This window comes from Chlorocebus sabaeus, unplaced genomic scaffold (genome assembly GCF_047675955.1).
Source record: "Chlorocebus sabaeus isolate Y175 unplaced genomic scaffold, mChlSab1.0.hap1 unalloc_scaffold_551, whole genome shotgun sequence".
NCBI lineage: Eukaryota > Metazoa > Chordata > Mammalia > Primates > Cercopithecidae > Chlorocebus > Chlorocebus sabaeus.
This window is the reverse complement of record NW_027327872.1, coordinates 1-137,173: the sequence shown is the minus strand read 5'-3', so window position 1 is coordinate 137,173 and position 137,173 is coordinate 1. Positions and strand designations below refer to the sequence as shown.

General features: G+C 45.6%; 4 protein-coding genes, 1 long non-coding RNA gene and 3 other non-coding genes across 13 annotated transcripts; 4 read left to right on the top strand and 4 right to left on the bottom strand.

Annotated features, from left to right (window-relative positions):
* Positions 1-6: 6 nt before the first annotated feature.
* On the bottom strand, positions 7-12,494 carry SH3BP5L (SH3 binding domain protein 5 like). The gene is made up of 5 exons (XM_073014266.1): positions 12,368-12,494; positions 11,288-11,901; positions 3,410-3,472; positions 3,124-3,252; positions 7-1,202 (listed from the first exon to the last, which is right to left on the bottom strand). The coding sequence occupies exons 2-5, from the start codon at positions 11,468-11,470 to the stop codon at positions 849-851; spliced, it is 729 nt and encodes a 242-aa protein (XP_072870367.1). The 5' UTR covers positions 11,471-11,901; positions 12,368-12,494; the 3' UTR covers positions 7-848.
* Positions 12,495-23,131: 10,637 nt separating this feature from the next.
* Positions 23,132-33,448, top strand: ZNF672 (zinc finger protein 672). The gene is made up of 4 exons (XM_007990141.3): positions 23,132-23,458; positions 28,411-28,564; positions 29,514-29,611; positions 30,990-33,448. The coding sequence occupies exon 4, from the start codon at positions 31,209-31,211 to the stop codon at positions 32,565-32,567; it is 1,359 nt and encodes a 452-aa protein (XP_007988332.3). The 5' UTR covers positions 23,132-23,458; positions 28,411-28,564; positions 29,514-29,611; positions 30,990-31,208; the 3' UTR covers positions 32,568-33,448.
* Positions 33,449-33,896: 448 nt separating this feature from the next.
* On the bottom strand, positions 33,897-43,315 carry ZNF692 (zinc finger protein 692). Of its 2 annotated transcripts, none has more exons than XM_007990144.3 (12): positions 42,881-43,315; positions 42,078-42,268; positions 41,775-41,806; positions 41,181-41,444; positions 40,459-40,507; positions 40,233-40,367; positions 39,667-39,888; positions 39,502-39,579; positions 39,327-39,405; positions 37,712-37,826; positions 34,571-34,670; positions 33,897-34,404 (listed from the first exon to the last, which is right to left on the bottom strand). In XM_007990144.3, exons 2-12 carry the CDS (start codon positions 42,254-42,256, stop codon positions 34,098-34,100), a joined length of 1,560 nt encoding a protein of 519 aa, XP_007988335.1. In that variant the 5' UTR covers positions 42,257-42,268; positions 42,881-43,315; the 3' UTR covers positions 33,897-34,097. The 2 variants fall into 2 exon arrangements, with proteins under 2 accessions (XP_007988335.1, XP_007988336.1); XM_007990145.3 differs by having other exon boundaries at positions 42,905-43,003.
* A 7,196-nt stretch (positions 43,316-50,511) lies between these two features.
* Positions 50,512-56,332, bottom strand: LOC140711304 (uncharacterized). The gene is made up of 3 exons (XR_012092472.1): positions 56,227-56,332; positions 51,659-52,538; positions 50,512-51,016 (listed from the first exon to the last, which is right to left on the bottom strand). It is a non-coding gene; the product is annotated as an uncharacterized lncRNA (long non-coding RNA).
* PGBD2 (piggyBac transposable element derived 2) lies at positions 53,524-108,979 on the top strand. Of its 5 annotated transcripts, none has more exons than XM_037986142.2 (3): positions 53,524-56,829; positions 101,858-101,921; positions 104,994-108,979. In XM_037986142.2, the coding sequence occupies exons 2-3, from the start codon at positions 101,905-101,907 to the stop codon at positions 106,753-106,755; spliced, it is 1,779 nt and encodes a 592-aa protein (XP_037842070.1). In that variant the 5' UTR covers positions 53,524-56,829; positions 101,858-101,904; the 3' UTR covers positions 106,756-108,979. The 5 variants fall into 5 exon arrangements, with proteins under 5 accessions (XP_037842070.1, XP_072870366.1, XP_007988339.1 ...); XM_073014265.1 differs by having other exon boundaries at positions 56,792-56,829; positions 105,671-108,979; XM_007990148.3 differs by lacking the exon at positions 53,524-56,829 and adding an exon at positions 88,375-88,969.
* On the top strand, positions 56,792-56,897 carry TRNAL-CAA (transfer RNA leucine (anticodon CAA)). Its single transcript has 2 exons — positions 56,792-56,829; positions 56,852-56,897. It is a non-coding gene; the product is annotated as a tRNA-Leu (tRNA).
* TRNAE-CUC (transfer RNA glutamic acid (anticodon CUC)) lies at positions 57,179-57,250 on the top strand. Its single transcript has one exon. It is a non-coding gene; the product is annotated as a tRNA-Glu (tRNA).
* LOC119619824 (U6 spliceosomal RNA) lies at positions 101,041-101,146 on the bottom strand. The gene has a single exon (XR_005236276.2). It is a non-coding gene; the product is annotated as a U6 spliceosomal RNA (small nuclear RNA).
* Positions 108,980-137,173: the final 28,194 nt, after the last annotated feature.

Genomic DNA, 137,173 nt, shown 5'->3' with positions numbered 1-137,173 from the left:
AGGCACATGCCTCTGAGCCACCTCTTCCCATGTTCTTGCCTCCTGTCACCTGCACCACTGGCTACTCAGCTTTGCTGCTGCCAGGAAAGGGACGCTGGCGCCCACTCAACCACTTGAGCATCAAGGGAATGTGTCAGCACATACACATCTGCAGCAGCCACTCTCTTCAGGGAGCCCTCAGTGCCAACGGTTAGGGATCTGGGAATGAGAAGAACCCGTGTGGGGAGCCACAGCTGTTCACTGGGTTCTCCAGGTTTCCACACCCTATGTGGGCACCGTCCAGGACACGTGGGCCAAGGCTGGATGGGGCTCTGGGGTGCTTCTGCTCAGGGTGTTGGACAGTTGGCCCACTTGTCCTGGTAGACAGAGTGGCTGGAGCCCTCACCCGCTCCCTGTTCCGGGGTAGCTCTAGACTGTACACCATCCCCTAACCCCTCCCCCAGAGCTGTGCGCTCTCATTTGAATGAGCTCTAGAGTAGAAGTGAGGTGCCTGTTCTGTGGGAGGGGCAGATGAAGAATCACAAGCCACAAACACCCCCTGAGGAGCTGACACCTGCCCTGTGCAAGCTGAAGGTGGCAGACAGGGCCAATGGCAGAGATCCTTCCGCTCCCCAGTCCCCTTTCAGGAGCTTGGAAATGATACATAAATTATACTTCAAAACTCGAAGTGTATTGTCAGAGCTCAAAAGCAGGAAAGGGAGCAGATTCTGAAAACAGAAGCGAGGAGTCACACAGCTAAACATAACAAAATGTGAATGTTGAATCCAGAGTATCCACCAGGGATGAATTGTTTGGGTTAGTCCCACACCTGGAGGTGAACATTCGAGAGCCCAGGATGACATTCTAAGTCAGAGGGAGATGGAATATGGGAGGCACTGGAGGCCAAACAGGACAGAAAACGAGGACCAGGTTTTGCCTGAAACAGAATCAGTTGAAAGGCGGTGAGAGTGGAGGAAAGAGTGAGGAGGTGAGGTGATAAAGACATAGCACAGAATGGATGAGAACCAGCGAAGGGGACCTGCCGGCACCGCCCACCTCACCTTGCAGGTGGCATGGTTCAGCATCTCCTGCCACGTGGGGTCCAGTCGGTTCTTGTCGGCCATGACGCCCTGCTCAGCCACAAACACCATTTCCCGAGCAGCGTTGTGCATGCTCACGGCTCGCTCATACCGCAGCGCTGCCTTCTGTGTCTCCTGCTGAGCCTGGGAGGAGAGGGATATCAGGACAGGGAATCCCGAGGGACCCCAGCTGCCCATGGAGACCCGTAATGATGTTAGGATAAGAGAAGGAGGAAGGCCTACTAGCAATGTCGGCTTCATTTCCCAAACTGTGCTGAGGATAAATGCCAAGGAAGCAACATTCTATAAAGAATATTTCATAAGGATATGGACAAGAAGAAATAAAAATTTTGCCAGTGCAGGGTAGGTGTGTGAAATCCAGCACTCCCAAAGGCTGCTAGCCTTTTGCCTAGGGAAAACAAAGGAAAATACAAACCATTTTAGTGTAAGGTGGTTAGCAACATGGACAGAGTCTTACAGAAAAGATGACCTTGAGACCATCAATTCCATGTTCAGCAGGCAAGCTGAAGGAAATAATCGGACAAGTTCAGAGACAGTCATCACAGCCACACCAACCCAGCAAACAACGAAACAAACCTAACTTTTCAGTTACAGGACATTGGTTAAATAAATAACAGTATATCTAATATAAGAAAATAAGCTGGGCGCAGTGGCTTCTGCCTGTGAGCCCGTCTACTTGTGAGGCTGAGGGAGGAGGATTATTGAGCCTAGGAGTTTGAGGTTACAGTGAGCTATGATCACACCACTGTACTCCAGTCTGGGCAACAGAGCAAGACCCCATCTCTTAAAAAAATGAAATATTCACTAATCAGTCCTTTAAAATGACAGCATGGATGTACAGTGATTGACCTGGAACCATGTGATAATGCTAGTAAAAGAACGAAACAGCACACACCGTGTAATCTCATTTTGGCGGATATATACACACACACACACGGACACAAGACATGAGCACATGGTTATCTGTGCTCTGTTAATTGTACTTTTATTTTCTACACTTTACGATGCGTTGATGTCTGGGGGACCTGGCCAAGGAGAAAAGGCCCCTTCCAGGGCTACTTCCTAGAGACAGTAAACTCCCCTGTAAGTGTGCCTTTCACATGCAAACCAACCAACCAATCCAAAGCCTGGATCCCCAACTAGCTCCTTTACCTACTTCTCACCCACCAAGCCAATATTTCCTCTGCCCTAAGTCATCCCAGGGCCAGGTACTAGACAATTAGAGGCCACCCCTATAGCCCAGGGCCTAGCAAAATTATTCCAACTATCCACTCCTAAGCTTATCCAAACTTGTCTACCCTGCCTCACCTACTCCTTTCCACAAAAATCACAATAAGGCTCCACGCTATGCTTTCTCCTTCACTTCTTCCGCCTCCTGAAGGACCCCGGTTGCTTCCCAGTGTGGCCCTGCATGGCATGGTATGTCCCCTACTCTTGGGAACAAGTTCTTCTTCCAAGGCAGTTGTCTCTGTATGTCACCTCACCATGCAGGATGAAAACAAATCCCAGGAAACAAAATGCATGAAATGTGCATGGTAGGATTTTGGGTGGTTTTTGTTTCCTTCTTATTTTATTATGTTTTTCCAAAGGTGAACACACACTATTTGCTAAAAATAATTTGTTACAGAAAAAAGGGGTGTGGGATGGGGAAAAGAGTGAGGAGAAAGCAAAGAAAAGATTCAGAAGAGAGACATGAACCAAAGGGAAGAGGAAATGGCAGTAGATGAAAACAGTAGGATGTTAGAACTGACATATCTGATATACCCTAAAGCCTGGTTCCTGATATGCAGAAGGCACTTAAATATTAGCAGGGCTGAACTAAATGTTCTCCCACACCCTCCCTCACCATTTTATAGACCATGAGCCCAGGGCCCACGGTGGTCAAGGAACCTCTGACCCCACAGAACTTGTTCCGACCAGCAGGTCTAGCCCAGGGTTCTGCCCTCAGGTCTGGTGCTTTGTCTCTCACTTCACATAGAGACAGAAGAATCCAGGGACAGGCTCAGCATGTAGCCTTCCTCAAACATGGGTCAGTCAGCCATACCTCCTTAGCCAGCCGCCGAGCCTCATAGTAGGGCCGGGCTTTCTCGATGCAGCTTCCCAAGTGGGAACCCTGTGTATTCAGTTTCCTCGCCGACTCCTGCAGGATCCTCCGATAGGTGGTCCTGGCCTCCTGGAAAGGAACAAGGCAAAGGAAAGGCACATGTTTGGATCCCAGCTCCTCTCATTTCTCAGACACACCCCTCCCACTGCCACTGCCTCAATCTGGGAAAGAGAGATAGAGATGCTTCCAAGGACCAGGCCAAGCACACAAGGAAGAAAACACTCACATCCAGCTGAAGTTCCACCTGGTTGATCTCCTCGCTGGCCTGGTTCAGGTGCTCCAGCTCCTCCTGCCACAGAGAGGGGTGGCAAATTAGTGCGGTGGAAGGAAGTAGCCTTGAGTGAACCGTGCAAGGCAGGCGCAACACAGAGAGAGAGCGCCCCACTTGCCTAGGGAAAGGAGGTGAGGCACTCAGGAAAGGAAAGAAGACATGGAGATTGCCACATACTTCCTTGTCTATCTGGGAGCTGACATATACAATCTCACGTAATCCTCACAACTCTCCCTTGTTTTGGGTAGTAAAACCCCACTTTTCAGGATGAAGAAATTGAGGTTTGGAGAATGCAACACCAATAAGCACAGCGTGCAGTTGTGGTGAGTCCTCACGCTCTCCATCAGATTGCGGCACTTCCTAAAATGGAGGGGTCTTCTTGGACCTGAGGGCTCTCTCCCTGCGAGAGGATGGCCACCTGGACCGGGGCAGGGCCACTCAGTCAGCACATGTCTACTGCATACTTATCACCTCTCGGGACCCTGACACCTGAGAATTGAGGACATAGAGGTGGCAGCTTACGGCCTGTGAGGAAACCCAGCAAGTCAGCAGCAGGCCCTGGGCAGTATGTGCAGCCTTGTGAGGGGTGGGTGTGGGTGCCCTCTGGGCAGCAAGGTCACCCACCTGGGTGGCAGCAGGTCAGGGTAGGATGCCTGGAACACTTGCTCCCCAGCTGGGAGGGCTTCATAGACACAAAAGTGCCAGTGGACGGCTGGGCGCAGTGGCTCATGCCTGTAATCCCAGCACTTTGGGAGGCCGAGGCAGGCAGATCACCTGAGGTCAGGAGTTCGAGACCAGCCTGAGCAACATGGTGAAACCCCGTCTCTACTAAAAATACAAAAATTAGCCGGGCGTGGCAGCGTGCACCTTTAGTCCCAGCTATTCGGGAGGCAGAGGCAGGAGAATCACTTGAACCTGGGAGGCAGAGGCTGCAATGAGCCGAGATCGCACCGCTGCACTCCAGCCTGGGTGACACAGCGAGACTGTCTAAAAAAATTAAGTGCCAGTGAAGAACAAAGGGCCAAGGAACCAAAGGGGAGCAGGTACCCTGGGCAGACAAGTTGGCAGGTGAGAAGGTCAGTAAGGCTACAGCACCATGGGAGGTAGTACCACGCGTTTTTGCAGTGGCAAAAGGGTCTCTCAGAGCCTGGTGCCAATGTAACAAAAGCCTGGGGGAGCCAGGGAGAAAAAAGTGGAGGCTGGGACGGGCGTGGTGGCTCACACCTATAATCACAGCACTTTGGGAGGCAGAGATAGGCGGATCACTTGAGGCCAGGAGTTCAAGACTGGTCTGGCCAACAGGGTGAAGCCCTGTCTCTAGTAAAAATACAAAAATTAGATGGGCGTGATGGCACACACCTATAATCCCAGCTACTTGGGAGGTTGAAGCATGAGAGTCACTTGAACCTGGGGGGCAGGGGTTGCAGCAAGCCCAGATCGTGCCACCGCATTCCAGCCTAGGTGACACAGTGAGATTCCATCTCAAAGAAAAAAAAAAAAAAGGTGGAGGCTGTCTATAGTATTCCAGGTGGCAGAGGAGAGGGCAGATCCCAAGGAAACGCAGGACACAGAATCACAGGGTCTTGGTGGATGACTAAGGTCAAGATTAAGAAAGTGTATAGAGTCCAAGAAGCCTTTGGCCTGCTTGGGCAATGGGTGACCATGACCACAGGTCCCTGCAGAGCAGATCCTGTGGGAGGGAGAGACCTGGGGAGAAGTCGCTGGACAAGATGGTTTGAGTGTCTCCCTGGCCCCTGGAAGGACTGAGAGAGAAGCAATAGAACCATCCAGGGCTTTCCATGAAATGGCAGAGAGCTAAAGGGGTACTGGCCTCAAGTCATCCTCCCTTGCCCGAGAAAACACAAAAGTTCCCAGAGCCCCTGGTGAGCCAAGGACACTACTGAGGAGCAGTGCTGGTCTGTGCCAAGGGCCTTGTGCCAGGAAATACCTGGTGCCGAGCTACAGGATTTGCCTTCACCAGCCCCTGCTGTCTCTGGACAGGAAGCTAGACAGGCCAGAGGGACCCAGCCCAGCAAGTGCCTGCTGCCCAGACCCATGACCTGCACTTGGCAGCAATCCCACAATCACTTCCCATTCACATGGCCGTGATGTCGGCCCCCACTCACCTCATTCAGGCCTTTCCACAACCCAGTGCGGGAGTCAGGCTGACACGCACAATCTTCCTTTTAGTCCCTTCTATCCCTTCTATCCTCCCCCCATCCCCTGCCTTGATCCTGCAAAGATTTGGGTCAGCAGGTAAGAATACAGGAAACCAGTGTAACATGTTAATCACAGTAAAAGGAAGAACACAAAGGTAGAAACCTGTCATGGAACGAGGATGAGGATATGAAATGCACACACCTACAACAGTGTAGACCCTGCCTAAGGAGGGCCACAAATCTGGCTCTAAACTAGGGGTATCCAATCTTTTTGCTTCCCTGGAACACACTGAAAGAAGAACTGTCCTGGGCTACACATAAAATACACTAACACTAGCTATAGCTGATGAACTAAAAAAAAAAAAAATCGTGGCCAGGTGCAGTGGCTCACACCTGTAATCCTAGCACTTCAGGAGGCCGAGGTGGGCAGACTGCCTGAGCTCAGAAGTTTGAGATCAGCCTGGGCAACATGATGCAAAGCCCATCTCTACTAAAATACAAAAGCAATAGCTGGGTGTGGTGGTGCACACCTGTAGTCCCAGCTATTGGGACAGCTGAGGCAGGAGAATCACTTGAATCTGGGAGGCGGAGGTTGCAGTGGTCCGAGATTGTGCCACTGCACTCCAGCCTGGGTGAGACAGCAAGACTGTCTCAAAGAAAAAATCGCAAAAAAATCTCATCATGTTTTAAGAAAAGTTTACAAATTTGTATTGGGCCGTGTTCAAAGCCATCCTGGGCTGCATATGGCCCGCAGGCCACTGGTTGAACAAGCTTGCTCTCGACTCTCTTGAAGAGACCTACGCAACAGAAATGTAACAGGAGCTGCACGTGGAATTTTTAATTCTAGAAGCCACATTTTTTAAAAGTAAAAAATAAAAACAAAATGAGTGAAATTATAAAAATACATTTAACCCAATATATCCAAAATATCATTTCGACTTGCGATCAGCATAAAATACTATTATTATCCATACTTACACTTTTTTAAACTAAGTCTTCAAAATCCACATGCACTTGACTCTTAGGACACATCTCAACCTAGACCGTGGCATGTGGCTCCTGTGTTGGATGGCGAAGGTCTAGAAGTTGTTGTATTTGGGTAGATGCATCTACAGTGTCACACAACGCAGTGTCCATAAAATAACTATTCTGGAAGAACATGCAGCCAACACAGCTCAGGACCCCAGAGGAGGCATAGGGTCAGCACCAACACTACCAGACCCATAGAACTCCAGGTTTCACAGTGCCTTCCTAACAGAGACATCACCATCAACTGACATGGTCACCCTAACTGGCCCTAAAAACGCAATGTCTGTCAAGGTGAAAGGCAACCTGTCTCCCTGGGGGCCCAGCTTCCTGTGGCTTGACGTGGCCTACAGGGGCTTTTAGGCTATCTGGGAGACGAGTGACCAGTTCTTTCAGCACCTCCTCTGGAATATTCTTTCTCAGCTCCTTCGCATTTGATAGATGAGAAACAACCAGGCAGAAAATTAGTGACAGACTTGGGTCTGGATCCAGGACCAACCTTTGATCTCACTTTCCTTCCACTGTGACCACCCTCCTGGGACTGAGGACACCGTTGGAAGGACATCTCAGTACAGAAGGAAGTGCTGTCATCTAGGAAAACCACAGCCTGGGTAGGAAAAGGGCAGGGTTTTGAAATGCAGCAAACATTGACTGCGGGGGTTCAGTTGGTAAAGGCCACCCTGCAATGTTCATGTGGCAAATCAAAGTCCAAGACTGGACCCTCACTGGATTCCATGGCCTAAAGTGCTTCCAGTCACCAACTTCCAGCTCCTGACAAGACAATCAACGCACCGGACGGCTCAGCATCGGCTGTGACTACTGGAAAAAGGACAGGAAGAGCTGTTGCTATTTGCAAGTGGCAGGAGTGGGCATTATCTTTCCATACGGGAACTAGCATCCCAACAGCACCTCCAACAATTTACAAAAAGCCATCTGCTGATGGGATCTGCCCCCTCAGAGTCACAAAGCTCTCTCTAACAGGACAAGAAGATGCCTGGGGAGCAAAGCAGCCTGGAGGGCAAGGTCAGCACGGGAGGGAGGGGGAGAGCCCGCCTCGGGGATACCCCGGGAAAGGCTGAGCAGGAATCCACTGAGGACCTGGGACGGTTTTGGGCAGTCAGCAACACATTCCATTTGGCCTGCTTCACCAGGGACTCCTGGCACTCAGCTGAAATGGAATTCGAGGAGGACAAAGTCTGAATCAGCATGCATTATCCATCAGTGAGCCAGCAGCCAGCAGGGAGGGTGACCTTCCCAGGGCACAGCAGTCAAATTCCCAGGATGCCAGGACACTGAATCAAAGGCATGGGGACTCAGGCTGCAGATGCTCCCACCCCACCTCGTCTTTTGTGCAGACCATCAAAAGACTCAAGCTAATGGTAACTGGGGCCAGGGTGATGACTGTCCTGTGAAAGCTAAATCCACACTTCTAGATGAGGTCACAGAGGTTGCAAAGTCACCCTAAAGAGTTTGGAAAGGAGCAGGTAAACGAGTGCACTCACAGCTGAGGAAAGAACGCAACCACTCAGAGGAGGCTCAAAAGTCACAGAACAGACCCAGGTCCATCCTAGATCCACGCTCCTTTCCTCTTCCCTCCACTGGAGCCCTCTCGGAAGTCTGAGGATGAGCCTGGAGGACTCAAAAGAACTCCACTAAGATCGTAACATGCAGACACAGTCAGCAGCCTTCCCTGGAGGGACAGCACTCTCCAGGTAGGCACCAGCTGACTTTCTTCCAACTTCCAGAGGAATTCCACCATAAATGGCCATGGAGTTGCCTGCCTGCGAAGGATCCCCAGCCCCAGGTCAGAGAGGGCCTCATCCTAAGGACAGCCTTTCTGGGAGGTTCAGAAAATATCGAAACAGGTGCCCTACCTTTGGGATATACCTGGCCCAGTGGATTTGGCTCTGACTGCAACATTAGAATCCCTTCTCGCCCCACCCAGACTAAGAGAATCCACCTGTCTAGAAAGGCTCAGGTAAGGGTATTTTGGAAGCTCCCTGGTGACTTTTTATGGACTCTGAATGGAAATCCAGTAAACGCACTGAGAATCCAGAGAAATGAACACCCACTTAAAGCACTGAAACACGTGATCAGAGCAATGTGCACGGTCTGGTGAACTGTCAACACTAAAAGGGACCTCGAAAGACGAACACCCCAATCTCCTCCTCATCTTGAAAGCCCAACCACAGAAGGGCAAAATGCCACCGGCCTCCTCTAGGAAGGACTACCTCTCTCCCACATCAAGAAGACACTAACTCCCTGCTGAGGTCAGAGCACTGGCCTAGCCACACCTGTGTCATCAAATGAGGGAAGCTATTACTAGACCTTCCCTCCCTATACAACCTACAGCGCTCCACAATGTGCTGTGCAGTTTAGCAAGAGACCAGGGTCTGGTTTACCCTCCTTGCACCAGTGACACCACAAGCTCACTGGAGGCAAAGTCAACCTTACGCCAGCTCAGTGTACTCCAACTCTCACAGAGCGCATCTGATACAAGAGTCAGTGACGACAGAATGTTCTATTTCTGCACTGTCAGTATAGCATTGAGGAACTGCTTTTTTTTTTTTTTTTTTTTTTTTTTTCCTGAGATGGAGTTTCGCTCTTGTCACCCAGGCTAGAATGCAGTGGCACAATCTCAGCTCACTGCAACCTCTGCCTCCTGGGTTCAAGTGATTCTCCTGCCTCAACCTCCCAAGTAGCTGGGATGACAGGCACCTGCCACAACACCCGGCTAATTGTTTTTATTTTTAGTAGAGACGGGGTTTCACCATGTTGGCCAGGTTGGTCTCGAACTCCTGACCTTAAGTGATCCACCTGCCTCTGCCTCCCAAAGTGCTGGGATTACAGGTGTGAGCCACCACATCCAGCCGAGGAACTGCATTTTTACATGTTAATTTTAATTGATCGTGTTTAAGTAGCCACATGCAGCTAGTCCACCCTATTAAACAGCACAGTGCAAGTATGACTCTTCCTACTACTACCATTGTGGACACTGGAAAAATACACAGGAGTAGCAGAGGCCAAGTAAAGAGACCACAGTCGATTCTCCTCTGCAGAAACCTCCTCTGGAGCAGGGCAAGGAAGGCTGCAGGGAGGCACACATGCACATTACACAGCCCTCCTCCGCAAGCAACAGAGAGAGCTCTTTCTCAAAGTGGTATCTACAAACTATCACCAAGGAACAAGCAAAAAGAGTTTGAGAAAGAACTGTAGACTTGTGTCAGAGCAGAGCAAGAATGAGTTGTGCAAATCAGCTAGACCAACTGCTCACTTTACAAATGAAGAAACTGAGGCTCACAAATGTAAAGAAACTTCCATAAAAATCATAAATCATGGGGTTGGAGGTAGCATGAAACTCAGCCCAAGGCTTTTTTCACTACAACTGATTTCCTCAGAGGATGATAAATCTGTAGAATTAGCAAGAGAAACTGGCTGTTTTCAATGCAATGTCAGGCACAGCAGAAATAAATTACTGACTCATGCCAGAAACGAATGGCTCACCACTGCTCCATTATAAGCATGGACACAGCAGAAGAGGAACCCACACACACACACACATCCCAGGAACCCACACAGAGAGAGAAGGAAGAATTCCAGGACTGACTTTGATTTCTTCCCAACTCACTGGAGTAATCCAATAAAGGTTTGCTGACAGGTAAGCCTAGGAATTTGAGCCTTCGTATGTTCTTGCTCACCCATGGAAGAGTCACCTCCACAACATCAGAGTCTTGGAGATGTGACCGGACCAAATGGCAGACTCAAGCCCCAAACATGCAGAAGCATCCTGGTCATCACCTGCCCAAGAAGCCTCCTCAGGAAGTCCTTCTCAGCCAATCTCCTGAAACACTGCAACCCAGCTTTGACTGGCCAGGCATCTCTTCCACATGGAGTTGGTCTTCCTCACTTCCTCACCTTCCCCAGGTCTCCTACACAAAGATCTGCCTGTCCTACTAACTAGACTGTAGACACTCCAAGGCAATAAACTGCGTTTCCATTCCTTTAGGAGACCCACCATCCTGAGGGCCAGGTGTGTATGTTACTAAGGATTGGCCACAACAAAAGTTACAAATCCTTGAACATATGGGGTTTCTTTATAGATCTCAAGTTGATGCTACCTTTATAACACTGGAAAGGTCTGTTTACCAGAGTGAAACACTTCATCAGAGCAATGTGGGCTGCACATCCCTGGAAGGTACTGCTGAGAAGGTGAGAAAGGGGAAAAGATTCTCTCACGCAGCCTCAAAACTGCCTCCCAATATCAAAGTCATCTCCTCTCACACAGCATCCCTAACTAAGGTGGCAGCCCCTCTGCTTCTCTGCAAAGTACAACACTCCTACCCTCCACTGACCTAAAGTGTGCCTCCTCCGTCTGCTGCCAAGTGACACTTTGCTCCTTCAGTGAAGCTTTCAGCAATGCCTGCCAAGCACTCAGGCCAGGCCTTTCTCTGCACTCCCTCAGCACTTCAGACACACAACTCTTTTGGAACTTGTCACATTACTCTGCAATGATTTGTTGACAAACTTGTTCTCCTTTCCTGCCCCAGCTGACTGGGGACAGAATAAGTGTAAGCTCTCATTCATCCGACACTCTTCAGGGAGGCTGGAATCAGGGCTCTCCTCCTCTCCCTGCTCTCAGTGTTCTCACCTGTATTCTAGGATCCAGTTCTTCCTCCTCTCTTGGGGATAATTTGGCCTCACTGCTGCTGCTTCCACCTCCTCCTGGCTCTTCTGCGACTGGGCTCCTAGGGACTTCATCCTCTGCCACTTCAGGCCGCAGTTCCCCCTGTGGGGTTTCCCGCCCTCCTGGAACCTGTCTGAGCTCAGCCATGCTGACAGGGAGAGGGCAGAGCCCTATGCACAAGAGAGGACTGACATGCTGGGACCAGGGCCCCAGCTTGAGGCTTCCTGGGTTCTAGATGGCCAGGAGAAGGGTTTCTCTTCTCAAAAGGCAGAAAAAGTGGGCACAAGAAGAACCTCACACTAGGTTAGAGGTTGACATTCAAGTTGTCAGTGGGGTTCTTAGAGCTGAAGCCTTGTCTGTACAAAAGTTCTTCCCTTCCCGCCACAGGGAGTCCACTATGAGAAACCCGGAGCAACAGCTCCAAGGCGGGGGGCAAAGGGGGCTTGGATCCTGGGCCGAGGCCTGCTAGGAGGAGCACCATTCGGGAGGGTGGAGGCAGGCGCCTCCAGGCTGTGGTGGCAGCTGGAGAGAGAAGGTTGGGCCCGAACTGAGGCTGTCGGATGAGCGTCTCTGGCGAGCTGCAGAGAAACAAAGGCCAGGTCATGTCAGCATCAAGACCGCGGCCACCAGCCCCTTCCAACTCTACATAGCCTCCCAAAAGCTACACTCTCACCACGCCCCCACCCATGTATTCCGACCAGTCCCTACCTCAACTTCTCTCCTTAGCCTTCAAGGACTTCAGATTCTACTCTTCCTCCATCCCAGCTCCTCTCGACCCAGCCCCTCCCCAGCCAGCGCCTTCGAGACTTTCCTCTGCACCCCTAGGCTTTCCTCCATCTCCTGCGGTCCCCCGCTCTTCCCACTCCACCCCCGCCCGGCTTTGCGATTCACCTTGTAACCCCGAGCCCCACCCCACCTTTTCTGTCCAACCCCCGAGACGATCTAAGCCTCCCGTCTCCAATTCCACACTCTTCTGCAATCCCAAGGACCCTACTCCCGGCCATTCTACCCAGCCATGCGCAAAAGCCCCCCTCACAGCCTTACCTCAGTTTACATTCCCGTCCGCGGAGCTTCTAGGCAGCAAACAATCTTCCCCCTCCCTCCCCGCAACAAGCCGATCCAACCAAAAACGACCAGGCAGACCAGAAGCGGAAATACGTCATCGGTGAACAACGCCCTCCCCCCCACGCTCTGGCTCAAGCCGGGCCTCCGCGGGAGGCCTCACACGCCCCCGCCCTGCCTTCGGTTTCCGTACAAAATGGCGCCCCACGCTGCTCAGGCTGGTCCTAGGTTGCCTCCAGGCCATCCTCCACCAAGGCTGAAGGAAAGAAAAACATGAATGTGGCGCTGACGAAAATTCGGGCGCGGGATGGAAGTCGAGAGTAACTGGTGAGAAGAGGAATACTAGCTATAAAATGGAGATAATAGCCTCAGAGAGAAGTGCCATCTTGCTTTACGGAGCTGCGGCGGCGGCTGTGCGGAAGCCACTTCCGGCCTGGTCCAGGAAGGCGGGCGCGACGCCGAAACGGAGCTGGTCAAGTTCCCGTGGCGGCTCCTGCGGCGACTCCGGTCCGGACCCTGGCGGACTTGCCGGCGAAGGCAAAGTCGATTTCCAAAAGTGACTTTCCTCCCTCCAGTGAAGGCGGCGGAACCCTTACTAACGGCGTGTGAGCGGACGGCTCCGATGGGTAAATCCCAGCCCTCGAGGCCTCTGGACCTCGCACTTGTTCGAACGACATTTTGGTGTGGTCACCAATTACTCTGTGAATACTAATCAGGAACGTAGTCAACATTAACTCAGTTAATTCACTGTGCACCCAGGGTCAGATGCCCGCGATGAGCAGGAGTTTGTTCCATGGCATTGTGTGTCGTTACCTGGGTCCATGAACGAGCGACCCGGTTGTCACCTCTACCTGTCGCTTGGTGAGGCGAGGGCCTAGGCCTAAGGGGAAGGGGTTCAGCGTGGCATGCTTTGTTTTTACAAAAGGCGTAACTTCCTCGGAGTCAACTCAAAGTTTGCCCTGCAGATGGAAAAGGCAAATGGGCTGAGTTCCCCTTCTTTTTGGATCCTGGCAAAGGTAACCCAGCTAGACACTGAAGCAGTGAAAAAGACTTTATTCAGTAACCACTTACAGAAAGGGAAAGAATTGACCTCTGTTCCGATTTCTACAGAAGTGATTGGGCATGTCAAAGGGAGAATGAAGGAAGGAAGGTGATCAGGGCTCAACAGTGTCAGAGAAGTGAAAAGTTACAGAGTTGATTGGCATAGATGCGATTAGGCCAGATGTGTCTGCTAGCTAGCAGCTGTAGAAGTTAGAGTGCTACTCTTATTTATGTATTTATTTTGAGACGGAGATTCACTCTTGTTGTCCAGGCTGGAGTGAGATGGCGCGATCTTGGCTCACTCCAACCCCCACCCCCACAAGTACAAGAGATTCTCCTCTCTCAGTCTCCCGAGTAGCTGGGATTACAAGTGCATGGCAACACCTCTGGCTAATTTTTCTATTTTTAGTAGAGATGGGGTTTCCCCGCGTTGGCCAGGTTGGTCTCAAACTCCTGACCTCAGGTGATGCACCCGCCTAGGCATCCCAAAGTGCTAGGATTACAGGCGTGAGCCACCACGCCCAGCCTAGAGTGCTATTGTTGCACTGATATTGGGAGGTAGAGGCTCTGCCCTTCTTGACGATCCATTTCAGAGGAATGGCTCTCAGGTCCTTTAAAAGGACCTCTTGAGTTGTAGCAGACACATAAAACACCTTAAAGAGAAGAAAGAAGGATTCATAATTGTAAGCCCTTAATAAACGCCCTGAGAAAGGGAGATCACGAGCCTATCATCAGGTGTTGGCTAGAACAAACAGTAAATTCTCCTGTCTTAGCATTGAGCTTTCTCAGGCAGGCATTTTCATGGGGGAGCTGGGGTTATCCTAGGGACGTGATCTTATACTGCTAGAAGGCATGCTAAAGTTTGTCTCTTAGTAACTCAGAGGTTTGGATGGAGTCATGTGCCAAGAGTTCTACAGTTCTCGGTCCATTTATTCTATCCCTTCATCCCATGAATAACGATTTTTTTAATTGAGCAGAGCAAAATATATTCCTTTAAAAGAGGTGATTGAAAACAGATTTTCCATTAAATTGGAGGTTTTGTTTTTAAAATTACAAAAGTGATTTTTCTAATTTCAGTAAGTCAGCAGGACCTTGAGTAACATTGTCTAAGTGGACAGCTTTGAAGGATAATAATGCCTCAGTCTTCTACTACAGTCCTTTTTGTTATTAAAGTGCCATACAGAAACCATAAAAATTAAATATAAGGTGATAAACATGATTTGTTTTCTACCAGTCACTTTAATTTTGTAGAACTAGAATTTCACCGTAATAACCTCATTTTACCCAAGATGTTCTGTTTACCCTAGCCTGAATTCTCCAACCTTTCTTATTCAGCACTATTCCAGTACCTGTCATTCTTATACCCCATCGCATAGCTCCTTTTCTCTGTGTAATGCTTAGCAATCACAAACTGCTGCCACTTGTTACAGATCTTTGGTGGGAAAACATTATGAATACATAGAATGCCCAGAACTCTAGATCATGTCCTGAGCTTTAGCATCCCCTTTAAAGTCTCCACTGGCCTCTTCCAAGGTTGACTCTCACCCACTGAGACCAGATGTGAATCTATCATGTATAGATTGTAATATAATCCCACAAGAGTTTTTCTGCTGGGTTTGGATAATGGTTTAGGTAGGAAGAGATTGGGCGACGCTGTGCATTGATTTAACCTAAACTTGTTGATTGAAGCCAGCCACAAACATGATGAATTAAAACTTTTGTCTAGAGCTGCACTGTCCGAAAGAGCTTTCGGCAAAGAAGGAAATGTTAATCAGCTCTGCACAGTATGGTAGTCTCTAGATACATGTGGTCATTTAGAACTTGAAATGGAGCTAGTGTGATTAAGAAATTGTATTTTTTATTTTAATTTAAATAGCTATGCGTAGCTAGTGGCTCCTTTCCTGGGCAGCACGTTTGTAGAACCTACCTTTTCTATATAATTTCTTCAGAATACATACTGAACTTTCACATCTTCAATACAAAACAGCCTCTCAGTCTCCACTCTCATTTGTCTTTTCTCCACTTCCTGTCCCTTCCCATTCACCTCTACAGTCTGGCTCCGGATGCTGCCAATTCATAGGAATTACAAAGATAAGGTGATCCATGCTCTCAATATTGTCACATCACTGACATCTGACACTGGGTTATTTCTCTCTTTTTTCTTGTTATTTAACTTCTGAGTCACCCTTATGCTGGGTTTCCTCTTCTCTGGCTTGTTGATTCATTCCTTTATGCAATATGTCTTTACTGAGTGCCTATTATGTGCCAGAATTTCAGGCAGTGTTGAGAAAAAGGACACTATCTCAGTTCCCATGTAGCTGATAGTCTATGGTGCTCATTTTATTTTTATTTATCTATTTATTTACTTACTTACTTATTTGTTTGAGATGGAGTCTCACTCTGTTGCCAGGATGGAGTGCTAATGGAGTGATCTCGGTTCACTGCAACCTCCGCCTACCAGGTTCAAGTGATCCTCCTGCCTTAGCCTCCTGAGCAGCTGAAACTACAGGCACATGCCACCACGCCCCGCTAATTTTTTTGTATTTTTAGTAGAGACAGGGTTTCACCATGTTGGTGAGGCTGGTCTCCAACTCCTGACCTCAAGTAATCCACCTGCCTCGGCCTCCTAAAGTGCTGGGATTACAAGTGTGAGCCACCACGCCCAGCCGATGGTGCTCATTTTATAAACTGGTGAGATTCAAACTAATTGGAAGACAACCCAGATACGTGTTTTACCTTGCAACCCAGTATACATATATGTGTGTAAATATATTCATTAAAAAGGTACAAGAAAAGATCTTTACCCAAATTATATGTAAAGCTCATTAATATTTTTATACCATTTTTAAATGCTGGTAGAGATCTCTTTTGTTGATTTCATTACCTATTCACAGTTTGAAAACCCTGTCCTCCTAAATGTTACTGTGCCCCAGGCCCTGATGTTAGCTTCTGACCATCTCATGCTGCCTACTTTCCCTGAGTGCCCTTACCCTAGTGCATGGCAGTAGTCCTTACCCATGGCTACTGTTCCTTCCTTGGAGCTCTGTCTCCACAGACTTTCCACAGATCACATTCTGAGATCCATCAGCCTTTGAGACACAGCTGGCCTGTCCCAGAGTTGCCTCTCTGTCAGTGAATCCAAATCTGATTTCATCCCCTTTCCCAGATCCTGCTCTTCTGACATTTAATGTTGGTAAATGGTTCTACAGTCCATCTCTTTACCCTAGGGGAAACCTAGAAGGCACCCCTCACATTGCTTTTCATCACACTGAGTATCTCAGAGAGATGCCTTCTGTTCATCTCATTGCTGTAGCTTCAGCTTAGACTCTCCTCATTTCCGTCATAGGTCACAACCTCCAAAGTCTTCTAAATCAGCGCTTAAGGTCGCACTTAAGCAATGACGGAAGTTACTATATTTGCACTGTCCAACATGGTAGCTACTAGTCATGTGTAGCTCTTGACCGGGTTTAAATAGCCACGTATGGATCCTGTCACAAGCATCCCTCCTAGTTCCTGGCACTAATAAACAAGCAACCCACCCCTGTAGCCTGACTTAGTGAGTGAAATGTAAAAATATGGAAGCCATATGAAGATGTTAGCAACACCGTCAATTACAATGTAATATCACAAATCAACTTTACTTCTTAGTTAAATAATTTTTTTCATAAATTTTTACTTGGAACTTTATTTCTAATTTTCTCACATAAGTACCCTAAATTGCCTCCCTCATTAAAAATTACCTTTTTTAGGTTTTTTTGCCTACCAATATAAGCTATCTTTTTATAGTTCTTAACTTTTTTCCTACTGTCAATTATATATTTAATAAATACCACCATTAATTGCTGATTAAACATATTAGAGTTGACAAATATATAGTAATAGAAAGCAGATCCAGTGGTTGCATGGTGGGGAGGTGGTAGAGATTACAAAGTGGCATGAAGCAACTTGTGGGTAGTGGATATGTTCTCCATCTTGATTGTAGTGAGGCTTTCTTGAGGGTATATATGTATATGTCAGAACTTTTCAAACTGTACATTTCAGTGTGTAATTTGTGTATCAGTTATACCTCCCTAAAACTTTTGTAAAAATCCAGTTGAAGGCTGGGCGCGGTGGCTCACGCCTGTAATCCCAGCACTTTGGGAGGCCAAGATGGGTGGATCACGAGGTCAGGAGATGGAGACCATCCCGGCTAACATGGTGAAACCCTGTCTCTACTAAAAAATACAAAAAATTAGCCAGGCGTGGTGGCGGGCGCCTGTAGTCCCAGCTGCTCCAGAGGCTGAGGCAGGAGAATGGTGTGAACCTGGGAGGCAGAGCTTGCAGTGAGCAGAGATCAAGCCACTGCACTCCAGCCTGGGCGACAGAGCAAGACTCCATCTCAAAACAAAAAAAAAAAAAAAAAAAAATTCCAGTTGAAAACTCGCTCCCAGAAATATATAATGTAAAATCTAATAAATGTTAATGAAAGGGACAGCCTGTATTACACTTATTTGTTTAACTTTTTAGAGACAGGGTCCTGTTTGGTCGCCCAAGTTGGAGTGCAGTGGCCTGATAATAGCCCACTGCAGCCTCCAACTCCGGGGCTCAAGCAATCCTTTTGCCTCAGCCTCCCAAGTAGCGAAGACTACAGGCCTCCACCACCATGCCTGGATAATGTTTTGATTTTTGTTTTTGTAAAGATTGGGTCTTGCTATTTTGCTCAGGCTGGTTGTGAACTTCTCGGCTCAAATAGTCCTGCTGCCTCAACCTCCCAAACCATTAGAATTACAGACGTGAGCCCCCATGCTTGCCCTGAACCTATATGACTAAAAATCTTTATTTTTACCCTTGTTAAATCTGCTGAGCTTTCCAGAGGTAAATTACGTCCCCGAGTTGCTCATTACATGTCATAATAAAAACAGCAAACACTTAGGCAGTGTATGCCTTGCACCAGGCACTGTTCTGGTTTATTCATTTGATCCTCACAAAAACCAACTACAGCAAATTGTACCTTCATTTTACATTGGGGAAATTGACAGACAAGGAGATTAAATAACTTGTCCAAGGTCATACTGCTACTAAGTGGTGGAACCAGTCTTTAAACACAGACAATAGTATTTAAGATTTTTAAAAATAACTTATAGTGACACATCATATGTTACGTTTAAATGTATCTACTTACATTTTAAATGCTCTAATTTGTGAAAATAACCAAAATCAAAATACTTTCTAAAGATCTGACAGGTTTGCACGTGATATTATTATTTATACTACTGTTCTTTTTTATTTATTTTTTTAATTTTTTTTTTTTTTTTTTTTTTTGAGATGGAGTCTCGCTCTGTCGCCCAGGCTGGAGTGCAGTGGTGCTATCTTGGCTCACTGCAAGCTCCACCTCCCGGGTTCATGCCATTCATCTGCCTCAGCGTCCCAAGTAGCTGGGACTACAGGCACCCACCACCATGCCCGGCTAATGTCTTCTATTTTTTAGTAGAGACAGGGTTTCACCGTGTTATCCAGGATGGTCTTGATCTGACCTTGTGATCCGCCAGCCTCGGCCTCCCAAAGTGCTGGGATTACAGGCGTGAGCCATAGTGCCCAGCCCCTATACTACTGTTCATAACCTTTTAAAGTTTCAATTATAAAAACTGATTTTATCCTACCTTGCATTTTACTTTGAAACTGATTTTTCCCGAGAGTTCTGCTTTGTGATTTTAATTCTGTATTTTATTTTGTGAAACACTGAGTCTAGATACGACTTTTGAACATAATTTTTATATAACATAACTCAAAAAAAATTGTCGTTAAGGACTAGGAAGCAATTTGTATTTTAAAAGAAGTTGATCTTCAAATATCCTCTCAACAAATATTCTACTTTTGTGCTATTTCAATTTTATCTAGTTTACTGTAGCTCTTCACAATTAGTTTACCTATACAAATGTAAAAATAAGTAAAGTAGCAATCTCTCTGATGGAATCGGTGTTTGAGTCCTTGAAGTTGACCACAGACTGTAAGTAGCACAAACTCCAATCGTTTTCTATTGAGGTTACTGTTTAATTTAAAAGACATTAAATCCTCTGTGTCAACCCATTAAGATTAATATGTGTGTTATTGATTCAATTTATGTTTTCACTTATCTTCTTGTTTCCTGAAATCCATTTTGATATGGCTTTACAATATGTTTGCAACTTGAAATTAATACAAACCCTTATTCCTTAAACACCAAATAAAACCTTCATTTCAGGATTTAATCAGTATAGTCTTTCTGGTTCTTATTATTCTAAATTGTTAGATTTCACTTTTCTGTGCTTGGTTCTTTCCTCTATTTGAAAACTGTGTCAGTTGACATCTGTGGAGTTATTTGGGGAAGAACTGGGAGCTACCGTCCTCTAGAAGCCAATATTTTTATTGTAACTGAAATTAGAATGTTTGAAGAATGGAAAACATTGTATTTAGCAATATAGGAACAAGATGAATGAAACTGAAACAGTCCTCTCAGTCCTTATACCACTAATAACATGGTAAGGCTTCAGCATCTGATTTTTGGCATTGTGGATACCCACTGGGCTCACACTTCAGACAGGGATTTGAAATAGTGGTGTATACCTTAGCCCTACTTACTTGCCTTTCAGTTGCCCCCAACTCACTCTGTCAGTCTGGATTGAGTGCATGCTCACTCCTTTCCTGTTCATCTAATCCCTCTGCCTGACCCAGTCCCATCACTTACATTGCAGAAATCTCCCAGTGGGGGTGTGTGTTGGGAGGTGAAAATCATTGTCACCTCCATCCACAGACCCCTATACAAAATCCTGGCTACATGCTGAGCCAATGAAGTTTACTGATGACCTACTGCAGAATTACCCTATTCTTCCTCTTGTGCCTTTACACCACTTGGTACTTTGCACATGATGGGATGGCAAGGTCTGTGGGGGCGTCTGCCCTCCCTCAGCATGTCCTCAAAGGACTCAGTCTCCATTTCGTCTCCAATACTTAGCCCATTTCTTTGCACATACCAGGTGTTCGGAAATGTGCACCCAGCCTCTGACTGACTGCCCTCAAGCTTATAATTTAGTAGGAAAAATAAAGTATGCACATTATTCTAAAGTACATGGTGGCCAGTCATGGTGGCTCTTGCCTGTAATCCTAGCACTTTTGGAGGCCGAAGACAGCAGATCACTTGAGGCCAGGAGTTCAAGACCAGCCTGGGCAACATGGTGAAACCCCATGTCTACTAAAATTACAAAAATTAGCTAGGCATGTTGGTGCGTGCCTGTAGTCCCAGCTATTTGGGAGGCTGACACACGAGAATCACTTGAACCCGGGAAGCGGTTTCAGTGAGCCGACATCATGCCACTGCACTCCAGCCTGCGTGACAGAGCAAGACTCTATCTTAAAGTACATGGTAAAGGATGTAAGTAACAGAGAAAGTGTCTTACGTGTCTTGTGGCTTGCAAAGACAATAAATACTTTTACAATTTCTGGATGAACAATACTAGTTGTCTTCAGAAAGAAGATACAGTTTTCACTTTGAGAGTGGGTTGGCATTTGAACAGAAGCCTGAAGGATAAGTAGGACTTTGGCAGACAAGAAAAAGTGGAGGAATAGGAGAAATGTATGCCAAGCTGAGAGAAATGCAGAAGGTAGGTGGGGAGTGATCCAGTTTAATGAAGAGTTTAAGAGAACAGAATGGAAAGACAGGTTGGAATAGGTGAAAGAGGGTCTTGAATATTACACCAGAAGAGTAAACTTCATTTGGTGGTTGTACAGACTTTTTTGACTGTTACTGAGCAGGAGTGTGATGCAATCAGAACTTTAGGGAGATTCATCTAGTAGGTTCACAGCTATTATCTCCAACATCTAGAATACTACCTGGCATATAGTAGACCTTCCATAAATATTTTGAATATTTACAGAACCACATTAAGAGTTGTCATTTATTGATGTAGATGTGTAGAGAAATAAAACAATTTGGATGTGATATTTTTAGTTGACAGATATACACATAACTTCATCCTTGACCTTTCTTTCACTACCTTTGGCATTCCTGTTAACAATTATCATCCCCCACTGTGATGACTTCCATAACATAGGAAACCTAAATCCAGCTTCCTGTTCTTTCCCGGCGTTATTTGAGTTTTTCCCTCCAAAGCTACACAGAAGAAAGTCATCTAATCCAGGCCTCTTTCACGTGAAAGTGTGTTAGAATTTGTGTACAGTCATTATGTGCACAAAAAAAGATTTCTCTTTCTAGGTTAAATATCCCCAGCCCCTTTAATTGTGTGACCATCCTAGTCACCATCCTCTTCATGTCTCTGGGATTAGCCAAGTGTGTCAGTGCCCTTAAAAACATGACATTAATACTGAGCAATGAGTCCAGAAATGTCTAAATTAGTACATTTCTCTGGCTTAAAGACTCTGGAAATATCCTCAACTAATCATTCTCTATATAATACTACCTTATCTGTGTATGATTCTTGACAATAAAAATATATATACTTCAAGCGCATTTTCCATGTCTCTCTCAATGTTATCGCTTCCTGGTTCAGGTCCTCATCACTCCAGACCTGCATCCTGTGTCTTGCTTTTCAGCTTTCTTGCCTGCTGCTACCAGATTTGTGTTCCTTAATCCGTGTTGTCATATGCAGGTCAGCAAACACTCATTGATCATCTGTGGTGTGCTGGCCCTGCGCTCATGCCTCAAGGGATCAATTGTTCATGAGTAGGACAAGGCCTGTCCCTTAAGCTATGGGGGAACAATATTCATCCGACTATAACAACAGTAACAACATGCGGGAGGTTGTGCTGCAGCATGGATATATCCCCAGGACTGAGGACAGAGAGGGGCATTCTAGCATAGGTTTATGGAGATAGCATTTGACTAAGCTTTTACAAATTAAAACAGAGAAGAGGGTAAGAGTTATCCAGTCCAAGCATGGCAGGTCTAAGTGTACACTAATTTAGGGGACCCCCTGAGCAGAGCTCAGGATGTGTAACAGGAAGACTGGTACTAAGTGACCTGGAAAGGAAGATTAGAGCAGTAAAGAAGGACCTTGAGGGCCATCCCTGGGCGTCTGTTCTGATGATACAGGCACACTAAAGGATGGCCAGGCTCCCAAAATGCATCTCCGGAAAACAACACTAGTAGCATTTCCTAGTAGAAGACATTAGGGTTAACATTTGGACAGGCAGTTCAACCGGCAAGCTCATGGAGAGGCAGCTGGCAAGCCGACCAGGAGTAACCCCTATCCCCGCCATGGCGACTTTGGGCGTATCATTAACTTGTGGGGTCCTCACCTAAAATATAGGATAAATGCTCGTATTTCCCCTGGCAGGGTTGTGGTGAGGTCTGAGAGATAATAGGTATCCAGTCCGGCCTCGCTTACAAGAAGGCGCTAACTTAACTACGGGGATGGCTGCCGCGGCCCCGTCCGCGCCGGGCACTGGCAACCGCGCCGGCAGCACCGAAGGGTACACCTGTCTGTGTCCCGCCGGCGGCCGCGGGAGGAGCTGCTGGAAGACTAGACGGTGGGCCGCCTGGCTCGCGTAACTCCGCTGCTGGCGGCTGAGGCGCGCGCAGGGCTCGGCGCCCTTTGCTCTGATTGGGCGGGACGAGGCCCAGGGGTGGGCCGACAGACAAAAGGGGAGGCAGGAATTGGTCAAGTCCGGAGAGAGGGCGGGGCCTCGGCGCGCGCGGGCGGCGGTAGTGGAGTCGCCCGGGCTTTCTCTCTTAGCGCCGCCTCCTTCCCGGCTCCAGCTGGGGCCGGCGAAGCTGAGTGGCCGCTACGCTGCTCTCTGGCCTCCCAGTCTTCCCAGCAACCGGTGACACTGCCCGCGCGAGACTGACCACTAGCCGGCGCGGGCGAGAGGGACAGGAGCGTGACCTCCCCATCCCGAGGGGCCGGACGCTCGGGCGCCTCCGCGCTCCCCCAACTCGGAGGCCGCGCGCGCCTTTAGCCCCTTCCTGGCTCGCCCGCCCCAGTCCCGCAGTCCGGGAGGCGGGGGTCGGCGCTGGCTGAGTCGGAACCGCGCGGTGTCTGAGGAGCCAGTCGGCGACCGGTGAGGGGACTGAAGGGCAGGGGAGGGCGCGGGTGGCGCGGGGCAGCGGTCCTCAGCTGTGGTTATTCTCCTCCCATCCGCCTCGGGCGACTGTTGTCAGCGGCGGTCGGGAGCGCCGCCCGGGCTACGAGTGACGCGGAGACACTGCGGAGCGAGCGATTGGCCGGACACGTCCGCGCGGCCTGCTCCTCCCAGGCCTTCCCCTCCGCCTGTCCTCACCGGTGCTCCCCGGGTGACCTTCGGGGCTGGCGTCACCATGCCGAACATCGCCAGGCTGAGCCGGCTTAAGGGGGCAACGGCCGGCACCGGGTTCTGGCAGCGTTAGACGCTCCCCACTACGTCTTTGGTGCCCGGTCTCGCCCTCCGAGTCGGCGGGCGCCACCGGCGAGGGGCTAGGGTAGGCTCGGGGTTGGGGAGGGGCTCGCCCGAAGAAAGTTTGCCCAGCAACTTGTGACGCGCGCCGCCTGAGGCGCCCCAGGATTGGCTGCGCTGCTGTGGGTCTCGGAAAGCGACCTGTTCAGGTGCTGTGTTCCTCATCCGGCGAATGGTTGTGCCCCGCTCTTAAGTACCAGGCACCAAGTCCCAGATGAGTGGCCAGCTTCCCTTCTTTCATCTTGGAGCGCACAGTTCGCGCAAGTGGAGCTATGGAAGTCCCATGCTGTGCTGCTCTAATCTTGTGAGAGATTCTTAGGGGTTGAGCGGGGAAGGACTGAAAAGGGCTGCAGACCGTGTAGGATGCCTGGAGTGGAGACGGGAGTTAAGCCCCTTACTCAGAGTCCCTCTTAAGAAGTGTTCAGGGCCGGGCACAGTGGCGCATGCCTGTAATCCTAAGACTTTGGGAGGCTGAGGCTGGAGGGTTGCTTGAGTCCAGGAGGGCGACGCTGCAGTGGGACAGTGATCAAATCACTGCATTCCAGCCTGGGTGACAGCAAGACCCTGTCTCAGAAAACAAACAAACAACAAGAAGGACTGTCCTAGGGAGAGTAAATCCTAAGCACCGGATTTCTCAGTGTTAGCAATTTATTTTTTAATTTTTTTTCTGAGACAGAGGCTTGCTCTATCGTCCAGGCTGGAGTACAGTGGTGCGATCTCGGCTCCTTGCAACCTCCGCCTCCTGGGCTCAAGTGATCCTCCCACCTCAGCCTCCCCAGTAGCTGAGACTACAGACGGGTGCCACCACACCCGGCCGATTTTTGTATTTTTAGTAGAGACAGGGTTTCATTATGTTGGCCAGGCTGGTCTCGAGCTCCTGACCTCAAGTGATCCGCCCACCTTGGCCTCCCAAAGTGCTGGGATTACAGACATGAGCCACCACGCCTGGCGAGACTTAGCAATATTTTGACCTTTCCATATGAAACACTATGATAATAGTTTTTGTTTGTTTGTTTGTTTGTTTGTTTTGAGATGGAGTCTTACTCTGTCCCCCAGGCTGGAGTACAGTGGCATGATCTCGGCTCACTGCAACCTCTGCTTCTCAGGTTCAAGTGATTCTCCTGCCTCAGCCTCCCAAGTTAGCCGGTACTACAGGTGCATGCCACCGTGCCCGGCTAATTTTTTGTTTTTTTAGTAGAGACAGGGTTTCACCATGTTGGCCAGGCTGGTCTCGAACTCCTGACCTCAGGTGATCTGCCCCCCTTCGGCCTCCAAAAGTGCTAGGATTACAGGCGTGAGCCACCGCTCCTGGCCAACTTTCTTTACTAAAGTTTTCCCAGCCAGGAGGATCAGACGCTCCAAGTCTGCTATCGTAAAATCAGACAGCTAGAACCAGAATTTGGATGCCTGCCTCTCTGGTTCTGCTACACAGGTTGCAGGCTCAACTTAGTAAACCAAAGCAGAGTATTTGTATATGTAGTGGGTAATGCTATGAAGGATAGGACGACTGTAGTCAGGTCCTTTCCTCCAGGGACCTAACATTTGGGAAAATTGGATTCCGGACTAATACATCACTTTTAAAAAGCACTGAATACCTTCTCTGTGCCCAAGTCCTTGCTAGGCCCAGGGAAGCTGCAGAAGACCTTATAGTCCATTCTCTCTCATCGGGGATGCTCTGGCCACTCTGGGCTTCAGTGTTGCATGTGTCTCAAAAGGACAGGACAAACTCCCACCATGTATGTTCTCTCCTTGTCTACATCCATACCTTCTCTATACTTCCCAGATTTCACAGGAAAATCTTTGTGAAACCAAAACTTCCAAAAGAATGTATTTGGACTGGGCATGGTGACTCACACCTGTAATGCCAGCACTTTGGGAGGCTGAAGCAGGAGGATCACTTGAGGCCAGGAGTTTGAGACCAACCTGGGCAACAGGGCAAAACCCTGTGTCTACTAAAAATACAAAAATTAGCTGTGGTAGCTCGAGCCTGTAATCCTAGCTCCTTGGGAGGCTGAAGCACAAGAATCACTTGAACCTGGGAGACAGAGCGAGACTTTGCCTCCAAAATAAAAAGAATGTGTTGGCTCATGATCAGACTTGAGCACTTGGGCTGAGAGCGAACTGTCATTCCTATTTCCACCAGCTCCTTAGACATAGACTGAATCTGAAGCTGGAAGGAGCAACTTCTTTTGAAGTATTGGATTTTATTTCTTTATGGGGGAAGGAAGCAAGGAGTGGCAGTTCTGGTGTTCTGAATTCCATTCCCCATCCGCACCTCCTAGAATAGGACTTAAATCTTTCCGGAGTCGACAGGAATCCCTGTTTCCTGTTACATTCACTGATTAATATATGCTCCTTCCAGCTTCAGATTCAGTCTGACATGTCTGAGGAGCTGGTGGAGACAGGAATAACAGTTTGCTCCTACCCCAAGTGCCTAAGTCTGATCATGATCCAAATACATTCTTTTGAAAGTTTTGGTTTCACAAAGATTTTCCTGTGAAATCTGGGGAGTATAGAGAAGGTATGGATGTGAACAGGGAGAGAACATACATAGTGGGAGTTTATCCTGTCCGTTGAGACATGGGCAATGCTGAAGCCCAGAGTGGTCACAGCACCCCAGATCATGGAGATTAAAGCTGAGCAATGAGTAGGAGGGAGGTCTGGAGGCAGGGGGAGCCTCTCTGAGAAAGGGTAGAGAGTCCTGAATGAAGGAGTGAGAGAGCTTTGCCAGTAGAAGGAACTGTAAGTGGCAAGGCCCCAAAACTGCCTCCTGAAAGCCAGGGAAACTTCTACTCCACACCCTATCTAGAGTGGGGAATGGATAGTTTGCTTCTATCTCATCCAGATTTCAGGGCAGTCTAGGGGTATCACAGAATCCTGGAGACAGCAGCATCACTCAGATCCTGAGGGGTAAGAATACAAGGAGAAACCAGCAGAAGAATCACCGCTTCTGATGCAGCTACAACTCCCACCCTCCCACCGCCGGTTCCTGCCCCTCTTCTCATGGAGACCATTCCATTCCTGGGTCAGGGCCCCAAGATGAACACAGTGCACACAGAGCATTACCTGGGGCCCCAAGTGCTGGTTCTTGGGGTTGGCATTTTACCCTCTTGTCCCCTAGCTGCCTGGTGCTTCCCTGTGAATTTCACAGCCAGGTCTTTCCCTGCTGCTCAGTGAGCTGCTGCAAGCCTCTTGGGGCCTTTACGAAGGGGTGGGGCTGCCCTAGGGAGAGTGAGAGATGGGCTACGTGGCCTGCTGACTTACTCCTGTCCCCAGACCCACCTGCCCACTTGTGCTGGATGACTGGACAAGCCTGTATAGGAAGCCCAGGTCACATCAGGGCTACTAATAACACCCACCTCAAAGGACTATTGGGAAGACAAAAGGGAAACACATGTACAAACGTGAGAGTTCTTGTGTGTTAATACCAGTAACAACTGGTATGGTTTCACCTTCTGAGAGTCGCAGTGAGAGAAGGTTTTGCATAAGTCACAACCCCAAGTCCCTACCAGGTCTAGATGTCCAGTTTCCAAAACAGCAGGTAGACCTTTCTGGAGAGGGTGGCTAGGAACTAGGGCCTTGGAAAATGAGAGGAACAGCTCTCCTCTATGCTTACTGAAGGTAAGGTCAGACAGGGTCAGTGACCTTTTCTTAACTAAAGCCCTCCAAGGACTGAGGTGAGCTAGCCTCCCTTCAAATGTTCCAGGATTTGGAAAGGCCATTTGGACAAGCACTATTCAATAAAAATAAAATATAAGCCACATTTATCATCTTAACTTTTCTTTAAAAATGGGTAAAATGTATTATGATTTCATTTAACCTAATATATCCAAAAATATTTCAACATATAATCAGTGCTAAACATTATTAATGAGGTATTTTCATTCTTTTTAAATACTAAGTCTTTAAAATGAGGAGAGTATTTGGCTCTTACAAACCAACTCGGTTTGAACCAGCCATGTTTCAAGTGCTCAGTCACCACATGTGGCTCTGGGCTACTGTAGTAGACACCATAGCATGGAACAGTTCCCCTCGGCCCTATTCCCTGCTGCCCAGACCAGCTTTACCAACTCTGACTTCAAGATGACCACTGGTGTCTTGTAAATCTTGACTTTTTGAGGTCTTTTGTCCCACCCCAGAAATGCTGGCATGGCAGAACAGATAACCAGGGAAGAAACATCTTTATTCTGATTGAAAATAAAGATTTTCAATTATTATTCAATTATTCAGAAACAAAATGACATATGAAACTCAGAAGTTTATCTTGCCCCTATTGTAAATAATAGTTTTTCCATTAGCTTATCTTCCTTCTTAGTACCTGTTTTGTTTTGTTTTTTTAGTTATATGTATAGTATTTGTATTAAATGCTTGAAAGGTACTTACATTATTCAACAATAAGAATTTTTGCCAATTTGTACATATTTCCCCCTTCCCTCTTTCCGAACTTTCCCGTACTTTTTTTCCAAAGTGAAAGAAATTTGGTGGTATAGCAACTTTAAAACTCACATTCAGGAGAGTGGGGATTACGATGATCTAGAAGTCACTCTTTTTTTTTGGCACAGGAATACTTTTTCTTTCAGGTTTCCACTTCAAGCGTGATCCCTTTGCTTATGGGATGAGCTCCAGCATGGGCTGAGGTACAGAAGAGAGACTCGAAGAGCCTGCCTTGGGACTTAAGCACCAAACCTGCACCCTAGCAAGTGTCTTACTCCACATCCGTGATGGAAGGAAATGGTACTGTTGTGTATATGCCGTTTAAGTGTTGAGTGTGCATGTTGGTATGTGTGCATTTGTCTTCCTTGGGCATGTGCCCTGGGAGGCAGTGGCCTGGGAGAGGGTGGGCTCCTAGAAACATGGTTTGAGAGGTGCCATGGTCTCCAGATACCCAAGGAGGAGGCAGAGCACTCAGTGGGGCATGAGCATTGCTTTCTTTGGCATTTGGGATCAGCCACTGAGTCTCCAGGGAAGATTTTATTTTCAGGAGGGCAAACATTCCTCTGAAGTGACATCTAACTAGAATCAGCAGCCAGTGTCTAGGTTGAAAGTCTCTCTGGAGGAACCAAGAATCTCTAAAGTCTACTCCAGCCTGGGTGTGATGGCTCACGCCTGTAATCCCAGCACTTTAGGAGGCCGAAGCGCGTGGATCACCTGAGGTCAGAAGTTCAAAACCAGCCTGGCCAACATGGTGAAACCCCGTCTCTACTAAAAATACAAAACTTAGCCAGACACACTGTCATGCGCCTATAATCCCAGCTACTCGGGAGGCTGAGGCAAGGAGAATCCTTGAATCCGGGAGGCGGAGGTTACAGTGAGCTAAGATCGGGTGACTGCACTCTAGCCTGGGCGACAGGGCAAGACTGTCAAAAAGTCTACTCCAGAGCTCCTGCTTGCATTTTTTGTTTAAAAATCATACTAATCATACTCTTTATATAAGATGTCTGGAATTTAAAATACTCTAGAGCTTCCCCCAACCAAAAAAAAAAAAAAAAAAAAAAACATGGAGTGGTGGTGTGGATGAAACAAGAATGGTAAAATGGTGAGTGATTTGTGTACTATTCAGTTTTTTGTATTTTAAAATGTCCATTAAATAAATACCCTCCTCCTAAAAATATTTCCCTCCCTTTCTTCCCCTGCTCAGTTGTCATTCACATTTTCCCTTTTACTTCATCTCTGCTGGGCATAGCACATCCTACTCCAGAAGCACAAGAGGAGGACATCCCATGCTGGCTACTCCTGCCCAGCGTGGTGGGGGAGCAGAAGCTCCAGAGCCCAGACTTGCAGGTTTGCTGTTTTCACTTTACCCCATTTGTATCCAAAACATAAGGACCCTGTCTATGGGGGTATTTTAACCAAAGGTCTGAGTATTTATGATGAACTTTCATCTGCTAAGAAGAAAGCGACAGCTGACCAATTTATTTTGCGTCCTCTCCCTGATCTGTTGAGCAACAAGGGGCTATACTGTACTAGCAACTAGACCTAATCTCCAGTAAGGCTGGAGACTGACCCGTGGGCCTTGAGAGAAGTAGTCAGTGCTGAGGCTAGCCAGGTGAGGAGGGCAGCCACATTGTGCTCTTGACTAGAGGGCAGGTGAGGTTCTGTGCACATACTACAAAGGCTGACCCTGCTCCCAGACAGCTGCCCGCAGCAACTTGTCAGACGAATTCAGGGATATCATGTGAGACAAATAGGATAATAGAGCAGATTTGGTCTCCATAAAGGAGTTTTTCTGCTACTCCAGATTCTCAGATTCCTGTGGCTGGGTGAGGAAATGCTGCAGAATGTTCATAAACAATATGTTTTTCTTGATCAGATTCATCATATTCAAACCTTCACAAACAACTTGGATATCCTGACAATTATTATAGAAAGGATGCCCCTTCCTTCTCTCCAGCCTTTCCTGAAAACGGGAAAAGTGTTTCTCAGATAATGCCACCAACTTCTAATACTGTTTTTTGTGAATTATCTATGCTCCCGTTTTACCCCTTTCCGGGGTCCTGAGTTGCTTTCTCAACTTTGGGGCTGTATACTGGCATGGGGTAGTATGTTTATCAAGTGCTGTCCAAAGCCAAGGAAAAATATTTTGGAGTTCCTCAAATACCTTCCCTTGGCCAGGCCCCAGCCCCTTCTGTAACTTCAGGGTCTGAACCCTTTGCTTAGGCTGTGACTGTGCTTCATCACATTACCCGCTTTATTCCTCCAGCCCAAGCCTGGCTGGGTTCATGTCAGTGACTCAGGAAAGCTGGGTCTTGGAGGAAGGCGTTGGTATAGTCTAAACGCAGGGGACTTCTCACTGCCCCATCCCGCCTTGGTCATTTCCTAATGTATCCCCAGACAAGGATCCCCATCTAAGGCCAGCAAACAGGCTTGGCGTTCCCTTCCCTCAGAGCAGTATTGATGGTTCCCATGCTAATGCAAGCTCCCCTTTGAATCCATTCCTGTTTGTTCTCTAGGACACTTGTAGTTTCCCTCCTGCCCTTCCAAGTGTGGTTCAAGGACAGCCCCTCCGTATTTCTGGGATGCCCATGGCTTTGCTTTGTCTTGGGGAAGGGAATCCTGGAGATGGACTACCTAAAGAAGTTATAACAAATAGGGAGTTCGTGTTCCCCTCTCCATTCCTTAGGAGCTGCTGCAGAGGCTCACAATGACCTTCTCCCCACAGGCTCACGGTGCAGGGTGAACCTGGCCACAGCTTACCTCTGGAACAGCCACAGTGTCTGCCCTTAGACAAGAACCCTGAAATCAGACCCGTTTTTGCGGCCTCCCCCTTTCCTCTCTGTTACAGTGCCCTTTCCAGTCCTTAAGAGAAGTAAAAGCCGCACCGTCAGGAGGTGGACCCCCGAATGTGAGTGGCACGGTTCCCTGTGAACCCATCCTCACCATGTTTGCCACATCTGGGACAGTGGCAGCGGAGAAGCCTTACGCGTGCAGCGAGTGTGGCAAGAGCTTCTGCTACAGCTCAGTGCTGCTGCGACATGAACGAGCTCACGGCGGTGACGGCCGCTTCCGTTGTCTAGAATGTGGAGAGCACTGTGCACGGGCTGCCGACCTCCGAGCGCACAGGCGCACCCATGCTGGCCAGACCCTGTACATCTGCAGTGAGTGCGGACAAAGCTTTCGCCACAGCGGCCGCCTTGACCTACACTTGGGTGCACACCGGCAGCGATGCCGCACTTGCCCCTGCCGCACATGCGGCCGCCGCTTCCCGCACCTCCCGGCGCTGCTGCTACACCGGCGTCGTCAGCATCTGCCAGAGCGGCCCCGCCGCTGCCCGTTGTGCGCCCGCACCTTCCGACAGAGCGCGCTGCGCTTCCACCAGGCGCGGGCGCACCCCCCGGGGACAACCTCTGACCCTGCCGTCCCACCCCACCGCTGCACGCAGTGCCCGCGAGCCTTCCAGAGCGGTGCCGGACTGCGGAGTCACGCGCGCATCCACGTGCCCCAGAGCCCCGTGCGACCCCGTGCCTCCGACGCCCACCAGTGTGGCGTGTGCGGCAAGTGCTTTGGCAAGAGCTCTACGCTGACGCGACACCTGCAGACGCACTCCGGGGAGAGGCCCTTCAAGTGCCCGGAGTGCGGCAAGGGCTTCCTGGAGAGCGCCACGCTGGTGCGCCACCAGCGCACACACACGGGCGAGAAGCCGTACGCCTGTGGCGACTGCGGGCGCTGCTTCAGCGAGAGTTCCACGCTGCTGCGCCACCGGCGCAGCCATCAGGGCGAGCGGCCACACGCGTGCGCCACTTGTGGCAAGGGTTTCGGGCAGCGCTCCGACCTGGTGGTGCACCAGCGCATCCACACGGGGGAGAAGCCCTTCGCGTGCCCCGAGTGCGACCGCCGCTTCAGCGACCGCTCGGACCTCACCAAGCACCGGCGCACGCACACGGGCGAGAAGCCCTACCGCTGCGAGCTGTGTGGCAAGCGGTTCACGTGCGTGTCCAATCTCAACGTGCATCGGCGCAACCATGCCGGCCACAAGCCACACAAATGCCCCGAGTGCAGCAAGGCCTTCAGCGTCGCTTCCAAGCTTGCACTACACCGCAAGACGCACCTGGGCGAACGGCCAGCGGAGTGCGCAGAGTGCGGCAAGTGCTTCAGCCACAGCCGCTCGCTGTCGCAGCATCAGCGGGCCCACGCGCGCGCCCGCACCGCTGCCGCCGTTGCCATCCAGTCCGCAGTGGGCACTGCCCTCGTCTTCCAGGGGCCGGCTGAACAGGAAAATCCAGGGTTCTTTGTGTCCTAGTTGAGGGAGGCTTGCTGAGGCTTCTCTAAAGGTGGTTGGGAAGCACCTCTATAATACCACGGCGACAGCTGAGGCAACTTGTAGATGGAGATTTGGGAAAAGACGATGTGGCCTCCTGCCTTTCCAGTTTCTGTTGGCAGCCCTTCACTTGGCCTCCTGCCTCCCCTCTACACCTACTCCCTGTCGGCCCGTTTGCCATCCTGTCCTCGTATAACTCGGATTCTCTCCTCAGGTGTAGGTGCAGGGAGTCCAGGAAATGGACTCCCCTGAGTGCAAGAGCCCAGGTGTTGGTGTGTCCCTTTAACGCCACTGTGCTCTCTGGTGTTTCCGATTTTCCTGCCTTTGTTGTGTCTTCTTTTGTCCCATGTCCTTATTCCAGCCCGCATCTTCTTTCCCGATTACTTTTGTTGTCCTGCCTCTTCGGGTAATGGTCACAGATTTGGCTGTAGTCACATTACCAGCCCTGTGGCTTCTTAACTCTTGGTTCCCTGTTACTCTCTGCTTCTGAGAAATGTGGGTATGGAAGTGGGAAAGCTCACTTCCAGGCAGGATGTCTCCATGCTAGGAGCTGCCTGCACCCTGGCAGAGGTGGCCACTCACCTGAAGGTGGGCAGGGCCCTTCGCATGGCCACACGTCCCCCAGGGAGATCAAGGGGCCTCTCAGAACAATGTTCCCCAGCCAGGTAAGGAACATTTTCACTGGGACTCAGGCCAAAACCACATGGGTCCACAAAGGGAGGCACTGCCAAGTGGAACATGAGGTTATTTCCAAATCATGGGAGCCACTAGTAGGGAGAGGGCAGGATGGAAAATCCCCTGGAGCTAGTCAACAACTTTTTGCTTATGGCTAGTGAAATAAAGTTGTTTGTTTGAGTTCTAGATGCCAAGCGCCCCCTTTGTCAAACCTAAGGCTGCTGACCAGAGTTTGGAAGTGATCCATTCAGTTCCAAGGTCTCTTGTACCTTCCCAAGGCAGCTCAGTCATCTTGTGTGGAGGACCACTGATTCCACACTAAAAGGTGAGACTTCAAGGCCTACACATCGGGTTTTCTCTGTTAATGGCAAGTACAAGATGGCTCAGAATCATGTCTTTCTGCTCCAGCCAGTCTGCCAGGAGTGACCCAGCACTCTCCAAATTATCTCTGCCTGCTCTGTTTGTGTGAGGGTGGGTGTCTTACTCCACAGGAAAGGGCTGCAAAGTGTCAAAGTGAGTCTGGAAAGGGTCAGCAGTGAGGGCCTGCACCTAAGCTGCATTCTGGTACATGGTTTCAAAGGGATCCAGGATTTCTGCACCTCAGGTGCCAAAACACTCACTCTGCCCACACATGCCTGCATAAAATACTCTGTTTATTTTGTCCTTTAGGTAGACTAAAGTAGTCCAGCTCCCCTACAGCCCAGTCTTGTCCCCACCCTACACTCTGTCGCCTTAGTTCCTGGGGACCAAGCATCTGGTGTTTCTCAAGCAGACCCTCTCCTCATTGCTCCTTTTCAGTCCCTGGAGTCTGGCTCCCCAAAGCCAAAGCTGGAGAGCTCATTGCTGAGGAAGCAGGATTGGAGCCTGAGGAGATGCAGAGGGCCTGGACCCCTCACTGGATCCCAGAGGCCCAGGGGCAGAGATGCTGGGACAGGGCTCTAGGGAACCACTGGGTGACTCTTGAGGGGCCAGGAGCAGGACTGGGTGACTTTTGCTACGGTGGGCTGCAACACTGTCTGGCTTCTCAAAGCGCTTGCCGCAGAATTCGCAGGGGAAGCGCAAGGCAGCCACCGTCTCTGCATGCTTGCGCTGGTGCCAGTTTAGGGAGGCCTTCTGACGGCAGGTAAACCCACATATCTCACACCTGGAGTTAGGGACAGAGGAGGGAAGGAACAGACCTCAGGCCATCTTGACTTCCCTAGGGGGTTCCTCCTGCTCCCCAATGCCTAGGTGTCCTATATATGCCTAGCTTCCAGACTCCACCTCCTCCCTTCTGGCCCCTGGCCCTCAGACCCCAATCCAGCACTCACTGCAGGGGTTTTTCTCCAGTGTGGATACGTCTGTGGATGACAAGGTTGCTGCTAGTGCGGAAAGACCGGGCGCAGAACTCACAGATGTAGTCCCGGGTGTCTGCAGGCATATGAGGAACACTCCAGCATCTGCCCCCACCCTGTGGCCCCTCCTTGGTCCACCCCACCCACTGTCCCTCACCGGAGTGCACCAGTATCAGAGGTCAGGAGGCTCAGGTTCTAATCAGTTGTTATCTGATCATGGAGCCCATCTGGACCTCCTTTACCTGATGGGTCATGAGGTCCCTTGACCTGATGGGTCAAGTAAGACATGAACCCAGCTAAAAGACCTCATTATTGTCCACCCCACCCCCTGCCCGCCAATCACACTCAAACCAATGAACTCCCAATGGAGATGCACCACCCCACCTCAGCCTCTAGGCTGGTTCTTTCTCAAAGGAGACCCATGCAATGGAGAGCTGGGTCCTTATGTATGAACTGAAGGCCCTGGGTGGCAGCCAAGCAGAAGCTGGGAGTCCACAATGGGAATTAGGATTGAAGCTCAAAGCCCAAGGACAGACTCTGGCACCTGGAATCATTTACCACCTATTCAGGCTTGCATATCCCACCTGTCCCAGACCCTATCAGTGCCCTGTGGAACTACCTGTCTGCAGGCAGCCAGTCCCCTCTCCTCTTTTTTCCCTGAAACTGCACTCCCTGCTTGTTCCAATAGCACCTGCCTGTTGCCCATGGTCACAGTGTTGCCAGCAGCTCTCACAGGCTGCGGTGGCTTCTCTAACCCACCAAACCTCAGGGTCTACAGTAGAAAAGGCACCTCTGCTTTTCATGGTGCCCTTTAGACCACCTCTAACATCACCACCTCTCTGAAGACCCCACCATCAGACCCACATACACCTGCAGCCTCTTCCTTTGGCCCCATCACTCCCCATCCACGTAACTCTAGGTTCAGCCCCTCTACTCCCGTCAGCCACTACTCCTGCTGTCAGTCAGCACTCCAGCCCTCTGTTCCCTGACCTCACTGACCTCATCGCCCACCCTCCTTAGTCACCAGTCTCAGGTCACACCCGTGCACTGCACCACTTCAGAAATTGCTATTTCTTCTAAGATACAGTGGGTTGGGGGGAGAAAAAAAGAAATTGTGATTTCAAACATCCTGGTTCCTGCCAGGGCCTCCTACCTTGTCCTCTTGCTATGATAATCCCATGACTCCAGGCCAGTCCACTGGCCCCACCATCTTCCCTCTGAGCCCTTCCCCACTCACCTGCATTTCCACAGCCATCTTTGTTGCCTTCTTTCATTCACACTACCAATCTTCCTGTCCCTCTCTCCGTCCACTGTACTTGCTTGGTTAAAGCCCAACTCAGGATAAACACAACTTTTGGTCTGCTCCAGGCCTGCACGTGTGTACTGTAGGGGGCACAGTCTGCCTCTTGGCCACTCTCTTCATCTAGTCACAAATCTTAAGGCCCCCTTCTTACCCTACTGCGTCTGCATTTCCCTCATCAGTTCACTTTTCCAACTTTCTAGAAGTACAGAAGACATTTCACACCAATTCCTCTCTCCACCAGCCTCCAACACCCCCAGCCTACCAGCCTTATTCAGCGGGGCTCATTTCTAAAGTCGCCAAGAAACTAGAACACCCACATCTTCTGCCCACTAAATCCACTATTCAACTTGCATCTGTGCCTATATAAACAACTACTCAAACTGTTCCCCCCGGCAGCCCTCCACTGTGCCCCTCAAGACTGACCCCTTCTCACTTGAGGTCCCCCACTTCACTCCAGCATCAGCAGCAAGCCTTTCTCTATGGAATCATTCCCATCTCTGTGCCCTGAGCCCACAGCCTTCCAGCTAAGGCTCCATTTCTCTGCCCGTCCTCACAGCAAAACACAGAGCTGTCCATACTTGCTGTCTCCACTCTGCCTTGAACGCACATCTGGTCACCTGTTCTCAGATCACATTTGGCCTGTCGCACTGGCAATCATCCCCCCTTCCTCCCTGAAGCATTTTCTATACTCAGCTCTTCAGATACCACTCTCTCCATCTTCCTCACTACTCACCTGGCCTGTCCTCTGATGGCTGGAGTGCCATGACACTCACTTCCTCTATCTAGGGACACTCTGGCGTCATGGCTTTCAATACCACCCATATGCTCATGACCCATACATTTATATTTATATTTTTGTCAGACATCTCCCCTGATCTCCACATTCACATCTCCTGGATGTTTAATTAGCACGTTTCAAATCAAATTTCCCTTCCCAAGACCATTTCTCCCTTGTTTTCAGAAAAATCACATCACCTTCTGCACGGTTGCTGAGGCTGGAATCCTCCAAGTTACCCAACTCCTCCCTGCCCACTCAGCTGTAGCCAACCCATCCTTCCCACAGCAGCCCATTTGGCTCCATCTGCACACACACTGGCCTCCAGCCACTCCTCACTGACTCAGCTGCTGCCAGCAAATCCAGGCACCACCTTGCCCTCTTGCGCATCTCTGCAGTCATCTCACAGTTGAGTGCCTGGTTCTGCTCATCTGAGGTCCCCCTATTCACACAGCAGCCACAGTGATTTTTTAAAAAGTCAGCCACGTCCCTCTGCCATTCAAGACTGCGATGGCACCCATCTCACTTAAAGCAGACGTCACAATGTCCTGTGGAAGGTCTCAGAGGCCTCCGCCAACTACGTGACTTCTCTTCCTTTCTCAGCTCCTGGCCTTCCTATTCCTGGAACATGTCACCCAGATACCACCTAAGGGCCTTCCCACAGGCGCTGTCCATAGTCTATAAGGTGCAGGTCTCCATTCCTCATTTCACTTAAGTCTTTGCTCAAAGCATCTTCTCTTTCTACAATAGCAACTCCTCCTTATGCTCTCCTCCTTTCCCTAGCTTCCACTTTTCTTCATAGCCCTGTATCACTAAAGTGGATGTCTCAAGAGGGTTAGCGCTGCCTACTCTGTTCATTGCTGTACCCAGTACCCAGAACAGTTTAAAACAAGCAGGTGTTCAACATACAGGGCATGCAGGATGAGTGAGAGTCATCCCTCGGAGGGAGGTGAAGAAACCCACAGAGTGGGAGCTGCCAGGACCCCGTAGAGGGGGAGGTGAAGAAACCCACAAAGGAAGGTGGAGCTCCACCACTCACCACTGTGCAGCTTCATGTGCTCCTTCAGGTGTTTCTTAAAGTTGAAGGACTTCCCACAGGCTGGCTCTGGGCAGGAGAAAGACTTCTGGTGGATGTGCTGGTACTTTTTGTGGTGCTAGAGAAGGAAGTGGGTGGTAGGGAGAGAAGAGGCAAAAGGATAGCCGCCTTCCACAGGGAGATCAATTGAGCTCACCCAGCAGGCATGCTCCTCTGTCCCCTTCCTGGCCTGTGCCCCAGCAGTTCTCCCTGTCATGGCTCATTTCCTTGAGGCTCAGTCCTCACCTACACCATGAGCCCCACGCCCATCCCATCCTGACCACTCAACTCTCCTGTCACCCTGTTCTGTGCTTGACTTCCATGATCTCAGCTCCTTGTCACACTCTCACCCTGCAATGTTCCCTGTACAAAGTATCACTCTGGGTGACACCCCTGGTTCACCTAATCATGAATGCACTATCTGCTGCGGAGGGGAAAGCAGTTTGGGTAAGTATGATTATCCTATTTAATGTCAATATTCACGTGCAACAGTATCACCCCAACTGCCTGCTTTTTAATACCTCGCCACGGATATTTATATAATATGATTTTCTTCTAAATCTGCTTTGGAAACACACACACACACACACACTCAACCTAGAACACTATTAAGGGTAATAGGCTCTGCAACCTTAACTCCTAAATATCGAAATTATTTCTCTTTTCACTGGCCTAAGTTAGCATCCTCGCTCACTAAATTGCATGGGCTGTTCCCTTCTTTAGAATCCCGTTTTTCCACAGTTAAACTTCCAGGGGCTGCTTTGGTCTCCTCCATAACAGACTCCAGAAGGTCTGACACGCCCTGCTGAATGCTCTTCTCAGCCTAGAGCTTCCCTGTCATCCCGGTCGTTCTCGCTTTTCACTTGATTCCTCTGTCATCTTCTGTGGGCAGCACTCTCCCCATCTTCTACCCTCACCTCATCATCCCAGTGTCTGTGGCCCTCCCCAGACTTGGCACCTGCTGTTCCAAGTGCTCTGGCTGACTGTAGGGATTGGACCCTTCCCCCTCTGTGCCTCAAATTTCTCAGCCAGTGAGTGAGATTGGGGACAGGACCATCTCCTAGCCCACTTCACTCTAGGAATATCCTCTCAAGCCAGGATATGAGGCAACCCAGGCATGGACTCCGAAGCCAGGCCACCAGGCTCAGAACCCTAGCACTAAGACACACTAGCTGAAGAGCCTTGAGCAACGCCTAACCTTTCTGTCTGCAAAGTGGCAATAATATCAGCACCTAATCCATGGGGATATTGTGAGAACCAGAAGACTTCACACACGTCAAGTGCCCAGGACTGTCATTAGCACCTCCAGGGGAGCCTGATGCATGCCACTGTCATCTCTGTGTGGCCTCCATGGAAGAAGCAGTAGAGGGCCGTGGCTCTGTGCGCCTGAGGCATGGTTTCATCTACCATTTGTCTGATTCAATGATTACTAATTATAGGAAAGCTCTGCATGTCCATCCTAACCCTCTGCTTCACAGTTCTGAATCCTCCCATGCCTTAAGATCCTTTTCCTCAGTTTCTCTTTTAGCCCTTTTCCCCCACCCCAGCAGCCACACAGGCCCCAACCTGTGCCCCTCACATTCAAATACTGCCGGTTGGAGAAGATCCTTCCACAGCCAGGGAAGTCACAAGGCATCAGCTCTCTTTTGGCAGCTTTCCTGGGGAGAATGGAGAGGAGCAGGATGACTCCTGCCTGCCCTTCTCTGCCTCCCTCCTGTCGGCCCTCCCCAGAACCCCATCTCCCCAAGTCCTACCTAATTCTCTTGGGGCCAATCTGTGCAGTGTCCTCATCCCAGGCCGGGGTTGGAGCAGACTGGGCCTGACTCCCAGTGCTATGGGCAGCAAAGAGGGAGCAGAGGGCCTCGAGGGAGGGCCACATCCCAGAACGCCCCTGCCCTTTGTCTCAGCCATCAGGTTACCTGGCCAGGGCCTCAGTCTGCTGGGCTGCTTGAGGTGTCCTGCTGAGCTCTGGCTGCACCCCGATTTCTGCAAGTGGAGGAGCTCTGGAACCCAGTGAGGATGCTGACAAGGATGGCACAGCAAAAGGAGTGGAGAGTGCTGCAGGGGCTGGTGGTGTCTCCCCCTCTTTAGGCGTGCAGGTGACAGGGGAAGGGAGTAGTCTGGGGGCATCAGGCTCACTACTGAAAGGAGAACAAAGAGGAAGATGGCATTAACTCTCTGGGCAGTCAGCTAGCCCCAGCCTGACCCTAGCCCCTAAACTGAAAAGACCTCAAACCTGAAACAACCCTACCCCCACCCTAGGCTCCCCATTCATATCTGCTTTCAGCCCTCAATCTCCCTGCGCCTGACTTCACCCCTTTTCACCCACGCACTTCAAAGACTCTAGTTCTTTTTGCCTTCCCCAAAACCCACCCTTCCCTCCACACCAACAAGCCCTTCCCTCTAGTCTGCAAAGCTATGAACTGCCAGGCCAGCTGCCTCCCTCTCCTGCTCTGCTCAGCATTCTCCTTCAACCCCAACTTGCTCATCTGGGGAGGAGCTGTAGGTCCATAAGCTGGCATCACTGAGCATCTCCTCTTCATCCTCATCATCGTCCTCTTCTTCCTCACCCTCTTCCTCTCCTGGAGGTGGGAAGGTCTCTGGTGGGGGTCCCACCCTCCTGCAGGCCCAAAGAAGGCAAGTCTGAGGTCCTGCTCCCTCATCCTACCATCTATGCAATTCCACCCTTTCCCTCCTACCCACATCCTCACCTGGGCAACCTGGCCTCTTGAGTCCTCTCATCATGCTCAGATTCCAAATCTGTGGGACAGGCAAAGTCAAAAGGGAAGGAACTCTGGACTCAAGGGATGAGGACATGTAAAGTTCTAAGGTCTGAAGTGATGTGACTCCTTTTTTTTTTTTTTTTTTTTAAATAGAGATGGGGTCTCACTGTGTTGCCCAGGCTGGTCTCAAACTCCTGGGCTCGAGCAATCCTCTTGCCTCAGCCTCCCAGAGTGCTAGGACTATAGGTGTGAACCACTGCACCCAGGCAGAGACTCTTGAGGAGGAGGGAGCAGAGGCTATTGGAGTAGGAGGCGTTGTTCTATTTCAGAGATGATATTCACACAGTTCACAAAACTATAGTCAAAAATCTTTCCAATACTGTCCCCCCATCGCCTACTTCTTCCCACAGGCAACCTGGTTTCCTATGTGCCTTCCAGAGATATGTTATACATTCACAAGTACTTACACACACACACACACACACACTCATTTTCCCCTTATTTGTATTTTTCACCAATGATAGCATACCATACACTGTATTTTGTTCTGCTTTTCGTGCCCAACAATGTATTTGATGATATATTTCTTTGTCAACATAGAGTTTTTCCATTGAAAAAGGATGATTTTTAGAGAACAGGGTTCTGAGCTACAGAAAATGGGAAACCTCTTTCCTCCCTTTTCTCCACAACTCTGCTTTTTCCCAGCCTACCTGCAAGCTCCTGCCCACTCGTGGCCTCAGAACACCAACTTCTCCGGGTAGTATGTGGAAGGGAGGCTGACTTGGGTGCCTCTGAAGGTGTGGGGCTCAAAGAGGGTCCCCAGGAGAAGGTATGGCCTGCTGAGCACTCCCACACAAGCCCCCCATCTTGGCCGCCAGGCCCCCGAAGGCCGGGCACCAGGCTGCACTCTCGGCTGTGGGCATGAGACAAGAGCACCAGATACTGCAGACGTTTTGGAGGCAAAGGCTCAGGACCTGGAGGGGTGGGGGAAGCAGTCAGGCTGAACTGGGAAGTCTCCTCCTCTCACCCTGGAGAGCCATACCCAGGGAGCCCTGTTCCCTCAAACCCCAGGGCAACCTCAGCCACAGTCCAATTTCTCATTCTTCAGAACCAAGACACACTAGATCCTGAGACATTGCTCCCTTCCCCACCCAGAGGTTGCTCCCATCAAACTACCCCGTGCTCCCCAACTCACCCCATCCTTCCCAAACTCACTCAGGGCTCCCTTTGAAAGGAGGGTGTTTCTGGGTCACCCTGTGGCCCCTCTTCCCTCTGGCTCTCACCCCCTGCCATCCCATACCTACCTGCACAGAGGACACAGCCTGAGGAAGTGTACCTGCCAGCAGGAGAAGAGGCAGGTCAGGACTCAGGTGGCCAGCCACCCTCGGCCCTGGGCACTCACACATGTAAGGGGCCAGCCCTAAGGGCTGCTATTCGCTGAGACCATGAGGAGGGGAGCAGGACCCTGGGAGGCCACAAGTCACACAGGCCGTCCTGGTAAAGTGAGAAACCTGAGGGTGGAAAAGAGCAGCGGGACAGGCCCTGGAGAGGAGGCTAGGGGCTGCTGCCTGGGTAACCTCCCCCAAGCCCCTCTCCCGGCCCCTAACCGGTCCAACAGGAACTTGGCGAGCTGCGAGTGCAGGGAGAAGCCCAGCCGCTCCTTGAGGAGGCACCACTGCTCCATGTGGCCGCCCAGGCGGATGCGGCACTTGCTGCGGCGCGCGTCCAGCTGCCGCCGCTTCTCCCGCCGCCTGCAGGACACGTCCACCGCCGGGGAGGAAGCCATGTGCACCAGAGGCTGGAGGGTGGAAGATGTCTTCAGCGCCCAGCCGATCCTGGGGGTCGAGGACCCGGCTCCACCTGTCGTTGGGGCCTCAGTTCCCTCATCAGTGAGGAAGACTCACTGATCTATGCAATTCCGGGGCAAGACTAAACTATTTCAACAGCAGTGGCAGGTGTGGAGCAAACCCTGTCCTTCTGTGATACAGGGTGTGGAAGCTCAGCGCTACCATGTGGGTGTCGTCGGGGGGAGGCCGGCAGACACACGCAGTCAGAACAAAGGCCTGCGCCCTCCAGTCCACTGAAGTGGAGCCGTGGGGAAGGGGCGAGAGACTTTCACGGGAAATTTCAACTGGGCTGGGGGGAGGTCCACACATTTCATCTTGAAGAGGGCAGCGGCCTTTACTGCTTTGTAGGGGAAGGAAAGGTCGTGTCCTGGCGTGCAGCTGGGGGCGCTCTTCACAGTTGGGTCGAGTGACGGTGGGGCCGGGTTCAGAGGTCTGGAGGGCGCCCCCCACCCCGTCTTGGGCACCCCCACTTAATGCTGGCAGTGCGTGGAGCGGACCAATCCCAATGGCAGCTCCCAGGTTGCCCAGAACCCCGTCGCGACCCACCCCCACCCCGACATTACCTGTGCGCCCCCACGCGCCCTCACCCCGACTGCGCCTGCGCCTCCCGGGCCAGGCGAGCAGGCCCGGAGCTGCTGGAGACAGGGGCCCACCTCGCGCGCGCAGCGTTTCTCTTTTAAGAAGAAACGGTGCTTCTCGGCGTCGGCTGCGGTATCCCGGAACTGAGGCCCGCGCCCCAGAGGGCGGGGCGAGTCGGAGGCCGACGGCGTGCGCCTGCGCACTGGGTGCCCCTCGCAACGCCGGCCGGAAACCGTGGTTCCCCGACTCGAGTCGCCCGCGCGTGTCACGGAGCCCCGCGGCAGTTGTGGTTGCGTCGCTTCTGTGGTGAGCGTCTGCGCTTGGTGACCAACGGTTTGAGGGAAAGTGGAAGAGACAAGGTCAGGCCTCCTGTGCTCCAGCCCCAGCCCATCGGCCTGTCTGGGGACGTTGCCTCTTCGCTTGTTCCGGTTTTGTATTCACCTTCCATTTCCCCCTCACAGTTGCCGCCCGCAAACGTGATGCAGAACTGGTCACTTTGAAAGCCAGCTAGAGCCCTCTGGACCGCAGAGTCCCACAGTCACAGCCCACTTCTGTTAGCATCAGAGTTCCTCCTAAAAGTCGCCTGCATTCTCTGTGGACTCTCACTTCCCATCCTCTTCTCTTCAAACGGCTCTGATGGAGCTTTCCTCCCCGCCCAGCCACTGCAGTGGCGCTTCACAGGGTCACTTGCGACGGTCATCTTGCTACATAGCAGCTGTCAGTTCTGTCCGCCTCCCTGCCCTAGAAAGAGCGCGACTGTGTAGCTCGCGTCTTCCTCATCCTTATGGCTCCCTACATTTTTTGGCCCCAGTTTTACTTCTGTGACTTCCTATGCTCCTGGTTTGCCACCCTTCTCACTGGCTTCCTCTTTCCTTTTTTTGGATCCATTCCCTCTGTTCTGCCAAAAGATGAAGTGTGCCCTGGATCAGGCCTTGAACCAGATCTTGTCTCGTCTGCAGATGTTCTCTTGGGTGATCTAATTAGTTCCGTGGATTTAAATACACGATGGCTCCTAGCCTAGCCTTTTTTCAACTCCAGTCATATATCTTACTGCCCACTTGACTTACCTGTGTTAACTGAGCTAACACGTAACGAATTTAGGACAGTGCCTGGCATGTAGAGAGCACTGACACATGATAGCTGATATTTTCTCCAACATAAATATGGCAAACATGTAACAATAACGCCTGTACCCTCCACCATGTCAGTACCCACCCCCTTGCTCAGAAAAAAAGGGAATCAGTCTTGATTATTTGCCTTTTATGACACCTAAACTATATACATCAGCAAATCTTGTTGGTCCTGTCTCCAAAAATTTATCTTAAATCCAATCACTTCCGACCCTCTCAATTGCTAAAACCCTACTCCAAGCCACTGGTATTAATTTTCTGTAACTGTTGTAATAAATTGTGTTGTTTTCAGCCACAAACTTGCTCCCTTTAGGCAGATTTATTTTCTCATGGTTCTGGAAGCCAAAAATCCAGATCAAGGCATCAGCAGGGCCACGGGCCATATAAGGGCTCTAGAGGAGAACCCTTTCCTTGCTGCTTCTGGCTTCTAATGGTGGCCAGCATTCTCTGACTTGTGGCCACATCACTCCAATCTCTGTCTCTGAGGTCACATTGCCTCCTCCTGTGCCACATCTCCCTCTGCTTCTCTCTTACAAGGATGCTTGTGAATGCATTTAGAGTCCATCCTTATAATCCAAATAATCACTTCATCTCAGTATCCTAAAGCAATTACTTCTGTATTTGCCATATAAAGTAATTGGCTGCACATGGTGGCTCACGCCTGTAATCCCAGCACTTAGGGAGGCCGAGGCGGGTGGATCACTTGAGATCAGGAGTTCGAGATGGGCCTGGCCAACATGGTAAAACCCTGTCTCTACTAAAAATACAAACAAAAAAAAAAAAAAATTAGCTGGGCATAGTGGCATGGACCTGTAATCCCAGCTACTCGGGAGGCTGAGGCAGGAGAATTGCTTGAACCTGGGAGGAGGAGGTGGCAGTGAACTAAAATCGTGCTACTGCACACCAGCATGAGTGACAGAGCAAGACTCCATCTAAAAATAAAATAAAAGTAATCTCCACATGTTCTGGGGATTAGGACACAGATATCTTTTCCAGGACTATTTTTAAGCCTATGATACCACTATCATCTCACCTGGTCTATGGCTACATCTTCCTAATGGATCTGCCTCCTACTTTAAGTTGTACCCTCACAAAGCAGGGATGATTTCCTCAAAGATCCAATCTTTTGCTTAAAATCTGTAAGTGGTCTCCAGTGCAATCCAAAATCCTTATCGTGGCCTCAAGGCCCAACTTAATCTGGCCCTTGGCTTCTTCTCTGGCATCATCCCCCAACTTTTCCCACTTTGTCCTCCCACCTTTTTGCTATTTCTCAAGTGTGCCATGTATGCTGGAGGGAGTTCTTTTGTCTCTGCAGCACTCATTTCTCCCCACAGCCCCCGCCCCGTCCCCCAGCCCACCACCCAACTCTTCATCTGTTTGCTCCCTTATTGTCATGTGAATCTCTATATAAGATCACCCACTCAGCTATGAAATCCCTCATTCAGAAAGCTCCCTTTCCTCAGTCATGCTCTACTTCACTGTGCCCTATTATATCTTCTTTGTGGCACTTACTTTCTGAAATCGTCTCAGGGACTTGTCTGTGTGTTTGTTATTGGTATATGATGATTGTTGACTAGCCCAGCCTTCTCTGCAGCCTAAATATCTCAAATGACATGGTGTCCAAACATGAACACCCTTAGGATGAGCCCAGTGTGTCCTGTGCATATTCCTTTTGATTTGTGGTATCAGTGCCTCAGCCTACTTGTCCGACTAGCGTAAGGTAGGAAAGAAGATGTCCCATCTACTTTACTCATTAATGAAAGTGTAACTTTTACATCAAAAGAGCAGGACTCCATCGAGAACAAACTTTATCCTTTCCTCAAGGTCCCTAAAAGATATCTGCAAAATCCTTGTGATTTCATCAAAGGGAATGAAAGATCTTATAACTCTTGGTTACTCTTAGAATGTTGGGTCTCACTTTGAGGTCCAAAAACATTCTTGGTTCTCTTGGTTTGATCTTGTTTAAAATAATAAAATGAAGCTACTGCCAATGCCCAGCTCTTCAATAACCCTCTCCAAATAAATCTCTCAGCCTCTCTTTAATTTCTTATATCATCTAGGTACGGAATGAGCCAACTCTCTCAAAAACAGTCATCAGCCCCTTCCTTTGTAAGTGCTGCAAAGGAGTGCTAACATTCTAAGGAGGGGTTATCTGTAAACATTGGTTCTCTGCCTTTAGTGACCTCATTGCAGTCTGAGACCTTGAATTCCATCTTAGCATCCCATTACAAAAGCTAAGATTAAATGCAAGCTATTGGTAATGTTGTCACCGTTGAGCTATACAGTTTGCAGACTGCTGAAACTGCCAATTCTTTTATACACATCAAAGGCTCCATGTGGAGGACACATTTATCTTCATAACATTTATTTTTCCCGGACTACGCATGGCACCATAGCGCTCTTCTTATCTCCTGTCTTGGCATAGCCAAATCTAATATTTCTGTACCCTCTGAACTTTTAGTATCTTCTCTCCAAAGAGAAAAACTACTTTCCATTCCCCGGGTCCAAGGAAGAATGAGCCAAATTGCTACAGAAGTTGAGTCAACCCACTGCCCTCAAATCCTGAGACGTATTCCCAGTGGGAAGAGGAACACTCCTTCAGGACTTTGTGCCCCAAATTCCACGAGACCCACAGACACCCTCCGCCCAGCCCAGGCTCCAAGTATTTGCATGAATTCTCTCTCTTTCTCAGCTCTCATCCTCTCAGTGACTGGTGTCTTCATCCTCCAACCAGTCGTCATTGCTGGGAGTGCAATTCGGTTTCTCCTGAGCCCCTGACAACTGAAGGGTGATGCCTCTACCCTGAGTCTGATCACGCCCTAGTGCGGGGGACCTGGGCCCTCTGTGATGCCGTGTGGCCCAGGTAGGGCGGGGTGGTACATAAGAGATGCCCTTGCCCTTGCTCCTGGCTGGCCCAGCTGCCTGGGTTGGTGCTGTTAGCTTTGGCTCCGGGGCCGGAGGGCAGACGACATGGAGGAGGAAGCCAGCCGCCAAGAGCCTGGCCCTGGGAAATTCAGCGGCTACAGGGGTGCTTGCCGCTGCGGAGCTCGCGACGTCGGCCGCGGAGCAACGCGTTGCTCCTGGTGCTGAAGCAGTGCCTGCGCCCCTCGCTGTGGTTGTGCTGATGGCAGCAGCAGCCCGTCTAGCGTGGCCACTGCCGTGATGCTGGCTGCGGTGGGGGAGGCGGCCCGCTCCAGGAAGCAAGTGGGAGCCAGGAACAGGCAGAAGCCCCGCCCGCTCCTGAGTTGACTGGGTGGGAGCTTGGCGCTCCTGGGTGCAGCTGCTGCCGCCCTGCTGTGGCTGCGGACCCAGAACTCCCTGTGCTCTTGGGGGCCAGAAGCAGCCAGGAGCCCCGCCCTCCCAGGCAGAGCTACTGCGGCTCAAGCTGTGGCTGCAGACCCAGGCATCTCTTCCCTCTCCAGGGGCGGCCCCTCTGCCCGCGCAGGCTCAGAAATGCCCGGCTGTGCTGCCTGGTCTCTCCCCGCTCCTGGTGCCTGCTCCACGGGCTCTGAAATGCTTGCTCCCACTGCCTGGCTGCTCCCCGCTCCCAGTGCCCAGTCTGATCTCAGAGCAAAGTTGAGGCCAAGGCCGGCGCTACCGCAACCCGGCCAGGTGTGCGCACACTCGGGCAGCGCTGACGTACCAGCCGCCTGCTGCCTCGGCCCCCTCTGGACTTCCGGGCGCCAATGAGCACAGGAGGGAGGCCGAGATGAGGGCTGAGGGCAAACCAGCATTGACCTGCAGGTGCCCCTCAGCACGAACAGCCTGGGTGCTCTAATGTTGTTCCTTCTGTTTTACTTCTAACTGCCCTTCCTCCTCCTCCCCTCTGACTCTCTCATTGCATAATTTTGCCCCCTCTTTCTCTCCTTCATCTTCTCCCGTTTTTCTTGCCTCATCTCATTTCCTCCCTCTGTACCTAAAAAGTTTCGCATTTGGGCTAAAAAATGAACCCAACCATTTCTCTTCAGCCATCTTCTAGCATTAAGCTTCTAATACAGAAGAGTTTGTGAGCTACCAACAATTTGAAGACATTTCTTCTAGTTCTACTCCTGCTGCATTCCCCTCCTGTTTAGTCCACTCACCAGACTATTTTTGGGTTGTTCCCTTGCTCTCTCTCCATGCTTCCACCCACCAGGACCTGGTAGATCTTACCCTCCTCACACTGCTCATTCAGCTGGTTAGAAATGAAGCCCTTCCCACCAGTGAGAACTGGGAAACATGGTTAGGACTAAAGAATTCTCTATCTCCCCTTTCCTCATTGTTAGTCTTCAGTTCACTCTCTCCAGGAGCACCTAAAACATCTCGTGACTAAACATCCCATTTGGAGCCCTGAGCAGAGACTGTGATCCACTAGATTAGGGCCTTGGGCTTCAAGCCTATATGTATTTCAAGCCTTTGGACTATATTTAGACTTTCTGGGTACTCATGCAGACGCTAACTACACCATGCTTTTTCCCCTAGGCCAGACCATAATGAAAGATGCTTTACCTTGAAAACTAAATGGACAGGACTTGATCACAAAGCATCACCTCTGCCCTGGACTCCAGAGGATTATTCCTCACTGCTTACTTGACATATCTATTAGGTATCTCAAACTGGAAGGTCTGAAACTGAAATCTCTCTCCTCCATAATCTGCCTCCCCTTAGCCTTCCCTTTGTCAGTAACTCATGAGGTTTTTCCTTCTATTGCTCAGGCCAAAAAATCCTTTTTGTGGCTCATTTACTTCTTGCACATCAACAAATCCTATTAGCTCTACCTGCAAAATACACCCAGAATTCAAATCTTGCTTACCACCCAGCCTGCTTCCATCCAGTCCAGACCAACGTGGCTTGCAGCACCTCTCAACTGTTGTCTCTGCTTTACTGTTGTATTCTATAGTCTACCCTCCACACAGCAGCCAGAGGATCCTTTTTGTTTTTCTTTCTTGAGACAGTATCTTGTTCCATCACTAAGACTGGAATGCAGTGGCACAGTCACAGCTCACTGCATCCTTGAAGTCCTGGCTCAAGCAATCCTCCCATCTCAACCTCCCAAGTAGCTGAGACGACAGGTATGTGCCAACATGCCCAGCACATTCTTTAAATTTTTTGTAGAGATGGCCTCCCGCTATGTTGTCCAGGCTGGTCTCAAACTCCTGGCACAAGTGATCCTCCCTCCTTGGCCTCCCAAAGCTTTGGGATTACAGGCATGAGTCAGGATTATAGGCATGAACCACCATAACCAGCCCAGGGGATCCTTGAAAAGCAGGAGATCTTATCACACAGCTCAAAACCTTCCCTTTTGCTCATTGTCAATCCAAAGGCTAGCACCAGGCCCTCTCACTCAGTTTCAGCATATTGTCTGTTTTGCATTCCTTGTTGGCATTTTCTTCTGCTCTTCTCTTTCCCTGGAGCCCTCTTCCCTCAGATATTTTATCCAGTCACTTCTTGACTCTTGACATTTCTGCTCAAATGCCACATACCGAGAGACCTTCTGAACCACGTGCATCTCTCCCTAGCCTCTTTCTATGCGTTATTTTTCTCAACAGTACGCATCACTACCCATCCCCACCAAAAAATCATCTTATTTATTCTAGGTCTTTCTGCTGGAATCTGAGCATCTTGAGGACAGATAATTTGTTTTATTCGCTGCAGCATCCCTGGTCCATGGGGCTCAGCTAGAGCAAGGGAGTTTTCTGGGCAAGGCAAAAGGAACAAAGACAGATCAAGCACCTTTAGGAAAAGGCACCCAGCTTGCTGGGGCGTATGGGAGACAGGGAAGTGAGGTCAGGCTGGTCAGAAGGGTCTGAAGGCCAAATAGGCCACCAGAAGCATTAGGATATGAGAGTAACAGAAAACAACCCACAACCCTCCTCCATTTTTCACTTTCTCCCTTCAGACAGGACTCCAAAGTGATAAAAAATTGACCACCTTAGGGACAGAACAAGATGACAGAAAAGGATTCTCCATTTCTTTCTTTCTTTCTTTTTTTTTTTTTTTTTTTTTTTTTTTTGAGACAGAGCCTTGCTCTGTCACCCAGGCTTGCGTACAATGCTGCGATCTTGGCTCACTGCAACCTCCACCTCCCGGGTTCAAGCAATTCTCCTGACTCAGCCTCCCGAGTAGCTGGGATTACAGGCCCGTGCCATCATACTCAGCTAATTTTTGGTATTTTTAATAAAGATAGAGTTTCACCATGTTGGTCAGGCTGGTCTCAAACTCCCGACCTCAGGTGATTCCTCCTGCCTCAGCCTCCCAAAGTGCTGGGATTACAGGCATGAGCCACCGTGCCCGGTCCAGGATTCTCCATTTCCTATCCCCCGTAGATATATCAATTTGAACTACTATTCACAGATAAAAATATTTTCACAAGAAGTAAGGAAACCATGGCCCAGCATGGTGGCTCATGCCTGTAATCCCAGCAGTTTGGGAGGCCGAGGCAGGAGGAATCACCTGAGGTCGGGAGTTCAAGACCAGCCTGATCAACATGGAGATATCCCGTCTCTTCCAAAAATACAAAATTAGCCAGTGTAGGTGGCACATGCCTGTAATCCCAGCTACTTGGGAGGCTGAGGCAGGAGAATTGCTTGAACCCTGGAGGCGGAGGTTGCAGTGAGCCGAGATTGCACCATTGCACTCCAACCTGGGCAACAAGAGTGAAACTCTGCCTCAAAAAAAAAAAGAAGTAAGGAAACCAGATGAGAGACCACGGACCACAGCACCTGGGTATAGCAAAGAAATAAGAAGAGCGGCATTGGCCGCGCATGGTGGCTTATGCCTGTAATCTGAGCACTTTGGAAGGCTGAGGCAGGTGGACTGGTTGAGTTCAGGAGACCCCATGTCTACAAGAAATATACAAAAATTATCTAGGTGTGGTGGTGTGCACCTGTAGTTCCAGCTACTCAAACGGTTGAAGTGGGAGGATGGCTTGAGCCTGGGAGGCAAAGGTGTGGTGAGTCAAGATGCCAGGATTGCACCACTGTACTCCAGCCTGGGTGAAAGAGCCAGACACTGTCAAAACAAACAAACAAAAAACACAAAAAGGAAGAGGGGTATCGAAGATGGTAGGAAGGACAGTTTTACATTTGCCTACATCACCCGTTCTTCAACCTCAAGCAGCACAGCAGAGAGAGATACTTTCCACTTGGAGAAAGAAGAGAGAAGTGAGCACTGGACTTTGCCTTGGACCCTAACACTGGGCCCACCCAAGTCAAACCCAGCACCAGGAAGGCCCCCATATCCCCAGACTCTAGGCCAGTACATGAGGTCTGAGCCTTCAAGCGTCCCTGGCCCCAGGCTGGATCCTGCATCCCCAGGTTCCAGACCAGGGACTCAGTCTCTGGCCTCTGGGCCCACTCCAGCACCAGGTCAGCACCAGTGGCACAGGCCTTCAAGCTCACCCAAGCAACAGGCCAGGCCCTACAGACTCAGTCTCCAGACATACCCCAGGGTCAGGCTGACCCCGGTAGTCCAAGGTCCTAGGCCTGCCTCTGCAGCTGCAGGGTTCAGGCCCACCCCAGAGCCAAGTTAGCACATCTAGCCTCAGGCACCAGGTCAACACCCTTAGCCCTTAAACACCTAGTCTCCAAAAGAGCACACACACACACACACACACCCTTAGCCTTCAGGCCAACCCCCCGTGGATCCAGGTACCTGGTAAGTACGTATAATCCCAGGCTCCAGTGGAGTCGGGGTCCAGGCCACCCCATCAGACCCTGGAGCCAGGCCAGCCTCCGTGGACAGAGGATCCAGTGATACTGCTGCAGATTCAGGCCTCCAAGCCAGCCTCTGTGAACTCAGGACATAGGTTTACTCCTGTGGACTTAGGCTCGAGGACACAGACTCCAGGCCCATCTCAGTATCTGGCTGGTCCCTGCAGACTCAGGCTCAAGGCCCACTCCAGTGGCAAGTCAGCCCTCATAGACCTGGGATTCAGGTTTGCCACAAGGGACACAGGTTCCAGGTCCACCCCAGCAAATCCAATCAACAGGTCCACCCTAGCGGATCCAGCCTTCAGTCCTGCTCGCCCGTTCATCCAGTCACTAGACCAGCCAACCCAAGGACTTAAGCAGCAAGCTCACCCATTGGCCACAACAGGCAGCCTGCCCAGAATTTCTGGACAGGCTGACTGATAGATAAAGGGTGTTTTTAGATAATCAAGTCTTCAAAAACTGGAATAAGTAGCTACTTCTTCAAATATGCACACACCAATGCATGGAAGAATCAAGAACAATTAGAAATATGCATCACCAGCCGGGCGCGGTGGCTCACGCCTGTAATCCCAGCACTTTGGGAGGCCAAGAAGGGCGAATCACTTGAGGTTAGGAGTTCAAGATCAGCCTGGCCAATATGGTGAAACCCCATCTCTACTAAAGCATACAAAAATTAGCCGGGTGTGGTGGTGCATGTCTGTAGTCCCAGCTGCTCGGGAGCCTGAAGCAGGAGAATTGCTTGAACTCAGGAGGCAGAGGTTGCAGTGAGCCGAGATCATATCACTGCACTGCAGCCTGGGTGAGAGACCGAGACTCCATCTCTAAAAAAAAAAAATATGCATCACCAAGGGGACAAAATAAAGCACCAGGGACTGACTCTAAAAAGGTGGAGATGTATAAATTGCTTAAAAAGAATTCAAAATACTTTGAATATGAATGGATTAAATTTTCCAATTAAAAAACGTAAAGTGGCTGAATAAATTTAAAAAAAAAAAAAAGTCCCAACTGTATGTTGCCTACAAAGGACTCACTTCACCTATGAAGACACACATATACTGAAAGTAAAGGGATAGAAAAAGATACTCCACGCAAATGGAAACCAAAAGAGAGCAAGAGCAGCTCTACTTAGATAAAATAAACTTTAAAACCTTAAGTCAAAAACCGTAAAAAGAGACAAATAAGGTCACCACATAAAAATAAAGGGATCGGCCGGGCGCGGTGGCTCAAGCCTGTAATCCCAGCACTTTGGGAGGTCGAGACGGGCGGATCACGAGGTCAGGAGATCAAGACCATCCTGGCTAACACAGTGAAAGCCCGTCTCTACTAAAAAATACAAAAAACTAGCCGGGCGAGGTGGCGGGCGCCTGTAGTCCCAGCTACTCGGGAGGCTGAGGCAGGAGAATGGCGTAAACCCGGGAGGCGGAGCTTGCAGTGAGCCGAGATCCGGCCACTGCATTCCAGCCTGGGCGACAGAGCAAGACTCCGTCTCAAAAAATAAAAATAAAAAATTTAAAAAAAGGGATCAATTCAGCAAAAAGATACAACAATTGTAAATATATATTCACCCAACATTGGGATACCTAAATATGTAAAGCAATATTAATAGAGGTAAAAGGAGACACAGGTTGCAATATAATAAGAGTAGGGGAATTAAACACCCCACTTTCAGCAATGGACAGATAATCCAGACAGAAAATCAATAAGGAAACTAAACTCTAGACCAAATGTACCTAACACATGTACACAGGACATTCCATCCAACAGCAGAAGAATACATTATCTTATATATAGAAAACCCTAAGGACTACATTGAAAGTCTGTTAGAACTAATAAATTAATTCAGTAAAGTTGGAGGATCGATATACACAATCAGTAGCATTTCTACACAGTAACAGTAAACTATCCCAAAAACAAGTCAAGAAAACAATCTCATTTACAATAGCTAAAAAAAGATAAAATACTTAAGAATAAATTTAAGCAATGAAGCGAAAGAGCTCTACACTAAAAACTATAAAAGATTAATGAAAGAAATTGAAGAAGAAATGAGTAAATGGAAAGATATTTCATGTTAATGGATTGGAGGAATCAATGTTATTAAAATGTCCATGCTACCAGAGCAATCTACAGATTTAATGCAATCCCTATAAAAATTCCAATGACGGTTTTCACAGAAATAGAAAAAACAATCCTTAAATACCTTTGGGGAAGAAAAAACAATCCCAAAATTTGTACAGAATCAAAAAGAAACTGCTCAATGATAAGAAAACAAATAACCCACTTAAATAATAGGCAAAGAATCTGAATAGACATTTCTCTAGGGAAGACATACAAATGGCCAACAGCTATATGCAAACATGCTTAATTTCAGGAATCATCAAGGAAATGCAAATCAAAACCACGATGAGATATTACCTTCTGGCCAGGCGCTAACGCCCATAAATCCCAGCACTTTGAGAGGCCGAGGCAAGTGGATCACCTGAAGTCAGGAGCTCAAGACAAGCCTTTCCAACATGGTGAAACCTTGTCTCTACTAAAAACAAAATTGTGCTGGGTGTGGTAGTGCATGCCCATAATCCCAGCTACTCAGGAGGCAGAGGCAGGAGAATTGCTTGAACCCGGGAGGTGGAGGTTGCGGTGAGCCTAGATTTTGCCACTGCACTCCAGCCTGGGTGACAAGAGTGAACCTCTGTTTCAAAAAAAAAAAAGAGATATTACCTTCCATCTGTTAGAATGGCTATTATCAAAAAGATGAAAAATAACTAGCATTGGTGAGGATGAGGAGAAAAGGGAAATCTTTCACACTGTTGGTGGGAATGTAAATTAGTACAGCTATTATAGACAACAATATGGAAGCTCCTCATAAAACCTAAACAAAATTACCATATGATCCAGCACTCCCACTACTGGGTATATATCCAAAGTAATTGAAATCATCGTGTTGAAGAGACGCCTCTACTCTCATGTTTATTGCAGCATTATTCACATGGGTAAGATATGGAAATAACCATAATAGCCATCAATCCCTTTGTGGGATTGTTTCCATTGGTATGTGCACCTTTATTAGTTTTTATTGACTTGGCTATTTTGCAGCTTGGTAGGGAGGTAGAGGTTAACTTTTCGAAAACTAATAGTAAGGAAAATGGTTTCTGTCTGAGAGCAAGACCAAGGATAGCAATACAAATAAAATTTGTCAAGAGACACAACTGATTTATCTCTGGCAAAGAAAAGATAACCCTGAAGTAGAAATCCCAACTTCCAATATCACAGTTTATTACTCAGGATATTAACCCAACTTTAATCCATTAGCAACCTCTTTTCAGCCTTCATTTGGCTGAATTATTATTTTAAAAGTCTCTTGAAATTCTCCTTTTAATTAGTTGTAACATTGATAACATTGTATAGGTCACTGAAAAAGACCTTCCTTGACCAAATTTTAGTCAGGCTCCTCTGATTCCTCTTTTTGATTAGGCCTCCACCTTGGCCCCTATCCTGTCTTTGGCCTGTAAAGTCTAGTCTTAGCAAACAGTCCTGCTATTCAGTTTAGTGTGAATTCCGCCAGCCTTGATATTGATCAAGTTACTCATTTCTCACCTTTGAATTTCTCACCTTGATGTCTAAGTCTTTGGCCTCCATTAAGTAAGAATCTTTTAAGGCCTGTTTAGCATATAGCCCCTACTCCTATTAGTAACTTTTCCTCCCTCCCTTCCTTCCTTCTTTCCTTCTCCCCTACCCTTAATGTCTTCTATTAGTAATTTTCTTTCTTTGAAATTTCAAATTTCTTTGAAAGTGATCTTGATCATAGCTCACTGAAGTCTCAAATTCCTGGGCAGAAGCGATCCCCCTGCCTAGGCCTCCCAAAGCACTGGGATTACAGGCCCGAGCTGCCCCACTTTGCCCATTCTCTTAGTAATTTTCCATCCACTGATACCCCCACACTCTGCTCCTTGGCTTTAAATTTCTAGCTGTCTTTGTTGATTTGGAGTTGAGCCCAATCTCTCACCCCTATTGTAACAGTCTGAATAAAATTCTCCCTTGCTGTTTGAACGAGTATCAGAATAATTTTTCTCTTTAAAATTATCTTTCATCATTAGTTAATGGAATAAAATCTTGACACATGTGGATTTTATATTTGCATGACATATATTTTAGTTTTTGAAAAATATTTTAGCAAAAGTCAGTTTAGTGAGGCCTTACTTAACTGCCCAGTCTAAAAATAGAACGTCTCCACCGCTTCATTGCTTTTGTTTTTTCCTCACTCTGTACATGGGATTGTGCTGGTTATCTCCTTCACTGGCAAGTCAGCTCACCTAGCTGGGGCTTTGTCTATTTACCGTTGTGTTCGCAGTGGACACTCAGTGTTAAGATTCAAGGAACGAATGCCTGGATGAGTGGTATCCGGGCTCACAGGTAACCTCACAGCCAACCGGGAGGACCCTGCCAGAGCTGCTCTGCAGTGCGAGTCCCGGGCCTTCCCACTGGACGCTGTAAACGCAGCCTGACCGCCCTCACCTCAGCCCGGGCCGCCAGGCCCCTCCGACCTGGGACTTCCCGATCCCGCCGTTATCGCCAACCGTATCTGTGTGGTTTCCTGGAGGAAGCGCGGTGGACCTTGAGGGGAGGGTATGCGCAGGAACAATCAAGCAGAAAGCCGCTATCATAATGATGATAACGAAGACAAAAGCATCCATCTGTCACTTTGTGGCAACCGTTTTTCCAACTACTCTCCAAGTAGTAACTGCTTGTCAGACACTTTCCCCAGCGAGGGTCGGAGTGTGAGGCGGAAGCTGGTGCTTTGCTTTTCTCAGGCATTGTCCTGCGTTTGCGGGGCCAGGCGCTGGCATACGGTCACTAACCCCGGTCGTTAGCTTCGATTCCCGGCCTGGGAGAGCGCTATGGGCCACACCGGGCTGCGTTGCAGTCGCAGCTTTCTCCAGAGCTCCGCCGGGAACGGGAAGCGCTGAAAAGTCGCGACCAGTCAGCAGGATTCCCGCGGCCGCAACACGGGTGTGACGCGACAGGCCGACACCAGGGAACGCAATTACGAGAGGAAGTGACAGGCGCTTCGCTTCCGAGTGTCAGGATGGCCGAGTGGTCTAAGGCGCCAGACTCAAGGTAAGCACCTTGCCTACGGGCGTTCTGGTCTCCGGATGGAGGCGTGGGTTCGAATCCCACTTCTGACACATTCGTTTTAATGATATTTTATTCCCTTGAAGAAACCCCAGAATTTCCCCTGACTCTGTTGGTATTTTATTGTCTTCTCCAGGACGAAAGTTACAACTCATCTTTGCTGCCTAGTTTTCCCTATCTGCCGCAGCCGGGGGGTACTACCAAGGGGAGCGAAACGCGGTCAGCGCATTCCCAAATATCGCGAGAAAACCGCGTCCAACCGTACGTCTCTATAGGATACACGTCACAGGGTATTTATTTAGTATAGAATGTTGCTAAGCCACTTACCATGGCTTCCCTGGTGGTCTAGTGGTTAGGATTCGGCGCTCTCACCGCCGCGGCCCGGGTTCGATTCCCGGTCAGGGAAAGGAAGCTTTTTAAAATTCTTTTAAAGACTCTAGGGCTAACCCGTAGGCAATTCTCCTAGAGTCAGCTGTGACGATCTCTAAACAAAGGGCAAAATGCATCTGGTTTCCTTATTTTGCAGAGTAGTTACCTGAAATGGACTCTACTACGGTTTATGAGTGCAGTCTATGTAGTCAATGTCTTTACTCATGCATATCTTAAGAACGGAGAAAGGATGCCAGCAGCACAAAATGATCCAGAAAGATAGCTCTGGGGATGCCAAAAATGGCTGGTCTTAAAATTATGTCACAGGCTTCAAAAAGTCTCTCTAGGTGTCCAAAGGGGCGGGTCAGGGCCGGTCCCAGCTCCTTAACGACGATGCTTGGGTAATTGTCGCTATGGAAAGAGATTAGGTGCTTCTCCATCACCCCAGCATCTATCTTTTCATTTTTTAAATAAGCAAAGATAATTGAAATAATGCCACAACCAACCCTGGTTTCTCTTTACCTGTTAATATTTTGTCACATTCTCTCTTCTCTCTTCTCTCTCTCTTGCAAGGTAGATAGATAGATAGGTAGATAGATAGGTATAGATAGATGATAGATAGATAGATCGGTCAATAGATAGGAGAGAGAGAGAGAGAACGAACTTCCCTATTGCATTTGGAAGTTGAGATCTGTATGGCCGGGCGCGGTGGCTCACGCCTGTAATCCCAGCACTTTGGGAGGCCGAGACGGGCGGATTCACGAGGTCAGGAGATCGAGACCATCCTGGCTAACACGGTGAAACCCCATCTCTACTAAAAATACAAAAAATTAGCCGGGCGTGGTGGCGGCGCCTGTAGTCCCAGCTACTCGGGAGGCTGAGGCAGGAGAATGGCGGGAACCCGGGAGGCGGAGCTTGCAGTGATCGGAGATCACGCCACTGCTCTCCCAGCGAAAGAGCGAGACTCCATCTCAAAAAAAATGCAAGTTGAGATCTGTGAAACCTTCCCCCCAACTTGCAAGTCGCAGATATGACATTACTCCATGTCACACCTAAGAAAATTGACATTAACATGCTATCATATGCTAGTCTACATTCTAATTTTTCCCAATTGGTCTTAAAATGTATTTTATAGATGCTTTTAGTTTTTATTCTAAGTTTTTTATTGCCCATTTTTTAAAATTTGGGAAGCCTGTGAAAATTATTTTAATAATTAAAAACTCCTAAATCACATTTAAGTTCTATCTTCTTAACATTTTGTAATATTATGAGCCTATACTCCTAATTTGTTACTGTTTTCCGAAGTTTTATTTCTCTCTGGGTACCTTTTTCAGATCTCCAGGCAAAGGCTGTGTTATCATACACTCTACACGATCAGACAGAACCAGGTCCATGCACGTTTGTGTTTTACACAGTGTTTACAATCAAATAGGCCTGTTTTAACTTCCTGAATTTCTGCTTCTTGTACTACTGAAATGACTAGTTTCAAATAATTCAAATTGCTACAAATATTATAGAAATTTTCTTATATAATATTTATCTATTTATCAAGTGGTGGTAAGTCTGGTAAAATGAGCTGTTTGTCACATCCTTGTTCCTAGAGCTGTATACATTGTGCTTGAATGTATGTGACTTTAAACTATTCTTTTTTTTTTTTTTTTTTTTTTTTTCTTTTCTTTTCTTTGAGACGGAGTTTCGTTCTTGTTGCGGAGGCTGGAGTGCAATGGCGTGATCTCGGCTCCCAGCAACCTCTGCCTCCCTGGTTCAAGCGATTCTTCTGCTTCAGCCTCCGGAGTAGCTGGGATTACAGACATGCACCACCACGCCCCGCTAATTTTGTATTTTTAGTAGAGACGGGATTTCTCCATGTTGGTCAGGCTGAGTCTCGAACTCCCGACCTCAGGTGATCCGCCTGCCTCGGCCTCCCAAAGTGCTGGGATTACAGGCATGAGCCACCAAGCCCGGTCTAAACTGTTCTTTTATTAAAAATATTTTGACTCTCCTAGGTGTTGATTTGTAAATTAATCTTAATAGATTAATTAGAATAGGTTCTAATACTTTAGGTGGAGGGTTTGTTATTCCTTTGGTCCACTGTGGTTTCCAGTGTTGTGCTCTTAAGCAATGTGTCTTATTCTAGCATCCTGTCTTATTGAGACCATCCTGATCCAAATAAGAATAATGTCTTATTCCAGCATTATGCAAGGTTCAGGGTCCCATCGTTTAACCTTGCATTTTGTAAAAGAGATGTCTCTAGCTATAAATATAGGTAAATGGAGACTAGTCTTGTTCTATTTTGTTGAATAGGGAGTTGAACTGACCATGTAACCATATTCCATGACCCACTGGATGGTTGGGTCATGGAGAAAACTAATTTGACATACCTGGGTCTGTTCTTGTGACTTTATCCATATTTATTTTAGTTCCTAGTGTTTCCCACCAGTAAACTGATTTAAATTGTATGCTATCTCTGTATCTTTGAAATAAAAGTTTGGATCATTCTGAATTTCCATTGGTCACATTGGAAAAACAACTTGATTTTGTACATATTTGGTTTTTCTAGTAAATTTGTCTAATATAGTCATATTTTTTGGTTCTTTTATGTAAATAATGTGCTGCTAATCTCTGTCATTTTGTATGTGATTGTAAATGGTCCAAATACTGTGGTGAGTTAGATTGTAGCAGATTATAGGTCTCTAGTCTGTGAGTACATGTGAATATTAATTGTCCCCAAAAATCGGCCGGGCGCCGGTGGCTCACGCCTGTAATCCCTGCACTTTGGGAGGCCGAGGCGGGCGGATCACGAGGTCAGGAGATCGAGACCATCCTGGCTAACACGGTGAAACCCCGTCTCTACTAAAATACAAAAAAATTAGCCGGGCACGGTGGCGGGCGCCTGTAGTCCCAGCTACTCGGGAGGCTGAGGCAGGAGAATGGCACGAACCCGGGAGCGGAGCTTGCAGTGAGCCGAGATGGTGCCACTGCACTCCAGCCTGGGCGACAGAGTGAAGACTCCGCCTCAAAAAAAAAAAAAAAAAAAAAAAAAAAAAAAAAAAATTGTCCCCAAAAATCACATGTAATATTCACATGTACAAACAAAAGTTTGGTTGTAATTTATTAAAACAATACTTGTATCCAGCGGTGTCCAGGACCACCATGAGTTTCTGGAAGATGCTGACCCCCAGCAAACAATAAATTTAGTAGGAATTTTGTATGTTGTTGTAGCTACTGTGATGATTAGGAATTGGTGTGGTTTTCATGGTTATGTCCAAAATAAGCCTGTTTTAGTTTCTGTTACACGCCATCATAGAGTGAAGTTTCCAGTTATGATGACATATCTGTCTATGTTTTCTATAAAGTCTTGGCCTAAATGTGGTTTGTATGTATTGTGGCCAAGTTTCCCATGGCTCACTGCAGCCTCGACCTCTGAGGCTCAAGAGATCCTCACACCTCAGCCTCCCCAGCAGTTGGGACTACAAGCATGCACACAAATTTATTTAATATGTATCCACAGGAGCCTTCAGAATAAAGACCCAGCCTCCCAATGCCATACAGAAGCTTATGTACCATCTTGAGGTTACAGAAATAATGGGGGCTTGGATCCTGGTAAAACAGGTTATGGGAGGGGGAAAAGAAGGATTCTATTTAAGGGGCAATAAATGATTACTAGGGAGACTGATTGGATCAGGGAACAGAAATTAACTTGGAAATAGTTCTCTTTGGAATTTAAATAATCCTTGGATACAGTCATTATCTTGAGAAAGAGTGTGTTATTATGATGGCTAATAGAGGGTGAATGAGAAAGGTGATAAGATCAGTCGAGAAACTACACAAATTTGTAGGCACGTTGTCTCAAGTGAGTAAAGTATTTGATTATTCTGCTGATGGCTAGAAGTGATGTTGAGGTTAAAAATATGGGGTTAGTGGCAAGTAAAATTGAACTGAAGTACACTTTCCATTAATTTTATGGAGAGTATTAATGCAATGACTAAAACAGTGTAGCACCAATATTGCAGAAAGTGTGGTAACAAATCTAGGTCTAGTAGAATTTGGAGAAAGGTTGGAGAATGGGGAATTGTAACTTTCCTCTTTTTTCTCTAGTCCAGTAAGTATTTCTGCGACCATTGGCCATGATGTCCTGTTGGGAAATAGTATTGTCATTTAGTTTAGTGCTCACCTTATGAGTTATACTCTTTGTATCATTGTTTTCCGTATCTTTTTTTATTTTTATTTTTATTTATCTATTTATTTATTTATTTATTTATTTATTTATTTATTTATTTATTTTTGAGACGGAGTCTCGCTCTGTCACCCAGGCTGGAGTGCAGTAGCAGGATCTCGGCTCATTGCAACCTCCACCTCCCGAGTTCCAGCGAGTCTCCTGCCACAGCCTCCTGAGTAGCTGGGACTACAGGGCCTGCTACCACGCCCGGCTAATTTTTGTATTTTTAGTAGAGGCAGGGCTTCACTATGTTGGCCAGGCTGATCTCGATCTCCTGACCTCCTGATCTGCCCACCTCGGCCTCCCAAAATGCTGGGATAACAGGCGTGAACCACCACGCCCGGCCTCTATATCCTTCGTGACCATTAAAGGCAGTTGATTAAGGTAAGAGTGGGGCTTGCTCTTATAAAGTCTTTCTTTCTTATTTAAATTAAAACATCCCAGGTTAAGAGCTTGTTGGAATGTGCTCATTTTGTCTAAGGTTTTAAGTTCTCTTTTCGGTAGCCATTTAATCTCTCCTTATATTCTGCTGCACTGGGATTAAAAGGTACTTGGAAATTCCATTGTATAAACCATTTATCTGCTAATGCTTCTGTAGTCTTTGATGTAAAATTACTTTCCTGGTTACTTTAAATTATTTTGGAAGCTCCATAGTACACTGCCCAATTTTCTATGGCTAAGATGGTGTATTTGGCAAACGAGTGGCTCGCCACTATTGTTATGCCAATCTCTGTATATGTATCCACTGTTGTTACTGCATATTTTTGTTGGTTGGGGTGATTTAATGGTCTTATAAAATCTATCTGTGGGCAGAAGTTAAAGGTGTTGGGTTTGTATGTATCTATGGTTTAGTGTATCCATATTTCTCCAGGTTAGTTTTACATTGCTCACAATTAGCTATATAGCCTTTTAAATTTGATGTCTTGTCACCTTTTGATTTCTGTCTTAACAGCCATCTGAACAGTGAGTGTGTGCCTAAATGTCCTTTCTGCTTATGTAATTATATGAATGTTTGTGGAGTGTAAGCTGCTTACAGCGTCTGTTTAATTTTAAATTCATCTTTCTGTTTTATTATAGTTCCTGGGGGTACTTGGGGTATGTCCCATTCATAGTCTGATTTTCTTCTGAGTTGTAGAGGTGGTAATGAACGTCTTCATGAGTTGTGTGGATTTCTGTGTAGCTTCAATTTGGGTACGTTTTGTGTGTCAATTGTTATGTTCCTTGTTAATTCATCTAATTATCTATTAAATTGGTGGCCTTTGAATGATCTTTTTGTTTTTTGTTTTTTGAGATAGGATCCTTCTCTGTCACTCAGGCTTGAGTGCAGTAGCATGGTCTCAGCTCATCGCAGCCTCAACCTTCCGGGCTCAAACAATTCTCCTGCCTCAGCCTTACAAGTAGCTGTGACTACAGGTGTGTGCCACCACGTATGGCTAATTTTTTTCTTATCTTTTGTAGAGACAGGGGCCTTGCTGTGTTGCCCAGGCTGGTCTCCAAATCCTGTGCTTAAGCAATCTTCTCACTTCAGCCTCCTGAAGTGTTGGGATTACAGGCATGAGCCACTGTGCCCGGCCTAAGTTATCTTTTTGGTATGCTGATATGTGTCATAAATATCTTAATTCTCTTTGATGATTGATATAGTTCCTCTCAGTAAGATTTGGACCATATGTCATTGTCATTAATTTTACAATTATTTTGTTTCCATTTGTGTGATTATGGGGCTACTTTGTTGTGACTCCTCATGAATTTGTGAGTATATACACATATATCCACTCCTTCGATTTTCTGATACTGAGTGTCCAACTGCTGTGACAACTGCAATCAGTTCTGCATGCTGTGGAGAGAGTAATTCATTTGACTCCTTCAGGATTATATGGTCCTGGAGTCTGAGTGCTGCTGCTGTTCACTGGGTCTGGCCTTTTGGGTCATGGAAGCTGATCCTCCGTCAACCAGGTGTTAGGCAAGACATTAAACTCGACCAGGACACATTTTACTATATTGTCACGATTTTTCTTGTCTGCAGAATAAATTTTGGCAAATCTATTTCAGTCTTGTGAATCTGCTCCCTGAGAAGAACTGTTTGACCCTCAAAGCTGGTGTCTCCACCCTGGATGTATCCGTTCCGTGTGAGTAGTTTTGGATCAATTTGGATACCTGTTGGTTTTCCAGGACTCAATTTTATCCAATGGAGAAAAGGCATATGGCATTTTATTGTAATGTTGTTGCCAGTCAGATGCTTAGTGTTTGTTAGGGCTTCATGTATAAGCCGTACGTATTTTTGAATGGGCTGTATTTGTTGTTCGAGTATGGGAATTTTGCTGTCTGAAATCCAACCAGACGGAAGATTTAGAATCTGATTTCTATGTCCATAATGATCACGTTCTATTTTCATCACTCATCAGGACTTTCAACCCAAGTTGTGAATCTGAAGATGGGTAATGCAGTCTTTGAAATGCGCTAATGTAGTCTTTGAGTGTTTTAGTTCTTGTCCCTATGTGAAGTCTTGGGATTTTCCAGGTATATTAGTTCCAAGATGATGTTTAAGTAAGGTGGACATCGTCTCCAGTGTCCAGATAAAACTGTTAGTCTTTGTGCTTCTTGTTTGTTTTTGGCAGCTTAAGGGCTTTTATTTTATCTGTTACTGTGGTTGAGATTTTTCTCCCTTCTGATAATCATCAGACTCCTAAAAATTTGCAGTTGCTGCCTGGGCTTGTGTTTTTATCTGTATTAATAGTCTATCCCAATAATCTTAAATGTGTTATTCATTGGGATTTTTTCCTGTTTAATTTGTTCCTAGTCGTTATTTACCATTATGATGTTATCTGTGTATAATATTATTAGTGACTTGTAGCACGATGTGTCCACCACTGGGTTACTTAAGGGTGTGCGTCTGCTGCCTGAACCCTGAAGGCTGAGCAGGGAGCCAAAGCCAGGGTGCCCAGCCTAGGAGCAGGTGTCCCTGAGAGCCCAGACATGCCGTGGAGTATCTGAGAATCTTCCGAGAAAACAGTCTCATTGCTTAAACACGGTAGGCAAAGAGCCAGAAAATTAGCTTAAGCAGTTTAGAAATGAGAGGTGGTGTGGATCTCCAGAACTTTCCTACACCATGCAGGAGTCCCTGTATGTAAGTCCTAATACATTCATTTCCTTCTCGAACTGGACTTGTCCAAGTCATTCTTTGGTTTCTTGGTTTCTTTCCAGTTTGGGGGATGCACGTCACAGTCCCAAGTTTTTCTTGTTATAGATGTGTACATATATATATATATATATATATATATTTTTTTTTTTTTGAGACGGAGTCTTGCTCTGTTGCCCAGGCTGGAATGCAGTGGCCGGATCTCAGCTCACTGCAACCTCCACCTCCCGGGTTCCAGCCATTCTCCTGCCTCAGCCTCCCCAGTAGCTGGGACTACAGGCGCCGCCACCACGCCCGGCTAATTTTTTGTATTTTTAGTAGAGACGGGGTTTTGCCGTGTTAGCCAGGATGGTCTCAATCTCCCAACCTCGTGATTCGCCCACCTCGGCCTCCCAAAGTGCTGGGATTACAGGTGTGAGCCACCGCGCCCGGCCAGATGTATATTTTGATTGGTCTATGTGTGATGATAACATGGAGTGAACTATTACTGAACTATTTAGATATCCCTGTGGTAATCTTTTGAATTGGTATTGTTTACCTTCCCATGTAAAATTGGTATATTCCTGGCTTTCTTTATTTATTGGTGTGGCAAAGAACACATCTGACATGTCTATGATTGTATAGAATTTGTCACTATGATTAATGATCTTATTAATGAGCTCTTCTACATCTGGTAATGCTCTTAGCATTTTAGTTGAGACTTAATTTAAATTTCTAGAGTCAATAGTTAATCGATAGCTCCTGTTTCTTTTTAAGACAGGCCATACTGAACTATTAAAGTTATTTGAAATGACAGTTGTTCCTCGAGTAGTTCTACAATCTTTGTTGTTATTTCTTTAAGTCCTTTCTTTAACGAGTACTGTTTGGTGCATGTAGCCTGCTGTGGTGTAGGCAGTGTTATGGACTTCATTTTCATTTGTACTAGGTTAGAAAATTTTAGTTCATTTAGTTTCTTAGTAGACCATCATAAGTTAAAAAGCTTTGGAATCAGATTCGTTTCTGTAATGTCTTATAATCTGGACAAGCAGTAAGAAGTGCAGGGTATAGCTTTAGAGTCACAGAACAGACCGAAAGCCTCAAGTTGATTTACCCCTGAGTCCTTCTGTATGAATGTTTATGTCAGAATGTGGTGCATTGTATTTTAGAAAGCTTACTTGTGATCCAGAGCCTTAAAAAAATGGTATGTATGTATATATTTGTCAATTTGTATATAGCTAATTGTCCATATGGTCTGTTATCCCCAGGTTTGAGCATTATATCCCGCACCTGGAGGGTTTCTAGTTTTTAAAGAGTTTTGTTTGTTTGTGAGTTTGTTTTTTGAGACAGAGTTTCACTCTTGTTGCCCAGGCTGGAGTGCAATGGCGGGATCTCGGCTCACCGTGACCTGTGCCTCCCGGGTGCAAGTGATTCTCTTGCCTCAGTCTCTTCAGTAGCTGGGATTACAGGCATGCCCACTACGCCTGGCTAATTTTGTGTTTTTGGTAGAGACGGGGTTTCACCATGTTGCTCAGGCTGGTCTCGAACTCCCGACCTCAGGTAATCTGCCTGCCTCGGCCTCCCAAAGTGCTGAGATTACAGGCGTGTGCCACTGCACCCTGCCGTGTGCCTATTTTTAAATGGAGTTATTTGTTTTTTGCTTGTTGATTTGTTTCAGTTTCAGTTCCTTATAGATTCTGGATATTAGACCTTTTTCAGATGTATAGTTTGTGAGTATTTTCTCCCAAACTGTGCACTCTGCTGATAGTTTCTTTTTTTCTTTCTTTCTTTCTTTTTTTTTTTTTTTTTGAGACAGAGTCTCGCTCCTGTCGCCCTGTCACCCAGGCTGGAGTGCAGTGGCACGATCTCGGCTCACTGCAACCTCAGCCTCCCGGGTTCAAGTGATTCTCCTGCCTCAACCTCCCGAGTAGCTGGGACTATAGGCGCCCGCCACCACGCCCAGCTACTTTTTTTGTATTTTTAGTAGAGACGGGGTTTCACCGTATTAGCCAGGATGGTCTCGATCTCCTGACCTCGTGATCCACCCGCCTCGGCCTCCCAAAGTGCTGGGATTACAGGCGTGAGCCGCCGCGCCCAGCCCTAGTTTCTTCTACTGTGCAGAAGCTCTTTAGTTTAATTAGGTCCCACCTGTCAATTTTTGTTTTTGTTGCAATTGCTTTTGAGCACTTAGTCATAAATTATTTGCTAAGGCTGATATCCAGAAGAGTATTTCCCAGGTTTTCTTCTAGGATTTTTATAGTTGGAGGTCTTGTATTTAAATATTTAATCCGTCTTGAATTAATTTTTGCATATGGTAAAAGGTAGGGTCCAGCTTCATTTTCTGCATATGGCTAGTAAGGCGCCAAATTTGTGTTAAACTGTGTTATGAAAAAACCAAACTCTGTAAAATATTTTAAAGTGGTTTATTCTGAGTCAATATAAGTGATTTCAGCCCAAGGAAACACATTCTCAAAGAGTCTTGGGAAAGTGCCCTTGAGGTGATCAGATTACAGTTTTTTGTTTTTGTTTTTGTTTTAAGACAGAATCTGGCTCTGTAGCCCAGGCTGGGGTGCAGTGGCGCCATCTTGCCCCATTGCAACCTCCACCTCCTGGGTCCCGGTTCAAGCAATTCTCCTGCCTTAGCCTTGTGAGTAGCTGGGATTACAGGCACGCACCACCATACCCAGCTAATTTTTGTATTTTTAGTAGAGACGGCGGTTTCACCATTATGGCCAGGCTGGTCTTGAACTCCTGACCTCGTGATCTGACCCCCTCATTGTAGCTTTTTAAAACATTTTCAGGAGGCAAGAGTTACAGGCAAAGATATAAATCACTACATGGAAGGTATACATTGGTTTGGCCTGAAAAGGTGGGCTATCTTGAAGCAGGGGCTTATATGTTATAGATATATTCACAGATTCTTTAATTTCAATTGGATTAGTAAAACTCTGTCTAAAACTTGGAATCAGCAGAAAGAAATGTTTTAAGTTAGGATAATAATGCTATGTAACAAGATTGATGACCTGCAGGTGTGACTTAAATCATGCCTGGCACGGTCTTAGGTCTTTTTTTTTTTTTTTTTTTTTTTTTTTTTGAGACGGAGTCTCGCTCTGTTAGCCCAGGCTGGAGTGAGTGGCGCGATCTCGGCTCACTGCAAGCTCCCCCGCCGGGTTCCCGCCATTCTCCTGCCTCAGCCTCCCGAGTAGCTGGGACTACAGGCGCCGCCACCTCGCCCGGCTAGTTTTTTTGTATTTTTTAGTAGAGACGGTTTCACCGTGTTAGCCAGGATGGTCTCGATCTCCTGACCTCGTGATCCGCCCGTCTCGGCCTCCCAAAGTGCTGGGATTACAGGCTTGAGCCACCGCGCCCGGCCGAAAATATTTTAGACTTATAGAAAAGTTACAAAAATTATTTAAAAATAGGCTTCACTCAGCTTATCCTAAGGCTAACGTTTTACCTGATCATAGTATTGTTTCCAAAACCAGAAAGTTGTCATTGATACAACGCAATTGACTACAATACATGCCTTACTCAAATTTCCCCAGCTTTCTCACTCATGTTTAATCCAGGATCCCACACTGCATTTGATTGTCACAGCTTCTTAATCTCTTTCCATCTCTGACGGTTCCTCAGTCTTTCCTTGTCTTTTTAGACCTTGGCACTTGCTAGGAGTTCTACTCAGTTGTCTTGTTGAATGGCCCTGAGTTTGAGTTTGTTGGCTGTTTGTTCATTATTAAATAGAGGACATGCATTTGGCAAAAGTGCCACAGAAGTTATATTGTATGCTTCCTAGAGCATTATATCAGGAGGCATATAACACCAATCCATCTTGTTAGTAATGATGTTAATCTTAATTAGCAAAACTGAGTTTTCAGTTAGGAGATGATGGGGTCGAAACACACCAAACTGGTAGAATGCTCCAGCCTGGACAAGAAACTGGCTTGATGGAAGCCAATAGCTTTGTAAAAAATTAAATTTTAATTTCAAATTCAGGGGGGGTACTTGTGCAGGTTTATTATTAGGTTGGTGCAAAAGTGATTGCGATTTTTGCCATTACATTCAATGGCAAAACCCACAAACACTTTTGCACTAACCTAATACAAGGGCAGATTGTGTGATGCTGAGGTTTGGGCTTCTGATGATCCCATTACCCAAAGAGTGAACATAGTACTCAATAGGAAGGTTTTCAGCCCTTGCTCCTCTCCCTCACTCCCTCCTTTTGGAGTCCCCAGTGTCTGTTGTTCTAACTTTATGTCCATGTGTACCCAGAGTTTAGCCCCCACTAATAAGTGACAACACATGATATTTGCTCTTCTGTTTCTGTGTTAATTCCCTTAGGATAATGACCTCCAGCTGCATACGTGTTGCTGCAAAGGACATAATTCTATCCTCTTTTTATGGCAGTATAGTACTCCATGATATATATGTACCACATTTTCTTAATGCAATCCACTGTTGATGGTCATCTAGTTGATTCTATGTCCATGCTATTGTGAATAGTGCTGCAATAAACTTATGAGCTCAGGTGTCCTTTTGGTGGAACAATATATTTACCCTTGAATATGTACCAGTAATGGAATTCACGGGTTGAAGGGTAGTTCTAGGTTCCTTGAGAAATCTCCTAACTGCTTTCTACAGGGGCTGAACTAATTTACATTCCCACATAAGCATTCCCTTTTCTCCACAGCCTTGCCAGCATCTGTTATATTGTTACTTTTTAGTGATACTCATTCTGACTGGTGTGAGATGATATCTCATTGTGGTTTTGATTTGTATTTCTCTGATAGTGATGTTGAACTTTTTTTTACGTATTTGTTGGCTGTGTTTATGTCTTCTTTTGAAAATTGTCTATTCATGTCCTTTGCCCATTTTTTAATGGAGTTATTTGTTTTTTTGCTTGTTGATTTATTTCAGTTTCTTACAGATTCTGGATATTAGACCTTTGTCAGATGTATAGTTTGTGAATATTTTCTCCCATTCTGTAGGTTGTCTGTTTATTCTGTTGATAGTTTCTTTTGCTGTGCAGAAGCTCTTTAGTTTAATTAGGCCCCACTTGTCAATTTTTGTTTTTGTTGCAATTGCTTTTGAGCACCTAGTCATAAATTATTTGCCAAAGCAAATGTCCAGAAGTGTATTTCCTAGGTTTTCTTCTAGGATTTTTTATAGTTTGAGGTCTTACATTTAAATCTTTAATTCATCTTATTTTTTGTATATGGTGAGAAGTAGGAGTCTAATTTCATTCTTCTGCATATGGTTAGCCAGTTTTCCCAGTACCATTTATTGAATAGGGAGTCCTTTTCCCATAAGCACTGGCTTTGATGCATTCTAAGTGTTTCTTACTTTTGACCATGACCTATAATAACAACAATAGCAAGAATGATAAAAATAAAAAATAAAAGACATAGGCTGGGAACGATAGCTCATGCCTGTAATCGCAGCACTTTGGGAGGCCAAGGTGGGCAGATCATGAGGTCAGGAGTTCAAGACCAGCCTGGCCAACATGGTGAAACCTGTCTCTACCAAAAATACAAAAATTAGCTGGGTGTGGTGGTGCACACCTGTAACCCTAGCTACTCAGGAGGTTGAGGCAGGAGAATCGCTTGAACCTGGGAGGCAGAGGTTGCAGTGAGCCAAGATCATGCCACTGCATCCTAGCCTGGGTGACGGAGCAAGACTTCTCCATCTCAAAAAGAAAATAAATAAATAAATAAATAAATAAATAAATAAATAAATAAATAACACTTACTGAGCCGGACACTGTACTAAATGTTTTCCGTTTAATATTGTTTTCATTTAATTCTTATGACAAATTATGAGATAGGTACTGAGAGAGCAGGAGCACCGTCATCTCAAACAAACACTGCTACTTTAAGTTCCAGCTCCCTTTCTAGCTTCATGCATTTCAAGGAAATCACTTCTAACTACAAGCAACCAGAAGAGAGCAGACAGTAACACACAGATAAGACAGCTCGGGGACAGAGAAAGGCGGGGCAGAAGTCTCTTAGGTACTGCTAAACTTCACTCTCATACACTGGAGCTCCAGTAAAACAGCGGGCCTTAGTAAGCACATTCCTTTCCCTTCAGGTGCTCTAAGATAGGGAAGCTAAAGGCAGACTCGGGGATATGCCTGCAGCTGCAGAAAAATGTATGGGAACAGACACACAACTGTCCCTCCCAGATAAGCAAAACAAAGAGTCACAGAAGCAATCCAAGCCTCTGATAAACTCTCCCGCCCTGAATCCTTTTATTTCTTTTTTTTTTTTGAGACGAGTTTCACTCTTGTTGCCCAGGTTGGAGTGCAATGGCGTGATCTCAGCTCACCACAACCTCCGCCTCCCGGGTTGAAGTGATTCTCCTGCCTCAGCCTCCCAAGTAGCTGGGATTACAGGCATGTGCCACCATGCCCAGCTAACTTTGTATTTTTAGTAGAGATGGGTTTCTCCATGTTGGTCAGGCTGGTCTCGAACTCCTGACCTCAAGTGATCCACCTGACTCGGTCTCCCAAAGTGCTGGGATTACAGGCATGAGCCCCTGTGCCAGGCCTGAATCCTTAAAAACTCTTACCCTGTAAGAGAGTGCAGCTTCTGACCTAACTAGGTCAGAAGTCCCTCACGGGTTTGTTTTCTGAAATAAACCCGTCTACTGCCGAGCCACCCTTCGTCTTTCTCTCCTCTTTCTTTAATTCTTACAGGTACTATTATTGTGTTCACAGTTTTTATGTGAAGAAACAGATGCAATGGGATTCGGAATCTTGCCCAAGGTCACAAAGTTCCTACGAGCCAGTGTCAAGATGCAAGTTTAGGCTGCCTGGCTCCTGACTATTCCACACAAATCATGTGACCTCTTAACAGCCCAAGGGCTACAGAAGTAATCCATGTCATGAAAGGATCCCGCCCACCTACAATCACTCACCCCACACACTACATGCACCACACACATACCACATGCATACACATTATACACGCACCACACATACCACACATCACAGATCACACATGCACCACACACACCACTCACCCCCACACACACCCACACCCAGCTACACTACAGACCACACACACTACACATCATACACTACACATCATACACTACACACACCCCCACACCACACATCACAGATACACACATGTACCACACACCACAACATACACCACACACCCCCACACACACCACACACCCCCACACACACCACACACCTCCCCACACATCCACAGCCCCCCATCACACTGCAGATGCTATGCATCCCAGATACACAGATGTACCACACACCACACCTCCCCACACCCCACACACACACCTCACAAACAGTACAACTCCCACACCCCACACACCAACACCTCTCTGCACACCACAAACATCACACATCACAGATACACACATTCACCACCCACCACGCACCCACAGTACACACACAGTCATGCACATACCACTCACAAATCACACTCACACATGGACGCATGCACAGTAACATAGACATACTCTGAAGAAAAGTTATGCAAACAAAATTTGTCTCTGTCAGGTGTGATGCTCCAAGATTTTGTTTTGTCTTTCATTTTATTTTCTAGAATGCTGCACACTGCCCACTACATTAATGGTTCTCGCAAGGTGGGGCAACCCTACCTGTAGCCAACTAGACTGAGATAACAGTATTAGCCTCTTCTCTATGTATCCAATTTGAGGCCAGACAACAGAGGGACCTGGGTGGGTGAGGACAGTGTAGACTGGCTGTGCTGTAGACATTTTTGAGAAAATTTGTGATTGTGAGTGGGGTATGTGGGTTATACTTTTTGGGTTTCATGATACAAATTCTGAGAATGCTTGATTCAATGATTTGTCATCTCTTTTGCTTAATAAGAGATATACACTTTGATGAAGAGCCACAAGAGAATGTCTAAAATACTTTTAAGAAATATTTTTGGGCTGGGCACAGTGGTGCACACCTGTAATCCCAGCCCTTTGGGAGGCTGAGGCAGGCGAATTGCATGAGCCCAGGAGTTCAAGACCAGCCTGGGCAACATGGCAAGAGCTCATCTCTACTAAAAATTTAAAAATCAGCCAGGCACAGATGCCCTGTATTTCTAGGTACTAGGGAGGCTGAAGCAGGAAGATGGCTTGAGCCCTGGAGGTCGAGGCTGCAGTGAGCCAAGACTGAGCCACTGTATTCCAGCCTGGGCAACAGAATGAGACCCTGCCTTTTTAAAAAAGAAAAAAAAAAAGTGTTTTTGAAGAAAAGTCCAATCTCTTGTAAATAAAGTCTTTATAGCTAATTTATACTTTCTAGGTAATGACTAACACAATGAAAACTAAGCTCTTTATGAGATCTTTGCAGTAAAGGGTTGATTCAGCAGAAAAAAAAGGCCTTGCCTGTGTCAACCCCAAATAACCAAAAGGATCAGAATCTAGTTTAAAGAGAGTTTATTCAAGCACAAAGTTGAGGATAGGCCTGCCTGGGAAGCACAGATTCCAAAGAATGGAAGTCACTGCTCCAAAGTGTAGAATTTGAGATTGCTTGTATAGACAAAGCGTGCAGAAGTGTAACAGACTTTCAACATCTTTCTATATAAGGGTTAATGCATAGTTATGACAATCTGAGTAGGTCAAGGTAGTCTTGTTCGTTCGTTCGTTCCTTCCTTCCTTCCTTTCCTTCCATCCTTCCTTCTTTCCTTTCTTCCTTTTACTTTCTTTCTTGGAAAGGCATATCTAGCATTCTACACTGAAGATGTAACGGTCATAGAGGGACTTAGGTGTCATCTGGTCTGAGTTAGGTACAGGACAATAAAGGAGGCAGTTAATCTAAACATCAGTGATTGGAAGGAGGGGTGAAGGTCTGGTTTCTGGTCTCCTAGTCATTTACAGAACAAGAACAACAATGAAGAGAGTCAAGCTATAATCTAAGAAGCACAATTGTAAACATTCTATGTGATTCAATCTCCAGGACTTAACTTCTCCTTTGGCATAATACATTTACAGGGTCCTGAAATTTTATTTTCTTTCACACCTGGCTATTAAGAGGCTACGTCTAAGCCCTTGGAATATCCTGCCTGATAAAAGTGTTTTTATTTACTTGGGGTTTGAGCTACCACGGACAGTCTATGTGAACAATATGATTTATGGTGTGGGTCTTGGCTCATGCAGTACCAACTTGGCCTTTGGATGGGTTGGAGACTCAGGTCCAGTAGACAATCATATCTATTTGACTCACCTCTGAGAGAAACTCTGGACACCCAGGCTTGAGCGTCCTTCCCTGGTTGACAATAGTCTATATGCATTGTCATACACTGTTGCTGGGAGAACTAAGCACTGTCCATACAACTGCGCAGGGAAAAGACAACTGGAAGTCTGTTGTGGTCTTTTCTGGATACTATATATGTTTTACCTTTGGTCATTTAATTTATTTTTCTCAGCTTTATTGAGGTATAACTGATATCCAGAAAATGGCACATAATGTACACAATTTGGACATAGGTACATACTCATGTTACCATCACCTCAATGAAGGTAATGAACACATCCATCGATTTCAGAAGTTTCCTTTTATCCCTTTGTTGTTGTTTTTGATAAGAACATTTAACATGAGAAAAATCCTCTAAAATTTTTAAGTGCACAATACCTTATTGTTAACTTATGCACTATGTTGTAAAGCAGTTCTTCAGAACTTATTTTATGTAACTGTAACTTTATTCCCATTGAATAACAACTCTCCATATCCCTCTCCCCCATCTCCTGGTAACCAGGATTCTATTGTCTACTTTTATATGTTTGACTATTTTAAATACCTCATATGAGAGGAATCAGGCAGTATCTGTCCTACTGTAACTGACTTATTTCATTTAGTATCATGTCTTTCAAGTCCATCTAAATGACTGCAAATGGTAGGATTTCCTTCTTTTTAAAAGGCTGAATAATAGTCTGTTGTTCGTATGTTTGTGTATACATATGTGCATTTTCTTTACCCATTCATCTCTCAATGGACATTTGGGTTGTTTCTATCTTGGCTATTGTGGATAATGCCACAATCAATGGGAGTGCAAATACCTCTTCAAGATTATAATTTTTATTCTTTTGGCTATATACCCACAAGTGTTATTGCTGGATTATTTGGCAGTTCTATTTTAATTCTTTTTTTCAGGAAACTCCATTCCATTTTCCATAATAGCTGTATTAATTCACATCTCCACCAACAATGTATAAGGGCTCCCTTTTCATTACATCTTTGACAATACTCTTTTCTTTTTCGTTGATTGATTGATTAAGGACATTCTAACAGGTATGAGATGATATTTCATTGTGGTTTTGATTCCTGTTTCTCTGATGATTAGTGATGTTGAGCATCTTTTTATATATCTGCTGGCCGTGGCCATTTGTAGGTCTTTGGAGAAACGTGTGTACTCAGGTCCTTTGCTCATTTTTTTTTTTTTTTTTTTTTTTTTTTTTTTGAGACGGAGTCTCGCTCTGTCGCCCAGGTTGGAGTGCAGTGGCCGGCTCTCGGCTCACTGCAAGCTCCGCCTCCCGGGTTTTCGCCATTCTCCTGCCTCAGCCTCCCGAGTAGCTGGGACTACAGGCGCCGCCACCTCGCCCGGCTACTTTTTTGTATTTTTTTTAGTAGAGACGGGGTTTCACCGCGTTAGCCAGGATGGTCTCGATCCCCTGACCTCGTGATCCGCCCGTCCCGGCCTCCCAAAGTGCTGGGATTACAGGCTTGAGCCACCGCGCCCGGCCCCTTTGCTCATTTTTATATCAAGTTATTTTTGTTTTTGCTATTGAGTTATAGGAGTTCCTTATGTTGGAAATTAACCCATCATCAGACATGTTATTTGAAAATATTTTCTCTCATTCTTTGGGTTGTCTTTTTATTTCATAGGTTGTTTCCTTTGTAATGCAGAAACTTTTTAGTTTGATATAGTCCCACTTGTCTATTTTTGCTTTTTTATTTTTGCCTGTCTTTTTGCTGTCAGATATATTAAATTATTGCCTGGACCTAGAAAAGTCAAGGAGCTTTACCTCTATGTTTTCTTCTAGGATTTCTAGGGTTATATTACTTATGTTTTAGTGGTAATCCATTTTGAGTTAATTTTTGTGTATGGTGTAAGATAAGATTCCAATTACATGCTTTTGGATGTGGATATACGATTTTCCTTATTTATTGAAGAGACTATCATTTTCCTGTTGTGTATTCATGGCACTCTTGTTAAACATCAGCTGACGATGCATGCATGGGTACCTTTGCTGATTTTAACCTGTATTCTTTCACTCTAATAAGTCAAAACTCACTGTAATGAGTATATACATTCTCTTTTCTCTTCTTGTTCCTTTTCTTTCTTCCCCCTCCCTCCCTTCTTTCTTTCTCTCTTTCTTTCTTTCCTTTCTTTTTCTTTCTTTTTTTCTTTCTCTCTCTTTCTCTTTCTTTCTTCCCCTTTCCTTCCCTTCCTTCTTTCTTTTCTTTCTTTCTCTTTCTTTCTTTCTTTCTTTCTTTCTTTCTTTCTTTCTTTCTTTCTTTCTTTCTTTCTTTCTTTCTTTCTCTCTTTCTTTCTCTCTCTCTCTCTTTTTCTTTCTTTCTTTCTTTTTCTTCTTTCTTAGATGCGGTCTCACTCTGATTGTGTCACTGGTTGGAGTGCAATGACACAGTCATAGCTCACTGCAACCTTAAACTCCTGAGCTCATGTGATCCTCCTGCCTCAGCCTCCTGAGTAGTTGGGACTCCAGGTATGCATGGCCTACATCTGGCTGTTTTGTTGTTGTTGTTTTAGTTTTTGTAGAGATGGGATCTTGCTATGTTGTCCAGGCTGGTCTCTAACTTCTGGTCTCAAGCTATCCTCCCACCTCGGCCTCCCAAAGTGTTGGGATTATAGGCTTGAGCCATCACACCCAGCCTATAACAATTTTTCTGAGTTCTGTAAGTCCTTCCAGCCAATCATTGAACCTGAGAGTGGTCTCTGGGTCAACCAACAACAGGCCAATGTTTGGGAACTTAACAAAGAGAAAGAAGCCAGAGGAGTGTGACTGTGGCCACAGTCTGGTTTTCCTCTGATTTCACAGAGACCAGTCCTGCCCACAGAGTGCTAGCTCTCCTCTTTGGTGGTGAGTGGCCCCCATATGTGGCTATACTAGCAGCCCAACCTGGCACATAAAGAGGAGGAAGGACAAAGAGGAGGAAGAACGTCTGAGTAGCAAGGGGTCTGCTGCTCAAGGAAGCAAGACTACCTTTAAATATTGGCTCCTGTTCTGCTCCTCAATCCAATCGTCCCATGTCTGGTGCTCTTAGACATTTAAGGAATTAAATATCTTAATGATATTTAAGGCTTGCAGGGTATTTTTTTTTCTTCAATATTTTGGAGGAAACAGGTGGTTCTTGGTTACATGGATAAGTTCTTTAGTGGTGATTTCCGAGATTTTGGTGCACTAAGATTTTGGTACGTGAGCAGTGTACACTGTACCCAATGTATAGTTTTTGTTGTTGTTGTTTGTTTGTTTGTTTTAGACAGAGTCTTGCTCTGTCACCAGACTAGAGTGCAGTGGCGTGATCTTGGCTCACTGCAACTCCTGCCTCCCAGGTTCAAGCGATTCTCTTGCCTCAGCCTCCCAAGCAGCTGGTACTACAAGCACGCACCACCACGCCCAGCTAATTTTTGTGTTTTTAGTAGAGACAGGGTTTCACCGTATTGGCCAGGATGGTCTCGATCGCTTGATCTCATGATCCGCTTGCCTCGGCCTCCCAAAGTGCTGGGATTACAGGCGTGAGCCACTGCGCTTGGCCCACTGTATAGTCTTTTATCCTTCATGCCCCTCTGACCCTTCCCCACCTCCCGAGTCCCCCAAGTCTATTATATCATTTTTATGCCTTTGCATCCTCATAACTTAGCTCCTTTATAAGTGAAAGCATACAATATTTGATTTTCCATTCCTGAGCTACTTCACTTAGAATAATGGTCTTCAACTCCATCCAAGTTGCTGCAAATGTAAGGCTTACAGTTTTATGCAGTTTTAAATAGGCTCCCTGGTTCTCAGGCCATTGACTCAAACTGGAAATACAACACTGGCTTTCCTGGGTCTCCAGCTTGCAGACAGTAGATTGTGAAACCTCTTAGTCTCCATAATCCACAAGCCAATTTCTCATAAATCTTTTCTCATATATATATATATATATATATATATATTCTTTCTTGATTCTCTTTCTCTGGAAAACTGTAACTCACACAATCGTGCATACATTTATCATTCCTTATGGATATTCTTTTTCTTTTAGAGATAGGGTCTTGCTCTGTCACCTAGGTTGGAGTGCAGTGGCACAATCACAGCTTACTGCAGCCTCAAGCTCCTGGGTTCAAGCAATCTTCCTGCCTCAGCCACCTGAGTAGAGCACACCTGTAGCTCCAGCTGCTTCTAATCAGCCATCTTGGCTCCTCCCTCCTACAAAAAACCTTTAGGGGAAGGGACAAAATTACTGATTTTGCAGCTGAAGAGCTACTGATTTTACTGCACTCTTCAGCTCTCACCAAGAAGAATGAAAATGGTGAGTGCATTCTATACCTTCAACTGAGGTATCCAGTTGATACTGGATGCTGGCTAGGCAGTGACCCATAGAGAGCAAGGAGAAGCAGGGCGGGGCGACAGCCCACCTAGGAGCTGCATGGAGCACGGGGATCTCCCACTCCCAGCCCAGAGAGGCGGTGAGGGATTGCGCCACCCCACCCAGGAAATCACGCTTTTCCCATGGATCTTTGCAACCCATAGATCAGGATGTAAAAAGTAAAGTAGAGGTTCCTCTTTAAAGACTTTCCTCCCCATTCTCCCCCCCCCCCCATTTAATTAGGAATAAATAGTAACTTCTCTTAGAAGCAAAATTTATTCAAAGACCTGTGCTAACATTCTTAAATATCTGCTAGCTGTGGTAAAGAAATCAATGTACTTTATGTCCTTAGCTCCCACACTTTAGCCTAAATATTTGCCCTGGCATGCTTATGCTGGTCCAAGCAAGCGTTAGGTCATAGCCTGTTCCTCTTCCTTATGTGAAGGTGTTTTTACCTTTCTCAGCATTCCACAAGTTACTTCCTTCTTCCTTTGTTCTCCTCTGCCTTTGCCTCTTTAAAAAAGTTCTAAGTTGCCAGCTGATCGGAACGAATACAGAACATGAGGTCCGGTTCCAGCCAATGGAAACTGGGCACAGCAGTAGGGTAGACACGTTCGGTTATAAATGACCCTGTCTTCTTTGTTCGATGTACACTCGTGGCAAAACTGCTGGCAAGTATACCCTTTTCGCAGTAAGTAAAAATAGCCTTGCTGAGTAAATTAAATTTATGTTTAAGTGCTATTTTTACAGCACTGGGGAACAAGCATTTCAAACAAGGAGATTCCCTCTTGATCCTATGCCACCAGGGCCTTGGGTCCCACGCACAGAGCTGTGCAGACCTGGTGGCCACTTCAGTCAGCAGCTGCTCAGGAAGGCACAGAGATGCAGGAGGTTTTGCATACTCAAGCTTGAAAATTCCTGTGACCAGGAGATCTGTCTGTTCCTGTAGGAAGGGGACCGAAGCCAGTGGGCTCAGTCCCACAAAACCTTACTAGCTAAGACTCACTGGCTTGGAAATCCCCGTGGGCCAGTGGCAGCAGACTGCAGACTGCCTGAGATGACTGAGTTCCTGGGGAAAGGGGCAGCTGCCATCTCTGCAGCTCCAGTTGGCTATTTTGCCCTCCTAATGCTGGGGAGACTGGGTAGTTTGGACTGGGAGGAATTCCCCACAGTGGAGCTCAGCAGCTATGGCAGGTTGTGGCCAGATTGCTTCTTTACATGGGACCCCAATTCATTCCTCCTCACTAGGTGGGGCCTCCCTGGGGAATTTCAGCAACTCCAGCCAGGGTTTTATGGACAGAACTCTGATCTCCCTGGGATGGAGCCCCTTGTGGGAGGGGCAGCCAAGGTTTCTGCAGTTCAGCCGACAGCCTTTCCTGCCTGCTGGCTTTGGAGAGTCTGGGCAGTCCAGATGAGGGGGGTTCTCCCCAACAGTGTACCAACTCCACCAGGGGAAGCCAGACTACTTCTTTAAGCAGGTCCCCAATCCTATTCCTCCTGACTGAATGAGACCTCCCAACAGGGGTCTCCAGACACCTCCAGGAGCATCAGGTCAATGTTCCTCTGGGAAGGAGCAGGCTGCCACCTTTGCTGTTTTGTACCCTCCACTGGCGATACCTCCAGCTGAGAGAGGGACCCAGGCGAATAGGGTCTGGAGTGGTCCTCTGGCAAACCACAGCAGCCCTACGGAAGAGGGGACTGACTGTTAAAAGAAAAATAAATAAGCAAACAGAAAACAACAACAACAACGAAAAAGACCCCACAAAAACCCCATCCGAAGGTAAGCAGCCTCAAAGATTGAACGTAGATAAGCCCACAAAGATGAGAAAGAATCACAGCAAAAACACTGAAAACTCAAAAAGCCAGAGTGCCTCTTCTCCTCCAAATGATTGCAACACCTCTCCAGTATGGGCACAGAACTGAGCTGAGGCTGAGATGGATGAATTGACAGAAGTAGACTTTAGCAGGTGGGATATAATAAACTTTGCTGAGCTAATGAAGCATGTTCCAACCCAATGCAAAGAAGCTAAGAGCCATGATAAAACATTACAGGAGCTGACAACCAGAAAATCCAGTTTATAGAAGAATATAAATGACCTAATGGAGCTGTAAAACACAACACAGGAACTTCACAATGCAATCACAAGTATCACTAGGCGAATAGACCAAAGAAAAATCTCAGAACTTGAAGACCATCTTACTGAAATAAGACAGGCAGACAAGAATAAAGAACAACAACAACAACAAAAAAAAAAAAAAAAAAAAAAAAAAATGAACAAAACCTCTGAGAAATACGGGATTATGTAAAATGATCAAACATACAAGTGGCTGGGGTAACTGAAAGAGATGGGAAGAATGGATGCTAACTGGAAAACATACTTCAGGATATCATCCAGAAGAACTTCCCCAACCTAGCAAGACAGGCCGACATTCAAATTCAGAAATTCAGATAACCCCAGTAAGATACTCCATGAGAAGATTCTCCAAGGTTGAAATGAAAGAAAAAATGTTAAGGGCAGCCAGAGAGAAAGGCCAGGTCACCTACAAAGGGAAGCCCATCAGACTAACAGTGCATCTCTCAGTGGAAACCCTACAAGCCAGAAGAGATTGGGGGCCAATATTCAACAATTTTTTTTTTTTTTTGAGATGGCGTCTCACTCTGTTGCCCAGGCTGGAGTGCAGTGGCAAGATTGGCTCACTGCAAGCTCTGCCTCCAGGGTTCACGCCATTCTCCTGCCTCAGCCTCCCGAGTAGCTGGGACTACAGGCGCCCACCACCACGTCCAGCTAATTTTTTGTATTTTTAGTTGATACAGGGTTTCACCATGTTAGCCAGGATGGTCTCAATCTCTTGACCTTGTGATCCACCTGCCTCGGCCTCCCAAAGTGCTGGGATTACAGGCATGAGCCACCCCACCCGGCTCAACATTTTTAAAGAAAAGAATTTCAAACCCAGAATTTCATATCCAGCCACACTAAGCTTCATAAGCAAAAAAGAGGTAAGACCCTTTTCAGATGAGCAAATGCTGAGGGAATTCATCACCACCAGGCCTGCCTTGCAGGAGCTCCTTAAGGAAGCACTAAATATTGAAAGGAAAAACCGTTACCAGGTACTACAAAAACACACTGAAGTACACAGACCAAGAACACTGTTAAGCAACTACATAAACAAATCTACAAAATAACCAGCTAGCATCATGATGACAGGAACAAATCCACAAATAATGACATTAACCTTAAATGTAAATGGGCGAAATGCCCCAATTAAAGGACACAAAATGGCAAGCTGGATAGAGTCAAGACCCATCGGTATGCTGTATTCAACAGACCCATCTCACATGCAGAGACACAAATAGGCTCAAAATAAAGGGATGGATGAAAATTTACCAAGCAAATGTAAAACAGAAAAAAGCAGCGTTTTTTTGTAGTTTCTGACAAAACAGACTTTAAACCAACAGAGATAAAAAACACAAAGAAGGGCATTACATAATGGTAAAGGGTTCAATTCAACAAGAGGAGTTAACTATCCTAAATAAATATGCACCCAATAATAGGGCACCCAGATTCTTAAAACAAGTTCTTAGAGACCTACAGAGAAACTTAGACTCCCATACAATAATAGCGGGAGACTTTAATACCCCACTGACAATATTAGACAGATTATAGAGACAGAAAATTAACAAAAATATTCAGGACCTGAACTCAGATCTGAATCAAGTGGACCTTATAAAAATCTACAAAACTCTCTACCCAAATTCAACAGAATATACATTCCTCTCATCACCACACAGAACTTACTATAGTTGAATACGTAATCTGAAGTAAAACACTCAGCAAATGCAAAAAACTGAAATCATAACAGTTTCTCAGAACACAGTGCAATCAAATTAGAACTCAAGATTAAGAAACTCACTCAAAACCACACCACTACATAGAAATTGAAAAACCTGATCCTGAATGACTCCTGGGTAAATAATAAGGCAGAAATCAAGAAGTTCTTTGAAGCCAATGAGAACAAAGAGACAACATACCAGAATCTCTGGAATGCAGCGAAAGCAGTGTTAAGAGGAAAATTTATAGTACTAAATGCCCACATCAAAAAGCTAGAAAGATCTCAAGTCAACACCCTAACATCACAAATAAAAAACTATTCCCAAAGCTAGCAGAAGACAAGAAATAACCAAGATCAGAGGAGAAATAAAGGTGATAGAGACATCAAAAACCCTTCAAAAAATCAGCAAATCCAGGAGCTGATTTTTTTTTTAAAAAAAGTAAAATAGATAGACTACTAGCTACACTAATAAAGAAAAAAAGACGAATCAAATAGATACAATTAGAAACAATAAAGGGGATGTCACCACTGACGCCATGGAAATATGAAAAACCATCAGAAAATACTGTAAACACCTCTATGCAAATAAACTAGAAAATCCAGAAGAAATGGATAAATTGCTGGATATATACACCCTCCCAAGACTGAACCAGGAAGAAGTTGAGTCCCTGAATAGACCAATAATGAGTTCTGAAATTGAGGCCGTAATAAATAGCCTACAAAAAAAAAAAAAAAAAAAAAAAAGCAGCAGCAGCCCAGGATCAGAAGGATTATAGCTTAATTCTACCAGAGGTATAAAGAGGAGCTGGTAACATTTCTTCTGAAACTATTTCAAACAATTGAAAAGGAGGGACTCTTTCCTAACTCATTTTATGAGGAAAAGCATCATCCTGATACCAAGACCTGGCAGAGATACTACAACAACAACAACAAAAAAAACGGAAATCAGGCCAGTATCCATGATGAACATCAATCCAAAAATACTCAATAAAATACTGGCAAGCTGAATCCAGCATCACATCAAAAAGCTTATCCACCATGATCAAGTTGGCTTCATCCCCAGGATGCAAGGTTGGTTCAACATATACAAATCAATATATGTAATTCATCACATAAACAGAACTAAAGACAAAAACCACATGGTTGTCTCAATAGAAGCAGAAAAGATCTTTCATAAAATTCAACATTCCTTCATGTTAAAAACTCTCAATAAACTAAGTTACCTCAAAATAATAAGAGCCATAGATGACAAACCCACAGTCAGTATCATACTTAATGGTCAAAAGGTGGAAGGAATCCCTTTAAACACTGGCACAGGACAAGGATGTCCTCTCTCACCATTCCTATTCAACATAGTATTGGAAGTTTTGGCCAGGGCAATCAGACAAGAGAAACACAGAAAGGTTATTTAAGTAGAAGAGAGGAAGTCAAATTATCTTTGTTTGCAGATGACATGATCATATATCTAGAAAACCCCATTGGCTCAGCCCAAAAGCTTCTTAAGCTAATAAGGAACTTTAGCAATTTCAGGATACAAAGTCAGTGTGCAAAAATCACAAGCATTCCTATATACCAAGAACAGACAAGCAGACAGCCAAATCATGAATGAACTCCCATTGACAATGCCCACAAACAAAATAAAATACCTAGGAATAAAGCTAACAGGGGAAGTGAAGGACCTCTTCAAGGAGAGCTACAAACCACTGCTCAAGGAAATCGGAGAGGACACAAACAAATGGGAAAACATTCCATGCTCATGGACAGGAAGAATCAATATTGTGAACATGACCATACTGCCCAAACTAATTTATAGATTCAATGGTATTCCTATTAAATTGCTATTGATATTTTTCACAGAAATAAAAAAAAATATGTTAAATTTCATACAGAACCAAAAAAGAGTCCTAATAGCCAAGACGATCCTAAGCAACAAGAGCAAAGCTGGAGGCATCAGGCTACCTGACTTCAAACTATCCTAGAAGGCTATGGTAACCAAGACAGCATGGTACTGGTACGAAAATGACACAGACCAATGGAACAGAATAGAGAACTGAGAAATTGACTGCTCACCTTCAACTCTCTGATCTTTGACAAACCTGACAAAAACAAGCAATGAAGAAATAATTCTCTACTTAACAAATGGTACTGGGAAAACTGGCTGGCCATATGCAGAAAACTGAAACCGGTTCCTCTCCTTACACTTTATACAAAAAATTACTCAAGATGGATTAAAGGCTTAAATGTAAAATCCAAAACTATAAAAAAGCAGAAGAAAATCTAGGCAATACCATTCAGGACATAGACACGGGCAAAGATTTTATCACAAAAACGCCAAAAACCATTGCAACAAAAGTGAAAATTGACAAATGGGATCTAATTAAACTAAAGAGCTTCTGCACAGAAAAAACAAAACAAAACAAAACAAAACAAAAACAAAAACCTATCATCAGAGTGAACAGATAACCTCCAGAATGGGAGAAAAATTTTGCAATCTATTCATTTGACAAAGGTCTGATATCCAGAGTCTACAAGGAATTAAAACAAATTTACAAGAACAAAAACAAACAGCCCCATTAAAACCATCATTGATCATTAGAGAAATGCAAATCAAAACTATAATGAAGACTGGACGAAGTGGTTCATGCCTGTGATCCCAGCATTTTCGGAGGCCAAGGCAAGCGTATCACTTGAGACTAGGAGTTCAAGACCAGCCTGGCCAACATGGTGAAACTCCATCTCTACTAACAATAAAAAAAATAGCCAGGCATGGTGGCACACACCTGTAGTCCTAGCTTCTTGGGAGGCTGAGGCAGGAGAATTGCTTGAACCCAGGAGGCGAAGGTTGCAGTGGACTGAGATCATACCACTGCACTCCAGCCTGGACAACAGAGCAAGACTCCATATCAAAAAAAAAAAAAAAAAAAACTATAAAGAGATACCATCGCATGCCAGTTAGAATGTCAATTATTAAAAAGTCAAGAAACAATAGATACTGGCAAGGTTGCAGAGAAATCGGAATGCTTTTACACTGTTGGTTCAAATGTAAATTAGTTCAACCATTGTGAAAGACAGTGTGGCGATTCCTCAAAGATCTAGAATCAGAAATACCATTTGACTCAGCAATCCTATTACTGGGCATATACCCACAGGAATATACTTCATTCTATTATAAAGATACCATGCACGTGTATGTTCATTGCAGCACTACTCACAACAGCTAAGACATGGAATCAACCTAAATGCCCATCAATGATAGACTAGATAAAGAAAATGTGGTACATATACAACATGGAATACTATGCAGCAATAAAAATATTGAGATCACATCTTTTTGCAGGGAGACGGATGGAGCTGGGAACCATTATCCTCAGCAAACTAATGTAGGACCAGAAAACCCAACACCACATGTTCTCACTTATAAGTGGGAGATGAACTATGAGAACACACAGATGGGGCAGTGGGGGTGGGGTGGTGGGGGACAACACAGTGTGGCCTGTCAGGGACCTGTGGGGAGGGAGAGCATCAGGAAAAGTAGCTAATGCATGTTAAGCTTAATACCTAGGTGATGGGTTGATCTGTGCAGCAAAATCAGCATGGCACACATTTACCTATATAACAAACCTGCACACCCTTCACATGTACCCCTGAACTTAAAATAAAAGCTGAAGAAAAAACAAGTTTTTTTGTAGAGATGGGATCTTCCTATATTGCCCAGGCTGGTCTCCAACTCCTGTGCTCAAACGATCCTCCTGCTTTGGCCTCCCAAAGTGCTGGGATTTCAGGCATGAACCACTGCTCCTGACTCCCTATCAACTAATTCTTAACTTAAAATTTATTTTTATTTTTTGTTTTCTTTTAGAGACAAGGTCTCATTCTGTCACCTAGGTTGGAATGCAGTGGTGTGATCATAGCTCATTGAGGCCTCAAACTCCTGGGCTCAAGCAGTTTTCCTGTCTTAGCTTCCTGAGTATCTGAGGCTACAGGTGTGCACCATCACGCCTGGCTAACTTTAATACAGTAGAGTCTTACTACATTGCCCAGGCTGGTCTTGAACTCCTGGCCTCAGGCGATTCTCCCACCTCACTCTTCCAAAGTGCTGGGATTACAGATGTGAGCCACCACTGCCCAGCCTCATTCTTAACTTTATGCAGGACATCAAATCCTTAATCATACATACTGCATCAAATCAATTCAATTGTCATCGGAATGCATGCCGCCTCCATATCATTTCTTAACAAGGAAGCTTCAAGAAACCAGCAATCTCTTCTTATTCTGGGCCCATTAATCATGGGGGCTTGGGAGTTCTAGCCTGAAATTATTTGGCATCTGGTTCTTTCTTCAGGTCCAGCTCACCTGATATCTCTAGTAATTTCCTTAACTAAAATATCCTGATGGACTAATGAGTATCTTCTCATAATTCCATACAACTGTGGTTTCATGCATGTGATATTCTTAATTGTTGGGTAGGTTGTGATACTGCTATGGCTGTCAAAAACTTTAATATAGTCAAGCAACTTGTAGCTGAGCTTTGATTGCTGCTATGTACTACCATTATTAACCACAAGGTGTTATTTAGTCAATGCTTGATGGACATGAGAATTTTTATATGTAAAAGCTCACCCCATACATACACACAAAAACATGTACAGGTGAAATAAACTAAATGACATAAATTAATAAATGTATGTTTAATTCCCCAAGTCCATTTTCTTCTTCTTTTTATATGTTTTTTCTTTTTTTTAATTTGTTAACTCCCTAAAGCAAGATAGTATCTATAAACAAACTAGGCTGCAAGGCTTTTATGAAATTTACTCATAATACACATAATTTAAATATTTCCCCCCAATTTTTTCCTTAAAGCTTATTTAGCCTATTTCTCAATTAAAGACAACTTCAAAATATATATTTTCCTCAAAGGATTCTAGCTTAACGGCCTAAGTTTTTTGTTTTGTTTTTTCCCAATTCCTATTATGCAGTTCTGCCATTCTACCCAAAATTTGACATTGTTTTCAAAGATTTGACTTTGTTTTTAAATGTAGCTTTATTCAAAGCAATGCACTGAAAATGTCTAGATGGGCTCTTTGCAGCTCCATAAACACTTACACTTGGTCCTGATCTTTTTATTAACTTTACATATGCAAGTATCCAAACTGCAGTGACAATTCCCTCTAGATCATAAAAGTATGGAAGAAACAGCCATCAAGCACACTATATATGTATCTTATTACTCCTTGTTCAATTCACCCCCTTTGACCTCATTTCTTTGACTCTCTTCGTTCTTTTGTCTCCAGCCATTCTCAAATGTGCTAGGCTTGCTTCACCTCAGAGCATTTGCACATGCCATTCTCTCTGCTTCAAGTATTTTCCCCCTTGAATTCTGCATGGGGAATTTGCTCTTCATATTCTTTGGCTTTTCCCTCAAATACAACCTTCTTACTTACCAACCTTCCCTGACCAAATTATTTAAAACTGAGTTCACAACAGTCTTATTGGTCCCCTTTGCTTCCTTTATTTTCTTCCTAGCACTTTCCACTTTGACACACCATATATTTTGTTTATTGTCTGGTTCTCCCGCTGAAATGTAAGCATCATGACAAGAGGGTTTTTCTCTTGTGCCTTTATTTTTTTCACTGTTCTAACAGCACTGCCCAGAGGAGTGACTGTCATAGAGAGGACACTCATTTAACACTTGAATGAATGAATGAATGAATGAATGAGACACAGGATCTGGGGAACAAAGCAAGTTAGAAACACCACTCTACCTCACCTAGAGTACCACTCCCATTTTCCTAGGGCTCATGATCTGTCTCCTCAAATTGCTCATTATGTGGAATGATGACAAACTTATACGGGCCCTTCGCTCCAGAATCCCACAAATGAGCATAATTTTTTTTTTCTTCTGATGCAGGTGTTTTGGAACACACTTTACAGTGACCAAATAACATTCGTGAAGTGTCAGGGTGTAGAAGCAAACACAAAGTCTTCACTAAGTGGCCCTCTTTTTGAATGTTAACAGGGTCTGGTCCCAGGGATTTCTGTGTTCAAAGCCTTTCAGGGCAAGGCAGTTTGCTGTGGAGTACACTGTCCTATATACCTAATGGGCTACTAGGTTTCAGCTGGACAAAGTCCTTATAGAGCCGTGATTCTCAAGGGGTAGGGGGAGATACTTTTATTTGTCATAACTAGAGTGGAGAGAGGGTGGTGTGCTACTGGCACTTAGTTGCTAGGGGTGCTCAATATCCTACAATTAGGGTTATTTTTACGAAGTAAAACTATAGGTAGGTAAGGTAGCCAGATGAAATACAGGGATTTCCAGTTAAATGTGAATCTTAGATGAACAACACTGTTACCTGAAACTCAAATTTAACTGTATTTTATCCGTGACCCTGCCTCCTGTAATGCACAGGACAGCCTCCTTCCCTCTCAACAAAGAATTATCCAGGCCCAAAATGTCAAGAGTGGAGGCTGAGAAACCCTGCCATACAGCAGTGGTTCTCAAGCCCTAGTTTCTACCACAATTACCTTCAGGGTTGGTAAGCCCGATTACTGGGCACACCCTCAGAGTTTCTGATTCAGTAGGCCTGGAGTGGGGCCCCAAGAGTTGCATTTCCATCAATTTCCCAGGTGAAGCTGCTGTTAGATTGGGGCCACATTTGAGAACCACTACCCTAGAAAGTCCCCATGCTCTCCTGATTAGAAGCGAGGAAAGTTTCCAAGGGAGGACGGGGGTGGGAGGATAAGGGAGAGGCGGGAAGAGCCAGCCCGCTGGGGTGGGAGACGTTATTTCGGCCGTTCTGGCCTCGCAGGCGTTTTCGGGATCCCTCTAGGCGCCGCGGAGGTCCCGGAGTCTCGATGGTCGCTCGGGCCGGGGCGTGGCCTGGTTCGGGGGCGTGGCGTGGAAGGCGGGCCGAGGTGCGGCGAGCGCTCTCGTGCCGGACGTTGCGCGGCCGCGACGCCCGACGCCCGACGCCAACGCAGGCGCAGCGCTCCGGTTCGGGCTCGGGAGGCTCCGTCTGGGCCAGGGCAGGTAGGAATGATTGTGCTCGCGCCGCAGGCAGGGCTTAGCTTGAGTGCAGGAGCGGTTGGCCTTGATGTTGCGTTTTCTCAACGGCGTCCGAGGAGTTCGTCCTCACTGCTCCGCGTCCACGGTGGGCTGGCGGGACCAGGACAGGAACAATGGGATTCCGAGGGCCGCAAGGGGGCGCTCCCTCTGCGGGTTGGGGTGCGAGGCCGGAGGCCGGGCCCTGCTGAGCGGGAGGCGGAGCAGGAGGCGGAGCGGGGTGGGTGGGGACCAGGGCGGGGTCGGGCTAAAGAGGGATGGATTCAGGGCGCGGTGGGAGGGACCAGGTCAGGCTCGGGCGGGGTGGGCGGGACTAATGGGGCGGGCGGCCTGAGGCTGGCGGCCGAGCTGTGAACGCCGCGTCAGGTCCCGGGGCGGGGCGGCTCCGCGCCGGGGCGCGCTGGGGGCGGGTCGTTCTTAACTTTGCGTCCGCTTGGGAAGCCGCTGAGGTTTCTGAGGGTCTTTGTTTGCCCTTCTTTCTCTTTTGCTATTGAGATGGAGAAGGGAGGAAGTTCCTCCGTATCCCGCAAAAGCCCTTCTGAGCTGTCAGGCTCCTGGCTGAGCTTTGGGGTGCTGATCTATAAAATGTCTTTTGAATAATGTTTATCTTGAATTAATTTCAGAATTTCAGAGTGTTACAAAACAAACAAAAATTCCCATGTACGGTTCGCCCAGATTTCCTAGGGGTTAACATCTTATTTTACAGAACAGTCAACAAAACCAAGATATTAACACCTGCAGGCCTTATTCAAATTTCTCTACTCTCGCCTATTTCCGTTTTGTAATTTAGGCGCCAAGACAGCATTGGGTTGTCCTGTCTTTCCTTGGAGAAATTTACATTTTAAACAGCAGCTCTCCCGCCTCCCAACCCCCTAGGGCCCTTTAGAGTGGCCTGGGGAGCTCCAGGTCTCACACCAAGGTGCTTTTTCTTGCCCAGTGCCTGGACCAGTTTAGTTGAGAATGCCCAGTTGGACCTCTGGGCAGCTCGTGACCACCTCCTCCTCCCAGTGCTGCTCGTTCCTCCTCCCAGTGCTGCTGGGCTTGGTGAGTGGCACCTCTGTGTACCAGCCATAGGGTGCCAGAATCTAGGAGGCTTCCCTGATCAGCTTTCTCCCCTGCCCTACCCCTTCAACCAATTATCCAGACTTGATGGTTTCACATTTTGAGTCCTCCTTAGGTGTGTCCATTTCTCTCCATAGGCCCCACCCTTTTGCCGTAGCCTTTTTGTCCATCTCCCTTCATCAGCGTTGGGGCCCTGCATACTCAGTTGTCCATACTGCAGCCAGAATAAGCTTGTTAACATACACCCTTCATTCTGTTACGCTCTGCCTGTAATTTTTTTTTTTTTTTTTAACTTCCCACTGCTCTGATAAAGACAGGCCTCCTTAACAGGGCCTTCAAGTCTCTGCAGGGCTGGTCCAGCCTCTTGTACCGTCTCGCACAGATTCCCTACCCTGGCCGGACTGCTTTGCTTCTCCTGTGCTGTACCTTTTGCCTGGGGTGCTATTCGCTGCCTGCTGAGGTAGTTGTTACTCTTTCTGCAGGTCTCCATTAGGTTATCTTTTCCTCAGGGAGGTATTCTCTGACCTCCCTGACTAGGTCAGTTTCCGTTTTATGGGTTCTGATCAACACCTCCTTTCCTTCTTAGCCCTGTCATAGTTACAATTTTATGCATACATGCCTGGCACCCAGTATATACTTCAGATGTTTGCCAAAGGAATGAAAAGGTGATAGTGTGGCTGCCTAACAGCCTCTGTCTAGACATTATTCCCTTTGTGAGTTTGCTTGATATGTGGGGGCACTGGCTACCGATGTCCCCTTCCTCTGTTGGTCGTCTCAGGCAGGGCAAGAAAGATGTAGGAGCCACATGTGAGGGGATGGAGGGCCTGGGGAGCACAGTCTGCAGACTCCTGAAAGGTAGAATGGGGGAGCACAGTCTGCAGACTCCTGAAAGGTAGAATGGGGGAGCACAGTCTGCAGACTCCTGAAAGGTAGAATGGGGGAGCACAGTCTGCAGACTTCTGAAAGATAGAATTGGGGAGCACAGTCTGCAGACTCCTGAAAGGTAGAATGGGTTTTTGCTGAGCTTCTTACCTATGTATCCACCTCTGTCCTGGTTGAGTCCACTGTAATTATTAGACTCTACACTGACATATTTCCTATGCATGGTTTCAGAGACTCTTTCAGGAGCATATTTTAGTTAGGGTCAAGCATATATCAAGAGCTTCTGGTTCTTTTCTAAATAGTTGTCTCAAAGCCAGATAGTAAAGATGAAAATGAAGTCTGCGGCAGGTTGAGATGGATGGGGTGCCCTGGAATGTGGCCATTTGGCTCTGTGGCATGATTAGTTTGGTTCAGCGAGTATTTATTGAGGGCCTGCTGCATGCCAGATGCCATGTTGCCTTCTTGGGATACAGAGGTGGGGTCGACCTGAAGATGGATTATTAATTTCAGTCTATTGTGGTGAAAGCTGTGATAAGAGAAGACTTGATTGGAAGCCTGATGGATGAGAAGGACATTGCAGGGGATCCCATAGGCAGGGAATAGCACCACAGGCAAAAGGCACAGCACAGAAGAAGAAAGCAGTCAGGCCAGAGTAGGGAACCTGAGGAAGACAGGATACAAGAAGAGACTGGACTAGCCCTCGGGAGTGGTCTGAACCTACAGGCGGAACTGGGTGGAGATAAGGCTAGGGACCGGGCTGTGAATGACTTTGATTTTATTTCAGAGCTTTGTTGGATTGTGACCCAGGGCAAGCTCTTGGTAGGCTGTGAAGATGGGCTCATGCCCTAATGGCTGGAGGCTGTCAGTCTATATGTAAGCAAGTGGATGGGGCCGGCCTAAAGCACAGTGGAGGAAAAGGTGGTAAACTGCTGAGAGGTGCAGCAACTGTGAAATGGTAACACAAGTCAGGCTTCCTGACCCAAACCTGGCTGGACCTGGGGAAGAAGTCAGACTGTTTGAGTTTTATCAGTCATACTGATGCATCCCTTAATGAAACATAATTTCTGCAGCAAAATGTGTGGATATTTATAGTAACAGAATTCGACATTATGAAGAGCCTCAGGTCAGTCCAGGTTTTGCTGCCAAAGAGTTTGTTGCAAAGTTTTGAAAGAAAGTTAAGTTTTTAAAGCAAATTTGGCTTTTGGAATTGCAGGTGAGGGGTTGTGGACCTGAAATTATAGTTAACACTTGGGAAGCCAGACCTATTATGTCTGCTTTACACACATTGACTCTTACTACTTTCACAATGCAATGAAAGTAGGTACCACGATGATCCCATTTTACAGGTGAAACGCGAGGGCACCAAGAAGTCTCTTTGCTAAGTGACTTTCCAAAATCACACAGCTCGTCACTGGTGGCTCCATATTACACATTTTTCCTGGGCTACAGACTTGTGAAAGGGGGTCGGGAGAGATTGAGGGACTGAGATCTTTCTTTCGCACCTCACACACCTGGCATCTGCCTGCAGCAAGCCTGCCTTAGTGCCAAGAAGGTCAGAGCAGAAGGGGAGCTGGAGCCCCACAGACATCACAGTCACACACTTGGATTTACTGGAGGCCCATGGGGATTCATGTCCGTGATTACTGGAGCTTATGATCTAATCAGGTGATGAGCTTTTCTCACAAGCCATAGAGGAATTTAAGTGTGATGTTATGTGGACCAGAGATGGTCAGAGGCCCTGTGTATGGATAAGTTGGGATGTGGGCTGGTTGGGCTTTGAAGAAATTCAGGTAAACAATTTTATAAGGATTTTATAAAGAGATTCTTCATAAGGAACACAGACTGTTACATGGGGAGGTGACCTAATTTTCTTCTAGCCGTGCCAGATGTGTGTGTTCTGGAACATCACAGATGAACATCTTTTGCTTGCGACTGCCTCATCACTGCAGAGCAGCATTCCCATTAGGCACTGACTGGGTCAGCTGGAGAGTGTTTGTTCAGGTGTTTCTTTGCAAGTGCCCCCGTGCCTGTGTGTGTTTGTGTGAGTGTGTAAAATATACATACCAAAATATATAAAATGCACAGGAACAGTTTAAAGAATAATGAACAACTCTGAATATCCTACTCAGTTTAAGAAATTGAACCTTGGCTGGGCTCGGTGGCTCACGCCTGTAATCCCAGCACTTTGGGAGGCCGAGACGGGTGGATCACGAGGTCAGGAGATCGGGACCATCCTGGCTAACACAGTGAAACCCCCCCGTCTCTACTAAAAAATACAAAAAACTAGCCGGGCGAGGTGGGGGCGCCTGTAGTCCCACCTGCTTGGGAGGCTGAGGCAGGAGAGTGGCGTGAACCCGGGAGGCGGAGCTTGCAGTGTACAAGATCGGGCCACTGCACTCCAGCCTGGGCGACAGAGCGAGACTCCGTCTCAAAAAAAAAAAAAAGAAATTGAACCTTATGAAAACTTTATTTTTTATTTCCATAAGTTTTTGGGGAAACAGGTGGTATTTGATTACATGATTTATTTTTATTTTTTTTTGAGACGGAGTCTCGCTCTATCCCCCAGGCTGGAGTGAGCGGCGCCATCTTGGTTCAGTGCAAGCTCCGCCTCCCGGGTTCCCGCCATTCTCCTGCCTCAGCCTCCCGAGTAGCTGGGACCACAGGCGCCCGCCACCTCGCCCGGCTAATTTTTCGTATTTTTAGTAGAGATCCGTGTTAGCCAGGATGGTCTAGATCTGACCTCATGATCCGCCCGCCTCGACCTCCCAAAGTGCGGGATTACAGGCGTGAGCCACCGCGCCCGGCCATGAGTAAGTTTTTTAGTTGTGATTTGTGAGATTTTGGTGCACTCATCACCCAAGCGGTATATACTGAACCCAACTTATAATCACGCGCTTCTCATCCTTTCCCCTGGAGTCACCAACGTCCATTGTATCATTCTTTACCTTTGCATCCTCTTAGCTTAGCTCCCATTTATGAGTGAGAACGTGTGATGTTTGGTTTTCCATTCCTGAGTTACTTCACTTAGAATAATGGTTTTCATTTCCATCCAGGTTGCTGTCAATGCCATTAATTCATCCCTTTTTATGACTGAGTAGTATTCTGTCTTATGTGTATACCACAGTTTCTTTATCCACTCGTTGATTGATTGGCATTTGGGATGGTTCCATATTTTTGAATTGTGGTGCTATAAACATGTGTGTGCAAGTATCTTTTCTCATATAATGACTTCTTTTTCTCTGAGTAGATACCCAGTAGTGGCATTGCCAGATCAAATGGTAGTTCTACTTTTTGTTCTTTAAGGAATCTCCGCACTGTATTCCATAGTGGTTGTACTAGTTTACATCCCCACCAGCAGTGCAGAATGTTCCCTTTTCATTGCATCCTGGCCAATATCTGTTATTTTTTTATTTTTTTGATTATGGCCATTCTTGTGTGAGGAAGACGGTATCGCATTGTGGTTTTGATTTGCATTTCCCTGATCATTAGTGATGTTGAGCATGTTTTTCATATGTTTGTTGGCCATTTGTGTAAATTCTTTTGAGAATTGTCTTTAACCCACTTTTTGAGGGGATTTTTTTTTTTTTCTTGCTAATTTGTTTGAGTTCATTGTAGATTCTGGATAGTAGTCCTTTTTATTCTATATATTTTTAACTTATTAGATATACACAATTTAAAAATTACTATATTTTCCTGATTAGGCAAATCTTTTCTCACTGTAAAATGACTCTCTTTCTCTGATTTTTTTGTTTTTATTGTACTTCATTTTTATATTTTTAATTGTAAAAAACATACAGTTTACCATTTTAACCATTTAAGTGTACAGTTTAGTAGTACTAAGGATAATCACATTATTGTGCAGCCAATTTCCAGGAACTTTTTTGTCTTGCAAAACTGAAACTATACCCATTAAACATTGACTCGCCGTTTCTCCTCCACAGCTTCTGTTAATCTGCATTCTACTTTGTTTCTCAGTTTTGACTACTTTAATTACCTCATGTAAGTGAAATTAAACACTGTTTCTCTTTTTGTAGTTGGCTTATTTCACATAGTATAATGTCCTCAAGGTTTATTTATGTTGTAGCCTGTAACAGGATTTCCTTCGTTTTAAGGCTGAATAATATTCCATTGCATCTATCAATTCCATTCATTTCTCAGTTGACACTTGAGTTGCTTCTGTCTCTTGGCTATTGTGAATAGTGCTGCTTTGAAAATGCACTATAGGCTGGACGCAGTGACTCACGCCTGTAATCCCATCACTTTGGGAGGCCCGAGGTGGGTGGATCCTGAAATCACGAGATCGAGACCATCCTGGCTAAAACGGTGAAACCCCGTCTCTACTAAAAATACAAAAAATTACCTGGGAATGGTGGCAAGCACCTGTAGTCCCAGCTACTCAGGAGGCTGAGGCAGGAGAATCACTTGAACCCGGGAGGCGGAGGTTGCAGTGAGATGAGATGACGCCACTGCACTCAAGCCTGGGCAACAGAGACTCCATCTCAAAAAAAAAAAAAACAAAAAAAAACCGCTATAGACATAGATTTCTGAGTTCCTGCTTTCAGTTCATTTGTTCAACATGGTATTGGAAGTCTTAGAGCAATTACTGAGAAAAGTAAAAGCTATCCAAATTGGAAAGCAGTAATTACAACTATCTGTGTTTGCAGATGACATGATCTCATATGTAGGAAACTCTAAAGATTCCACAATTGCAGAATTGCAGCAATTTGTATTTGCAGCAAAATTAACAGCAAATTGTATTTGCTGAATACAGCACAGTTGCAGGATACAAAATAAACACACAAAAAGCAGTTGCTGCCAGGCACAGTGCCTCACACCTACAATCCCAGCATTTTGGGAGGCCAAGGCAGGCAGATACTTGAGCCCAAGAGTTTGAGACCAGCCTGGGCAACATGGAGAAACCCCATCTCTACAAAACATAGAAAAATTAGCTGGCATGGTGGCGTGTACCTGTAGTTCTAGCTACTTAGGAGGCTGAGGTGGCAGGATCACCTGAGCCTGGAGAGGTTGAGGCTGCAGTGAGCCATGATTGTGAAGTGGGGTCGCTTGTCTTGGGGAATACCCAAGGTTCGTTGTCTCACTCTAAGGAAAACGAAGATGCAGACGCACGAGGTGTGCATTTAAGATCGGAAAGTTTAATAGGCAAGATAAACAAGAGCAAAGCTCCCCCATATAGAGGGAGAGAGGTTCCAGATGGATCTCCCTGTTCACAGTGGGATGTATTGGATTTTATAGAGGGGCTTAAGGAGGTGGTGTCTAATTTACATAGGTCCTAGGGGATTGGTTGGGCCAGGTGTGCCACTTACATAGCCCACAAAGAGGCTGGCCATCTTACCCTAATCTTTTATTATGCAGATGGAGTCTCTGCCTTGCCGGGGCTGTGACACCCACACATGTGACTTTGACAAAGAGAAGGGAGGAGAAAACTTCCATGCTGGATATACCTGGCTTCTGGCACACCTGCAGACATTCACCTATGCAAGCTTCCAGCTTGCTTATCTATGCTTGAGGCTTGATTTTTCAGGCTACTTTTTGTTAGAAAAGAAAGAATTCGGGGGCTGCTTTTTATTAAAAGAAAAACCTTACTGAGGACTTCTGTAACTTACTAACTGCCTGAGTAATTTATTTTTAACTCCTAAATCAATTGTCCCACTGTATTCCAGGCTGGTCAACAGAGTGAGACCCCGTCTTAAAAAAAAAAAAAAAAAAAAAAAAAAAAAGTGTGGTTTTTTAAATATGAAAAAAGAAAAAAAATGTTTAAAAGAAAACGTAGAAATTACCACACTTTTTCCATAGTGGGTGCATTATTTTTAAATGCTATCAACAGTGTACAAAGGTTCTAATTTTTCTTTTTTTTTTTGTTTTTTTGAGGCAGAGTCTCGCTCTGTCACCCAGGCTGGAGTGCAGTGGCACAATCTCAGCTCACTGCAAGCTCCACCTCCCGGGTTCACGCCATTCTCCTGCCTCAGCCTCCTGAGTAGCTGGGACTACAGGCGCCTGCCCACCATGTCCGGCTAATTGTTTGTATTTTTAGTAGAGACAGGGTTTCACTGTGTCTGCCAGGATGGGCTCGAGCTCCTGACCTCGTGATCCGCCTGCCTCAGCCTCCCAAAGTGCTGGGATTACAGGCGTGAGCCACCACATCCGGCCCAAAGGTTCTAATTTTTCTACGTCCTTGCTGATACCATCTTTTGTTTTTTTGATAGTGTCCAGCGTAATGGGTGTAATGTGATATCTCATGGTTTTGATTTGTATTTCCCTTATAAATATGACTTTTAAAACTTTCTTAGGTAGTTTAGTTTTTATTCTTATTTGTTGTATTTGGTTCTTTTTAAGTGTGCTTGACCTTTTTTTTTGTTTCAGATTTTATGTTTCTTGTTCATATTTTTTCTTACAATATATTAAACATATATATTTTGTATTCTATGATAATTATGACATTTATAGTCCGTGGGTTTGATTATGGTGTCCATTGTTTCTGCTGACTCCCATTCATGGTGCTTTATTTCCTTGTTTACTTTTTTGTTTCCTTGTTTACTTTATGACTTTTGTTTTTTTTCCATAATGTGAATTCATCTTTGGAACTGTTATCAGTGGAGCTCTTCAATGTTTTTGTTGGGGATATATTCCTCCAGAGAGGTTTTATCTGTTTTCACTATTCCTGGGGAAGCACTGCTAATGAAGGGGACTTTGGGTTAAAATTTTTGCTTGAGGTTATTGAGCCCATTAAGCAGTATCAGTTGGCCTCATAAACCTTCATAGTTACAGATTCTTCGGAGACACTCCCTCCCTGACTTTTATCCAGTGGTATGGTTAACTCAAGCATGTTTATTTTCTGGTCTCTTCTTCAGAGTTGGGTTACTTTTCATTTATCCTTGTCTCTTGGGTGCAGCCCTTTGGTAGGCCCTTTGTGCAGGCCTATTTTCCTAGCCCTTTGTGCTGGCCTGCCTTTAGTTTCCTCTAGTTTTTATACTCCGTATAGTTCAGAATAGGAGGATTAATGTCACCACAATTCATGAGAACTCCTCAGAGTGAAAGCTAACTGAAGACTCCCTTGCTCCTTAGGGCTCCCAGATTGATTTTGCTTTTTGACCCAGTGAGATTCCATATTTTCTTGTCAGGTCAGTGCAGCACTTAAAATTTTATCCAGCTCTTTTAAGTTTTCATCAGGAGAGTTTTTTTGGGATCTGTGGTCTGCCATACTTCTGGAAATGGAATTTAGGCGTCTCATTTGATGGGTGTCTTTTCTACTTCCCCTTACTCCTGAGAGCCACCTTGAGGCAGGAGCGAGGGGCCCATGGGAGTGGAGGTCACTGATTGCAGGAGTTACATGTTCTCTTATTTTCTGTGTCTGCAGAACCCAGGCCAGGATCCACCCCCTAGGACATGCCAGCCACTGTTACTGCCTGACCACAAAAGCTTGAGAGTGAACCTACAGAGACTAGAAATTGGGTAGTTGGGGAGAGGAAGGTAGAATAACATCAGGAGGAAAAAATATTTGTCATCCTTTCTGGAGCGCTAAGGGGGCATAGGAGGTGTGTTGGGGCAGGATTGATTGTATGTATGTGCATGCATAACTCTTAGAATTGGCTGCAAAGGGGCAGATGGAGTCAGAATTTGCCGAGTGTGGTTTGCCTTTATGGGTTCATAGGTAGACAGTTCAGTGAGCTTCCTGGCAGACTGGCAGGGTAGAAGTTCGTTGGAGAGGCTGGGCTAAAAAGCTGCCTGAGACAGCATGGGGAGTCTGTGGGATTAGCCCTTTGGTAGGGGCTCTGGCCACACAACATTGGAGTTGTATTTTCAGGTGACCAGGACAACCAGTTGATGATGGGGTCATTTGGGCCATGGTTTGCGTGTAGGGTACTGAACAACTCCTAACACTCTTTTTCCTGGCCACATAGCATTTTCACTTTATCACTGTCTGTGTGCCTTGTGGCTCGGGAGCTGTTGGTTGGCCCCTGAGAACAGCCCACTGAGCTGGTGGATGGAGGAGAAGAGGCTGGAGGCATTAATGTCCCCCTGCTCTGTCCCTGTTATGGGAGGAAATGGACTCGGGAGCTACTTTGCTGAGTATTTTTGCTTTCAAGGCCCTGGGCTCTGTAGTTGAGTCTTAAGGATAGGGGCAAGTGACCCTTTGGTGGTACCTGCCTGAAACGGTCTCAGCTAGGGGATAGCAGAGGGGGCAGAGACCTGCTATGTCTAATACGTTAGAGAAAATTAGGAAGCAGACCTGGGGAAGATTAGGAAGATGATGCTAAGGGTTTTACTTTAGCCTTCAGGAGAGGCCTTTGGATTCTCATAGGAAAAAAAAACATTCTCAAGGCCTCTCCTGAGGGTACTGGCCCAGCTCTTGTGTCCGCTGGACCCTGTAAGCAAGCACTGTGTGTATCTATAATGTAGATCAGACCCAGCTACTATGTCAGTGTTGTCTATACAGTTGTGATCAGGCTCAGCCTCCCTCTGAGTGTGCTTTGGATGTACAGTGGAGATCAGACCCAGACTAGAGCAGATAGTATTCATGAAATGGAGACTGGTTCTCATTCATTCACAGAAGGAGACTGGTTTGTGAAGGGCGTGCTCTGAGTAGCTGACAAAGGGAGCCTTGACTCAGTTATGGAGAACTGGTCAGAAGCAGTGTGACTGAGCCGACTTCAGGGCCAGGTGGGGCTTCATTTGGTGGGGGTGAGGTAGGAATTAAAATGAATTTTAGACAAGTAAGGCCACATTCACCTGAATAGTGCTGACACTTGTCTTTGTATTTGGCATTTTTATGGAAGGGCTACATATGCATATGTCAAGCCACCGTGAGTGCGATGACTGCAGGTACAAAAGGACCCATGTGTGTTGCATTGATGATGACTTGTGCCGCAAAGACTGGTACTACTGGTGATGTAATTTTTCAAAATGGTCAACAAGCGTCGGTGAAGTTCTGATAAAAAGATCTTCGTTTTCTCTACTGTTAGTATGTTTACTATACTATATTAAAATTGTGCAAAAGGTGTTTTATATTTATGTAAATCTGAGTTTGGTTCTAAGCCCAAGTTAAATCATTGCACATAGGTTTTGGCAGGACAGATGGAAGTTGTGAGGGTATGAGACGGGTGTGGCTGTGGGACTGACCCACACGTGTGGGATCGCTGTAACCCTTTCCACCCCTTCTGCCATTGTGACAACCAACCTTCTCCCCCAACAAATTTTAAAGCACCTTCTGGGTGCTCTGCTTCCTCCCTCCACTAACCGCCGCTGTTCTGGGTGCTGCAGGGAGACCGAGAAGGGTATGACGCCAGGCGGGAGAGCTGTTGGAGACATGCAGAGTGGGGTTGTTGGTCTATTCTTGCTGTTGGAAAAGTGGCCCAGAGTGAGTTGTCCAGACACATTAAAATGCATAGAAAGGTTAACATCTTAAAATGAGAAGTTAACTTGAATCAGCTGTCCAGGTGGTTTGCCGGCAGTCACACCATTTTGAAAATATTGGCACGGGGTCCCTGTGGTGCTGAGATATTTCCATAGCCTGAATCCTTGTGGAACTCACATCATCATTGTGTGCAAATGCAAATCCCCTACTCCTATAATTAATTTCTGTGAGCTCTGGATAAACAGGGATGCCTCCTGACTTCTGTTTGCATTTCCCCCCAGTATTACTGCATTTTATCAGTTTATTGACAGGGTCAGGGTGACTGGTTTTCCATTAAATTTTTCAAGCGTGACTGTCTAATCTCCTGGAAAACTAAGTAGATGCCCTTGGACACTAACACTTTCCAAATCTGTTGTGATTTTGTTCTGCATTGCTAGGCAAGTCACTTCTTTCCAGGCCTCAGTTTCCTCAATGGTTAAATGGGGGTTATTACAACCTCAAGAAGTTATGAAGGGAATTAAATGCATTGACATCGGTAAAAATGCTTAAAACAGTACTTAACACTTAAATGCTCACTTGCTAAAAGGGTTTCTAATGTCTTTACTCCAAAATATTTCAAACATACAGAAAATACAGAGAAAAATATATCAATATCCATGTCCCCACCTCCCAGATTTAACACATATTAACACATTTTGCCATATTTGATTCAGATTTTTTTTAAAATATGGAGCACTTACGAATTTTCATGTCATCTTTGTGGACAGGCTATGCTAATCTTCTCAGTATTGGTCCAGTTGTAGTACATGTGCTGCCGAAGTGAGCACTCAGATTGTGTAAAAAGAACTAACAGATCTGGTTGGCCTTTCTCTCCCCACGACCCCATCTCATCTTCCACTTCCTCACTCCAGTTTCCCTCCCTCCCCTGTGGGTACCCCCTTCTGTGAAGAGCTAGCGTGTAACTTTCCAGTTCTGGTTTTATACTTCTATCCTGCACTGTATCTGTTGACAACACAGGGAATTTCTTGTGGATGTTTGTAGTTACATAAGTGGGTGTTCTACACTTTCTCTCTGCAGCTTTGTTTCATTAAGTGTTGTTTTCAGGATCCTTATGCTTTCTTGGTAGTTCATTTGTTTAAACTTCTATGTAATGTAATTATATTCACTTCCCAGTTGGTAGTCTTTTAGGTTTTTCTGATGTTTAGCTGTTATGGACAGTGCAGCGGGATGTTCTACTGGCATCTATTAGTAGAAGCCAGGGATGCCATAAACATCCTAGAATGCAGTGGAAGGCCCTCTGCCATCCCACAAGCAAAGACTCATGTAGCCCCAAATGTCATCTACTTTAGAATGTATTTTGGTGTGAGTTTTGAGATGAAGGATTTGTTCTTTTTCCCTCTGAATAACCAGTCGACCCAGACACTGTTAAGGTAATGAATTTTAAGTCAGAGATATTTTTCCCTTAAATGGTAGAAAAGATCCTGTTGCCTTGCTTCTTAAGATACAATTTTTTAAAATTGACCTTTCTTGTCTTACAGGTTCTTAGACTCTGTGAGTAAAGACAGCTTCGTCTTCCCAGTTCATCATGGCTTCAACATCCAGGTAGGAGTGCTGTTTGATCAAATGTTTTATTGAAGAATTTATTCCCCTATGTTTTTGAAAGGCCAAGTCCATGACATTTTTAGCTCTTGGCCTCAGTATAACAGTTGGTGTCCAGGAAGTATAAAGGAAGAAGGGAGAGGAGATGGGAGAAGAATGGGAAAAATGGGAAAAGGCCGATGGTTGTGTGATATGGGTGTGGTCATGTAGCACTAATGTGTACACTCGACAGAAAACCATGACTTCACTTTCCTCATCTTTCAAGATAAGGACACCAGATGGTTACTCCTGGGGCCACCTCAGTCCCTGCAGGCTTTCTCATGCCCGGGGTTGGAACAGTCATGTGCAGAAGTTGTTTGAGGGTTTGGGGGTGAGGAGGAGCTTGGGCAGTCAAAACTGGTAGAGACCTTGAGCTTGCAGCCCTGGATCTACCCCTGTGAACTGGGTGAGGCCAGGTCAAGAGAGTGTGAAGATGGCTGCTGTCCCCTGAGAACCGTACTCCAAGGCCCATGAGAAGGGCTTTGAATTTCCTTTCCCTTCACACTGGTCTCTTGTCCTGGCCCATGCAGAGGGGGAATGAGTGAATACCTCACCTCCCTGGAGGTCAGCATGGCGGCTGACAGTCAGTCTCCAGGCAGTGAGGTTAGAGTGAATTTCTAATGCAGCCTGAACTCCAGAGTCCATGGGCAGGTCTGTGCTGATGTCACCTCTGTGGTAAATCCTGTTGCCTTCCTTTGGGATGGAGGGTCCTCACATAGAGGTTGGGGTCTGCAAAGGGGCACAGGGAAGCTGCAGGGACCTCTGTGCCTACCCTCTCTGCTGAGTCCATTCTCACAGCCAGGGTGATGTGTTTACAGCCTAGATGTGACTCCTCACTGCCCTGTTCCATGGTTTACCCCCACCCTTGGGGCTACCTATGGTAGCTGAACACTGGAAGTCCTGGCCAGGGCCTGTGGAGTCCTGTGGGGCCTGGTTCTCTCTGGCTCTGCTCTGCTCTCTTGTCCTCATTGCACCTGCAGCCTCGCTGACCTCCTTGCCCTTCTGCATATGTCGAATCCCTTCAGTGTCAGGGCCGTGTGCCTGTGGTTCTTTCTGTCTGCCTGGGACATCTTGTCTCCAGCTGTCTGCAGGGCTCATTCTCTCACTGCCTTCAGGCCTCCCACCCTGTGAGCCTTCTCTCACCATTCTGTCCAAAATAGCACCCCTGGCTCTACCCCTTTGTTGCATTGTCCCTTGTCGGGGATGGCATTCGTCGCTACCTGACACCGTCCTGCATAGCTACTTGTTTGTTGATCTGTTGTCTGACTCCTTCAGTTAGAACTAAAGTGCTGTGCAGGTTGGGAGTGGAGTTTACCCATCGCCAGCCCCTGGGCAGCACCTGCTCACTGTCTGTGCTCAAATGCAAGTACAGAGAGTCTCTCACTTAGCACGGTTCAACTTAAGGTGGTGTAAAAGCCAGATACATTCTGTAGGAACTGTACTTTGAGTATCCATACAGTCACTCTGTTTTTCACTTTCAGTCCAGTAGTCAATAAATTATATGAGCTATTTAATACTTAATTATAAAATAGGCTTTGTGTTAGATGACTGTTTTTCCCAACTATAGGGTAATGTAAATGTTTTGAGCATGTTTAAGGTAGGCTGGGCTAAGCTACGATGTTTGGTAGGTTAGGTGTATTAAATGCATTTTCGACTTATGACATTTTTAACTTATAAGGGGTTTATTGGGATGTAACCTGATTGTAAGTCGAATTGGGATGTAACCTGATTGTAAGTCAAGGAGCACCTGTATCACTCACCATCCATTTGGTTCCTGTGTCCACAGGGCCAGAGAGTGTCAGGAGTTTCCATGTTTTCCAAATTGATTTGGCTTCTGAATTGCAGTTAGCATACAGTAGGATAGCCGCAAGGGAGCTATCTGAAAATCCACATCTGCTCAGTTCTTGAATTTGGGTAGTGAGAGTTCAAGTAGGGAGAGTTTGAGAATTTGGGGAATGAGGGAAACTTCCATTTGTCAGTAAGAGAGGGAAGGTATAGTAAGACAAATGTAATTGCAGAGCTCCTAGGGCTATTGAGTCTGAGGGGACAGGAGTGGGTGTCACTCCAGCTGACCAGGGCTCCCTGTTGCCAGTTTCTGTTATCTGGAGTGATGACAGCAGCATCTGGATTCATCACTAAAGGGGATCCTCTGTTTTAGAACACGTCATTTAAGAAGGAAAGGAGGTAGGTAAGACCTCTTTATTCTGTCTCCCATTGTCAAAATACTTCTGCACTTAAAAACATCATCTGGCCGGGTGCGGTGGCTCAAGCCTGTAATCCCAGCACTTTGGGAGGCCGAGACGGGCAGATCACAAGGTCAGGAGATCAGGACCATCCTGGCTAACAAAGTGAAACCCTGTCTCTACTAAAAAATACAAAAAACTAGCCAGGCGAGGTGGCGGGCGCCTGTAGTCCCAGCTACTTGAGAGGCTGAGGCAGGAGAATGGCGTGAACCCGGGAGGTGGAGCTTGCAGTGAGCTGAGATCTGGCCACTGCACTCCAGCCTGGGCAACATAGCAAGACTCCATCTCAAAAAAAAAAAACAAAAAAGCATCATCTGTGGGCTGGGTGCCATGGCTCGCGCCTGTAATCCCAGCACTTTGGGAGACTGAGGCGGGCGGATCACGAGGTCAGGAGATCAAGACCATCCTGACTAACATGGTGAAACCCCATCTCTACTAAAAATAAAAAAAGGTTAACGTGGCTTGGTGGCATGCACCTGTAGTCCCAGGTACTCGGGAGGCTGAGGCAGGAGAATTGCTTGAACCTGGGAGGTGGAGGTTGCAGTGAGTTGAGATCGCACCCCTGCACTCCAGCCTGGGTGACAGAGTATGACACCGTTTCAAAAAAAAATAATAAAAAGCAAAATCTGTGTTTAGCTAGAAAATTTACTTACTGAATGCTGTGCCTTGTGGTGCCAGATCTGTGAAGCCATTCAAATGAAAGTGTTTTATAGAGAGAGCATACTCCTCTTTTCTGCTGAAGCATTGGCTTTCTGGCATGGCCTCTTCCTGATTCTGTTTCCTGTCATAACAGAGATGTCATTGCTGGGAGAGGTACCCACTCAAAGGTGAAGTCTGCAAAGCTGCTCGAGGTTCTGAATGCTATGGAGGAGGAAGAGTCCAACAGCAACAGGGAAGAGATTTTCATTGCACCTCCCGACAATGCTGCGGGGGAATTCACTGATGAGGACTCAGGTGATGAAGACAGCCAGCGAGGTGCTCACCTGCCTGGCAGTGTGCTGCATGCTTCAGTCCTGTGTGAGGACTCTGGCACCGGCGAGGATAACGATGACCTGGAGCTGCAACCAGCCAAGAAGAGGCAGAAAGCAGTTGTGAAACCTCAGCGCATTTGGACAAAAAGAGATATTCGTCCAGACTTTGGCAGTTGGACGGCATCAGATCCTCATATTGAGGATCTGAAAAGCCAAGAGCTGAGTCCTGTGGGCCTTTTTGAGTTGTTTTTCGATGAAGGAACAATTAATTTCATTGTTAATGAAACCAATCGTTATGCTTGGCAGAAAAATGTCAATCTGAGTCTTACGGCTCAGGAATTGAAGTGTGTTTTGGGCATTTTGATTTTAAGTGGGTACATCTCTTACCCAAGGAGAAGGATGTTCTGGGAAACCTCTCCTGATTCACATCATCATCTTGTGGCCGATGCAATTAGAAGGGACAGATTCGAACTAATCTTCTCATACTTACATTTTGCAGATAACAACGAACTTGATGCAGGTGATAGGTTTGCCAAGGTCAGACCTCTCATCATCCGGATGAACTGCAATTTCCAGAAGCACGCACCCCTGGAAGAGTTCTACAGCTTTGGCGAGTCTATGTGTGAGTACTTTGGGCACCGGGGCTCCAAGCAGCTGCACAGGGGGAAGCCTGTGCGACTTGGCTACAAGATTTGGTGTGGGACAACCAGCAGAGGCTACTTGGTGTGGTTCGAGCCCTCACAGGGCACACTTTTTACCAAGCCAGACAGGAGCCTGGATCTAGGAGGCAGTATGGTAATAAAATTTGTGGATGCGCTTCAGGAGCGTGGTTTTCTGCCATATCACATATTTTTTGACAAGGTTTTTACAAGTGTTAAACTGATGTCCATTTTGAGGAAAAAGGGGGTGAAGGCCACAGGAACTGTTCGTGAGTACAGGACTGAGCGATGTCCCCTAAAAGACCCCAAAGAACTGAAAAAAATGAAGAGGGGTTCATTTGATTACAAAGTCGATGAGAGTGAGGAGATCATCGTGTGCCGCTGGCACGATAGCAGCGTGGTCAACATCTGCTCCAATGCCGTGGGCATAGAGCCAGTGAGGCTGACCAGTCGTCACTCTGGAGCAACTAAAACGCGGACTCAGGTCCACCAGCCATCACTGGTGAAGCTGTATCAGGAGAAGGTGGGCGGTGTTGGTAGGATGGACCAGAATATTGCCAAGTACAAGGTGAAGATCCGAGGCATGAAGTGGTACTCAAGCTTTATTGGCTATGTCATTGATGCTGCCCTCAACAATGCATGGCAGCTGCACAGGATCTGCTGCCAAGATGCCCAGGTGGACCTCCTTGCCTTCCGGAGATACGTCGCCTGTGTGTACCTGGAGAGCAATGCTGACACGACCTCTCAAGGGAGGCGAAGCAGGCGGTTGGAGACTGAGAGCCGCTTTGATATGGTTGGACACTGGATTATCCACCAGGACAAGAGGACCCGATGTGCCCTCTGCCACTCGCAGACCAACACCCGGTGCGAGAAGTGCCAGAAGGGTGTCCATGCCAAGTGCTTCAGGGAGTACCATATCCGGTGACATCAGGAGACATGCTTGTTTGGTTTATAATGAGATGTTCACAGTTAAATAACAGATAGCAGTTGATCACTTCTGTTTTGTGTTGGAAAAAAGACCTGAATTTCTGATGACTTGGTTTTCTCTTTTCTCCCTACCCACAATTGTTATCTTTTTTATTGTGTTCTATTATGCCTACATGTGATATCAATTAATATTTATATTCATTTATATTTATATTTTTGAACTTATTTATTTAAAGTTGTGGGACCACTTTTTATTCAGATAAAAGTTGTGCTTTGGGGTATATTTGAATCCTAGGAAGAAGAATCAGAGGAAAACTTGCAAGAACAGTAAGAAGACTTGACCATTGCATGCCATGGTTTATAATCTAACATAGGCAATAGTGTATAAATATCATGTAAATGTGATGGATTTCTTAATCCTATTTATTTCATATTAATCTAAGTTTATCAAACTTTCCAAGGATAGATAATCTGCCTTGTATTTAGTCAGAGGGCTAGAGTTTCAGAGTTCATATTTTCTTGATAAAAATATTTTCCTAATACACATATATCAATGTGGGATTCATTTTATAAAAAATTATTTTTTTAATTTTTGTGGGTACATAGTAGTTGTGTATTTTTATGGGTTACGTGAGATATTTTGATACAGACATGCAATGTGGAAAAACCACATCAGGGTAAATGGGCTATCCATCCTGTCAAACATTTGTCCTTTGTGTTACAAACCAATTATACTGCTAGTTATTTTAAAATGTACAATTAAATTGTTTTTAACTGTATTCACCCTGTTGTGTTAGCAAATACTAGGTCTTATTCTTTCTATTTTTTCATACCCATTAACTATTGCCCCCCTCTCCCCCACTCCCTAACCACCCTTGCCAAGCTCTAGTAACCTTCTTTCTACTCTCTATGTCCATGAATTCAATTGTTTTCATTTTTGGCTCCCACAAATAAGTGAGAACATCTGAAGTTTGCCTTTCTTTGCTTGGCTTATTTCACTTAACATAATGACCTCCACTCCCATTCATGTTGTTGCAAATGACTGAATATCATTTTTTTTTGTGGCTAAATATTAATAACACTTCATTGTGTATATGTACATTTTCTTTATCCATTCTTCTGTTGATGGACACTTAGGTTTCTCCCAAATCATGACTGTTGTGAATAGTGCAGAATATAAACATTGGAGTTCAGATCTTTCTTCAGTATACTGATTTTTTTTCTTTTGGGTGTGTACTTAGGAATGGGATTCCTGAATAATATGATAGCTCTATTTTAGTTTTTGAGGAACCTTCAAACTGTTCTCCATACAGGTTGTACTAATTTACAGTCCCACCAACAATATTCGAGGGTTCCCTTTTCTCCACATCCTTGCCAGCATTTGTTATTGTCTGTCTTTTGGATTAAAGCCATTTTTACCGGGATGAGATATCTCAATGTGTTGAGTACCTTTTTGTATACCTGTTTGCCATATGTACTTTTTGTTTTTGTTTTGAGATGGAGTTGCCTTGTCACCCAGGCTGGAGTGCAGTGATGTGTGATCTCGGCTCACTGCATCCTCTGTCTCCTGAACTCAAGTGATTCTCCTGCCTCAGCCTCCCAAGTAGCTGGGATTATAAGCACCCACCACCACACCCGGCTAATTTTTCTATTTTTAGTAGAGATGGTGTTTCACCATGTTGGTCAGGCTGGTCGTGAACTCTTGAGCTCAAGTGATTTGTCCACCTCAGCCTCCCAACGTACATCTTTTTTTTCTTTTTTTAAATTATACTTTAAGTTCTGGGGTACATGTGCAGAATATGTAGTTTTTGTTACATAGGTATACACATGGCATGGTGGCTTGTTGCACCCATCAACCTGTCACCTACATTAGGTATTTCTCCTACTGTTATCCCTCCTAGCCTCCCACCCTCCGACAGGCCCTGGTGTGAGGTTCCCCTCCGTATGTCCATGTGTTCTTATTGTTCAACTCCCACTTATGAGTGAGAACATGCAGTGTTCAGTTTTCTGTTCTTGTGACAGTTTGTTGAGAATGATGGTTTCCAGCTTCATCTATGTCCCTGCAAAGGACGTGAACTCATCCTTTTTTATGGCTGCATAGTATTCTGTGCTGTATATGTGCCACATTTGCTTTATCTAGTCTATTATTGATGGACATTTGGGTTGGTTCCAAGTCTTTGCTATTGTGAATAGTGCTGCAATAAACATACATGTGCATGTGTCTTTGTAGTAGAATGATTTATAATCCTTTGGGTATATACCCAGTAATGGGATTGCTGTGTCAAATGGTATTTCTAGTTCTAGATTCTTAAGGAATCGCCACACTGTCTTCCACAATGGTTGAACTAATTTACACTCCCAACAGTGTAAAAGCGTCCCTATTTCTCCACATCCTCTCCAGCATCTATTGTTTCCTGACTTTTTAATGATCGCCATTCTAACTGGCGTAAGATGGTACCTCATTGTGGTTTTGATTTGCATTTCTCTAATGACCAGTGATGATGAGCATTTTTTCATATGTCTGTTGGCTGCATAAATGTCTTCTTTTGAGAAGTGCCTGTTCATATCCTTTGCCTACTTTTTGATGGGGTTTTTTCTTGTAAATTTGTTTAAGTTCTTTGTAGATTCTGGGTATTAGCCCTTTGTCAGATGGATAGATTGCAAAAATTGTCTCCCATTCTGTAGGTTGCCTGTTCACTCTGATGATAGCTTCTTTTGCTGTGCAGAAGCTCTTTAGTTTAATTAGGTGTTTTAGACATGAAGTCTTTGCCCATACCTGTGTCCTAGCCCAGGTTTTCTTCTAGTATTTTTATGGTTCTAGGTCTTACATTTAAGTCTTTGATCCGTCTTGAGTTGCTGTTTGTATAAGGTGTAAGGAAGGGGTCCAGTTTCAGTTTTCTGCATATGGCTAGCCAGGTTAACCCAACTCTATTTATTAAATAGGGAATCTTTTCACCATTGCTTGTTTTTGTCAGGTTTGTCAGAAATCAGATGGTTGTAGATGTGGGTGTTGTTTCTGAGGCCTCTGTTCTGTTCCATTGGTCTATGTATCTGTTTTGGTACCACTACCATGCTGTTTTGGTTACTGTAACCTTGTAGTATAGTTTGAAGTCAGGTAGCATGATGCCTCCAGCTTTGCTCTTTTTGCCCAGGATTGTCTTGACTATGTGTGCTCTTTTTTGGTTCTGTATGAAATTTAAAGTAGTTTTCTCCAATTCTGTGAAGAAAGTCAGTGTTAGCTTGATGTGGATAGCATTGAATCTATAAATTACTTTGGGCAGTATGACCATTTTAATGATATTGATTCTTCCCATCCATGAGCATGGAATATTTTTCCATTTGTTTGTGTCCTCTCTCCCTTCCTTGAGCAGTGGTTTGTAGTTCTCCTTGAAGAGGTCCTTCACATCCCTTGTAAGTTGTATTCCTAGGTATGTTATTCTCTTTGTAGCAATTGTGAATGGGAGTTCACTCATGATTTGGCTCTCTGCTATTGGTGTATAAGAATGCTTGTGATTTTTGCACATTGCTTTTATATCCTGAGACTTTGCTGATGTTATTTATCAGCTTAAGGAGATTTGGGGCTGAGACGATGGGTTTTTTTTTTTTTTTTTTTTTTTTTTTTTGGGACACAGGGTCTTGCTCTGTCGCCCAGACTGGAGTGCAGTGCAGTGGCACGATCTCAACTCACTGCATGCTCTGCCTCCCAGGTTCATGCCATTCTCCTGCCTCAGCCTCCTGAGTAGCTGGGACTACAGGTGCCCGCCACCACGCCCAGCTAATTTTTTGTATTTTTAGTAGAGACGGGGTTTCACCATGTTAGCCAGGATGGTCTCAATCTCCTGACCTTGTGATCCACCTGCCTTGGCCTCCCAAAGTGCTGGGATTACAGGCATGAGGCACCATGCCTGGCTAAGACAATGGGGTTTTCTAAATACACAATCATGTCATCTGCAAACAGAGACAATTTGACTTCCTCTCTTCCTATTTGAATACCCTTTTTTTCTTTCTCTTGCCTGATTACCCTGGCCAGAAGTTCCAATACTGTGTTGAATAGGAGTGGTAAGAGAGGGCATCTTTGTCTTGTGCTGGTTTTCAAAGGGAGTGCTTCCAGTTTTTGCCCAGTCAGTATGATATTGGCTATGAGTTTGTCATAAATAGATCTTACTATTTTGAGATACGTTTCATCGATACCTAGTTTATTGAGAGCTTTTAGCATGTAGGGCTGTTGAATTTTGTCGAAGGCCTTTTCTCCATCTATTGAGATAATCGTGGTTTTTGTCTTTGGTTCTGTTTATGTGATGGATTACGTTTGTGGATCTGCATATGTTGAACCAGTCTTGCATCCCAAGGATGAAGCTGACTTGATCGTGGTGGATAGGCCTTTTGATGTGCTGCTGGACTTGGTTTGCCAGTTTTTTGTTGAGGATTTTTGCATCAATGTTCATCAGGGATATTGGCCTGAAATTTTCTTCCTTTGCTGTGTCTTTGCCAGGTTTTAGTATCAGGATGATGCTGGCCTCATAAAATGAGTTAGGGAGGATTCCCTCTTTTTCTATTGTTTGGAATAGTTTCACAGAAGGAATGGTACCAGCTCCTCTTTGTACCTCTGGTAGAATTCGGATGTGAATCCGTCTGGTTCTGGACTTTTTTTGGTTGGTAGGCTATTAATTACAGCGTCAATTTCAGAACTTGGTATTGGCTTGTTCAGGGATTCGACTTCTTCCTGGTTTAGACTTGGGAGGGTGTATGTGTCCAGGAATTTACCTATGTCTTCTAGATTTTCTAGTTTATTTGCATATATATGTTTATAGTATTCTCTGATGATAGTTTGTATTTCTGTGGGATCAATGATGATATCCCTTATATCTTTTTTTATCGCGTCTATTTGATTCTTCTCTCTTCTTTATTAGTCTGGCTAGCGGTCTATTTTGTTGATCTTTTCAAAAAACCAGCTCCTAGATTCATTGATTTTTTTTTTTGAAGGGTTTTTCGTGTCTCTATCTTCTTCAGTTGTGCTCTGATCTTGCCACCAGCCCACCTCGCATCATCATTTACATGGAAATATTGGGACTGAGCTGACCTCATGCCTCTCAGTTCCCAGCCAGCTTTCTCTCCCTCTGGCTCTTAGCCAGCCTGTTAAACATTAAAAAATCAGTAAGACAATTGAAAAACACCCTAGTGTTCTAACAAGTTACACATAATTGCTTGCTTACCAATTGTCTACCTCAGAACTTTCTTTTCCTCATAGAGTCAATATAATCATCTATTTTAAATTTGGCTTTTGCCATTTTACAGTCCAAGATTCAGGACTTTGCATGGGGCATGGATGGATTTCCACAGTCAGCATGAGGATGGGAGAAGAACAGGGCAGATCCAGCCCCACTCAGTGAGAGTTCTGGCTAGAGTTACTTGGCCGGACCTCACTCCAGAGAGAGGAGACCTTCCTCTGGAGCAGCTACCAAGACAGCTCCTATTTGGAAAGTGTTTTCTTCTAAGGTGAGATGCAGCCCCCACTGGAGAGGAAGACACCAGAGAGTTTTAAAAAGGAAAAACCAAGGTAAGCCGTTACCAGTTTCTTGACAGGGGACACAGCAGAGTCCACCCAGCTGGGGTGAATCTCCACAGTTCCCCAATGGGATGGCAGGCGGGAGCCCCAAGTCATTGGCCCCTGCATTGTGGGAGCAGTGTGAGCCATCTGCAGTGACATTGTCTCCTCCGGCAGCAGCCTCCATCCAGAAATCCATCTCAGGGTCTGTCCTCACAGGAACCTGATGCCAGAGCTGTGCGCTGAAAGGATCTGGACACAGGTATTTTGTGGAAGTGTGCATTTTCCAGGTCTTGCTGGAGGTCATTCTGTGTGAACTCGATGGAGCTCTTTCTCATAGGCTTTTTTTCCAAGTGTGGGAGAGCATGGCCTGCATGACTGCTGGCTTCCGGCACGTGGCTTGCAAACCCAAGCCAGAGTGTGTAATTTACTGTAGCCCTTGACAGAATAGTAGGAGATAAAAGTCGTTTTTTAGTCTTCTATTTATTACCCTCAGCGAACTAACTTCTGTCTACAGTAGAAGATATTTTGCCAATTTTTTTTTTTCAAAATGGAGAAATACCTCACTCAAGTCTTTTAGAGGCACAGACTTCTCAATTTCATTACATTAAAACCACTGTAAGATAGAAAAAAGTGAAATTCACATATCAAAGAAATTCTCTTTTGTCAAAATACTTTATTTTGGTTTAAAATGTTTGTGAATTTTCCATGCATGTGTCCAGATGCGTAGGAAGTTTATTCATTCAATTAAGATAAAAAATTAGATAACATGGTAAAATCAAAAAGTAGTGAAGACACGTTTTTGTTTCTGTCTCTGTAACTGAGAAAACTGATGCCTCCTGTGTGCCAGCACTGTGTAGCTGATGCAGATACGGAAACCGAGGTTTTCTTACTTGCTGCCGCTGGCCTGGGCACTGGAGGTTGGCTCCAGGAGGGCAGGGTGTCTGTTTTTATTACCACCCAGCAAGTGCCACACAAATAAACACGGGTGTTTCTGCCCTCTAGTGGATGCTGGCAGGCACTGTTCTTATTACCACTCAGCAAGTGCAGCACAAATACACATGGGTGTGCCTGCCCTCTAGTGGATGCTGGGAGGCACTGTTCTTATTACCACTCAGAAAGTGCTGCACAAATAGACAGGGTTGCCTCTGCCCCCTAGTGGATCCTGGCAGGCACTGTTCTTACTACCACTCAGCAAGCGCCACACAAATACACACGGGTGTGTCTGCCCTCTAGTGGATGCTGGCGGGTACTGTTCTTGTTACCACTGAGCAAGCGCCACACAAATACACACGGGTGTGTCTGCCCTCTAGTGGATGCTGGGAGGCACTGTTCTTATTACCTCTCAGAAAGTGCTGCACAAATAGACAGGGTTGCCTCTGCCCCCTAGTGGATCCTGGCAGGCACTGTTCTTACTACCACTCAGCAAGCGCCACACAAATACACACGGGTGTGTCTGCCCTCTAGCGGATGCCGGCAGGCACTGTTCTTGTTACCACTCAGCAAGCACCACACAAATACACACGGGTGTGTCTGCCCTCTAGCGGATGCCGGCAGGCACTGTTCTTGTTACCACTCAGCAAGCGCCACACAAATACACACGGGTGTGTCTGCCCTCTAGTGGATGCTGGCAGGCACTGTTCTTACTACCACTCAGCAAGCGCCACACAAATACACACGGGGTGTCTGCCCTGTGGTGGATGCTTCCAGGCACTGGGAGCAAATGTGACTATAAAAATAATGAAAGATTTTACAAGTACCTATTATCTCCAGAGGGGATTTAATTCTAACGGGGGGACTTTTTTTTTCTTTGTTTCTTTTTCAAATGGGGTGATGGGTAAAAATAATGTGTGACTGGAGATGTTTGAAAAAAGCACACTGCCTTTGCCTTTCGGCATCTGTGATGACTGAATCCTTCCTCAGTGCTGCCACAGGGAGCACATTCACACGTGTGTCACACAAATACCAGGGTTAGGTCAAAAAGCCAAGTCTTACCTGGAGGAAGCCACAAAGACTATGAGACCAAGCCTTCACCTAGAAGACACTTGACAGTTCAGAAGCTGAGATCCTGCAAGGTGTCTCGGAGAGCTCAGCTGTGACTCCGCACTGTATGGAAGGGTGGGCAGTGAAGCCCAGACAGGTGAAGAGAATTGTCCACTGTTGAGCATCATCAGCCTAAAACCCACATGCAATGCTGTTGCTGCAACACCACCAACTGTTGAAGACACAAACCTCAGAAACAGACTCCCTTTATGATCCTCACTGTGCAACTGCTGACTTTTCAGAAGATGAGGATTAAACATATTAGTCATAAATTCAAACTATCAGAAGAAATACTAGATTTTCTAACCTCTGCTACCATGAATTTTTTTTTTCAAGATTCGTGAATTATTGTAAATAAGCTCACAGAGGCCAAAGTGCTCCCCTGAAGTCATCCAGAAAGAGGTAGGCTGCTAATCCCCATGTCTGAGACATCTGTGTCTTCTTATGGTAATATAAAAATTAAAGGAGAGAGGCTGGGCGCGGAGGCTCACGCGTGTAATCCCAGCACTTTGGGAGGCCAAGGCGGGTGGATCACGAGGTCAGGAGATCGAGACCGTCCTGGCTAACACGGTGAAACCCCGTCCCTACTGAAAATACAAAAAATTAGCTGGGCATGGTGGCGGGCGCCTGTAATCCTAGCTATTGGGGCGGCTGAGGTGGGAGAATGGCGTGAACCCTGGAGGCAGAGCTTGCAGTGAGCTGGAATCGCGTCACTGCACTCCAGCCTGGGCGACAGAGCGAGACTCCTTTAAAAAAAAAGGGGCGGGGAGAGAGGGACAGAAAGAATTGGAGCTAAGGGGAAACACTTTCATGTTTTTTCACCCCAAATTCCCAGTGAACATTCCCATTGCCAGCAGGTGAAATCCAAGGCTCTGGCTCCAGGATCCTGCTCTTTTCTTTGGTGACTCCGGTTCACATTTGGCATAGAAACAATATTGAACTTGTCATACTTCTCTGAACAAGTCATTATGCTAGTGCTTTTGGCTCACAGGCTCCACTTCCCCAGACACCCCTTCGCCCTAAGCTTCAAGTAATTCAGCTTCACACTTCAGAGAAGAGCTCAGCTGTCACTTCTTCTAAGGACCCTCCCTAGCCGCCTCTCCAGCAGAAGGGCCCCCACCTTGCTCTTTGCACGTCTGTCCCTCGAGGTGCTGCTGTCCTCTATGGAGGGTGGGACCCCTGGAACTAGAGCCCCTCTCATGCTGGGCACTCAGTAAGTGTGTGCTGAGTGGATACAAGTGCAGTGAGCTCGCACAGCCTTACAATGTGTACTCTCATGTCTGGAATAGATCCCCATTTTCATTCTTTGTAAAATGAGTAAATGGGCTGGGCGACCCATACTCTCTTTTCAACTCAGAAGTCCACTATGAGCCTGACAGCAAATAGCTTCCCAGCCAGCACCAGGCCGGGACCTAGGTTGTTCAATGTGCCTGTGTCCCCCACAGAGTGGGGAAAACATGGAGAAATGGGACCAGCTCTGCTGCCTGCTGCCCAGTGCCAGCCAGCAACTCCAGGCTCACAGAGCCAAGGCAAAGGCACCTGCAGGAGATCTTGGTTATTCATTACTGTGATTGGGCTGGGAGGAGAGTATGTTCACTTTTAATTCTTCAGGGACTAGAATGAGACAGTAAAGTTTGAAATGTAGTGTTTTTTTGTCTTGGCCAGAAAAAGAAAAAAAAAAAAAAGGCCTTTTTCCTTCTCATCCTTGGAGCCACTGGCATTAGCTATGAGCCTGATAGTTTAAGAAAACTTGAAAATGAACTATGTGAACCTGTATTCTCCAAAATAATATTTTGGTAAATAGTGTAATTCTTTATTACAGCAAAACCATTCCTTAAGTGGGCAAAACTGTAGAAGATAGGAAAACACACTCTTGAAAAAAGGTGGTGATGCCCTGAAATTCAGCAAACTGCAGGGGCACGTGTTGTTCTACCCCAAGTCAGAGTGTGTCAGTCATCACTCGATGCCACTCACAGACCACCAACTTCAGAATACCTGGGTGTAAAGGTCTGTACAAAAGTCATAACATAATGTAAATAATTTTGCATTATTGTTAATAATAAATCATATTACACTATTACATAATGTAAAGGCTATAAAACATGTTTGTCTTCAAAGAATGACCTTGGTTTCTGTGGGCAGTGTCTCCTGATGGAAAGGTAGTGCATTCCTGCTAAATCATGGACAAAACGGGCCCCCTAGGAGTTCCAGGCTGCAGTAGCAGCTTCTCATCTACGTCCATCACTGCTTGATACTGTTGTTGACTTTGAAAGCTTCTTTCAGTCTAGTTTTACCAACATGCTAGTATTTCATGAGGATCTACTACATACCAGGTTCCAGAAAGCTAAATGCCTTTTGTTCATTGTTATTCACTAAATACAAATCACAACTCTCTTCTCATTACTCACACAACAAAATTTAGCTGAGGGAGATTGAGTGACTTTCCCAGGGTCACACAGCTACTAAGAGTAGAGTGGTGTTTAGATTCATGTGGGAATGCTTAACACAGAAATGAACCAGTGAAAATATCATACATTCCAAAAGCCTACTCAAGCCATTTGTTCTTATTTTAAGGAAAATCTTTATGCTAATTTTAAACTCCAAATATGTATGAATGGCAGAGATCTATAGATTTGATTCTGATGTAAGAAATGATGCTCACCAGCTGGTTACTGCTACCACCCCACAACCCTGAACATACTGGACAAATGTCTAAGCCTTGTGGTTAGTGGGGACAATGCTGGTGGAGTCTGAAGTTGTCATGCAGTGACTCATGCAAGCTTAGGCTGATTTGGTGATATATGACACAGAGATGCAAAAAAATGTCGTAGCTGACACACGTAGGATGGCTCTGGGAGATGCAGAAGGAATGGGTCACCCAAAATAGAGCCAGACAGGCATCCTTAAAGAAGGAGCAAAGGGGCTGCATCTTAAGGAATGAAGAAGAGATCTGTCATGAGAGTTGGCACAGGAAGTTCTTGAGAGGCAGAGGGAGAGCATAAGAATGTTGGGAAGGAAGGAGAGATTCTCACACATCTGGGAAGCTGACAATCCATCAGCATGGCCAGAAAGAAAATAAAAGTGGGAGGAGTGGAAATAATAGATGAGGCTGGATATAGAAGCAGAGCTGAAGCTGTGTCGATTGTGGTAAAGAGTTGTGATTCTACCCAGAAGGCAGTAGATAGCATTCTAAACAGAGATCTTTTAAAACAGGAGTGAGCAAATATTTTCTGCAAAGGGCTAAATATTAAATATTTTAAGTTTTCCAAGCCTTATGGTCTCTCTCTCTCAATGACTCAGCTCTTCCATTGTACCATGAAAGTAGCCAGAGACGTCATATAACATACGTATGTGGCTGTGTCCCATTACAACTTTACTTACAAATGCAGACTGTGTCAGACATGGTCCATGCTTGGTAGTTTGCCACACCCTGTTTTAGAAAGCTCAGGTTTGTGATATGATGGAGAATGCCTACAAGAGTTCTTGTTTTAAATGGTAGAGTGAACATACACTGAAATTCTATCCTGCTTGACTCAAGCTCTTGATAGCAAAAAGTAGAAAAGATAGATAGTAAATAGATAAATAGATGATTGGCAGGTAGATAGATGATAGATAAAGAAAATACATAGCTGTTCCAGAAAAGAGAAAGGGTCACTTCATGAACCAAAAAGAAAGTAATATACTTCAGAAAGGAAGCAGGCCGGAAAACCCACAGTTGCAAAGCAAATAGAATTTCCACTGCCTCTTGTAGCCCCTTCCTGGAAGTAGTCGCAGCCAACTTCCTCCTCTGTTTTTTGTTTGTTGTTTGTTTTTTTGTGGGGATTTTGTTGTTGTTGTTTGCTTTTTTAAAAAAAAAAAAAATTCCCTTTCCCTGCTTTTTTGTCACAGCAGCCTTTGTCACTTCAAACACCGCAAGTGTTCTTTTAAAAAACTTATGTCAACCTTTCAATTACAATGCAACATGTCTGAAAGTTCGTATCTAGAGAGGTGAGATGGACAAAGAAGCCCTTGTTACTGCACGTTTTCTTGCCCCAGCCTTCACCTTGCACACAGCAACAGACAATGCACAAAGCCACTTCCTTATGGACTGAAATTCTGATCCTTTTATGACTGGCCTTTCCATCCTTCAACTTCCCCTCTCCCATGCTGTGAATGATTTTTTATTGTACATTTTTGTTTTACTCTCAGTGACAGGGGAACACAGGTAGCTCTAATATAACTGTGACCCAGATGTTTCTGTTTCTAGCATGTATTTTGTAGCAAACATTTACATCCATCATTTTTCACTGTCTTTTGAAAATAATTAGGCAATATCTCATCTGAGGTAGGATGTTTCTAGTGGTTGTGTTCTGAGGGAGAAAAACTAATTTGTTCTCTTTCCACTGCATTCCAGGAACAGTAAGAGGACCTTGTGCATGAATAATTTGTTTCCACACTATAGAGTGGGTAATGAGCAGATTATGTAAAAACAGTTCTGCTTCACTTCAGTAACAGCCTCCTCCAACTCATTTTTTCTCAACAAACTTATTTTTCCAGCAGAAGAATCCCAGACTTCTTAGAGAACCCAGTGACTTTTTGCACCTTAAATCTGTGAAATCATCATGTTTTCTTCTGCCATATCCATAGTTCAAAGATGAGGCAAAGCTAGGTGCATTCCTGAAGGAACCCAAGAAATTCCTCTCTTTCTGTCTCTGGAATGAAATGAATTCTCCAGATCATCAGTTCTAACCTTCAAAAACCAAACCTGTTTGTGAGAGCTCCTTCAAATACTGCTATAGACCCCAGTATTTATTCTTATTCATTAAATTTTTAAAATGTTTGTTTTATTTGGAATCAATGTATTTGTAATTTTAGTATTTGTATTAATATAAGGGAGAAATGTTTAAATCTGTCTATGCCATATGTGCCTCTGGCTTATTGCCCAATTAATTGTAGTTTCAGGCTAAACTTTGGTTTCTGTCTTTAATTTTTGTCAGAACAAATATAAGTGATCTCAAAACATCTGCTTTTATTGTAGGGACTCATGCTGCCATCTCCATTCCTCTCTCTTTTCTTGCAGTCTGGGTGGAAGTTCTTTAATACGAACATTTCAACCATCTTCACTCTACCATGTCCACTATCAGCACATTCAAACTTATCCAGCCAAGGCTGTTATCTTAGGCCAGGGATTTTTTAGGAATCTATTTTGCTGTGATATGGCTGGCACCTCTTTGACTCACTTGATCACCCCAGAGTTCTTTTCATTTTAGGAACCCAAGAGGGCAGAAAAAGAAGTAGGTGAGCAATTAAACCCCGAGTCAGGAGCGTCTCCATTTGTGTTAAGCAATGTTGTAGAATATCGTATTTAGTAAGCTCCTAGCAGATGAACCACATGGCTACTGAGCACACATGCCTGCTTGCTGCTGTGAGCTCGGACACCATCATCATTAGTCCTTTCCACTTCTGGAGGGAATTATAAGGGCCACTTAATAACCTGTAAATCATAGAGAGTTAAAGGTGTTTCCCCAAAACGCTGATGACAGAATGAAAGGTGAGGAGTGTTAGCCACAGGTCAAAAGTCTCTCAATGTGGGTTGTTGAAGTAATGTAGGTCTTTTTTCTTTGGGAAGTCTCCCTAGAATGGGGTCGGATGCTGTCCATTCTAGGATGAAAAATTGGGATATTAGACACTGTCAGATATTTATCCCAAGTCTTCATTTAGGGCTCTTAATTAGTTTATTCAACCATCACCATCTCAAATGCTAAGTGGGGCATTTGAGTCTCTCCACAGTCCAAATCAGCACCGTCTTTTAAAGTTGAGTTTCTCATTATTCTTGCCTGATATACCTTATTTATCCCACGCCCACCCAATAACATATCGTGCTTACTGTTATCTTTGAGACAACACTTGAATTTTACTCAGCCTGGAGTACTCTTCACATGTCTTGTCCAGATCCAGTTCGGACTTATTCTTCAGCCCTGCATCAGTCAATGGGGGCTAGGTTAAACTGTGGTGACAACCTCCAAATTTCAGTGGCTCAAAAATCTCCCTCATTTATATACATCTCATCATGGGTCAGGTGAGCGGTAGCTCTATGCTGTGTCATCCTAACACAGAAATCCAGACAGAAGGAGGGACCATCAATGAGATCCCCATTGCTATAGAAAAGAGAAAAATGCATGTGGAATAGAACTCTGTTTATTGGAAATTTCTTCTGGAAAAGTTAAATGTTATTTTCTTCTCACCTCCATTGGCAAAGAAAAAAACAAAACAAAACAAAACAGTCATGTGGCCATGTGAAAACTTAAGTAGGTGGGATGGAACAGTCAGAATGCATTCATAAAAAGTGAACTGAAAATATTTGGAGAACAACACCAATGACTATCATAAATGCCAACATGCACCCCAAACAACCCAGATCTGTCACCTTCCAAACCTTTTACGTCTTGCAAAGTATTAGAACTTATCTGAAGCCATACCACTCATAGAGACTGCAAAATACATAATGACATCTCCTTTAGGATATCCTTAGAGAATTCAAGGAAAAGAAGTTAAATAATTTAAAAGTGCTTTTGGGTACAGCTATTTACCACTAGAAGGTAAGACTAGAGATAGATCATAAACATAATAACAGGGATTATGCTCAGAGTCAGGGCCAGAAGTATGGTTTGAGGTGGGGTCATGGTCAGGGTCAAGATCAAAGTCAGGGTCAAAGTAAGGGTCATAATTAGGGACCAGGGTAGGGATCAGGGTTTAGGTTCAGGGTCAAAGTCTTGGGACAGGGTTAGGGTTAGGATTAGAACCAGAGCTTTGTTCTTCTCGGGACCCACCTGAGAGTGGGTCACCATGGCTTTGGAGCACCTAGTAGCATGTCCACCTTGAAGACCAGAGTTTCGTTGTCCTTAAGACTGACCTGGGGAGATGTGGCTGCAGGCCATTGAGGAAGATGAGGCAAAAGGTTCCTGTCTGCTCCCCACGTGCTGAAGAGGGAGCTCTGCTATGGGCTTTACTTTCACATGTTACATTCTACAAGTCTTGTTTTACAAAAGCCTCCCTGCCTTGAGGCTTTTGCTGCTCTTCGCTGCTCATCATCACAGCGTGCCAGAACATATGGTAAGATTTGGGTTTGTTTCTGAGGAGAGATCTTGGTACAGAGAAAGGAGCAATGCTTAGAGCCACCATCAGGACAGTTGAGATGAAAGCTGGGGATGGGCAGAGGCTGGAGGAAATATGTTCACCCCCTGTAAACACTTTTATTCATGTTTTAATTACCCATTTTTCTTACAATGTTAAAGTAGTAAAAATAGTATTGAAAAATTGAAAAGTAGGCATATTAAAACTTGCAACATTAAGTTTAAATATATTATTTGAACCTCATCAACATATTTTATTTTGTTGAGAAAGTCTAAGGTTAATTGGCAGCATATTTGTAACAGTAGATAGAATAATGTCTGTTTTATAAACATTGACATTCTACATTACATGTGTGAATCCTGAAAATCTGAGACAGCTCTCAGATTTTTTAGAAAGTTTATTTTGCCAAGCTTGAGGATGCGCACCTGTGATGCATCCTCAGGAGGTCCTGACAACACGGGCCCAAGGTGGTCAGGGCTCAACTTGGTTGTATACGTTTTAGGGAGACATGAGACATCAATCAGTATGTGTAAGATGTACATTGGTTCAGTCCAGAAAATTGAGAAGGCCAGACAGGGGGCTTCCAGGTCATAGGTAGGTAAGAGACAAATGGTTTCATCCTTTTGCATTGCTGATTACTCTCTCTAAATGAGGCAATCAGATATGCATTTATTTAGGTGAGCAGGCGGATGACTTTGGATAGAATGGGAGGCAGGTTTGCCCTCAGCAGTTCCCAGCTTGACTTTTCCCTTTAGTTTAGTGATTTTGGGTCCCCAAGATTTATTTTCCCTTCACAAGGTCTAACATGTTTTCCTATGAGCATTAATTATTCACTGTGCATTTTATTACACAAATAAGGCAAAGATTTTTTAAAAATCAACTTCGTGGCTAGCTATATAGACATAATTACATAGAAGCTCAACTAAATTTGCAAACATTCCAGAGTTTGGGTTTCCAATAATTCTTTGTGATTCTTTAAAGGTAAAGTATTTTTTCCCATAAAACATAGCAACATCTAAAATCACCTGTAGAATATCCTGCCATTTTTGTTTCTCTAGTTTCCTCATTTTCTGCAAAGCCTCACTGAGGAAACTGACTTTGAATATCCTTTTACACTCTTCTGTTTTAGAAAGCATTGTGGTAAAACATTGAATCATCACGGTCATAAGTTCTCTCCACATTCTTTCTTTCTTTGAATATTTTTTTCCCAGTGGCCAATATTTGATTCTATTGTATTATGGCTGAAAGGTAGGCATGGGCACAAAATAAAGACAAGAAGTCTTTGGAATAAGTGATCCCATCACAATGAATCAATTTTCCATTGGAACATATTTTTACAAAGTCACTCTTTTGAAAATATTTAGGCATGAATTGAAACAGAGTCTGTAAGGTTATGTTTTTTCCTGGTCTAAGGTGAACAGCATTTTAGAGAATGAACCCAGGACACAACCACAGCACAAGAAAAAAATATGATAATTAAGTTTACACATATGTGTGACTACTCTAACAGAAAACACGTAAAGAGCATTTGTTTTGATTTATATATTAATCTGCACTGTTTAATTTTTTGTGTCATAAATGCTCTTATTTAAAAAAACAGGACTAGTTAACAGTGTCAATTACTAGTAATTCATGGTATAAATAAGGAAGTGTTCAAAAAACATAACAGTGTTTTAAATAAAGTTTTATTTTACATCATTTTTTTTTTACTTACACAGAAATTGCCAAAAAAAAAAAAAAAAAATGCAGAGATTCCCCATGTAGCCACAACCTAGTTTCCTCTCTTATTAACATCTTCTATCAGTGTGTCTCACATGGCTTATTAATATCTTACATAATTTGTCATAGCTAATGAACCAATACTGATAGACTATCATTAACTAAAGTTCATATTTCATTCGGATTCCCTTAATTCTGTCTTACTCTGACCCCAGGATCCCATTCAGGATCCCGCATGACATGTAGTTATCACGTCCCTGTGGGCTCTTCCTGGCTCTGACAGCGTGTCCAGCTTTCCATGTCATGATGACCTTGATAGTATTGAGGAGTATTGGTCAGGAATTTTGTAGAGTGTCCCCCATTGTCACTGCATGTTCTCAAGGTGAACTGTCACCTTTGATGTTCACTTGGATCATTTGGCAGAGCTACTGTTTGTCAGGTTTCTCCACTGTGAAGTTATTTTTCCTCCTTGACCATACTGCATGTGTTCTTTTGGAGCAAGTCACTATGCGGAGTCCACACTTACGGAGTGAGGAGTTGGCTCCACCTTCTTGATGGCTGAGTGTGTACATCAATTATTTGGAATTCTTTTGCAAAGAAGATTTCTATGCAACTCCATTTGCTTATTCACCTGTGTATACAAAAACAGACACCTAGATAATTACTTTAAGCTTTAGTTATTATTCCACACTACAATTCATTCCTGTGTTGGCCATCAGTAGCTGTTTTTATTGGCTCTTATTTTTCTTTGATATATTTTAATTTTTGTTAGTACTTACTTACTTTCTGATACTTCAAGATTATTCTGACTCCTATATTTAGTGTCCCAGTTCTAGTATCAGACATTTCTTCAAAGAACCTGATTCCTTTCAGAATGGTAGGAAAACCTACATCTGACTGCTGAATGAGCACATTGTATCTTGTCCCTCCTTAGCAATGCTAGGAAGTATATGTGTGTGTCTAACAGACCTATCCACACCTAATTATAAAGGTTTATATGTAGAACTGTGTGTATCTATATTAAACTAAACATAAGTTTACATTGATGTCTCCACCTCTGATCTACTATCACATGAATCATTCTAGCCTTCTCCCCTTGCTAATTTGTAACCTCCCACTTCAACAGTGAGAGACCTGGTTCCTACCATCTGCGACTTTTGTAAGTCATTGTTTTGTTCCAGATACTGTGGTTTTACAATTGTTCACAATTGCTTCTGTTGGAAAGAATTTTATAAAATGGAATCCAGTGATGAAGTACAGTTCATTTGCCTTCAGCATACAGATTCTATTCATTTTCAAAGTGACTTAGGTCAACACCATTTTCCCAACATCTTCAGTGAGTTTTTTCCTACATGTGTGTCTTAGTCTGTTTTGTGCTTCTGTAACAGAATACCTGAGACTGGGTAATTTATAAGTAAATTTGGCTCACAATACTGGTGGCTGGAATGTCTGAGATTGGGCAGTTGCATCTGGTGGAGTCTCAGTCTTTTTCACCTCATGGTAGAAAGTGGAAGGGGAGCAAGGGGTGAACCAGAGATCACATAGCAAGAGCAAAAGCAGGAGGGAGGCCAAGGAAGCCAGACTCTTTTTAACTACCTACTCCTGTAAGAATTAATCCATTCCTGTGAGAGCAGAACTCACTCACCTCCATGGAGGACATTAATCTATTCATGAGGGATCCGTCCCCATGACCCAAACACCTTCCACTAGGCCCCACCACCCCACACTGCCACACTGGGGGTCAAATTTCAACACGAGTTTTTGCGGGGACAAACCACACCCAAACCATAGTAATTTGTAGCATAGTTAATTTCTTTTTCACATGATGTATTCTGTCCTGGGATACTCCACATCCTGAGTAATTTTATTTAATGTGAATAGAGTTTGATTTACCCATTTGGTTGTAAAATTCTGCGTATTTTGACCAATGCATTGTGGTAGGTACCCACTATTAAAGTATCATATGGAATGCTTCAAACCCCCACTCCATGGAGCTAATGGCTTCCCATCTGTGTAATTTGCCTTCTGCAGTGTCTCATTAAATGAGATCACACTGTGTGTATTCTCAGACTGTCTTCTTCCAGTTAGCAATGTGCATGCAAGATTCACTCACGTCTTTGTGTTAGTTGATAGCTTGTTCCTTTCTATGACTAAATAGTATTCCATTGCATGAATGTACCACAGTTTGGTTATGCATTTTGGGGAGCAAAACCTTCCTCTTCTAACTTTGTTCCAGGGTTGGAGACTTTCAAATTAACTGACAATGGATACATTAGTAGGAGAGATAATACTTGGCTTCTTATTCCACAAGTATCATTGTGGGACAAAATTCATCAGATGGCAGGATCCAGTTTACAAAGAGGTAAAAATAGCCCAAAAACAAGAAACAAGACTAGAATCTTATAACCCACAATAGCTATAGTTTTCCTTTAAAAATTTTTTTGTTTGAGACAGGGTCTGGCTCTGTCACCCAGGCTGGAGTGCAAAGGTGCAACAATCTCAGCTCACTGTAACCTCTGCCTCCTTGATGCAAGCGATCCTCCCTCCTCAGCCTCCTGATTAGCTGGTACTACAGGCACATGTCATCGTGCCCATCTAATGTTTGTATTTTTGGTAGAGATGGAGTTTCACCATGTTGCCCAGGCTGGTCTTGAACTCCTGGCCTCCCAAAGTGCTGGAATTATAGGCATGTGCCACCATGCCTGGCCAAATTATAGTTTTCCATTGAAACATAAAATTTCCCTCTGTAGTAACCATCATTTTTTTTTTATCATAATCAAAGTAAGACTATTCTTGTTTTAAAAATAAGTCTAGTTTTGTTAGATTTTGCTTGATTATTTACATAAGTGCAGCAAGAACAGGAGATGGCCACATAGGTGCTTTCAAGTTTCTTTGCTGGAAGTTTTCATACAGAATCTCAGATTTGACCTTTAAAGGCCTTATTCAGGCTAAAAGCCAAGCTAAGAACATACTATCAAATTTCAGCTGCAGTCCTTATAGCTTTGTGTGAATTCCTCTCTTCTTGAGGCCCCCAAAATATCCCTAAATTCCTGGGCCTACCAGGAAATGACCTTCTTTACTAACCTGTAAGGCTGTGAACCCTGTAATGTAAGTATCAGGCTGGCTTTTCTCAGAGTGCTGTTGGGAATGAAGTTTCTGGTATTCCAAAAAAAAAAAGAATTAACGTGGGAACAAATGATCTCTTAGCAAGGCGAGCTTTACTTTCTGAAGAAAGGGTGCTACTCAATAGCTGTCCAGCCACAAGAGCACACCGAACAAAGGAGACAGAGTTACTTATAACCTGATGCGTCTACCCTACTGCTGTGTCCAGTTTCCATTGGCTGGAATAGGACCTCACATTTTACACTTTACCCAATTGGCTATTAGTTTAAAACTTTCTTAATTAGGTAAGGGGAATAGAACAAAGAAAGAAAAGGAAGTGCCAGGGATAGTTAAGGAAGCATCTCCAAATAAGGAATGGCATACACTATGGGCTGGGGCTTGTCTAGTTCTGTCCAGGCATGCCGGAGCAAGCTAGGACAAATGATTTGGAACACACACACACACACACAAAAATAGTGGATAGCAATCTTATACTAAGAAATTGTGACTTTTTACCATCTTTGAAGAAGAACTTTCCCATTTCTCATAGTGCTTTGTAAGCAATGTCTCCATAAAAGTCAACCTTACTTCCTTAAAACTGCTGGTCGTAACTGATCTTAGGTACACTTCCAAAATATGATATTCCAGTAAAAACCTTGATAATATAACCAAATTTTCCAGTTATGTCGTGTTATAAGGTGAACAGATTCTTACTGGACTTTTGCTAATAACTGTGTCATCATGAAAATAAGAGTATTCAGTAAAAATTTCAAAATTCTGGAGAAATCAGGCAGGGGGAAAAAAGATAAATGCTTCATTTCTGTTTACAAAAGTATAATCTACTAAATTGTTGTAAGTTACAGTTAGATTAAGAGAAAGAGATTTCTTAAATCCAGAAACTAGAACATTAAAAAACCAGCAATGCTCTAAAAAGCTATAAAATTATAATCAATTTTCATCAGTTCATTCAGTGCCATGTAATCAATTCCAGTCTTGCTGGATCTTGGGTTAGCAGTCTCATGACCCCATCAATTTCTCCACCAGGCTTCTGGAGATCTTCACTGAGTCAAGTGTATGGTCTTAAAGTTATTTAAGCAATATCATCAGAAGTCTTTAACCAGAGTACCTGTCATACTCTTTTCTGTGAGTCTCAGAGGGAGTCCTGTGTTGGAGATGAACATTCTGACCTGTAGCTGATTGCAGGAGCTTTCAGGAAAGCATCAGGGGGAAATAATATCTAAATGACAAAGAGCATGAAATGGCTGTGATTATACCACAGTTGACAAGGATATTTGATTTTTTCTGTGGCATACAACATTTATTTATTTATTTATTTATTTATTTATTTAGAAACAGAGTCTCGCTCTGTCACCCAGGCTTGAGTACAGTGGCGTGATCTCAGCTCACTGCAAGCTCCACCTCCCAGGTTCACGCCATTCTCCTCCCTCAGCCTCCTGAGTAGCTGTGACTACAGGTGCCCGCTACCACGCCCAGCTAATTTTTTGTATTTTTAGTAGAGATGGGGTTTCACTGTGTCAGCCAGGATGGTCTTGATCTCCCGACTTTGTGATCCACCCACCTCGGCCTCCCAAAGTGCTGGGATTACAGGCGTGAGCTACTGCACCCTGCACAACATTTAAAATAATAATTGGAATTATGACTCATAACTCTATACTGGCACATAGCATGGATAAGGAGGACATTGACAAATTTCCAGGAATTTTATATAATTTCTGAAAACATAACATTTTACTCAAACAAATATAACACAGGGAAGGTTAGATATCTCTTTTTATTTGTATCTTTTGTAAGGTTTTCCTTATAAAAAATACATCCTACTTTACTTGTAAAACTTGCCCTACTTTTCTTGCATGCTTTGCGTAGAGTTGTTTCTAGTTATTCTATTGCTTCTAGTAGTTTTATTTACACATATTGATTATAATTTTAATACTTAGTAATTTTTTATTTTCCAGAGAAAACTAACAAGTAAACAGTTATAAACTGTCATATATTAGCATTCCATAGTAGGTTAGAAAATGTATGAGTATACCATCTCCCAACATCTACAGGGATGTGTTTCCTCATCGTACAATTTCTCATTGTGGTAGACAAAAACATGTTTATTAATGGTCCAAAATATTTTTAGTCTGTCTCTAAAAATAAGAAGCGAAAAGTATATAAATTTGAATTATTTATGTTCAGTAATTAATGTTTTAGTATTGTATCTTATTTATAAATGGTCTAGATATTTAATGCAAATCTTTTACTTAGCTTAACTTTAAGGTTAAAAATTACCAAAAGTATTTTGGAAACTACTATTAAGCAGATTTACAGTAAACAAATTATTTTTGAAATAATGTTTTTCGCTTTTCACAAGATGGCACCGAAAGTGAAGAAGGAAGTTCCTGCCCCTCCTAAAGCCAAAGCCAAAGCCAAAGCTTTAAAGGCCAAGAAGGCAGTGTTGAAAGGTGTCCACAGCAACACACAGAAAAGAAGATCCGCATGTCACTCACCTTGAGGTGGCCCAAGACACTGCGACTCCGGAGGCAGCCCAAATATCCTTGGAAGATCACCCCCAGGAGAAACAAGCTTGACCACTATGCTATCATCAAGTTTCCGCTGACCACTGAGTCCGCCATGAAGAAGATAGAAGAAAACAACATGCTTGTGTTCATTGTGGATGTTAAAGCCAACAAGTACCAGATCAAACAGGCTGTGAAGAAGCTCTGGGACATGGATGTGGCCACAGTCAACATCCTGATTTGACCTGATAAAGAGAAGAAGGCATATGTTCGACTGGCTCCTGATTGTGATGCTTTGGATGTTGCAACAAAATTGGGATCATCTAAACCAAGTCCAGCTGGCTAACTCTAAATATATGTATATCTTTTCACCATAAAAAAGAAATAATGTTTTTCATAAGAATGACAACTTAATTAGAATCAAATTTATAAGCTTTAAGATTTTACGTTTCTAGTAAGTATAATAGTAGCTTATTTGAGTAGAACTCAAGCAGAATAGGAATTTATGTTTGTTTTATATTCAATAGTGGTAACTTTGAAGATATAGTTGTTTTATTACACCAAAAATATTATATTAACCTTATTTAACTAAGTTTTATCCAAATCATGTTAACTTAAAAAACATTTGATCAGTTCCTGTATTTCTAGAAGTTTGGTGAATATTTATTTATAAATGCTTATTTTTTTCCAAGCCAAGTTAGAATGGAGCACTTTTAAAGGATTTTATAAATGAATTTTGCAACGCTATCCTGAGTTAAGAAAATATCACATATACATAACACACATTAATAGACATACAAACACAAATAGAGATATCATAGCTTTCATCCTGAAATTTCAGCCATGAATCAGGCATAAATATTCTGATGGTTAATTTTAGACATCTACTTGATTGGATTAAGAGACACACATAGCTGGTAAAATACAATTTCTGGGCATATGTGTGAGGGTGTTTCTGGAAGACACTGAGATAACCCTGACCCAATGTAGATGGGCACAGATATGGTTTGGCTGTGTCCCCACTCAGATCTCATCTTGAATTGTAGTTCCTATAATACCTACATGTCGTGGGAGGGACCCAGTTGGAGGTGATTGAATCATGGTGGTGGTTACTGCCATGCTGTTCTCATGATAGTGAGTGAGTTCTCATGATCTGATGTTTTTATAAGGAGCTTTTCCCATTTGGCTCAGCACTTCTCCTAGTTGCTGCCATGTGAAAAAGGACGTCTTTGCTTCCCCTTCCACCATGATTGTGAGGCCCCTCCAGCCATGTGGAACTGTCAGCCCATTAAACCTCTTTGTTCTTTATAAATTGCTCAGACTCAGGTATTTCTTCATAGCAGTGTATAAATGGATTAATACAGGCACCATCCAATTGGTTGAGAACCCAGATAGAAAAAAAAGGAAGAGGAAAGGGGAATTATCTCCTTCTGAAATGGAAACATCCTTCTTCTCCTGCCCTTGACATTAGAACTTCAGGGTCTCAGGCCTTTGGCCTCAGAATGAGAGTTACACCATTGGCTTCCCTCATTCTGAGTCCTTTGGACCTGGACTGAGCCATGCTACGCTTTCCTGGTTCTCCAACTTGGCGCTTTCCTGGTTCTCCAACTTGGAGACAGGCTATTGTGGAACTTCTCAGCCTCCATAATTATGTGAACCAATTCCCCTAATGAGTCTTCTCTCATCTATCTATCTACATATATCACATTGATTCTGCCTTTCTGGAGAACCCTGACTAATGTGATTACAGTAATACAAAATTCACTAGTTTATACAGAAGACTTGGTTGTTGTCTTTGCCCCATTTTTTATTTGTATTATAACTGTGTTTCTGGAAAATGGAACAAATTTTTACCTTCTTCATATGAGGGCTAAAGCTTTTTTCTCACTAATACTTTTGGAGATTTGTAAGATTTTCTTTTGTTTTGACATACAATGTTATGGAGGCTGAGAAATAATTTTTTTTCTGTTTTATTTTTCAGCCCCAGGTGTTTGCTTTTGCAGATTCTTGAGCATGTTGAGAGCCTCCAAGGCATGGAGCAGGGTGCCTAAAGTTTCAGTGATTATAGGGAGTTGACAGACTCAAATGGGAAGGGAAAGGTCTAAAAAGAGGCAGTTTGGAAGGTAAAAATTTTGTCAAAGGAGCCATTAAAGTTCTAAATAATTCTTATTCTTAGTAAAGTCATGCAAACAGGAAAGGAATTAGACAGAATTAGCTCCATATTGGTGGAACACATAGTCAGCAGAGGTTTGAGAAGGGAGAATTTAGTCAACTGAGAAGTTCCCATGAAAGGAGCAAGATCAAGATCACAGAGACACCATGAAACAAAAAGCCAGGAATAACTTCCAACCCAAGAGGAGAACACAGAGGCCTCAAAACCAAAGCTAGGATAAGAAACTTGTAGCCCAAGAGTTACCTTCCAGACAAAGAAGCCTGAGATTCCAACCCAGCTTCACAGAGTACTCACTCAAAATGTTACTGAAAATGTAGGCTTTTCAATGACTTAGCCATGCATGCAAAAGGCATTCCTTAAGGTGGTACAGAAGATGGAGCCCCCATATCCAGAGATAGCCAAGGAGAAAGAAAGACCCCTGTTGGCAGAGCCAGTGGGCAAAGGCAACAGAAAAGGAGACAAGAATCCTAATGGGATGAGATCCTTTCATATTTAGGCTTATACAAACTCCTGAGAATTGGCAGGTTGACAGCCATAAATGGGGTACCAACTTTTCTACTCATTGGATTACAAGTTCTTCAGCATCCAAAATGATTTAAAAAATGACAATTTCTAGGGCTTTTGTGGGAGAGTATGGAAGGTCTTTTTGAACCTTTTAAGGCTGTCAACAGAAGAATGATGACATTCATAAATTTGGAAAGGAGACATTTCTTTATTTTTACGGTTTTGGTTTTTTTTTTTTTTTTGAGATGGAGTTTCACTCTTGTTGCTCAGACTGGAGTGCAATGGTGTGATCTCGGCTCACTGCAACCTCCACCTTCTGGGTTCAAGTGATTCTCCTGCCTCAGCCTCCCAGTTAGCTGGGATTACAGATGCCCACCACCAAGCCTGGCTAATTTTTTTGTATTTTTAGTAGAGACAGGGTTTCATCATGTTGGTCAGGCTGGTCTCAAACGCCTGACCTCAGGTGATCCACCTGCCTTGGCCTCCCAAAGTGCTGGGATTACAGGTATGAGCCACCACACCCAGTGAGAGATTTATTTCCTATAAAGGGTTGCAGCCTGCAGGATTGTCCTTCTGAGAGACTGGGAAGCATAGCCTCCAGCCAGAAGCCAGAAACAGATACTTCAAGGGAGATGTAAAGGAAATAGTAATTTATGCTGAGTGGAATTTGCAAAAACACATATTTAATAAACTCTAGGAGGAGTCATGAATATTTATGAAAGGAGAAACGCATGCTTGTGCAATTGAGTTTCTTGCTTCTTCATGGGTCCCATGTACAAAAAATGGCAGTGTTAGCAGGATCCCAGGGTAGAGTTTTCAGCCCTCTGACATTAAAAGGTAAAGCAGAGGACATGAAAACTCGCTCTGTGCATCCTCTGTACACAGGCCAGAACCTCTCCGTCATGGGTGGTTTCTTATTAGGCCAGAAAGGAGAGGTTGATATCAGTGTCAGTGCCTTTGAAAGGGCTGGTTTCTGTTTAATCCTTAGGGAAGAAAACCTCATCATGGTTAGCAAACGAGGTGTATCTGACCCCCATCATCCCATCCTGGCCAAGCTGAGAACTCAGTTTTGAAAGTTACTCTGGGATTCCCTCAGCCAAGAGTTGGTGTGTTCAGTCAGTTGGGAGCTTAGGATTTCATTTTCATTTATCAATGCTAATAGGAAAGAGTACACTGTCTTCACGGCAGCTGAATTTGCAAGAAAATCCTTGGATGGAGTTAATGGCAGCTGTATTTTTCTGGGAGCTCTGCTTTAATTGGATAAAGTAAGTTCTGGTAAGATTTCTTCCTTTATCTTCAGTATCTCAAACGTTTTCATTTAAATAATCTTTATAAGAACTCTTGATGTCTGAGTGGATTCCCACACAGTCATCTACTATAAGACTTTCTGATTCTTTTTTTCCTTCGGTCATTATGAATAGAGCTTCTGTAAATAATTGCATGGTAGCTTTTATTTAGAAATAACATCAAAGTAGTTGTCAAAATACTTAGGAATGTGATTTTTGGATTGTAAGGTGAGACTTGTTCAGCTTTGGAAAAAACTGCCCAACTTGTAATAGGGGAGGAAAAATAATTTGCTGTGTTTTTGGAATTCTTAGATGGGACCCTCTGTAACAAATGACAGATTAAAATGAGAAAAAACAGAAAAGTTTAAAAACATGTATACTTTATTGATAAGACTCTTTAGTGATTTAGTTATCCTTCTCTTCTTGGTGCTGAAAGAGAGAGGTAGCTTTTAAATGGGGATTTCCTTTATAGTTGTAAATTTTCCTTACACAAGGGTAACTTCTACTCTGTTTTCAGAACTTCCTTTGTTGGCATTTTTTCAAAATAATCAGCTTGGAATAATTCTTAAGCCAAAGGGACATATTTTTGGGTGGCATATTCTGGTTTCCTACCATTATATTTTAGGGTGGCATATTTTGGTGTTATACACTGTGTTCCACCAGCAATGAAAAGAGTTCTTGTTTTTCCTCCAGCAATTTTTTCATTTTTGAAAGAGTTTAGCAGTTCTAACAGATATAGATCAGCTTTGCTATCTCATTGTGGTTTTCAGTTATCTACTATGTTGAGCATCTTTTGGTATGTTTACTTGCCTTCTGTAGATCATCTTTTGGTGAGGTGTCCATTCAGATCTGTGTGCATTTTTAATTGGACTGTTTAAATTATTGTTGTTTTAAGAGTTTTGTATGTATTTTGAATACAAAGTCTTTCTCAGATCTGTATTTTGCAAATATTTTCTTTCAATAACGTGACTTGTCTTTTGTTCCCTTCACAAGGTATTTTCCAGAGTATTAACTTTAAATATTAAGAAATCCACATTGTCATTTCTTCTGAGTATATCAACCTTTTGTGCTATTTGTTAAAAATTCATTACCAAACCCAAAGGCACATAGCTTTTCTTCTATAGTGTCTTCTAGAAATTGTATAGTTTCGCATTTTTAGTGTAAGGATGATTTTGAGTGATTATTTGTGTAAGTTGTAAAGTTTTCATCTACATGTATATCATTTGCTATGGTTTCCAATTCATTGTTCCCTCACTATTTCTGGGAAAGACACAGGATAGTGGGCTCTGTTAGAGTAGATAGACAGGTAGACATGAACAGGAGGTTGAGCTCCTGGAAAAGGGAAAGTTTGGGAAGGCTCACCTGGAGGGACCACCAAAAATTCAACATATTAGTAGCATCTGTAATGCTGGAGTGGATGGGCACTTGTCAATTGTGGGTAGGAGGGAGAAGAGGTACCTATGCAGAAAGAAACACCCTAGAACTCCTCTTAAGATGCCCCAGTCATCATTCACTCTGCAGTAAAAATGTCACAATATTGGTAGCTACATGCTGATAAGGACAAAGGGGACATTCTTAAAAGAAACCTGGCACCATAAGTACAGATTAGGGCAGAGAAGCACATTCAAAAGAGATGGGCGCAGTAGGTACAAACGTGACCGCTGTCAGCCTGCCTGGGATGGCGGGAAGGAGCCTGGTGCCAGAGTGGATTGGGATTGATGACCACATATGTGCCTCAACCAACAGTGAGGAGGTCCCAAAAGCCTAAGTGGGGCAAGTTGGGGATCTAAGGCAGTAGCAGGAAAACCAAAGAAAAACGGGGGTAGACCTGAGACAGAGGCAGGAATGTGAAGAAGTCCAAAATAAAATTCCCTGCACAGGATTCTTAGGCTGCTTTCCTGCACGATCAGCCTACTCCTCCCTATTTTTCTACAATAAGCTCTTCACACTGTATTTTTTTCAATGAATTTTTCTGCCATCTTCGTACTGCCTCTTGGTGAAACTCTTTCTTCCAAGTTAGAAAATAATTGGGACATCAGCTCTCCCCAGTAATAGCTCCGTTTCAGTTTGAATTTCCAGAACTGGTGGCACTTAATAACTGGCGCTCTGACTTTAAGTGGTGCACGAGGAGGCCAGCAGGGGGCGCCAGACGTCACACCTGGAGCAAGAGGGTCCTGCATAGCCCCATCCGTCTGCAGGTGTTGTGTTGCCACGACACTGCCAGCAAGAGGGGCCAGCAGTATCCCCAGCTGCCAGCAGGGGGCGTACGACGACTACACTGAGCAAGAGGTTCCTGCAGTATCCTTAGCTGCCAGCAGGTGGCGCAGGGGCACCACACCATGAGCAAGAGGAGCCTGCAGTGTCCTGGTTGGCAGCAGGGGGCGCGCTACCAACTCCACTGTGAGCAAGAGGATCCTGTAGTGCCCCCAGCGGCCAGAAGGGGGGCGTGCCCCCACTACAAGGCAAGCAAGAGGGCCGGCAGTGTCCCCAGCTGCCAGCATCGGGAGTGCTGCTACTACACTGTGACCCAGAGAGCCCTGCAATGTCCCCAACTGCCAGCAGGCGGCGCCCCGTCACTATACTGAGAGCAAGAAGGCCCTGCAGTGCCCCGGCGCCAGCAGGGGGCGCTGGCCACCACTGTAAGAAAGAGGGCCCTGCAGTTACTTGAGTCGCCAGGAGGGGGCGCAGTGGTACACCACCGTGAGCAAGAGGGCCCTGTAGTGCGCGGCTGCAAGCAGGGGGCACCTGAGCCCGGCTTTTCCGATTACTGATGTTCCGCCCGTCTCTGCGCCGCTCCTCCCGCGGCGTGCGTATGTGCGCCTCCACCGCGCCCCCTGAGGCCCACGCTGCGTGCGTCTATGCGCCTGCGCCGCTACAACCCCCCCAAGACTCGCGGGCGTGCCGACTTTGCGCCCTGCGCCGCGCCCGCCTGCGACTCTGAGACGGCGCTGCCCCAGTCTGCGACTCTGCGCCTGCGCCGGTCTGCGCCGCCCCGGCCTGCGAATCTGCGCCCACGCCGGCCTGCCTGCGACTCTGCGCCTGCGCCGGTCTCCGCCGCGCCCGCGCGCGACCCTGCCTCTGCGCCGCTCCGGCCTGCGATGCTGCGCCTGCGCCGGCCTCCGCCGCGCCCCCGCGCGCGACTCTGCGCCTGCGCCGCGCCGGCCTGCTGCTCTATGCCTGCGACTCTGCACCTGCGCCAGCCTGCGCCGCGCCGGCGCCTGACTCTGCGCCTGCGCCGCCCCCGGCCGGACTCTGTGCCTGCGTTGGCCTGCGACGCGCCGACCTGCGACTCTGCGCCTGCACCAGTCTGCGCCGCGCCGGCGCGCAACTCTGCACCAGCGCCGTGCCGGCCTGCGGCTCTATGCCTGCGACTCTGCACCTGCGCCGGCCTGCTCTAGCCTCCGCCGCGCCGGCGCGAGACTCTGCGCCTGCGCCGGTCTGCGCCGCGCCCAGCGCGCGACTCTGCGTCTGCGCCACCCCGGCCTGTGACTCTGCGCCTGCGCCGGCCTGCGACGCGCCGGTTTGCGACTCTGCGCCTGCGCCGGGATGCGACGCGCCGGCGAGCGACTCTACGCCTGCGCCGCGACGGTCTGCGCCTGCGCCGGCCTGGGCCGCGCCAGCCCGCGACACTGGGCTTTCTCCGCGCCGGCCCGCGACTGTGCGCCTGCGCCGCCCCGGCCCCCTACTCTTCGCCTGCGCCGCGCCGGCCTTCTACTCTGCGTCTGCGCTGCCCGGGCGTGCGACTCTGCGCCTGCGCCGGCCTGCGCCGCCCCGGCCTTTGACTCTGCGCCTGCGCCGCCTGGGCCTGGGACTGTGCGCCTGCGCAGCGCTGGCTCTGTGCCTCTGCGAGGGCGGAGTTGTATTGTCCTCAGCACAGACAGGGAGAGCATCACAAGAGCGGAACTGTGTTATCCTTTGCGCAGACCTTGGGGGTACCGCGAAGGGGAAGCAGCGTTCTCCTCAGCCCAGGTCTGGACGTGGGGTGCACCGCGAGGGCGGAGTTGCGTTCTGGTCAGCACAGACACGGGGTACACCGCGAAGGTGGAGCACCGTTCTCCTCAGCCTCGCTTTGGGGCAACTCGGGGCCGCATGCACGGCGAATAAAATTCTGTTTGTAGCCTTGAGTAATGGTTCAGTGTGGAAAACGGGAAACCAAAAGCCAATCTGAATCCTGCGCACCGAGGTTCTCCCCACCCAGGCCTAGGCGGCCTCAGTGCGAGGTCCACACCGTGGCCAGGAACACAAATGCAGCATATGCAGACATGACACCCCAAATACGATACCCGCAGTGCTCACGGAGAAAGTACCAGTAATGCTAATGCACTGCCTCAATAGAAAAGTTAATGTAAGATCTGCATTCTCCACGCTGCCCTGGAGTGCTAAGATAGCAATCATAATAAAACTGACAT

What these genes read in the sequence shown, in the direction of transcription:
- SH3BP5L (XM_073014266.1), bottom strand. Translation starts at nt 11,470, where the DNA reads ATGGCTGAGCTCAGACAGGTTCCAGGAGGGCGGGAAACCCCACAGGGG. An exon ending in AACTGGATCCTAGAATACAG is followed by an intron (nt 3,473 to 11,287) that starts GTGAGAACACTG and finishes TCTCTGTGGCAG; the next exon opens with GAGGAGCTGGAGCACCTGAA. An exon ending in AGGTGGAACTTCAGCTGGAT is followed by an intron (nt 3,253 to 3,409) that starts GTGAGTGTTTTC and finishes GTTCCTTTCCAG; the next exon opens with GAGGCCAGGACCACCTATCG.
- ZNF672 (XM_007990141.3), top strand. Translation starts at nt 31,209, where the DNA reads ATGTTTGCCACATCTGGGACAGTGGCAGCGGAGAAGCCTTACGCGTGC.
- ZNF692 (XM_007990144.3), bottom strand. Translation starts at nt 42,256, where the DNA reads ATGGCTTCCTCCCCGGCGGTGGACGTGTCCTGCAGGCGGCGGGAGAAG. An exon ending in AGGCTGTGTCCTCTGTGCAG is followed by an intron (nt 41,445 to 41,774) that starts GTAGGTATGGGA and finishes CCACCCCTCCAG; the next exon opens with GTCCTGAGCCTTTGCCTCCA. An exon ending in TACAGCTCCTCCCCAGATGA is followed by an intron (nt 39,889 to 40,232) that starts GCAAGTTGGGGT and finishes TTCTCCTTTCAG; the next exon opens with TAGTGAGCCTGATGCCCCCA.